Source organism: Ammospiza caudacuta, chromosome 2 (assembly GCF_027887145.1).
Source record: "Ammospiza caudacuta isolate bAmmCau1 chromosome 2, bAmmCau1.pri, whole genome shotgun sequence".
In the NCBI taxonomy this organism is placed as follows: Eukaryota; Metazoa; Chordata; class Aves; order Passeriformes; family Passerellidae; genus Ammospiza; species Ammospiza caudacuta.
In genome coordinates, this window is record NC_080594.1 from 114,532,853 (window position 1) to 114,677,031 (window position 144,179).

Below are 144,179 nucleotides of genomic sequence, written 5' to 3' on the forward strand. Positions count from 1 at the left end.
GAGCTTTGGGGATGGAGAAGGGATAAGGGGGTCCTGCATCAATCAGGTGCTGAAGAGCAGGAGCTCTGCCACTGCTGGGGCTGACTCAGAGCATCCCACTCCCCTCATCCCCTTCCATGTCCCACTGTCTTGCACTCAGGACAGGCACTGCACCAGGAGGTTTGTGGGATGCTCTGTAAATGAGCCAGAGGGAAACACGGGTCAAGGAGAGGGTAGACAGTGAATTTTTGTTGTCTGTGTTTATGTATCAGACAATTCCTGGTTGTGATTGTAAGGCAAAATGAACTAACCAAATGCTAACAGCCATGACTAATGATAATTTGTTTCAAGGTGCTTATTCATTGATTAGAATTCAGCACAGTGCCTGAAAAAGAGCTGGTCAGGAAGCATGAGATCCCTAGCACTGTTGAAAACATGCCAATAAAAATGAACACTGATGAATAAATATGCCACAGCCATCTTTGTGTACAAACCAATTTTTCACACCAGTGAAGACTGTTCTGCAACATCAGACTGGTGATGGTTTTGAATACACATCTAAGGAAGAAAATTATCTTGAAAAACTAAGATTATACATCCTAGTCTATAAAAACAAAGATTAATACTCAACCATGCCATCCACAGTTTACCAATTTGATATTAACCAATTTTTGCCAGCATGTTGAACAATCTGTGAATCCCCAGCTGGGGTCATTCCAGTGGGTCTAGATAACTTTGTATTTAGGGGACCAGAGAGAGGTGAAGAGATTGTAGGAATATTCCCTTGGGGACTCACTGAGGACATGGTATCATGATGTTTTGCTTTCAAGACCTACTTGGCAGTGCCATGGTTTTAATGCTTTTTGAAATGCCTCCAACAGGAGAAGCTCCAAAACACAAAAGTACCTCGAGAACCCTGTGATGGAACAGGGGCAGCAAGCACAGCCTGGAGCCACAGGCAGTGGCAACTCAATGTAAGGAAAAAAAGATTCACTCTGAGGGTGGCCAGACCCTGAAACCCACAGAGCTCATGGTTTTTCCATCCTTCAGTGCATTCAAACTACACAAGCCCTGGATCTGCTTTGGGCGGAAGGCTGGGTTATCCCTTCCTTGCTCTTAGTGAATGCACATTTTCTCTCTTTCCTCTTGCACAGAACCCTTGGAGACAATGAAATGCTGCTGTTTGTTTGCAGTTTGTTTCAGAGGAAAATACTCTAAAAGCCTGGAACATTTTATGGAAGTTCTTTTCCCCCTATTTGTGGTGTGCAACATTGTCCAAATACCATGTGCTACATGGTATTTTATGATCTCTGTTACTGTTAAAGGCCTTGGCCAGTGAGGGGAGAAGGGGAAGAAAACCAGCATCTATAAACATGATTAGCCATATAAATTACCCTAAATTTAGCTTAGGATAGCCTAAGATGCTGTTCCAAAATAGAAAACTGTTATTAGAAAATACAGCATCCCCTACAGCTGAGTTCTGACGTTGCTCCACACCACTTGCCCTGTTGCCCCACAACAGGGCTGCCAAAAGAACTACTTTGTCTGATTTCTGGGAGAGTTTATTTTTCACATTTTTTCACATTTCAGCTTGATGCTGAACCCACACTGCTAACCCTATAATTACCAGAATTAAAATGTGTGCAAATGCAAATTTCTGTGATGTAGGCTTTGCAAAAGGCTCTGGTGCTCCCTGGAAAGCTCATCTTTGTGCGTGCAGAGTAGAGTGCTAATCAACACAGATGATGAGTTAATGGCAAAAATTTCAGCTGACAGTAACACTGAAGATGGCAAGTTCTAGGGTACTTTAGAGGAGCTCTGTTGGTATTATTCATATACAAGAGTTACATGACTTTAGAGGTGGTTAAGTGGGAGTAAATATGACCTTGGTAATGGCAATCAGTCTTCCAGGGATAACGCATTCTTTACTTACAGCATTTAGGTTCTATTTACCTTTCAAAATACACTAATAAAACAAGTAAATAGCTAAAAACCTGTACAATATACATCTACAGATATTTACAATATACAATTGTATATTTACACTATACAATTACAGATAATATACTTTATTTTTGCAAAAACAATTCATTTTAATGCTAGAGATTTTCCCTATGTTTGTGTTCTAATTTTTGGATGCATTGGCAAAATAAGTAACATTGAAATCAGGAAGGAATGCAAAATATTTGTGTTTTTCACAACAATTATGACTGATTTTACTCATTATTTGGGGTATTGAGCAGATACAAAGTAACTTGATGGTATGATGTGAGAAATTTGACTTCCTCACTTCAGTAGTTGGAAAAACTGAGAGCAAAACAGTGGTAGTACAATAAAGGACTTGGAAATACTACTTACTTTTGGATACTTTTCTTCATGTTCTTTGATCAATAAATTTATCCATTTTTGCCCATTCTTGGGGCTACCCAACAATTTTTGTCATTGCTGACACAGATATGATCTCAAGTGAAAGCTTTGTTCTTGATATTCCACTGTATTTCTCAGCAGCTTTCAGTGCTTTGTTCCTGGCAAATTTGAAATTCTGTCTGAGACATTTTACACCTTCACATTTATGATCATGCACATTCTGCAGGCTCAGCAAATTATTGTTACAGATCAATCACTGAGGCAGACATAAATCAACTAGAGAGATTGCTAGGAAATGGTTTCAGCAACAGAAGCTTCCTATATTCATCCTTCAGTGCTGTTCCCTTGTTTTTTATGCTGCATAACAAAGAGGGCCTATTGGTGAGCATTTCCTTCTTAATCAACTCTCCATTCTGAGTGACAGCTGATGTATTTCTAAATAAAATTTTATCTGTTTGGAATTTCCTTTAGTGTAAGGTTTGGCATCTCTTTATTTTCTGCGAATTTCTGACACATTTCAAATCTGTTTTTAAAAACATGGTCCTTGCATTTAGAAGAGGAGGATCACTCTCAATATGACACATCACCTTCTTCCTTCCCTACTTCTTGCTTTTTCAGCAAGTCTATTTGGTTTATCCTGTTGTTCTCAAGCAAGGCTTCAGGGTTTATTTTTTTGCCAAATCCTAGATGCCTGCAGGTCTGAGCTGAGAGAGAATTATTCTGAGTGCTCTTATTGATGCCAAGGACTAAGCAGTCACATGGTTCTGACAGGCATTGCTGCCTCTGGAATCTGTCAGATCCTGAGGTAACCCTTGGTAACCCCTCAGGAATTTTTTCACTCTTTACTGCAGTGGTTAAGCCAACAATTTGTATAATTCACACTTGGATATTATCTCTCATCATTAGAGCTGGTCTAGGTAGAACCATTCAGTCTCCACTGCCCTTTATCAAGACTCTTACGGCTCCTTTTAGCACTGGAGATTTGTTGGCAAGCTTATCTCTCAGCAAGTTATCTAGATGCACACAAGTTTCCTGCTGTTATCACAAAGGATGTTTTTGTTGCTCTCCTCCAGACTTGGTTCCTGAATTATGAGGGAGGTGCCCCTGAGTGAAGCTGTTTATTTGTCAGATTCCCTGTGACCTGCCCACGGCAGCCAGCAGAGCTGTGGGAGTGGGTGTCCTTATCTCCCTCGAGAAACAGAGGCTTTTTTCTCTGTTGAGCACAAAGTGGGTGTTGGTACATTCGGTTTTCTCCTTCAGAATCCGTTCCACTCTCACAGCCTGGGTCCCTTCCTGCTGTGCTCCCTTTACCCTGGCATGGAGCAGCAGCAATCGCAGTGATAATGAGCTCTGTGTCAGCGAATGATCTCCCAGAGCAGCAGGGATCTGCTGCTCTGCCTCGCTACAGTGTCTGCAGATATTGCAACACACTTACTGAGCTCTGCACTTACACTTTGTAAATACCTGTTCTTATTGGCGAGGAAGATCCATTATTCTGTCTCCTGCGCCGTTGCTTAGTGATTTATTGATGTTTCTGTATTCAGTCACTGCTGTCAGAGAACCACAGAGCGGTTTGGGTTGGAAGGGTCCTTTAAAGCTCAGCCAGTCCACTCACCTTGCAAGGAGCAGGGACATTTTCAACTGCATCTTGTTGCTGGGAGCAACCTGACCTTGGGTGTTCCCAGGGATGTGTCATCCATTAGATCTCTGAGCAACCTGTTACAGTGTTTCACCATCCTCACTGTAAAAAAATTCTTCTTTATAGCAAACCTAAATCAGCTCTCTTTTAGTCTAAGCCTGTTATTCCATGTCCTATCATAACAGGCTCTGCTATAAAGTCTATCCTCATCTTTCTCATAGTCCCCTTTTAATTACTGAAAGCCCTCAATAAGGTTTTTCCAGAGGCTTCTCTTGTCCAGCCTGAACCATCACAGCTCTTTCAGATGTTCTTCATAGAAGAGGTGCTCCAAACATCTTTGTAGCATTCCTCTGGTTCACACCAACAGGTCTACATCTCACTCATTTGGACATCTAACAAAACCCAAAAGTCCTGTATTTTCCCTATAGAAGAGAAAACTGACTCATTTCAAAGAACACCAGCCAAAAAGTATTACAGTATTATTGCATTCACTGGTCATACCCAGGCTTGGAATTGCAGAACTGGGCAACTCTCAGAACTTATACCAATATTTAACATGAAACAGCGTTAGGATTTCTGATAATTGTGTGGACTGTATAGGTCTCCTGTGCTTATTTGGAAGGGGATGGACAGGCTCTTTATTTTTTCCACTCCACAGAGATGACATTTACACTTTGGCAATAAAACCTGCACGAGCTGTAGAACGCATGGCAAGGAATATCACAACCATCATTCCAGGGCAGTAATAGTAGCTAATTTTGACAACCAATTATTATTTCAGTCATTGTCTTTGTGAAGATACATCCGTGGAAAGGTTAACCCCTTGTTCCCTGGCTCATGGATCAAGTATGACTTGATTCTAGTAAGAGGAGAGGCTTGCAGGCTGCTATAGCCTCTGGCTCCATGGATCTCCTTCTCTCCTGCAGTCACTGCGGGTCACTAGCACGGGGTTAAGGGAGCGCTGCCTGCTTCTTAGGTGGCATCCTAAATCCCCACACCGAGACATTCTCCATCCCGCACCGGGCACTCAGCATCCCGCACCGGGCACGCTGCCGCCCGCCTGCCTCATCCCCCTGGCGTGGTGCGGCACGGAGCCGGTAGCGATGCTTGCCCCGGGATGCGGCATTCCCGGTATTCCTAGTATTCCCGTTGTCTCCAGTGTTCCTGGTGTCCCCAGTGTCCCCAGTGTACCCAGTGTTCCCGATATTCGCGGTGTCCCCGGTGTTCCCGGTGTCCCCAATGTCCCCAGTGTCTCCGGTTTCCCCGGTGTCCCCGGTGCCCCGGTGTTCCAGGCGATCCCGAGATCCCCCGCCCCGTCGGGCCGCACACCGAGCACCGGGGGGGCGTGGCCAGTTGATGCCCCTCCCCCGAACCGCGCCTATTGGTGGAAGGGCGGTGGGGGCACGCCCAGGGGCGGGGCCGGGGCGGGCGGGACGGCGCTGCCGGAGCTCGGGGCTGGGACGGAGCCGCGGCCGCGACCGGAGCCGGCACAGCGGGGACAGCGGGGACAGCGGGGACAGCGGGGACAGCGGGGACAGCGGGGACAGCGGGGACAGCGCCATGGCCCAGAAATACGACGTGGTCGTGATCGGGGCCGGTATCTCAGGTGGGTCTGGGGGAATGGAGCGGTCCCCGCCCGGCTCCCCGGGCATCCCGCCGGGAGCGGCCCCGGAGCGGCGCGGGGCGGTGCGCGGGGGCGATGGAAGCGCAGGGCCGGGACCCGGGGGATTCAGGGGCGCTCGGGGAGGGACAGGGACAATGATCCGTGTCGTGATCGCGCAGAGCGCTGCTCCTTGCCTTGGTTCGCTCTTGGTGCGGGTCGGGAGGGAGGCTGGAGGAAAAGTGACTTGGCAGTGCCCGCAGGTGGGAACCAGGCAGGGATACGGGGATGCGGGCTGGGATTGGTGCACCCAGGCTGGGACTGATCCCGACAAAGGTGGTGTTTTGGCGTGGTTTATTCAGGTTGTCCGTGCAGCGGTGGCAGATGTTTTGTTTGGGAAACTGCTGCAGAATAAACATCTGGGAGTATCTCTGGGTTAGGTTCTGCTGCTGTGAGAAGAGCTGTTCTAGAGGCAGCCCGATTCCCCAAGTGCCGTGGAGTCCTCGCACTTCACCAGGCAACACTTCCCAAAATACTCTTCAGATCTGCTTTCACACCAGCGGGTGTATCATCACCCTTATTCTTTCAAAACCCCGTTAATTAATTACTTTCATGTTACCTACAATGAGAATGTTGCTGTGTTGGAGAAAATTAGTGTTTAGGTTTAGGTCCCTCAGATCAATTTTGTGTTGGCAGCTTTGGCCAGATCTCAGTTTTCAGGCAGTCCTTCCTTCAGTAGTGATTCAGAAAAAGTGAGTTTTGTGACTGTGCGACTTCAGCGATATTACAGCCATTATTGGTGTGGGTAAAGTTAGGTTTTATTGGTGTTGAGGAGGAGTCAGAGGCTTTCCTTTGGTGTAATCTGCAGTGAATTCATGCATAAAGTAGCAAATTGTTTATGCAATTATGTTATTTCCTCTACTAAAATAACAGTAATTGTTTAAATAATTATTTGTGAATATGTAAATAAGCAAATAATCTCTAGCATCACTAAACAGACAGGAAGAGTGTGAATCTAGATTTCCTTACTTTTGATTTTTACCAGATGTCTGGTAATTTTCCTGCTAGAATGAGACATTTGGTCTTCATCCTTAGGGTTCCTGTAAAATGCACAGAGTGTCCTTAGGGAATTACCACCCATTCTGTGTGCAGCTGATGGTGACATCCTCTTAATGTGGATTTTAGAGCTCTGACAAGCTCTTGTTCCCTTCAGGGTGCCTTGCTCCTCCAGGTCCCCAGCCTGTTGCAGTGTTTCAGAAAATGCTTTCAGCATTTCTATGTCGTGTCTTGCCTCACTCGTACAAAAACACTGAGTTACTTTGTGACACCTGTGCCTTGGACCAAAGCCTGGTGTGGGGATTGAAATGGAGCCAGGCAGAAAATTTCACGGTGCTCACAGTCCCTGAAAAATTGTCGGTGGCATTAGGAAGACAAATAAACATGTCACAGCATTCCTGGGGTACAGGAACGTTTTTCATGCCAGTGGAAACCCCATGCCAGTGGCACAGACATTGGTGTCTGCCTGTTAGGAATTAGCACAGGCATCATTTTAAGAAAACAGCCATTGAGAAATGGACAATAAATGCCTTATTTAATAATTAATCCATTTTTACTGTACACTGCCTTTCATAGCTGGGGGATTAAACTCTGATCAACCTCTGGTCTGTTTTGCTTTTCTCACAGCTTCTCTGTTACTGCCATTCCTGCACCAATATGCCTACACCTCAGTTCTGCAAGAGGTTAGACAGTGCTGCTTTCCAGTCTTAAAAACAAAAAAAAGAAAAAGTAATCTGCATCTAGAGTTCTGCTTCTGGTGAAATACATAGTAAATCATGCTCCAGTATGGACAGGCTTTCCCCTCCATCTCTCTGATTCCAGTGTTGACTTGCTGAAATTGAATTTGCAGTTGACTCATCTGGTGAGATTTGTGTCTCTTCTCCTTCTGTTGTATTTTAAATACTCCCTACCTGGTGCATGCAGGAAGGGGTAGGGAACTCTGGGATAAACTAGTTCTTTACTACAAATGCATGAAATCTGTATGAGGTATAAGCAAAATGCTGGTTCTGTTAGGTGTGAACTTCCCAGCAGTGATGCTGTGACTTTTAAATTATTTGTCCAGTATTTGTGAAATGAAGCTCAAACCCTGACAGGCAGCTCTGGAGTTGTCTATTCCTCAAAGCACAGCCTGGTCCTGAGAGTGAATTCTGAACAGTGAATTTCTGAACGTGTTCTGCTCATCCCTGCTCCTGCCCTCTGCATGCACACCACAGTGTGGAATTTCTGAACATGTTCTGCTCATCTCTGCTCCTGGTCTCTGCATGCACATCACAATGTGGAATTTCTGAACATGTTCTGCTCATCTCTGCTCCTGGTCTCTGCATGCACATCACAACATGGAATTTCTGAACATGTTCTGCTCATCTCTGCTCCTGGTCTCTGCATGCACATCACAATGTGGCCATTCCAGGGACACAGAATCCCCTCTGCCTGCAGGGAGCTGCAGGCTGGGGATGGAGGCAGCTTCTGCAAAGAGTGATTTGGGACAAAAAAATGGATTTCTTCTTTTTGGAAGAAATCTCTGGTTGGGTGGCTTGTACCCCTGGGATTTTCCTGCTGTATCCCATGGAATCTCACTCAAAGTGTCCAGGCTGCATCAGCAAGTGCCTTTGCACCCTGCAGAGAGGGAGGTGCAGAGTTTGGGATGGATTCCTCTTTCCACTTGGGCTTGCATGTTAAAAATGTGGATAGTGGCCAGTAAAAGCCTCAGGCACATGTTTGTGTCACTCTTAATAGATAATGTCCCCTGTAATACAGTTAATATTGATTACAGCATTTTATACGCAAGCATATTAAATAAACTGATGCCTGAAGTTAAAGACTTTCCCCATACCCACAGGGAGTTTTTATTTATATGGCTCAAATATTGCTCCCATTTTCTATTTATAGGGTTTTCTGCTGAGCTGAAGAGTGCTGTTCTGGATTGATTTTGACATGATTGATTTTACTAGATTGTGTGTTTGTTGAAACCTAGCAAGCTGATGGCACAAAGTGTTGTGAGGAGGGCCTGGGTGCTCAGTCACTCCTCAGGCACTGCTCATTAACAACTGGACAGCATTAAGTTCTCAGAGAATTTTGACAGAAACCTCAGATATTCAGCTTGTCAGATGTGAGGATGACTTCTGTGACCTGTAATTTCTCAAAACTTTCTTACTGACCTTATTGGATCATATTTTCATATAGACAACAAAATGTGCCATGTTGACTCCAATGTTACCTCCCTGCAACATTTCAAGTTGCTGCTGCAACTTCCAAAAAATAGGCATTAAAAAAAGGCCTGATTTTTCAAAATCAAAGAATATGTTTTCCCTAGACACTTAGAAATAGACAGTCAGTTTTGACCAAGATTTTCCAGCAAAAAAGAATCACAAAAAAACACACCCTGGAAAACACACCCTGAAAATTCAAGCTTAAATAGTTCCTCATTTAGAAAAAAAAAAAAGAATATAAGAATGTAAGCAAAATATGTTAACTTTTTTTCATGGGAATATATTCATGTGCCAGCCTCACCTCATGTGGAAGCCAAGTTTATCAGAAGATTGCATGGAGAATTAATAATGTTTGTCTACATAATGCAAACCAGAGAGGCAGCAGATATGGAGAAGTATGTCCTGAAGCAGAGAAGTCCAAAAAATTTTGTATGCAAATGTGGTTTGGAAGAAATTTCAGCACATTGTGTTACAAACATAAAACACAAGAGAAAACCAGTCATAACTGAATCTTCCACTTAAGACTATAATTCACTGACATGGATAGTTTTTGTTTCCACAGAAAAATATGTTTGTTTTTATCTAGAAAAGAGGAGATTGCATGGTTCTACAAAATCAAAGCTGAGATTTCCCAGCCATGTGCAGGAAGCAGCACTGTTTTCTGCTGCACTTATGGAGGATTCCAAGGGCCAGAAATCATAGGAAAAGCTGGGATGTAAAAATAGCAATGATTAGCCTTTATATAGAAATAAAACATATGATATATTATTAAGACATTTTTGTTTTCCTCTCTGTGTTGGCATCTCCAGCTCCACAGTGTGTGACTGACAGCCTCACCCCTCGAGCTACCTACGCCTTGGCTTTGGGCTCTGAGTGAGAGACTGAATAATGAGCAAATGCAGATTTTCCTCCTTGCCATCCTGGCAGCACAGTTCCTGTTGTACACTGCCCTGTTTGTTTTGACAGCACGCCAAGCTGCTGGTGGGTGGTGGTGTCAGATAAACTGTCAAACACACACAGTTGTTGGTGGGAGATAGAATCAGTCTGACCTGAGTAAATCTGGAGTAGTTTTCAATAATTTTTTTCCCCCCTGCTGTTACTTCTGTATTTACCTGGGATTTGACCTATAGGAATGCAATATTTGATTCATAAAATGTATTCTCTGATTATCATTTTGCATTTGCCCTGTGCTGGGTTCCAGCTACCTGGTTCCTTCCTTCCTTCTTTCTGGAGCCAAGCAGAAAGCTGATAATGTTGTTATTTCATAGCAGAGATTCCTAAAGACCATTTTTGGGGATGCAGAAATAAATAAGAATGTTTCTCAGAGCTCTGAGTTCCCAATGTACTCCTAGCAAGCTGACTGTCATTATGACAAAACTTTACAGCAAGAACAAAACTCCCAGAATCCCATACAAAGTGTAATGGATGCTTTATACAGTAATTGCAAATAAGGAGAAGTACCAATTTCCATTTGCCTTCTTCTTCATAATGTGCTCTTCTGGTTTGCTACTGAAGTCTTATGAGTGTTATTTGCCTCAGCAAGCAAAAGAAATAGCAAAGTAGTTACAACAGATCCCTAAAAATACCTTAACATAACAAAACCAGGCATGGGACAGGCATTATGTCTTTTCTGGAAATACCAGCACTGATGTTATTGGTATTTGTGGTGATGACATTGATCATAAATTAGCAGCAACATTTTTTTACATTCTTTTTTAGTTAAAAGTCACCATTTAGGTAACAGGAATTTTTTCTGGACAACACTAAATAAAAAAATTGTCAATAGTCATAGCATGTGTGTAATTACCTTGGTTGTTTCCATTACTAGGTGGGATCAAACTTTCATTATTTTAATGTGTAATTGGAGGAAAGATGCCTTATTTCCAACCCTGTGCTTATACTCATTAACTTTTTCTGCCTTTGTTTTGGGGGGGGGCATTACTTTGGGGAAGGAAAGTTTACCGCAAGAAGCTGTGGACATGAAAAAATCACAGTGGGTGTGTGTGGAGTGATTTCATCCTTGGAATAGAATTCCCTCTTCCTGTCCACTGCATTTCTGCTAACATTGTCCATGACAAAGCGTCTTTGTGTCCTTCAGAACTAGGCTTGCATCTGTAAGAAGAATTTAGACAGTGATGCCATTGAGACCAGTAAGTGGCTTGGTCTCATTTGAACAATGTACTCTGTAGTAGAAAATATTTATTCTCTTTTTGTTAAGATCTTTGCTGAATCAAGTGAATTTTTTTTTTCCTATAAGGGAAAAAATACTGATGAAAAAGAGATTAAATAGATTTACCTGAAAAGGACAAAATACATTAACTCAATCTCTCTTCAGTGCCAAGGATTCTACAAGAAGGGACATGAAAGAAAGTATGGCAAGATAAAACATGGTTTCTGACAAGCAGAAAATTCGTGATGTTATGGTATTAGGCAACACTGAATTAGAAATAAATGTAGACTTGTGATCCACACTGTGTGTTCTTGCTCTTTTCTGTGGATTTAAGATGCAGTTACTGAATTAATAGCATTGTTGGCTTGGGGTCTTTTTATATTTTCAGTGGAAATTTAAAAATCTTTAAATCCTTAGTCAGTGAAAGGAAACAATTTTTTCATTCTCAGCTTTCTGTGTGTTGTTGCCCATTAGTGGCTTCTCTGGTAAATCTGATGTAACTGGGCACATTTTAATTGTATTTTCAAACTTAAATAAATGCTACAATGTACACAAAAATTCCAATCAAAGGGTAATCAAGGTTGCAGGAGGAGAATAAAGAGGTGAGGAAGGGAGATTTTACCCTATGGTGATGGCAGAAATGTTTTGCATTTCTCATTGACAGGTTCATTTTTACTTGCCAAAGGGATTTCTAGCTGGAAAAATGAGAGCTGATTTTAAGGTGATCATTGCCAGGTTTAATTACTCAATTGTGTTTAGAAAAAGTTAGGGTTTCCATCAGTGAAACAGTAAAAATAATCACAGCATTAGAATGCCATTACACTGGAACTTTAATAATGATATATTGCCAATTCTCTTATTTTACTGACGTGTATTAGAAAAATGAGCAAAAAAAGTCTTAAAATTATTCTCCCACTCAAGATCAGAAAAATGCAGGGATTTTACAGGAAGATTTTCCCCCTTTTGTTCAATTAAATCTTGCTAGAACACTACAGTAATGAGGTAATCATCTTTCTCACAATGTGGCTTTCCCATGTTGTGTACAGTAGGGTGGATTAATAAGGATTTTATGAAGGAATGCTCTGTATTTACAGAGCCTAGATTTTGAAAACTATAACTCTATACTGCTAGTATATACTCTATACTGTTAGTATGCAATCACTAGGACATCGCCAATGAAGTAACTATTAAAACTCTCACTGTTTGTGCTGTTGAAATCATCTCTGCTCACATGGTCTGTATCAACCCCAGTATTGAGGCAACTTGGAATTATTCTCATAAATCTTCACCTATAAACACTTCCCTACAAAACAGAGAACCATTTTCCTTATTACAGAACTCCTCTGGAATAAAGTTCAAGTCTCATCAGTCCCAGTGTTGTTCACTACCTATGGAGTTGAACTTTTCTTTCCTGTGAAGTAGAGATGGGCTTTGTTGTATTACAAAATTCAGTGTCCTTATGTTTCAGTCATGGGGTGTGTCTTGTGGTCTGCAGGTTGGCATCAATTCATCTTAATTTCTTTTCTTTTTTTTTCTTTTTTTTTTTTTTATTTTTTTAACTGCATATCCAGTGTTTTGATGCACTTCAAAGGGCTTTACTTGTGGTAGCATTATGGCAATTTTCTGGCATGAAAGCAGCCACAGTATGATCTGTAGCACCAGCAATTCTGAGTCCTTAATAGCACTGCAGAATCAATAGGAACAGAGCTTTCCTGCCTGGCATCCTCAGAGGAGGGGAGCTGCTTGTGAGATTTCCATAGAAACCCTTGTGGGGGATGTCTGGCCTTGTTTGTTCTCATTTTGCAATAAGTGAATTTCCAGAGCAGAATGAGCTGTGGTTTTGGCAGGCTCCTCCTGCCTTGCTGAGGCAAGTGCTGTATTTCTAATTCATGGAATTAGGGGATATCTGGAAGGAGTTTTCCAGTGATTTGAGGTGGTTTCCAGCTTTATCTTGGGGCTGCACTGGGGGCAGGTGGAGGTGACACAGCCACAGGCTGGGCTGTGACAGGGGTGTCTGCCCAGAGTCACAGCTGCAGACACTGGAGAGTTGTCACTGCCTGGTCTGAGCACTGAGCCCAGGGCTCCATTTGGCCTGGAATAATGTGTCTGTGAGGAGTGGTTTGGATTGGAAGGGACCTTAAAGCCCATCTCATTCCACCACTTGCCATGGGCAGGGGCATTTCCCACTAGACCAGAACTCCCAAAGCCCCATCCAGCCTGGCCTGGAGCACTTCCAAGGATGGGGCATCCACAGCTTCTTCCCTGCTCCTTGAAGTTCATGATCATCCTCTCTGGGATGGAGATGATGTAGAGGAAGTGGGAGGATGGCTCCATGCAGCCTGAGGGGAGCTGAGCAGGCAGGGATGAGGGAAGGAGCAGGAAGGGTGAAGGTCTCATTCCTCCTTCTCTCATTCTTACCCCATCAATCAATCAATCAATCAATCAACCAATCAATCACTCTCTGGTGTCCAGTCCTGTCCAGGATACTGGAACAGCAACAAAAGTCTTGAAAACTCAAGTTATGGAGAAGTTGAAGGGTAAATATGCAGTTAATTTAGAGGTTAATAAAAACCACAGAGGCTTCATGACCTGTGGGATACTTCAGATGAACCTGTGGAAGCCCCTGAACCTGGTGCACTTCACTGCCACCAGGATGGAGCTAAGGAGGTGGGTCCAACAGACAGAGATAGAGACAGACATGGAGGTGCTGTGGGTGGGTGTTGTTCCAAGCCTTCTGTTTTAAAATAAAATAGTTTCCATGCTTTAAGCAAGTAAATGTGTAGTAGCAATCTTAAATAAACATATTTTGTATTGTTTATACTTGTGAGTCATGCCCTCTCCCAGTTCCCAGTAAGGCATTTCTGTCTCAATGTATTTCTTGCTGTTTCCCAGTTTATGAAACTTCAAAGCCTTTTTCAGTTTTTCAGATGACCATTGGGTTAACAGTAATGAAATTTCACCACCTGTAAGTCTGGAGAACAAGTGCAGTTTAACAGGCAAACAGATTACAGAACCTCAGTCACATACAGCATGTTCTTCACCCCTTAGCAGCCCTTCTTTATTTGCATACATCCCATAATTAAGCTGTAATCCAGTAGTGAGCTTAATTTCCAACTCAGTCCAGTGTGACCATTATTCTTCCTAAACAACTGTGGCAGGAATAGAGCTGTGGTATTCAGCATGAAATTATGGTCTTAAGCACCAAAGATTGCATTTAATTTTTTTTTCATACCTAGGCCAGATTTCTTTTGGCTTCATGATCAATTTTTTCAAGGCATGTATATCTAAAGTAAACTTTCTTACAAAAGAATTACCCACTCATGTCTGAGTGTCCACTGGTATTTATACAGAATGGAGAATTCAACATTTTATTTTATACATGTAAGATATCCACAAAACCTGCTGTATCTCTTGAAATCTCATTTTTCTGCATATAAAAAATTATGTATTTGTAAGAAAATATTGCAGTTTGTGTTTTCAACATCATAGATTTGTGTCTTCTACATTTATGGTGGGGAGGAAGAGAAACCATCACTGAATGGATTAACGAATTAGCTAGAAAAAAATTATTTCTAGAGTTTCATGGAGGAAAAACATTACCACTGAAACAAATTAGATCAATTTGTAATATATCCACTCCACTGAAAAATGACTTCCAATTTAAAAAAATAGAATATTAAATAGATGGAAGAATTAAGTATACTTTGGCTCCAGCAGCAATCTGAAGAATATGGTGCAAGGGTGTAAAGTTACTTTTAGATTAGTATGAAAATTATATACATATATATATATATATATATATATATATATATATATATATATATAATTTCTGCCTATGTAAGACATTGAACTTCCTTAGTTCTGGTTTCCAGTGAATGGTGTTCCATTTTCCCATTAAATATTCTATGTATAGCAGTTTATGGTCAATTCTGCATTGCCCTTAGAATAAAGGAGTATATTTAACTCTTCCCAGAATGATTCCTCTCCCCTGGTCTTTCCAGACATGCCTTCTTTGTAAGGCTCACAAAAAGTTGATTTTAATCACATTTCAAGGTAGTGTAATAAACATGAGGGTAATATTGTTACTCCTGCCTGCAGGATATCTTGGGAGTGCTGATCAATAGGGCTGCCTTTCGTGTACCTAAGGAGGGGAAGCAACTCCCAAGAAACAATGCTTCAGTGCCAAATTGGCCTGCAGGGCAGTGGCATAATCTGATTTCACCAACTCATGATTGCTTTTTACAATTTCAGCTCCCATCTGTCAGGAGCAGAGAGGTCTCCTGTCCTATTGAATTTTCAGCTGTCTCTAGTGGCTCCATCACAAAGTCCCATAATTAGATGATTTTTGCTGAGACCATAATTCCACTTATAAAGTATCTGCATGCAGCCTATTTGATTGTCATGGTCAAACTCCATTGCTGAAAATGAATCCTGACAGTGAAGCAGACTTTCCTCTGCATGTGAATGAGGCCAAGGGCCAGCAGAGGAGCAGAGCTGATGTGGGAGAGGAGCATTTTTGATGTCACTGCAGCACTGCAAGGCCCCCAAGCTGGGTGTTGCCTTTCCATAGGCTGCACAAATGGAGAGTAGGATGTGTGTCTGCCCCTTAATAATTGAAGTTTTGCTGCTTTTAAAACGCCAAAATGCCAATTCAAGGAGGAAGCTTCAGTCTGTGAGTGGTTATAAAATACAACTAAGCAGCAGCCACATGGTTTCTGTGGTGAGATACCATGCAAAGCTCCTAGCTTTTCTCAGGGATTTTTGAGAGCAATCCATTGAAATCTCTGACCTTGAAGCTTTAGTTCAGTTTTTGACCATGAATGTGGCTGATTGCTGCCACTGGCTTTAATGCACTTTCTCTTTTTTTGCCAGGTTTGTCAGCTGCCAAATTGCTGTCAGAGGCTGGGGTCAGCGTGGTGGTCCTTGAGGCCCGGGACAGAGTGGGAGGAAGGACATTCACCATCAGGGTAAGTGCTCTATGAGGTGTGAACTCTCTTTTGTGTTGGCCTACAGTGGGACAGATGCCACTCCTGCTATTTTGACCCGGGGAACTGCAATTATTTTGATCCAGGGAACTGCAGCTTCAGCTCAATCCCTCAGAAGGTGACAGAGCAACTAATCCAAAAGCCATCAGTCAGCATGTGCTCACCAAGAAGAATCCCTGCTTGGCCTACCTGACAGCCTTCTAAGGTGCAGCGACGGGCTTAGTAGATGAGGGAAAAATGAATATTGTCTACCTAGTCTTCAATAATGTGTTGAAAAGCATCATCTGGGACCAGGAATGTCAGAGCATTTCCCCCTTGCATACTGCAACAGGCATGATAACTTAGAGGCCTGTAAGAAGCAGCCTGAGTAGGACCAGACATCATTATGGCTCAGACATATGTTTTAAAATGTCTTGAAATTATCTGAAATAACACTCCTGCTTCTAAAAATGAAATGCATCTTGATGTCCATTAGAAAAATAAAGGAAAGAAATGAAGAGTCACTTGTGGCACAGGATAATGTAATACAGACATTACCTCTGCTTCCCACCCTGGAACTGAGGGAGGTGTAAATTATGTCAGGAGCCATTGCTGGGGAACCAGAGATAAACAGTGGTGTTCCAGCAGAAATCATTGTGTGTGAAACATGGAGCATAAACACCATCCTTCTGTGACACTGAGAGCGCCAGGCTGAAAATACTCACTATAAACAATGTTCAAGAGTTACTGTATTGGGAGATCAGCCTGCTGTGATAGTGTACATCCCTGAAACCTGCTGCCTTCTTCCCACTTCCCAACGGGGTGCTGAGGGGTGCATGGAGCACCTTTCATGGCAGGCATGGCTGGGGTCCCTGCCCAGACAGGCTGGAGCCAAGGGGGGAAGAGCTGGAAAGGAGATTTAATCCCCTGGAAAGCTGCAGTGCAGTGCTCAGCATCTGCAGCACCAAGTCTGAGCAGGTATCTAGAGAGAGAAAACAAGCCTTGATGCTGGAGGTGGTTTCAGCTCCAGAAATGTTTTGCAATTACAAGAAAAGTAATGTGAGTTTCTTGAACATCTCCAGGGGTGGTGACTCCACCCTCTCCCTGTGCAGCCCATTTCCAGGCTCAACAACCTTTCCCATAGACAAATCCATTCAGTATGGAATAATTCTTTCTGCTTCTAGATGTTTGTATTGAAGAGCTTCCTGCACAGCTTATGATTCCTGTATTCTTTGTTCCCAGAATGATAAAGTGAATTATGTAGATGTTGGTGGAGCTTATGTGGGACCTACCCAAAACCGGATTCTGCGACTGGCAAAAGAGCTGGGGGTGGAGAACTATAAAGTGTATGTTGAGGGCCACATGTTCCAGTACAAAGGGGTAAGTATTGCATAGGCAAATATTGTAAGTATATTGCATTTCCATGCTGAGGTACCCAAAGGTGGCACTGAAACTTGGAAATTACTGACAGTCATCAAAAGTGTTTCATTTAAAGCTTACCCACAGTAATCCAGACAGCACCTGCTTGAAGTGGTGTTATTCTGTTTTAATTTGTTGGGAGTGTGACAAATGGTTCTTTTTTTTTTTTTTAGCTGTTCAAAAAATGCAGCTGACAGCAGCTGAAATACCTGGGATGCATATGGCATATTGTCTTTGAACATACCCTCCAAAGAAGTTTTGCCTGAAATTCAGGAAATACTTGTTCAGAAATAAAAGGCAAATTTAAATTTTAAAAAATAATAATATTGATGGATAGTGTTGAATGAGGATACTGGACAACAGTATTAGGAAACCAGCCTGGGAGTAGGATAATATATTTTGCCCATATGACTGGATTCACATGAGATCTCTCCCAGCCCCATAGAGTGGGACTGATCTCACAAAAGGGTGTTTGGAAGTTAATTATCCAATCTGAGACTCTGACCTTCCCTATCTAGCTAATGGTGCCACACAAGCCCTTCCCAAGAGTCACCGAAATGTCACCTCTGAGGTGTGGGGCAGCCACAGGAGTCCAGGTGACCACTCTTGAGCAAGTCCTGGTGTGGCTAAAGTGAGCAGCAACGAAAGTCAGAGCAGATTTCCTGCCTTTGTTCCAGATCTTTAGCCCACTGATATTTTTTTGCACAGGTCCTACCCAGGACCTGCTGCCAAAACCACTGCAGGGTGAGAGCAGCAGGGAGAAGGACAAAGAAAGGCCTAAGATTCATAGGGGTGAGATGTGACTGTCTGTATCCATGACTCAAAGTTATGGATATAGACAGTCCATAACTAAAACTATTATTTTAATTTGCAAAAACCATCACTTTCAATTTCTTAAAAAATATTCTTTAGTTTTGGCACTTAACAGACTCTGGCAGAACCAGACTTGCAGCCTGTATGAGTCAGAGTTGACATACTTGATACAGACAAGCCATCCTATGTGATGGCTCCTTAATTGGTTTCATTTCTATTACCTTCCCAATTTTTTCCCTAAGAATTAGAGCAATGTGTTCACACTGCAAAGTTTTACCATCTGGTTCTGCAAGCACTCCTTATTGGGCAGATTGATGCCACGCTCATAAACCAGGCACATCTTAAATGATTGCTCAGCCACTCCATAATGCTAAAAAACTGACTTGTCACCCCCTCATGCAAAATTGATGTAATTCCACAGCAAGAGGGATGGGCTGGTTTGTACCAGCAGAATGTTTTTCCCACTCTAATTTAAGCTCAGGCATGAATATCTCAGCATCCTAAAAGGCACTTATCTTCTTTATGTTAAATAAAAGGCTCTAATGGGTCACATTACTTCGAGCCCTTAATCCATTTTGACACCAAAGCTGCAGCTTTTTATTGTCCCACATTGCATTATGCACGTCCCTGCTAATGACCATGTAATTTTGTATGTTTTCTTTGAAGTGAAAGCATATTTCTAAGCAAGAGGCAGCATTATGAGCTATTCAGCTGGATCACAGGCTGTGGATCAATTCTGGATTTGTCATCATGGTCCTGCTGAGCTAATCAGGGTCCCAAGGGAGCTGTAATTGTTGGACATGGGTGACAGCAAAGGGGCTTTAAGGTATCCCAGATTTCAGCACTGGGTGAATAATAATGATGCTTTTCTTCCTGTAGGTCTCATTTCTCCCACATCCTCTTCCCGTGAATTGTAGCCCTTTAATTTTCTTTTCCTAAGGTTTTGCACAGCTCTTTCTCCTTTCTTTTTCCTTGAGACATTGTGCAGCCACCGTGCCCTTTGATTTAGGGACGTGTTGTTGGACCCTCTCTTATATCCCCCTTCTAGAAGAAGCTTTTTAAGCTCCATGTGTGCAGTCCTGGCTGTTGGCTGGGCTGCTCAGTGCCCAGGGCTCTTTACCTGCCTCTCTTTTACCTGCCTGCTGCACTCTGCTGCCAGGATGGATGCTGAGGTGCAGGTAGGGGTTTGTGCTCTCCCAGCTGCAGGTGCACCCCTCACATTCCTTAAAGATGCTCCAGGAGCACAAGCACAAATCCCACAACACCACACAGTACCAAGTGGTATTTCCTAGATGGCAGAAAGTGTTAGCAAAGAGATTATTTGACATTAAAGGATCATCTCAAACAGAAATTAAATATTAAACTGAAATATGGATGTTTTCAGCTTCTTGGGCTGATGCACCATCATCCATGGGCCACCTGCAGACCTTGGAAGGTCTGATTAAATCTTCTCTCCTTGTGTCTCAGCTCGCTGGTGTTTGTCTGGTGGCTGTCCAGGAGTGTGGAGCCAGGGCCAGACAGGAAGGTCTCCTCCCAAGAGCTTTCTCCAGAGCCTGCAGTGCTGTGTGGTTTTGTCAGAGGGGAGAGGAAGTTCTGAGCAATGACTAAGCACAGCTTTAGCTGCACTTGTGACATCTGTATGTAATATCCAGCACCCTTGGATTAAGAGATTTTTGGTCTTCTCTTTAACTCAACAATCAGTTCAGCTTGGCTTTTTGTGGAGATTTCCAGGATACTGCTTGGATTGAGCTGGGAGAAAGTGGGAAAATTATTTATCCAAGCAGCAGAAGCAGCCAAGAGAAAGTGAAAATCTCCAGAGGGATTTAATGAGATTCTCTTCTGTGACAGGAATTTTTCCCATATCTGTGTGGAAAAATTCCACATACTGCAAGCTTTAATAACCAAATTGCTTCATTGGTGCAGGTTTCCTTTGTAGTTACATTTACTTTGAAAATCCAAATATGTAACTATTGATGATTATTATTTTCTTTCTTTCTTTCTTTCTTTCTTTCTTTCTTTCTTTCTTTCTTTCTTTCTTTCTTTCTTTCTTTCTTTCTTTCTTTCTTTCTTTCTTTCTTTCTTTCTTTCTTTCTTTCTTTCTTTCTTTCTTTCTTTCTTTCTTTCTTTCTTTCTTTCTTTCTTTCTTTCTTTCTTTCTTTCTTTCTTTCTTTTCCTTCCTTCCTTTTCCTTCCTCCCTTCCTTCCTCCTTTCCTTCCTTCCTCCCTTCCTTCCTCCCTTCCTTCCTTCCTTCCTTCCTTCCTTCCTTCCTTCCTTCCTTCCTTCCTTCCTTCCTTCCTTCCTTCCTTCCGACACTTCCTTCCGACACTTCCTTCCGACACTTCCTTCCGACACTTCCTTCCGACACTTCCTTCCTTCCTTCCGACACTTCCTTCCGACACTTCCTTCCGACACTTCCTTCCGACACTTCCTTCCTTCCTTCCTTCCGACACTTCCTTCCGACACTTCCTTCCAACACTTCCTTCCGACACTTCCTTCCTTCCTTCCGACACTTCCTTCCGACACTTCCTTCCGACACTTCCTTCCTTCCTTCCGCCCCTTCCTTCCTTCCGCCCCTTCCTTCCTTCCTTCCGCCCCTTCCTTTCCCTTCTTTCCCTTCTTTCCCATCAGTTAGCATGGTTACATGGACTCCTTTAATGTCAGTCAGGAAATTTTTTTGGTGTCCTGTCCTTGTAAATCTGTAATTTAAAAACTTAAGTATTTGTTATGAGCTCTTTCCAGCTAAATTTCTCTGTGGCTACTGTCCCATAGTTCATCAAGAATGCTTTTGTACTGAGAAAGGGCAGATGTGCTGGATTATCCCTTCCCTGAGCTGGCAGACAGCTTTTTGTTTTAACAGAGGTCCTTGAAGCTCTGTTTTCACCTTTTTTAGTAGAAGGTCCTAAAAAGTAAAGGCACTGGGCCTTGCTGTGGTATTAACCCTCTCTATAACTGCATTCCTCCAATATCTGTTAGCAGCACACACCCCATGTAATATTACTTCAAAAAGAATTATGATTTTATATAATCAAAATTATATAAAATTACTTAATAAAGAATTATATACTTAATACATAATTAATACATACATACATACACATACTTAATACATATTACTTAATAAAGTAATATGTACATATTAATATTACTTAATAAAGAATTATGATTTTCAGAGGGGAGGACACTTAATAAAATATTAAAATTTCCATACAGTGCTTCAGATTAGCCCTGTAGTCTCTCTTTCCTTCCCCCTGCCTTTAGATGAAGAGCTCAGAGTGCAGTAGTGGCTCTGTGACTGAGACTCTGCCCATCAGCCCAAATTTGCTGTTCAGACAGGGGTCAGACAGCCCCAGCCCAGCACTGCTCCCAGGGCTAGACCTGCTGGAAGGAAGGATTCTCTCCTGATTCTCTCCAGGCAATCACAGCCCCTGCTCTGGGCGTGGGGGATGCTCCTCCTGTGCTTCCTGATGTGTGCCCTGCCCCTGGCACAGCAGGCAGGAGACAGACTTGCCTTTCTCTTTGTGTGGCAAAATTGTCTGCTCCTCTGGCACAATCTGAGACTTGGGGTGGTGGCACAGCTTGGGGTTAATTCCTGTAGTTTTGGCTGCAAGCCCCAGCATAGCCCTGGGCAGGGAAGGGACCTTGCAGAACTCATCTCTCACTGCCTTTCCAACCACTGAGGGAAGGTGCTTGAGGATCTTGTTTCCTTTGGATTGGTGTGGGGTAACTAATCCAAGCAGGCAGCAGGACTCAGATCTGAGGCCTGCAGGAAACCACTTGACATGGCAGGAAATGAAAAAAAAAGAGTTAGATAAACTCTGTGGGTCACTCAGGCAGCCATGTGTTAGCACGGGAGCTAAGCCAGTAGGTTATTTGCTTTTCAGTTAAGAAAACAGTAGTCCTGAAAATAATACATCCAGAACACTACAAACTTGTTTAAAAATGGAATATTGCAAGGCCTCCCCTGTTTGCAGTGAGCTCCTTTGTGAAACTGGCAGCCAGAGCTCTTCTGCCTAGCAGGGAGACAATATTAAAACCAAATTAATAACTTACCAGCCCAGCTCACTGGGGCTGGATTTACTCCCTGCTGTGGAAATACTTGTGCCAGAGAGAAAGCTGGAGAACTGATGTGTCTGAGGCTGTTGGGAAATGGGAATTTCTTTCCTGGAATTTGCTAGAGTTGGCTTTCCTCTGCTCCCATCTCTGATAGGTATAGCCCCACCACACAAGGGTCACTGTGTCTGGGAACTATTTCAGCCTCTCTGAATTCAGCCTTAGCCTCTTCCAGGTCTGTTAGCACTGTTGTGTTTTTCCAGCTTTTCTTGCCATTGGGCTCCAGTCTTACTGAAGTTGTGGGTTTTTTGCATGCAGAAGAGAGCAACAAGTAACACAACTTTAGACTTTTTTAGTTATCATTTGGCATTTTATATTTCTCAGGAGGTATGTATTCCCATTGATCTCCTTGGGCTATGCCATTAACCAAATATGTTTTAAGCTGAGCAAGCTAAGGATAGGAGAGCTGTTTGCAAGTTACATCACTCTGTAAAAGCACAGTCAGCAGAAGGACTTTTGGAAAGAGATTTTCACTGAAAAATGTAAAACTGGGAGCCTTTTGCCTCTATTCCTGATTAGAACAGGCTTATCTTTTTCCCTTTGCCCCCCTGCAGTATCAACAGGACATAAGGGCAGGGATAATTTCTCCTCACCCTGATTTGGGTGGCCTGGCAGCATTGCACCCCATCTCTGCTGAAGGGCAGAATTTATGGGGTTAAAGCATGTCAAGGAAGGAATGTCAAACACAGGTGGGTGGCACCTGTGTTCCCAACCAGAAAAAAAAGACTAGCAATAAATGAATTTTGAGAAGCAGTGTTTGATGATCTTTTAGAAAAGCAAAATGTTGTGCAATAAGAATAAAATGGTTATTTGTGTGTTACTGCTTGGTATCAGTATTTCCTAATTTGATACAGCTTTAGTTCATGACAGTAAAAGCTGTAGGATGCAGTATATCCCTTTGCATGCACTATTTGGCCCTCTTTTTTGTGGCTGAGCAGTGCTGCAGCCTGGCACTGAGAAATTATCCTCAAGGGAAAGGAGGAGCCAGTGTCTTTGGAGGATTCCCTGCTGGGAGCTCACAGGAGCATTTACTCTGCTCTTGCCATGGCAGAAGTGCTTTGCGTGCAGGTGTGCACCTGGAAAAGCCTCCCCCTGCCACCTTCCTTCAGTGTAAGCCTGAAAAAGAACAAGATAGGCATAAAAGAGAGAAAAAATATCTGGTACGTGGCATTCACAGTCTCTGAAAAAATCCCTTCGCCCAGGGTTTTTCTCCTGGGAAGCTGAGAGGCCTCAGAGAAAAGGAAAACAATTCTTATCTCATTTGCTTCTCCTGTGTTGTGCTCACATGTGGAATGTGTTTGGAGATTGTTTACCCACAGGTGATTGTTTCATTAGATTCTGTGTGAGTTGTTTTCACTCTTTAGCCAATCAGTGCCAAGCTGTGTCGAGACTCTGGAAAGAGTCACGAGTTTTCATCATTATCTTTTCAGCATTTAGTACGTGTCCTGTCTGTATTTTTTAGTATAGTATAGTATTCTTTAATATAATATAGTATCATAAAGTGATAAATTAGCCTTCTGAGAACATGGAGTCAGATGCATCATTCCTCCCTGCCATGGGGATCCCTGCAAATACAATAGTGACCACAAGACTGAGATTACATACCAAGAAATCCAGAGGTAACCAACCACTTCCTGGTGACTTGAAAGCACAACATTTGTTGTAAATTAAAAAAAAAAAAAAAAAAACAAACAAAAAAAATAAAACAAAACACCAAAAAAATTTTGAAATTGGGAATCTCAGGCTGAACTAATTGCTGAGATCACCAGCTGGTGCTTTGCTTGCTGTGGTCCCTCACCCACATACATTTGCCTCCCTTACTGTACCTATCCTGGGGCTGACAAAAGTCCACCAAAGTGTAGGAATTTCAGTATTTTACTGGTTTTGCCAAGTCTGAAAGCTCACTATGATCACTGAGTTTTGCCTTGCACCTTTTATCTTTGTTATGATCTTTGCAGAGAAAGATGTCCTGCAGAACATCAGACACCCAAATGTTTTTACACACAAATACACGATTATCAGTGGGGGAGATCAATAAATTCTCTCTCTCAAGTGTTTGGCTCCTGCTTTGTGTCTCTGTCCCTGGATCCCCATTTTTTGCATTTGAATCACTGCAGCCTCTCTCTTGATCTGTGATTCTCACCTGCCAGGTGTGATGGGCTCCATGGCACTGAAAAGCAGGTTGCAAATTGCTTCAGTGCCACAGCTCCTGTCTGTCAGAGTCAGAGTGTTCCCTGCATCCTCACACCAACTTCTGGCACAGCTGGAAGGGCAGAGGACAGAGAGGTCTGATGAGAAATTCACCACTGACTTACCTGGGGGAAGGTTCAAAGCTAATTAATGAAATATTACCTGCTCCTCCAGTCGTGTTTCAGATTAAAGTTATCACAAAGAAGCAGCTGCTGTTAGATTGTTTCTCTTATCATTGTATCACAGGATTATCTGAAACAGTTTCAGATAATAACAGTTTCAGCCACTGCTGCAACTCTGTGTCACACACATTTTAAATACTGACACCACTTTTGCAAGTGTACAATATTTTTCTTCCTGCAGCCAAAAAACTTCCTGTTCTTTTTTTTATTGGCTAGGTTTCTTCCATGGAACAATAAAGAGATATGTTTGTTTTTAAAGTGAGGTGTACCAGAAAGGTGCTTAAATAGTTAGAAATGCACTCAATTTTAGACACAAATTTCCGGATGCACATTTCAGCAGCAGGCAAATAGAAGATTCATTTAAATGTAATAATGAAGGATGCTTAGGAACAATAATGAAGGATGCCAAAAACTTCCTGTTCAGACTTTTTTTTTTTATAGGCTAGGTTTCTTCCATGGAACAATAAGGAGGTATGTTTGTTTTTAAAGTGAGTTGTACCATAAAGGTGCTTAAATGGTTTGAAATGCATTCAATTTTTGACCCACACAAATTACAGGATGCACATTTCAGCAGCAGTCAAATAGAAGATTCATGAAATGAAATAGTGAAGGATGCTTAGGAACAAGGAATATTACCTCTTTGCCCATGGTTTGAGTATCCTTAGCCCAGAATTTGACAACCTGCTCAGACCAAATGTACCCCTCCCCACCCCTTCAGAACAAATGGATAAAGATATTATTTAAATAGATATATAGAAAAACGTATTATTGTCCTATTTAATGCCAGTCCAGCTGGTTTTATCCCTCCTGTTTAGCAACATGCATTCCATTGCTTGCATTCATATGCAGGATTAAAAAAAAAAAAAAAGGAAAAACCCAGCCAGGTCTTTTGGGCAAAAAAGGCCAAATGTGATGACTCTGAGAATTTTGTGTTCTTGAGTAATGAAGATCTGCTCTGTTGTATTTCAGCTGTTTGTGGTTTTATGTGCATTTCAGGGAAAGTCACGAAATTTTGATGACATTTCCCCTTCAACATGGAATCCTTTGGTTTTTCTGGATTACAATAACTTCTGGAGAACCGTGGACAAGATGGGAGAAGAGGTAGGCTGTCAAAATTCAGTGTTTCCTGCAATGCTCCATGAATAAATCGAGTTTGGTTTTGTTTTGTTTCTGGCAGTGTTTTTTATTGCTTCTTTAATGTATTTTAAAAAAAAAACAAAACCCAATAACAGAACAAAACAGAAAGGAAGCATCCATCAGAAAGATTTCTGTATTTCCCAGGAGCTGTCAGAAATAATAGGTTTTCCTCACTGAGAGTGGGGTGGACTTGTAAAGACCCCTTCTAACCCAAACTATTCTATGATTCTGTGAGAGGAGATAAAAAGATCTGGAGGTGTCTAAGATATCCGAAAAAATGAGGTTGAACTCATTTTTAAGTGTAAGTATTTTCTTATGACAGAAAAAAATATTCCATGAGCTGGGAGATTAGAAGGGGTATTTTCCCCTTCCCTCATGACAGCATTTTGAGTAAAGATGATTTTTTTGTTTTTGTAGCTGCCTAAGCTGGGCTCCAGTTTGACTCCACTGTAACTTTAAATATAAAGTTCAAAATATAAGCAGTACAACTGCAGCCCTGGAGCATTATACTCTCTTTCAAATATTCATCAGTTTCCACAGAATATAGCAACAAACCAAGGCCTTTACCTTATCAGAATCTTCAAGCATAACTCACTGTACTCTTGCAAATTCCACTGGTTTTATGTGGTTTTGCAGAATCAAAATTATGTATTATAGTACATATGTTTTTGTCAGTAGTACATTTTTTAAAGATTTAGAGATATGGTGGTATCCTCCACATCATGTTACTTACATGCAAAGAATTATTATTACGAATTTAACTGCCTAAAATATTTCAAAAATATCTAGACATTTTTTTCTTACTCTGAAATTAGCAGAGAGACATAGGGGCCTTTGGAAATTCATGTTGGAACTGACTGGAAAAAGAACTTTCCCCTCAATTTCTAGAGGACACCAAGGCAACTAAATTGTAATTGCTTCTGGACAGCTAAAGGCCAGATGAGTCCCAACACAAGGATATGGGGATCACTGGTCAGCCAAAGACAGATTTGATGGTCGTGGTACAATTCCTGCCCAAAGGTGTGAATGGAAACTATTCCATTTAGTGAATTTGTTCCAAATTTATATCCATGTGCAGGGGGAAAAAAGTAACTCCTGGCCAACAAATCAATTAAGTCTGTGCTACTATCTAGCACACCAGGCAATGGTGAAGTACTGAATCATTCCTTGGATATTCACCTCTGTCTCCAGATTCCTGTTGATGCACCATGGGATGCTCCACATGCTGAAGAATGGGACAAAATGACCATGAAAGAGCTGATAAATAAGATTTGCTGGACCAAGTATGTAAATCTTTACCTGCTTTGAAATTCCAGCTGTGGAATGATTGTGGCTTTTTGGGCAGGGTCTGTGGTACAGCTGAGGACAGATTGTTTGAGATGGGCTTTGGTTGGCTGGCAGGTGGCATCAGAGGTGCTGGGGGGCCTGGGGTTTGCTTCAGCAGGTCCCTGCACACAGCAGGGGTGGTGAGGGCTCTTCCCACCATCCTTCCACTTCCAACCATTGGATCGTTGAACTCCGGCCAGCTCTCCTGTGGCTCTCTGCCTTACAGTGGAGTTTCCCATGAGACACTGGCATTCAGGGCCTTGAGGAGGATGGAATCCGTCCTTCCAAATTCCAGGGCTGCAATTCTGCTGTTTGCTGTACTCCTCTCAGGATCTTCAACTCCACAATCTCATGGCCACTGCAGCCAAGGCTGCCCTTCACCTTTGCATCATCACACAGATCCTCCTTCTGTTGGATCTGTTACTCTGTGAGTAATAGATCCAGCAGAATATCCACAAGAGCTGGTAGGAAGAGGGCTCAAGGTCTTGTATCATCTATAAAATGACCAGTGTGGGAACCCAGGGCACAGGGAATATTTCTCAGTCTGCTCTGGGGTGTCCTGACCCCCAGGGCAGCACTGACTTTGACCCTCATCCATGGAGAAAGTTTCCCAGACTTCAAGATAGTTTAGAATCCACAAAAGTGTGAAATAGATTATAGAGAGCAGTGTAGGTGGATCACTTGGTGAAAAATTGAGGTTTTGGGGTTTTTGGTATGTTAGGGATGGAAGCAAGATGGAGGGCACAGGGTGTTGTCCTGGGTTTCTTCTTCATGCTTCTTCTTCCTCCTTCTCCATGGGTTTGGGTGGCATTTTGTAATTGGGCAGAAAAGTCCCCATTGCAGCTCTTTGGGATCAGTGATTGGGTTAAAAGGGAAAATAATCCAGGTGTCAGTTCTTCATTGGATAGTTTAGTCTTAAAAGATCTTGTAACAAGAGATTGTTGCCATTTTGTGCCTTCTAATGAAAAGCTGCCAAACTCACAGTAGTGAGACTATTTTACTGATAGGAAATAATAAACACCTGAGTCTGAACTTGAACTATTGTCTCAAGTATCTTCAATCCAGACCCAGAGAAACCCACGAGTGGCACCCCCACAGACCAGTGTGTTTTCTGTGAGGGACTGCACTGTGCACATAGAAAAAGGAAAAATGTTCAATACATTGAAGTGATGACAACTGGAAATTTCTTACTTTCCTTTCTCTTTTTAATAATTTCTCTTTATAAGGCAAAGAGGAGTGTGCTCTTATGAGCACTTGTGGCCCCACTTGCTGTGCCAGCCCCTGTGCTGTTCTCTAACATCTCCTCCCTCCTATTCAGTGTCTTTTATTGGTGTGGCTGTGCTCTGTTTGCTCTTTCATTCTGGCTGCAGTTTAGTGCTGTGCCTGCAGCTTCCTGACCAAAACTCTCCATTTGAAATTCGTTTTTATGGCTTAGGTCTTGCTCCAGCTCCATGGGATATGCTGTACAGCCATTTGGATTTGCTCAGGCTCCCTGTGGCATTGCAGTTTTCTTTGCAATTAGTTTTATGAGCCTTTTGCCTGCAGACTTGGTTACTTTGAACTGCTGTTGCAAGTGCACTGCAAGACACTTCCTCTTCAGTTTTTACTGCTGCTTTTAGCCATGGAGCTGGTGGAGCATGAGCAGGGCTGGGTTTGTAGTGATCCCTCCTTTAACAGACTTCTCTGCTGGGCAGCTTCTACTGCCAATGTTGTCAGTAAAACATTCAGTTTTAATGGATGTGCTCGGCTGAAGTGCATTCAAAAACTGAGTGAAAACCCATTTTAGATCTTTAAGCCAAGCCACATTTTTCTACACACAGTTAAAAAACAGTGCTTAAACAGAAAAACTCTTCCACAGCATTTTCTGTGTGACTCAGAGCCAAGATTACAAAATATTTGTTGTGTCACAGATAATCTACTGATCCTGGAGACTTTTTTCACATCTCTTAGACCTGAACCTGCTGCAGCTGTTTAATGTCTTGGTGCCTCTCAGGATTGTCACAGCAGGTTATTGTGTGCAGGCTGTTTTCACATCCTGGCTAGTGAAACAGGGGTGAATGGACTTCATACTTTGGAAATGAGATTATAAAAATTTATAAGTTACATATTTTAGCCCAGATAACTTGCAAAGTTCCTTCTTTTATCAGATGATTATAAATTCATGTTGCTTCATGAAGCTTCTTTGAAGTCAAAGTCCTTTTACCTTCTTTGCAAAATTATCTCAATTTCCTTACAAATCTGGGGCCACAAATGCAAGAAATGTGAATAGTCAGATTTTCTGTTGCTGCTGCTGTTTCTCTGTTTATTTCAGAGGATGAACTGTGGTAGACAGGTGACCCTTTCCTTATTTTTATGGCAATGATTGCCAATTTGGTTTCTCTGTCTGGATTATTTGCCAAGTTTGATTCTTGATTTCTCAAAGGATCAGTGCAGCAGTGTTACATGGCACGTGGGGGATGTCCAGGCTGTGTGGCTGCTCAGTCCCTCAGGATCCATCAGACCCCAGAGCTGATGTGCCCAATGAGCTCCCCATGAGAAACGCAGAAAATTTTCACTAACAGATTACAAAAAATGTTCTTCTGCTGAGAAAAATATTTATTCTGATGAAATGAATGGCAGCTGGGAAACTATTTAATGGAGATGAAATCAGCGGGATTTCAAACTAAATAAGTAAATACTTTGGGAGGGAAGGAGGTGCTGGTAGAAACCCATTTAAACAGACGTGCTATAGACTGAAAAATTAAACAAATATTAACCAACTTGACTTTTCTGACTTTGTGAAAGCAGCCCTTGTTTAGTAAGACAAATAAAACCCTGAAATCAGTCAGGAATTCATATTTTCTCACAGTCTTTTCCTGGTGCTGTGTCTCACAGAGCTGTCAGAGACTTTGCCACGGTCTTTGTGAACGTCAACGTCACGTCTGAGCCCCACGAGGTCTCTGCCCTCTGGTTCCTGTGGTATGTGAGGCAGTGTGGCGGCACATTCAGGATTTTCTCTATCACCAATGGGGGCCAGGTACAAAATGTCTCATTTCCTTTCTCCTCTCTTGAAACTGTAATGAGCAAGTGTAGCGTTGTACCCATCAAAACCCTGAAATTAATGAAAAGATGAGAGCATGTGGCACCAGAGAGAAATGTGTTCTCATGGGGTGATACAGCCCTGTCAACTATCCCTGTTTAATGAAGGATTTTATTAGCTAGGATGTGGAATAAATTGGGACTATTTAAACAATTGGGGGCTTTCTGCATTCACTTCAGCACAGTACTGTTGTTGCAGTTGTGTTGCTTTTTTTGCCAATTTATTTTCTATGGGTTGTTTGGCACATTTGAATGTTTACAAGAGTTCAGAACAAGTGAACTTCAGAGTGAAATGTGGATGGGTTTTTGGTGTTGAAGACTCTAATGACAAGAGCTGGAAGTGAATAGCAAAAGGCCCTTCCTCCTTGGGTCAGTTCACATGGCAGCAGTTTCCATCTACATCTGTCCATTGTAAGAATAACCATGTGTCAGGAAGGATGTAAGCAGTGCTGATGCTGTCCTGTGGTAGGAGGCAGACCTGGCTAAGAGCCTTCCTCCTCAGGAGCCCCTCAGTCAAGTTTGCTGTCCCACATCAGCAGCTGCTGGATGCTGCAGCAAGAGTTAAAAATAAAATTAATCCCAAGATACTCATAAATGAAACTTGTGGAGAAGGGGAAGCCACCTGGGAAGAGCTTTACTTTTCTTTGTAGTTGGATGGGAAAAGCTGTCTTTGTTCCTATCATGCTTCCTTCTTCCCTCACCCCAATCAATTTTAGTTGAGCAGAAGCACTAAGGTTTCTGGCCTAATGGCCCGTCCAAGTCTTATAAAACCTGTTTGGGCAGCCATTTCAGTCTTTCAGCACAAAACTTTATGGATCCTTTCCTCTCTGCCAGCATCTCACATGTAAAAGGGAGCTGCTTTACCTCCTGCAGGTGGCTGGTAGATAAAAGAGGTTTTAGTGCTTCCCCTGGCCCTCTGCATGGACATTACACATTATGTGTGTCACAGATTGTGGTTTTTTTCCCTGGCAGAACTGTCTTTGTGTCTTCCCAGAGAAGACACAGGGAGAAAGCTCATTACCTGGAGACCAGACTTGGTTAAAGATCTGTCTTGCTTCTGGGCTGGCACAGTATTTCACTGTACAGTTGGTTTCTTTGTCACATTGAGGGTTTCAGTTGCACCATGGTGGGTAAAATACTCAGAACCCATTTGAATGAAGTGATATGTTTATTTTTGCTAGAAAGACTGCACTATATGTGCATGTTCTCTAGGCTTAAAGAGTCTTTAAGCCAGGTCATTAGGGAAGCCATTGCAAAAGTGATTTAGTCAGTAATCCCCACTGAGGCTCAGGTTTGTGCCCTCGCTCTTCTGGAAGTCTGGGTGTCTTTATGGACCCTTAGGACTTGGAGATTTGGCCTGCAATTTCGTGATGGTGAGCAGAAGTCATATTCAATGTCATTGTGATTAATGCTGTTGATTTTTTTTTTTTGTCTGTGTTTCTTTCCTCTTTGTTGTTTTAGGAGAGGAAGTTTAAAGGGGGTTCTGGTCAGATATCGGAGAAAATAATGGAACGCCTGAAAGGCAGAGTTCAACTGGAGAGACCTGTGATCAGTATTGATCAGACAGGTGATAATGTCCTTGTGGAGACTCTGAACCATGAGATATATGAGGTAATTCAATCAGAATAAAAGTAGAGTATGCATTTAGTAGGGGAATATATCTGCTGTATCTCTTGGCCAGCTGTAATCAGGAAATGCCCATTTGTGTGTGTCTGTTTCTTGGACTATGCTGACACTCCATGGAACCTGCTTTACAGATTTATTTATGACTGGCTCACTTCTTGGTGTTCTGCTACTTGGTTTCTGTCATTACTCTGACTTCTCTGCCTTAAATTTCTTTTTCTATTTCTTTATATATTTTTACATTTTAGTTCTGCATTGAGGCCACTTCAAAGGAAGGAAAAAAAACCCTTCCTGTTTGTGTCCTGTTTCTGTACTGTGGTTCACAGTACAGAAAAAAAAAAAAAAAACCAAAAAAAAAAAAACCCAACACATTTCAAACACATTTAGTAAGATTTTGCCTCTGTACTGGGTGCTTTGAAATGCTCCATCAGCACATGATGACCCACAGGGCACCCAAGGGGCAGCAGCAGCCCCATCAGCCTGAGAGCAGCAGTGTTGGGATAAAGTGTCACCCTCCAGAGTCCTGCACTGCTCCAGTCAGACCCAGGGCCTGTGAGAGGGATGGAGCACAGTCAGGAAAGCTGGAATCGCCATTAGTATTCCTTGTCCTGAAGTAACATCCTATGAATGTGCAATTTTTTTAGCATCTTATAATTTGGACAAATGTGGGTTATGTTTTCCTGGAGATGATAAGGGCAGTTTTACCCACGTGGTGTCTCTTGTCTCATTTCCCCACCTGTCTCCAGCCAAGTTTCAACTCAGGTCTGTTTTTTCCACTCTGTGTTTCTGAAATGGCAGAATTACTTTTGTCATTTGGAAATCTGTGTGTGGGAAAGCCACCTGGCAGGGTCAGGAGTGGGAAAGCTGTTAGCAGCTATTAAAAGTGACTTTCAAACCTGTCCTGTGGGATGAGCTCATGGGGAGGCAGCGCCTTGTGCTGACTTTGCTCTTCATTTCAGAGCAAGTATGTGATCAGTGCCATCCCTCCAATCCTGACAACAAAGATTCACTACAAACCAGAGCTGCCACCAAACAGAAACCAGTTAATTCAGCGTTTGCCTATGGGCAGTGTCATAAAAACCATGATGTACTACAAGGAAGCCTTCTGGAGGAGGAAGGGTAGGTGGGGAAGGACTTGGGAGCTCTGTGCAAATTTTGAAATTTTGCTGTCTAACAATCAGGGAATAAATCCAAGGGAAGGTTAAATGTTCAAAACCCCAAAATCAAACATACAGAAAAGGGAAATTAAAGCTCCTTAGAAAGCAGAAATCTTTCTCTGAGCTTGAGTGCATGTCTTGTCCCAAAGATGAGTCCAGACCCAACCAGGATCCCAAATCTCACAGCAGTTGGCTGAGGTGGGATGACCAAGAGAACAAGGAGTGTTTCCCTGGGAAACCTTGCTGAAACCTGCAGAGCACAGAAGCATCAGCTTCCCTGCAGCATCAACTCCCTTCTTCTCCTGCCAGGGACACTTAGGTCAGCCAAAGAGAATTTACAGCTGGTGACAAGCAGAGCTTAAGGTGTAAGCAAGACCTTTCCCTGATTTTAATCTTCTGTTCTGCAGACTTGATATCTCAGAGGACTGGGAAAAGTAGGTTAGCTTTTTGTTTAGCTCTAGATATTTTTCCACTCAGTAATATTTTTTTTTTTTATTCTGTAATTTTTTTTTTCCTCAGCTTTAACTGATACTATTTTCAGAACTATTTGTATGAACAGATTAATTCTCCTTTATTCCTAACTATATTGAGAGTGGTAAAAATACTTCTTAATCAAAGCAATATAATTTTTGCATGTTTCAGGGCATAACCTGGCCATTGAGATTAGGCAGGAATATAGTCAAGCATTGTCATCTAGATGGGATTTTTTGCATGTTCATCTGAAACATGTCCTGATGTGATCCTAGATTAGACAGCCCATGTGTCTGCTGCATTACTGTTATGGAACACCATTCCTAACAATCTTATTACCAGCAAAATCAAGATAGTGGAGATTTGAGCCTGCAGTGACCAGATGTAATTACACTGGATTTTGTTTTGGTCAAAGTTACTCATGGAATGAATCACCATAATTCTGACTAGATCAATTTTTTTTAATGTTTATTCTCCCCAAAATAGAAAGCCAAAGGGACTTGCAGCAATCCACAGAAATTCCTTGTTGGCTGACAATGGAATTTTAAAGATTTTTACAAGTCTTTTTACATAATTTCCCAGAGTCAGAGAGAAGAGAGAAACTGTTACAGAGACACTTCAGACATGTGGGTCCTATTGATAATAACAGAATTACTGCACAATTCTGTTTATGGATAATTTTCCCTGCTCATTCCTAGCAGAAACAGTGATCACCAACAAGTTTTTCTAACAATCATCTTGGGGTTTCTTTCCCCTTAGGTTATTGTGGTTCCTTCGTCATTGAGGATGAAGAGTCTCCAATTGGAATAACCATAGATGACACAAAACCTGATGGAACTTTCCCTGCCATTATGGGGTAAAAGCTGCTGGGCCACACTCACAGATGTGTATTTTCTTTTGTAAGAGTTAGTGGGAGCAGGAGGGAGAGGGGAAATGACCAGGTTACATCAGTGTTTCCCACTTCCACAGTTTGCACCAATGGAGGAGAGCACTTCTGCCAAGCCTCTTGTGCCTCTCTAAAAGTCCATATAAATTTTTGGTTAAGGTTCTGCCACAAACAGCCTAATACAAGGATGTGGTTGGGAAGCACTTGCTGAATTCAGCTGTAGTAATTTTTAAGGATTCAGGTCACATTTGGTTCTTTTTGCTATGGCGTAGATTTAGAAATAAATCCCTGCCTTACCTATCTGTTTGAGCCTGTATTTGGCTTATGTTGGGCTTTTATGTTTAGTGCCTGGTTCAAAATGACAATGCATTTGTCCAAGAAATCCTCATTTTCTCCTCTCCCCACTGAGCTGAGGCAGGACAAGGAACATCAGCTGCTGGAGCAGGGAGGCAGCTGTGCAGTGAAAAAAAAAAATCAAGATTCTGTAGAAACTGACAAGTAAAAATGTTACAGTTTGGACAAACAGGTGGGAAAATACATGACAGCATTGACTGGCTTTTAAAATATCTGAAACCAAATGAACAAACAATTTTTACAAGTGTTTCCACCATAATCTGAGGTGACACTGCCAAAAAAAGCCAATATAAATGTCAGGCAACTGCTCCTTAAGTGTCTGGCAGGAAAAGCTCACCCCTTCTGCTGAGCTGTGCATGTTTATGGGCATGTTCAGGGCTTGAAAGCTTCCACGGCCTGAGAGCAGCAGACCTCCTCCAAACCCCACATGGCAAACAGTTTCCAGCTTTCTTTCTCCTCATGGATTTCTGTGACTTTCTAAAAGAGTGTAGGAGCATCCTTCATCCCCTGGATATCTCCAACAGGCCAGATGAGCTAATTGTCAAATCTGTTTCCTCCAAGATGGATAAACCTCAATCCTGGTTCTTGCAGGAGTGATCCATGGCACTGTGCAGAGCCTGTCAGAGCAGCAGGCTGCCATCACTTACACAAGTGACACAGGCAGCTGCCTGCTGGACTTCAAAAGCTTAATAAAGCTCAGAATTTCAGTCCTTCTGGATCATACCTAGTCAGGGAATGCACCCTCCCTTTCAAGTAACTCTGCAGGTTACCCTGCATGGGCTTTTTCCCCTGTGTGACCTGTAATTATTTGATGTTGAGGTATGATGCCAAACATGCAGCTCATTGCATACCAGTAAAATGCTTTGCCAATTTCTTTTTAGAGTCATTTCAGGCCTGCAAATCAGCTGAGGTGATGTTCATATTCCTTATTTTTGTTTTCAGTTTCATCCTTAGCAGAAAGGCTGTCAAGCTGGCCCATCTCAGCAAGGAAGAGAGGTAAGAGTTCAGAAGCTGTGGATATTCAGAAACAAATTGTTTCTCTGGGCTGCTTCCCCACAGGGATGTGTGTAAATATGTGTGTGAATGTGCACATTTATACATGCTCAGTGCAGCTACCAACGCTGGAATTTGGGGCAGAAATTGAGATTTTAGCATAAACAGGCTGAGACGCTAAAGCTAATATTCTAACAGTTATGGATATTTCTAAATTTCCAAGTCCTGCCCACTCTTCTATGCTATGATTTACCAATTGTGGGTATCTGTGTGAATGGAGAAGATTTTTCCAACCATGTTCCCAAACTACATCTCCACTGAATGATGCTTTAACCCAGGGATACAGCAGTGCTGATATGTCTCCTTTTGGGTCTCCTTCAGATTCAGACTGGGTGATAAAATTTTTAAATTTCTGTGTTTATAAAAGTATGGTTTCCCCATTAGTCAGTGAAATGAACAATTGTGAAGTGAAAATTCACTTTCTAAATGTGAATTTTGGTACAGTGCAAGTGAAAGAGGAGCTCTGCTTAGGAATGTGAGCAGCATTCTTCAGCTCATATTTTATTCCCAGCTAGAGTAAATCTGTAGGGATTTAATTGATTTATATTGCTTTTCTTCTGGTCTTACACCAGCAAACACGAGGATGAATTGGCTCTGCATCCTAAAATAGCTGTACAAAGATTTATTTTCTTAGAGCTCATTGCCAAAATCAACCTTCATTTCCCATTCCCTGGGTCCATTTTTGATGTAACTTTCAGGCATCAGCATTTGAAATATGTATGTTAAGATAAGAAGTTGAAATCTGACTTAAAAACAAAGCCTAACCCAACTTTCTTTCCCATGTGTTGCAGTAAATTTGGGTTTTTTATAAGAAAGATGAGAGTGTAAAGGTTTCCCCTCGCACACCCTCCTTTTTTTTTTTCTGACTCTGATTTTATTTTCATACAGGAAAAGGAAGATCAGTGAGGCATATGCCAAGGCACTGGGGATGAGAGAGGCTTTACATGTAAGGAATTAATGCCTGGTTTTTCTCTGTTGTACAATATTGTTGCTCCTTTGTTCTGGATGATGAGGGCAAAGTTCCTGGCACCTAAAATGTGTACCTAAAATTGCATGTTGGGCCATTCAACAAGGGGAGGACGGGACTGAATACAAGAAGAAAAGAGCTGCCAGTCTCACCCTGCACAAGAAAAGAGAAGGCAGTGCATGTTTTAATTTGGCCTGTCACGTGCCTGTGGGAGACTGGTGTTTCTGCAAAAGCACAAAAATTTGTTTTGTGCAGATGGATAGCATTAGCCAGATGACATGGCACTCCTTTGGCAGGTATTCTTAGCCTGTTTTCCCCCTCTTCAAAAGAAATGTGTTCTTTATTTCCAGTTCCTCTGTCAGTGTTTGACTGTTTTCTCTGTTGAAACTCACAGCCTGTGCATTATGAGGAGAAGGACTGGACCATGGAGCAATATTCAGGGGGCTGCTACACAGCCTACTTCCCACCAGGCATCATGCACTCCTATGGAAGGTAAAACAGAGAGTGCTTTGCTTCCTAATTCACATTTCTTAGCTCATGTACAATGCTATACTTTATGCAACACACCCATGGCATATTTACAGTATTAGGGGAACTTCAACCCTCTTTGCACTCCCCACTCCCCAGCTAATGAGGATGTTGCTATTTGCTTTACTAAGAGCAGAGTTTCTCTTGTGGCTTTTAAGGAGATGAAGCACAGTCACAAAACTAAAATCCACAAAACTTTTCCCCTCTGGATTATTTCCAGTAGTTTTTGCGATGCAGTATTTGCAGTGGATCCCTCTAGAGACCCCCAGGCCCTTGAGGACACACATCTTGGAGAGATGAAGAGTCTTCACTGACTGTATAGGTGGAGCATCAGGTTCAGGAGAAGCCCAGGAACTCCTCAACATGTCCAGCATGGGGTTAGACCCTGCCTGAGCTGAGATCATGTAGAGAGGAGTTGTCCCACGTACAGTCATTTTGTCCCATGTACAGTCATTTATCTCCTGTCATTTATCCAAACACCCAGGCAGTGATGGGTGAGGTGTCTGGCCTGGGGAAGCTGCTGTCAAGCAGACAGGGAAAACCTAATGGGGGATTAGATGGGAGCCCTTACACCAGGCACATTCCCAGTGGGAGAATTACCTGCAGATGGGTTGGCTGGAATGCTTGTGCAGGACTGCAGGGCTGAGGGACTGCCTTTATGACCCTGTGGGGGGAAATGCAGCTCCCTGAGTGCAAAGCAGCCTCAGAAACAGGCTGATATTGGTGATCTAGCACTACAGGAACATCATCCACATCCCACTGTAACAGCAGGATAACAGCAAAGCTGCCGTGCAGAAAACATCAGTCTATCAGCTGCACTGCATTGCTGTTAGGATTATCCCTTATCCCAGCACTAAACTGAGGCCTGTATATCTTTGTAAGGAAACTGGGAACACTGATTTATGCCTAAGGTTTTTCTCTCTGTCAGATCTTGAATTTTGTGTGCAGAAGCAAGCAGCTGGTCCTGCAAGGACAGCTGATCACACCTCAGCCCAGGTCTGCAGGGATTCTGGACAGCTGGAGCCACACACTCCATCAAAGCCATAACTTGCTTTTAGAAGGACCATCACCCTCCTGTCACTTGTCCCCTGACATTTTCCATTGTTTTGAAGGATCATTCGCCAGCCTGTGGACAGGATCTACTTTGCTGGCACGGAGACGGCGACGCAGTGGAGCGGATACATGGAGGGAGCCGTGCAGGCAGGAGAGAGAGCAGCCAGAGAGGTACTCACCCTGCCCTGCTCCCAGCATCTCCCTCAAAAGGCTGCAAAGGATTGAGTACTGCTGGGAGAGTCTGATTTAGTGCAAAGGCTCCTAGAATTGGCAGGGAGAGATCCCAGTAAACAACGTGACCCAAATATTTTTAATTTTTTTAACTTACTTAATTGGTTATCAAATAAAGTGAAGCCAAGAATCTCAACAAAATCAGAATATTACTGAACTGGAGACTGAAAATAAAGCTTATGCCATGTACTGCATGTCTAGAGGAAAAACCCTCCAACCTGATGCTGCTTGTACATACTCTGTCTCAGTTTCTAACAAATTAATCACTGCATGTTTTAAGACTCATCTAAGTCGTTTCAAATGCTCACAGCTATTTCCTGTGCAGAAATCTGAAAATCTGAACATTGTTCTTGTTTTTGATCTATCCCTTCTGCTTCTCCTTTTGCAAGACGGTCCTGTTAGCTGAGCCTTATGAAATTGTAATGTTCAGCTCTGATAATGTCTAAATCTCCTCACAACAACACACGTTGGGCTGGGTTTCCAGTCACAGTGAAATCCCTTTACAGCAGTCTGGAGGGAGGGGAAAAAAGCATTAAAGGGTGCACATTGCAGTTACAACTGCATGGCAAAGCCACAGAGTTGTTATTTAAAGGAAAATCAGTCTTTTACTTCCATTTGACAGAATGTCAAATTTCCCTATAATCCTTATTATTTGCTTCGTTTCAAGTCACCTAATTTCTCTTTTCTCCATGCCTGTGAGCAGTAGTTATAAACACAGTGAGCTGCCTTCTGGAGGCATTCATTCCCCCCCCCCCGCCCCCAAAATCCCCATGATTGTTACAATCAGTTTATTCTCAAGAAAAATCCTTGATGAGCTTTGCACTGCCTGAATGGGCGAGGGAGGGCTCCATAATTCTCTGCTGTGAGAACCTCAGGGTTGCATCTCTCCTGTTTCCATATCCCAGAAGCATCACTACTAAAAGGTTTTGTGTCCCCAGTGCATGGCTGTAGCCTTGCCTTGGTATTTCTCAAACTGCCTTGAGAAAAAGCTTTTTTACTTTTACTCAGGAAAAAAAAAAAAAAAAAAAACACCAAAAAACCAAAAAAAACCCTAAACCTAAGAACCTCCCACAAAAATATTTAGAGAAGCTCTAGCAGAAATCACTGTACATTTTGTGGTTCAAGAGACTTTCAGCTAGTCATAGTTACATCTTTTATCAATGTCACTTGCTCTGACTTTGTCTGTTTCTCCAACACTGGAAGTATTGTGGGTTATAATTTTTTCACATGGTACAAATAATTTAATAATTTTTTCTTCTAGGTACTGCACAGTATGGGGAAGATCTCCAAGAGTGAAATTTGGATGCCAGAGCCAGAGTCAAAGGTGAGCCAGAGTGTCACTGTCACCCAGTCAGGCACACAGCCTTCAGTCAGGTGTGTCCCTGTTTCAGTGATTCCTGTGCACCCTGCTCCCAGGCAAGCCTTTAGTCACCTCCCATGCTGATGGCACTAATTTCTGTGACTTGTCCAAGGAATATTTTTACCCCTGTCTGAAGGGTGGATGACTAAGAGCCAAGCACACTGATCTCAGAGCCTGGGACTGAAAAATGCAGCCTAATTCTGCCGTGGTTTAAAGCCAAATAAAACCTCATTCCAGCCACAAGTAACTCCATCTTCACTGTCCTGTGGCTGTCCTGGATGATAGAACACACATCTCACAGCCATGACTCTTCTCCCTGGTATTTCATATTCAAATATTTCCAGCTATTTCACCTGGGAAACACCTGTGACCTCCCCAGCCTCACGGGGGGCGTTTGCCACCTCAGGGCGAGAGGACACCCTATGGAATCACCATCTCCTCTCTCCCCCAGGATGTCCCAGTGCGGCCATTCCCCAGGAGCTTCTGGGAGAGGAACCTGCCCTCGGCGCCGGGGCTGCTGTGCCTGCTGAGCTGCACCCTGTGTGTCACCTCTGCGGCTGCTGCAGCGCTCTGGGTCTGTAAAAAGGGATTTCCTTACCGGAACTAGCGGGGACAGGGGCAGCTGCACACCCTCTCTCCTCCCCTCGCACCAGATGAATGTTATTTTGGAGAAAAGTGGCATGGATGGCTGGAAAGAGCAAGAAGTTATTCTCCTTGTGATTTTTTCTTTTTAGTCCCATATTTATTGCATCGAATCTACTGCAGTTAAACCGTGGGGGCATTTTTCAAACTTGTCCATTTGGTTTTGGTTGGACATTATAATATCAATGATATATTCCTAATACAGGAAGGCAAAATGCAGATCACACCTTTTCTGAGTTGCAAAGAGGTCTCAGAGAACGCTTTTGTTTCCACTCAGTGTTTTATTTTTCGCCACACAAGACAGTAAGTGCCCTCATACATTCACCTCAGAACATCCAAGGTTGTTCCTATACCATCCCTGCTGCACAGAAGAGATTAGCATGCCAATCAGTCACAGAATTGCCAAATTAATTTTCAAATGCATTTGATTAATTATTAATCATCTCAATGTGAAGCTTAACCCCGAGCTGGATGAAAGGAGGTAATTATCACAAGGCACAGCACTGAGCAGGGAGAGAGGAGGCATGGCTGGACTTCATCCTGCCCACTGCCAAGGAAACATCTGTGCACATCTGCTCTGCAGGGTGCCTGCCCTGAGAGCATCCATCCAGCCCAGCCTTGTGCTGCCACAGCACAGTGAAATGAATTAGCAAAGTTAAATTCCTCCCACTTGCAGCAGGTGCTGGCTGTTGTTTTCCAAATGGCAGCAGCTTCCCTATTCCCTATCCATTTACTGCCCCTCATTTTGCTGCTAATCCATAGCCCCTTCTTCTAATAAGGAGAACTGTATTTGAGGCTGGAATTACTGCCTTGTAAATTACAGTAATTGGAAGCATCTGCCTGTTCTGCTCTTATTATGTACATGATACACTTAAAATAATCACTTTAGTGTTTGACTGAAGTCTGGAATGTATGTTTCACAATGTGCCATCATTATGTGGTCTTTTTGCCATGACTTTTGAGCGTTGTACATGTCCATGAGCTCAGCTGTGGGTGAAATGTGCCTTTCAATAGTCCTGAAACCTTGATCTTCTTATAAACTTTTCTTCAGATTCTGTCTTGCTTGGTTTTTTGTGAGTTACCTGAATTGCTGAGGGCTCCCTGCTGAATATGCTCTCCCCAGCTCCAGCCACTGCTGAGCAGGGATTCCTGTGCACAAGGAGTACCCTGGGCATGCAGCCCAGGCAGGGAGGCAGCCCAGGCTGCTGATGAGCCTTTTGTGGCAGTTCTACACTGCCACACACTTCCCCCAGGAGGACATTTCCACCGCCTGAAAAACACTGCCTGTACCTGTTAAAAAATAATTTATCCATAGGTGTATTTGTAGCAATTAGAGCCAATCATTTTCAGGCTTGACATCAGAACTTCTGTGTGCACGTGTAAAAGGGACCCCAAATCATCTGCAATAAACCCATGAGCTAACACTGTCCAGCTTCACTTTACACCTTTTCCACACACATTTCTATTGAAATTAGTTTGGGGTTTGAAATACCAGTGCAATTCAGCTGAATTAATCTCAGACTGTTAAACAGGGCCAGGTACAAGGTTGCCCCTTCCCAGGGAAGGGCACATCTCACTGCTGTGGGATTGGCAGGCAGCAAGTGGAATGAGTGAGATTGATTAAAATTGGCATTTCTGAAGCTCCAGCAGCTCCCAGGCACCAGGCTGCTGCAGAGAAAGGGCAACATTTGTCAGAGATTATAGACCAGTTCCCATCCTGCTTTAATGCCCTTTCTGACAATCAGACCAATTTCCCTGTTTAAACATTAAACATTTAGCTTAAATATTAAACAGCCAGGCATCTTTCTTAAACCAATTTTGAAACAGAATGGGACTGAGTCTATCACCACTGACAACTCCCCAAGTGAGCTGCTGCCGGCATTAAAGCTGGGAGCACCAAGCACCAGGGAAACACCTCTTGCTTTTGGGGGCCAGAGCCCTCACCCAGGCTGGGGAATGGGAAAGCCTTTGGACACCTTCCCAAATCAGGGGTGCTCAGTGCCCCCATTTTTTGAGGAAGAGCTTTGCACTCCTTTGGCAGAAGTGGGAAATGTTCTGTTCTCTTTGAATGCAGAGTGAGATGGGAGAGGCTGGGGTCCACATCAAATCCTTCATCACCAGAGTGGGAACTAAATTGCATTGACACCTCTAGGAAATGGGAAAACATTAGGTGAAAGGGCTGCTGGAAGTAAAACAAAGACCAGAGCAAGCACTGGCAGAAGGAGCAGCAGAGAGAGATAAAAACCCCTTAATGCTCCACAGTAGCAGTGAAATAAGAAGCACCACTGAGCACAGTCCAAAATCAGCAAGTGGGGATGATATATGTGGAAAGATCTGCCTCTTTTTAATCAAGCTGCTGGGTTTGCTCACACATAGCATAGCAGCTTTGCCCAAGCCCTGGGGATGGAAAAACTCTCCTGTGAGACTCTCCCTTCTCCTTTCTGGCCCACTCCCCTTGGCTGCAGCTCCTGCCTGCAAAGGGTGACGTAGTTGTTCCCCCATGGCTGCCATCAACCAGCCCATGGCGACAGGGACCATGAAACAGGATGGTTCAGCAGGGGCTGGATGGGCAGGAGGTGCAGGAGCAGAGCCACTGTTTGATTTTTAGCACCATCAGCCTAGCAAGGCTTTAATTCACTCATTACCTGCCCAGCCCACAACATCCTGGCATGGGAACAGACAACCCAAACCCCTCTGGTTGGAAACCACTGTGTGACAGGTCTGGGAAGGGGCCACCACCCCAAGGAAGCAGCGCCAGGTTGCAGGGCTCCGTGTTTTGGAGCAGAGAACATGGATGTCCCCCAGGGACACAGTGGCCCTCCAGTCATGCTCCTTGTGTGGGACACAGGGGAGGACTGACCAGACACACCCAGGTTGCTATAAAGGTACACCCAGCCTCAAAATGGTGAGGGATGGGATGCTCAGAGAACTGGGGCATGCCCCTTTCCTGGAATTGTTCAAGGTTTCCTTGGATGGAGCCCCAAGCAGCTTGTTCTTATCAAAGGGAATTGGAATGGGATGATCTTTAAGATCCCTTCCAAAACATTCTATTACTATGTGAAAATGCATTCTGGGGAAGCAAGAGGTTGCTGCCTTCCCTTGGCCTCTCTGCTAGTCCTTCACCAGCAATACTTTTCAATTCACATTTGATTCAGCCCCAGGTTTGTACTTGATCTCTTTTCCCAGGACCAAAGATACCCCCCAACTACTGGCAAAATTAGCATTATGCATTTGAACAAAAACAGCCAGGGTGATGTGCCAGCACAGTCTGACACATTTCAACATCCAGTTTCCCACCAGTGGGTTCCCATGTCCCACTGACCAGGTTCTGATGCCCAACAGCAAGGGCTTTCCTCAGCCAGGAACCATGCTGGGTCAAGCTGGGGACTGGTTTTATGCTGTCTGCACAGAGTTCAGCTCCCAGCTCCAGAAAAACAAACAAAAAACAAACAAACAGAGTCCTCCACTGTGAAACATGGCTGTAGTCAGCTCTTCCTTGTGGGCTGTTTCTCCCCTGCAACAGTTGCTTTTCACACACACACAGAGAAAGGAAATTTCATCTTGGTGAAAATCCAGGAGGGGAAATCAAATGTGCTCTTTGTGAGTGAACTGTAACTTTTTCTTTTCCCACTCAGCTCCTGTACTTGGCAATAAATGCTTTGGGCTCCAGCTGCAGTTCCTATTCTGCTCTTCATTTGTAGTGCTTGGCTTTCCAGATTCTGTTTCCTGTTCCTTGCTCTCTTTGTTTTGGGGTTTTTTGACTCATCTTTGTCACTCTAGGACACGAAACAGAAAGACACGGATGCTGGATTTTCCAAGGCAAAAAAGGGTGAAGCTTAAATCTGACTCCAACATTTATAGATTTCCAAAAGTGACAGTGGATTGGAGGGTGACAGTGCCACGTCTCCAATGACACTGGACAAACCAACAGTCCATCAAATTTCTCCTCCTCCATAAAAGAATGCAAAACAATAAGTTATTTACATAAAGTGTGTGAGAAAGTTTGTTATAAGAATGTAAACATCAGAAGGCTTAGAAAAACTTAAACAGGGTGACACATCTAATGTAACAGAGACAGAATAACCCAGGACACATAGAAGGAGCTGGAAAAAATTTTCCCAAGTGAGAGCCCATTACACATGAGAGGAGAGGGAAGCTTTGGCAGGGTGTTGGCACCTTGCTGGGTGCCAGAGGAGATCAGCAGTGCCTTCAAGCCACACATCTGTTCCTCCAGAGTCCCAGGGATGTGGTGCTCCCTGCTCTATAATGAACATATCAGATAGGGGCATGAATTTGCACTGTCTCTAACCTTACCAAGCACAAGAAAATATACGATAGATGCCCTTTGCCATCTGTATCTTCCCACAGTTCTTCTTTATGAAATATGCCTGCCACTCACAGTACAGGAGGGCAGCTGCCACTTGAGATGAGGTTGAAAATGAAGGAAAGGACATAATTATTGCTTGTGTTGGAATTTGGACTTTCATGACCAGATCACTCACTTGAAAACTCCTTGGATTAATGCCTGAGCCCCATCATTTTCATCAAAACCTTGGTTAAATCCAGGGCACCTGGCTGAATTCCAAAGGGCAGAGGCTGGCATTTGAGGAGGAGTTCTGTCAGCAGACACCAGCTGCAGACAGCATGGCCAGCTCAGCAGCATGGCACAGGCTGAAACAAAGGCTGTCATCTTCTGGGCTACTCATAGCAGTATTTTATCACCTCACAAAGAAATATGTGTCAGAAGCTTCACACTGTGGTTTGCAGAAAGGTCTCTGGGGGCATTTCTGCATTTCTGGCCTGGTGTTCACCCTTCCTGTTGAACTCTGCAAGAGAAGCACACTAAAGGGAAATGATGCAAGTCCCCAGCTTTAAAAATAAGTTCTGACCCATCTCCAAGCTCTGATGCGCCACACTGGAGGAAGCAGAGGCTCCATCCCTGCAGGCTCTGCCTCCCGGCCCTGGCCAGTCCTTAGCAGAAATCAGGGCAGTGAAATGGCTGAGGCACCAAGCCCCTGCCAGCTCTGCAAAACTTCCTCCAAAGGGCAACTCGAGTCCTGTCTCCTGCTGGGCAGCACAAAGGAGCTGGAAGAAAAGTGTGAGCACAGACCCTAAATGCTCCTGGGCATTCCCCTTCTCAGAAAAGGGAGATTTTGTGGGGGCAATTTGCTTTGCAGGGATGGATAGAGGTGCTGGCACTCTGAAAAATTGCTCTGGCCACACTCCATCTCATAAAGAATTATTGGGAAATAATATAGTTTCTAATTTAGTTAAATAGTCTTGTTCCACTTTGGACTGAATTGGCAAGTGGAGGCTGGAGTAATGTCTTCCCTTGATTTTGATGAAGTACAAGCATGCATTTCAATTGTTTAAGATAATGACTGCACCTCCCAATGGGACACCTCCCTGCCTCAGACCTGGAATAGAAGTTTCTACATCTGAAATTATAATGTAATTTCTGCTAAATGCAACACTGCTGTGCAAAGTGTTTTCTTACAGCTTGGAGCATATGCAAATTGGGCACAGCCTGAGGGCTGACAAGGATGCCTCAGTGCATTATTGATAGGTTTCCTTTTCCCTGCTTCCTGCCAGCCAAGCACCAGAGCATATTGGAGTGCAGAGTTAAATCCCAGTAGGCAGAGGGGCAAACAGAGCCACTTGACAAACCAAATCATCCAAAGGCTGGTGTTTCTGCTGGGTACCACTTCCTCAAGTGCTTCTTGGAGTCACTGCTGCTGCAGGGACTCAGAGACATTCCCCATCTCAAAGAAATTGCTAACATTCCACGACATTATGCCCTTGGGAAGATGAGGCTGCTCTGTGTTTGCTCAGCCCCTTTCTGCTGTAGGTCATTGTAAGGACCCAGGACATTCCTCTGGCTGCCCTGGCAGGGGGCTCAGAGACCTTGGCACGCAATCAAAAACACTTCTGCTTCGACTTAAGCCCATGGAAACAATTACAAACTTTGTGTGAAGATTTACAAGCCACAAGAGTTTGAGTAGAATGATAGCCAATTTACCACAGGGTGAAAAAGTGGAATTTTGGGTTTTTTAGAATGGGGGTTCAAGAGACAAGATGGAGGAATCTGGGCGTGTCTTGTCATTCTTGTTCTTCTTCTCGGCCTCCACCTTCTGCTGTGATGGTGACGCTTCTGGATTGGTTTAGAGTAGAGACAAACTGACTAATATAGGTGATAGGTATTGGAAAACCATAGTAAATAACTACACATAATTCTTAGTATGAAAAGGTAACACTACCTAAGTGTGGTCAGTGTGCCACAACCCAACCTGCCAGACAGATCTGAGTGGGTCAGAGAAAGAATGTGATAGACAAGAAAAAATAAACAACCTTGAGATCCAGAGCCCTGGAATCTTGACTTTTTTGGTTGTGGGGCTGGGAAAAAAGCCTCATTAATACCTTGGGAGCCATTCTAACCACAGAAACCTGAGAGGTCGGATGAATGGATCACCTGGATTTGGATGAGGCTTTTTCTCCCCCACAAAGCTGCAGGGATGGTGGGAAGGAGTCTACAGAGCCTGTAGATGTCAGAGTAAATGGAGCGGGATGGAAATGGCTTATTATGTTAGGGCTGTCCTGCTAAGAAAGGATTAGAAACATTGCTATCAGAAAACTCACTGTGCACACAGCAAAAATCCATCCCTGGAAGAAAGCTAATACCTTTTGCTTCTAAATTAGAAACAGCATCTCACCTTCTGTCAAAACACAGGGTGAGACCAGCTTGGACTCAAAACTTGGTTTGCCTCTTTCAGCAGTGCCAGGAGGAGTGGAGAACTGGTATGAGCCAGCCTGGCACTGGGTCAGTCCCAGAGGATGAAGCAGTGTGTGTTTCAGTGGGTGTTTCACAGGTATTTTGACATGGACCTGCTGGAGTGGGCCCAGGGGAGGTTCCCTGAGCTGATGACAGGACTGGACCACCTCCCCTATAAGAACAGGCTGAGAGAATTGGGGTTGTTCAGCCTGGAGAAGAGAAGGCTCTGGGGGGACCTCAGAGAATTTCCCAGTACTTAAAAGGGCTGGAAAGGGAATTTTTAGCAGGGCTTGTTGTGATAGAACAAAGGGGTTGATACTAAAAGAAGATAGATTTAGATTAAATATAGGGTGAGACACAGGAACTGGTTGCCCAGAGAAGTTGTAGATGACCCATTCCAGGAAATGTTCAAGGCTGAATGGGGCTCTGAGCGCCCTGGTCTAGTTGAAAATGTCCATGGCAGGGGGTTTGGACTAAATGCCCTAGAAACATCCCCTTTCATCCCCTCCAACCCAAACTATTCTATGATTAATTTTTAAAATTATTTTTTGACCTTTTTCTAGCCTAGAAATAGTTTAGTTTCAGAATAGCTTATTGCTACTGATTGTACAAACCATGGCACACCAAAATCAGCTTACAAAGCCTCTGACTCAGGTGTATTTTTTTACAGCTTTTCTTGGGACTCAGCTGCCAACTGAAGGCTTTTCTAGCAAACTCTGCTAATATTATGACTAGAATATCATGGCTCTGTTTCCAGTGACAAGTAAATTCATCTATAGCCTGTCTGGTAAAGGACAGCTGTGAATTAACACATTATATGTTCAGTCACCTATTAACATGGACCATGTTATATTCACAGAGCTCACATCACCCCTGGTGCATTTCTTCAAAGCCCCAAGAAATACCTAATTGCCATCAGCAGCTGGTGGGAGGTAGAAGCTGCCCAGTTTGGTACCCAAAGATCATCTGTGCCACAGGGCTGGTTTAGGAGGTTTCTTGTAGGGGGATACAGGATGGGTAAATTAAGGTGGTATAGAGTGTAATCTTATCCCCTAAAGAGTTGCAGCTGAACCAATTACTAAAGATTAGGACCAGGCATGATGTTAACAGGCCACACCTGTAGCCAATAAGAAGAGTGTTATAAAAGAGTGGATTGATTGGTTGAAGGGATCTGGAGTCATTGGCTGCTGTGAGGACAAGGTAGAGTCAGTGCCTTGAGGAGGTGCCTACAAGAAACATCAAGGAGGTTCAAAACTCTGGCAATATGGAACCTTTGCAGTATAACGTCAATAGAACCTTTGCAATGTATGATAACCAATGGTGACCCTGATGTGTTTCGGAAAAAGGATTTGAATACTAAACTATATGACCCTGTGATTTGGGAAAAAGGACTTGGATACTAAGCTATATGACCCTGTGGATTTGGGACTAAACTATATGAGCCTGTGGATTTGGGGAAAGGACTTGAATACTAAATTATTGGTAAAATATATCAATTGCAGCTATTGGTGTTTGTTAAATATGAGTAGAAAAGATTTTGAAGATAAGTGCTTTGTAAACTGAGAAAAGCTGCAAAACTGAACCAACACTCAGAAATATGTCTATATTCATACTATATATTTGTAATATGTTGTCTGAACACTTGTGTAGCTATTGGTTCTGAATGAAATGTATTAATATGTCGTAATGTTAATTTATTTGAATATGTACTTCTAGAGATGCTGCAACTCTAATTAAAAGAAAAAGGGGAAATTGTAGGGGTATACAGTATGGCTAAATGAAGGTGGTATAGAATGTAATCTTACAAAAGAGTTGCAGCAGAACCAATTACTAAAGATTAGGAGCAGGCCTGATTTTAACAGGCCACAGCTGTAGGCAATAAGAAGAGTATTATAAAAGAGTGGATTGGTTGGTTGAGGGAACTGGAGTTAGTTGGCTGCTATGAGGACAAGGAAGAGTCAGTGCCTAGAGGAGCTGCCTACAAGAAACATCGAGGTACGATACTCTATCAATATGGAACCTTTGCAATGTATGACAACAATTTCTCTTGGGCCTCTGGAAGAGCTGCCTCCTTTGGGGCAGCAGCTGGAGGCTGAAAAAGATGCCCTTGAATGTCTGAGAGGTACAAGACAACTGAGTTTTAGCTCATAAATTGCCCTCTAGGTGGGTAAATATGTGCTCTATGCAGGAAAAGTGAGATGCAAGTCAATTGAATGCAATAACTGAATTTCAAAGTCCCTTCCATCCCTCCTACCTGGACACAGAGAGAGAGAGAGAGAGAAGATCCTACAATACCTGCATGGGTTTTAACAGCAGATGAGGATGAGGAGCCTCCTTCCACACCCACACCAAAGAGCAGGACCAACCTGAGGAAAAAATGTCTTTTTTTTCCAGCAGATACCAAACCGTACTTTGGTTCTACCATCTGAGGCCCATCATTCTTGGATTTTTGGTTTTTTCTGAGGCAATTCCACAGGCTCAGGAAGAATTTATCCTGTTTTGAGCCAGAAGGCAAAACCCATCAGTCCTTCCAACATTTTGGGATCTGCTCCAGATGAGAGATTGGTAGAATTACAGGAGACAAGAAGAAAAAATTATTCTCTTATAGTAGCACTGAGTTTTGCATGATTTAGCCAAATAATTTGCACACACATCCTATCTTCTTCTAAACAATGAATGGGATTTCTAATTGGTTTCTTGAGAAATCATATTTGTATCTTTTACAGATGTTAAACAAAATTGATTTCTTCTGTATTAATCTGTCCACATTAATTGTCTGTGCACTGGAGTGATGGAAATAATGAAGCACCCCTTGGCTGACAACAGTCTCTTTGAAATGCACTCTGAAGCTTTGTAAATAGCTAAATTAATAATAATATATTTCAGTTATGTCCTCTGGGATGCTCCAGGATATGTCTGAACAAAGGGTTAAAAAGGTAGGTCATATCTGACTCCACTTTCCACCTCTCACCTCTGTGAATCACATGTTTAACTATTTAAAAATTATCATTAAAATCCACATCTATCATACAACCTGCATTCACATCAACAAAACTAACCAAACAAAGCAAGAGAAAAGTTCCCCACACAAAAATCAAAATGACATCACAACACAGAACAAAAATTGGCAGTTCACACGAAATCCACCCCTTGTGCCTTCACCACAATTACAGAAAAATTCACTGTGAGTATTCTACTTCCTAACAATGTTCAGTCCCTTTTTTGCCCAAACTTTCCTAATTACCATCCTTATCTCAAAATCTTCATAATCCCAGGTTTCAGCACCCAAAACACTGTGGTGGCTTCACCCTGGCTGGATGCCAGACAGCCACCAAAGCCACTCTGTCACTCCCCTCCTCAGGTGGACAGGGGAGAGAAAATACAACAAATGGCTCATGAGTCAAGACAGGACAGGGAGAGATCACTTGTTAAATTCCATCATGGGCAAACCAGGCTGTGCTTGGGGATATTAATTGAATTTATTAGCAACAAAATCAGAGCAGGAAAATGAGAAGTAAAAATAAATTGCAAAAATAACTTCCACCCATCCCTTTCTGCTTCCCAGCTCTCCCTCCTCCCCCCAGTGGCACAGGGAGATGGGGAATGGGGTTATGGTCAGTTCATCACACATTGCTCCTGTCACTGCTCCTTCCCCTGCTCCAGTGTGGGATCCCTCCCATGGAGACAGCTCTCCATGAACTTCTGCAATGTGAGTCCATCCCACAGGCAACAGTTCTCCACAAATTGCTTCACTGTGGGTTATTCTTCCATGGGGTGAGTCCTTCAGGCACAGCCTGTTCCAGTGTGGGTCCCCACAGGGTCACAAGTCCTGAGGAATCCTGCTCCAGGGTGGGCTCCTCTTTTCATGGGCCTCCCATGGGTTCACAGCCTCCTCTCAGCTTCCCTGTGCCCCTCTCTGGATCTCCTCCCTGGGCTGAGGTGATCTCTGCATCCCTGAGCCCCATTCTGGGCTGAGGTGATCTCTGCATCCCTGAGCCCCATTCTGGGCTGAGGTGATCTCTGCATCCCTGAGCCCCATTCTGGGCTGAGGTGATCTCTGCATCCCTGAGCCCCATTCTGGGCTGAGGTGATCTCTGCATCCCTGAGCCCTCCTGGGCTGCAGGGGCACAGCTGCCCCACCAGGGTCTCTCCAGGGCTGCAGGGAATCCCAGCTCCAGCCCCTGGAGCAGCTCCTGCCCCTCCCTGTGCCCTGCCCTTGGTGTCTGCAGGGCTCTTCCTCTCACACATCCTCACCCTGCTCTGCTCTGGCTGCAATTACATCTGCACTATGACTTTTTTTCTTTCCTAAATTTGTTATCCCAGAGGTATTTCCACCTTTTCTAACTGGCCCAGCCCTGGCCAGCAGTGGGTCCATCCTGGAGCTGTCAGGGATTGGCTCTGATGGACATGGGGGAAGCTTCCAGAAGCTTCTCACAGAAACCACCCCTGTAGCCCCTCTGCTACCAAAACCTGGCCACACAAACCCACACAGCAGCAATATTTTAGAGGCATAGCCACTTGCTGGCTGCTTTGAGGGCTATGAAATGCATTACTGGTTCTGACACGTTTCTTAGGGGACAGATGCTTTAGAGAGTGTGTGAAGGATTAGTTGAGGGTGTTTGCTTTCATTGTGTTTGTGCTCCTTTATAACTTGTAATGCTGAAAGTTAAGCCTATACAAAGAGCACTGCACACTTCAGGTGTTTTTCACATGGATGGTTGCACTTTCTCCAGTATCCATGGCCAACAGTTTTGTTCAACACAGGTGCCTTCCCAGGAGCAAATTTGTTCTTCAGTTCCATTATCTCTCTAGCACTGACACTGAGCTAGTGGGTGAAATTAAGTGATTTTGGTCTCTCCTTTCTTCTAGGGTTTTTATGCTTACATCACACAGAATTTGGTATGAGGTCTGTTTCTTATGTTCAGTTTAGGCCACCTGCTCTATAATAGTAAAAACTAATTCTTAAGTGTAAGAGAATTTTACTATCTATACTTGTAGTATCTATACTACTACCAAATGTAGCTTGATTTTTTTTTTCTCAATTGTGTATTTAAGGGGTTGAGTGGGGGTTTTTGCACTATTTTGGGGAGTTGCTTGGGTGGGTTTGTATTTTTTTCTTTTATACTCTCCTTTTCTTTACAGAGTTTTCTTTACTAAGAAAAGCTGAAGTTACAGGTTTAAAATGCAAAATGCTGGGTCAGTAAGTAATACCACTACATCCAAGTCAAAAGGGGCTTCCACAAAAGAAAAGCCTCATACAACGCATGTGACATGACAATATTTATTGATTCTAATTAAGGTTAAAAAAATTTCACAGCTGTCAGATAAAAATACCTGCAAGAGCCTATTTAAAAGAGAGCTGAAGAAGGAAACCAAGGGAGACAGTCACCACAGAGGCACTTTAGAAAATGCTACAGTTATAAAAGGCACAAATTCATCACACACACGCACAGCATACATATTCCTGCAAAGTGAAGTCACTCTTTTAAAATTTATTTTCCAAAACACAGAGGCAGGCACCACTGAGCACGGAGCTGCACAGGAGCACAGCAGACACGCCACAAGCGGCAGTCTACGACAACGCCTAAAGGAATTCACTGCAGAGACACTGGGAAAGCCAGGCTGCTTTGGCTGCCTCATTTTTACACTCTGGTCTTCAACAGAAGGAAGATCAGGGTGATCTCAAGGTGGTGGAGACAGGAGAGGGAATGTTAGTTGGTTTGAACGTAGGTCAGGTTTATTTGTGAATGTTTGTCACCTGTGATTTGAGGGGGGTTGCTTCTTGCCCGAGAGCAGTGGCAGGTCTGTTATTTAATCTTGGCTCCTTGGAATTTCTGGAGGCCATACAATTCCTTTTTCCTCAAAAATGTTATGTTTTCATGACTCAAAAAAGGGGAAAAAATCTTAAAATTTCTGCACATCTGTAAAGCCTATTTCAGTGAAACATCAGTCCCACTGTGGACACAGATTTCTTTAAGCCCTATAATTTCTTGTCAAGGCCATGGGTTCCAGTGATGGACAAGGCTCAGAGAGGAACTTAATTACTTGATTAATGTCTTTGTATTGAGAGCAGATGTGCTATTTGGAATCAAGAGCTGCACTGGGGAAAAAATGCACAAATTAAAGGGAAGGCAAGGGGGCTGCCTCAGATTGCTCACATCCTTGTTATTATTGAGTAGTTTATACAATTAGATTTCAAGTACTTTGGTTAACACAGATTTTTATGCCCATCATTTCTTGAAATGGATAGTGGCTATCAGAACAGTGTACAAGAAAGTAAATTTCTTTTTTTCTTTTTTTTTTTTGTAAACTCTTATGAGCATTACAAAATATGCATGGTAACACAGTTCAGTTTGTAAGAGACAAATACAATTATTTCCATGGTTGTTCCTATAGTACATTTTACAAAGCTGGTAAACTCTTGGAACTTTCATGACAGCAGTTGTCTCATCAAATGTGTTAATTTATTAAGAGTACAGCACGACTGGTTATCCATTAAAACAGACTTCATTCCTCTCTTCAAAGGGTTGGCATGAATTTCAATTTAAAAAATGTAAGCCAGTGCTAACAGTTCCCTCCAGCCACAGGGAAGCAGCTTGATTCTCTACCTCCATTTGTCAATTCCCTCATCACACTGGCATCCATGTACACAAGGTGCCACGTGTTTCTTTTGTGTGGAAATGTTGAGAAAACAGTGGCAAATCCTTTTTTAATCCCATAGTGGTGGGAAGGTCCACAGCACAATCATAGCAAGACACGGCTGTAAAGACAGAGAGAGCTTTCCAAAAGCCTTGGCAGTCTGCAAGGAAGAATACAGAGATTTTACTATGTTAATAGAGATGTCACAGTTCAGACCCCTCAGTTCCAACCAGATTTGATTAGAAATCTCAGGGAAACCAAATTTATTTTGAATATATTATTTTGAATAAATCCCTGTCTCCCCTACTTTAGCTGTGGCAGAATAAAATGAGAAATGCTTTGTGGGATTGCTTTATATTTTTTCCCATTTTTCTTTCACTTTGAAACTAAGAATAAAAAAGTCTTATAAGTATAGAAACTTTTCAATATTTTTTTTAATTGGCCAATCTCATGAAAAGCTGAAGTTATGATTCAGTTCAGTTTTAACTACCTAATTTCTGGTTTTGATTGGAATTTCTCCCCTTGTGTCCCCCAATCTTGTTGAACTGGGAGAAACTTCTGCCATGTTCAGGAGCAAAGAAGAGAGGAATACAATTTGGATGTGAAGAAAACTAATTTATCCTCATTAGTTTCATGAATTTGCTCCCATTTAGGGAATGTGGCGTATTTCTAGGGCAGAAGGAGGACCTGAATTCCAAGCAGTTTTGGCAGAAAAATTATCTGCAAATGCAGCAGCTCTTTATATGTAATCTATGTATTCACTGTCTAGCACTTACAAATATTGGGGCCAGGACTTCAAAAATGTCTTCCCAAATTTAGGTTCCTGTGTTTATTTCTGGCCTGAGAATTGTGTGAGTTGCCAAAGCTCTGAACTTCCCATTCAGCGTTCAGTTCCTAATTCATGTAGTAAATAAATCACAGGCAGAGAAAGCCACGTTGAAGCTCTCTGCAGCAGGCAAATGTCCCAGCAAATTAGAGCTCCATGTGATACAACCAGAGAGGCCATATGCACACTGCTGCACTCTTCCTCTGCCTTAAAGATCTTGATGCTTGAAAAGTTCCCCCATGCATTTTAAAAGGCTGTTATGAGCCTATTCATTTGTGATAAAATCCAAGCTGCTGCTCTGAGATGATGTTTAAGCAGCACATCAAGTTAAAAGGAACAAAACCTAAGGGCCAGAAAGCGAGGTGCTGCTCACAAATATTACAGCTTTCCAAGCAGTTCAGTGCATTTCCAGGGGACTATTTGGAGAACAAAGCACTGCTCTACGCAAGTAAGATCAGATGCTAGCCCAAAAATTCTGCCTGAGACTGGTGATACAGTTCCTCACCGTCTGCTCACACCAGTTGCTGAAGTTATTATTATACTTCCCTCCATGGCTCTTTACTGCAATCCAATATTTTTTACATATAAATTGCTACTCCTGGAAGGGAGGAGTGCAGCAAACAGGCTCTGAAAAATTCCAGACATCTCCAACTTCATGTGCACCAGTTCTTGTTCTCAGCCACATCTGTGTCTCCCTGTTTCATCTTGTGCACAGGTAACACAGCAGAAATATCCAGAACAAGGTACCAATACTCTGAGAAGTAGGCACTGAGGTTTTGGTGGGTGGATTTTTGTTTTTCTTACTTCTCCCCCTACCTCTGCATACTGCCTTATATTTTTATATTATATTATTCTATAATATATTCTCTATGTTATTCTTTTCTTTTGAACAGTACCAAGCTGTGGAGAGCAGAAGCACTTGCATGTCTCTCTGCAATCCACAGTTCCCTTTGATCTCACTATCATTTAGATCCCTTATTAGTTACCAAAAGTGCACAGTCAGTGCAACACAGCACAGCAGGCAGAAGTGGAACTGCTAATCCCATCAATATAGTTGTTAGGAAAGACCAAAACTCTAAATCAGCAAAACTGTGTTCAGCATGAACCAAGAATTTGGGGGCAAATAAGTTGGGGTTTTTTTTTTTGTTTTGTTTGTTTTTCCTTTATTTTGTTTGTTTAATGCCACCACTAAATTTTCAATCCCATTGTGCCCTAGCAGGCAAGAGACAACCTCAAGGTGCTGACAGGGACAGACTCCACTGGACAGGAGCTCTGCTGTGCCAGGCAGCTGTGGACACATCTGGGGAGCCTGAAATTCAAGCACATTGCCAAACACAGCAGAACTACTGTCCTTTAGCTCACTGTAGGACATACATGCCACTGGAAATGCCAGCATCCTATGGTTACATAGTTCAGATGGATAAATTTAGCCTGGCTTGTCCCTTGGGTGCTCCCTAGGTAAGAAATAAAAATACAAACAGTTTCATACCAGACTTGCATTAACTATCTGATTATTCTGGAAGCTGTTGGTTTCTTTTCTCAGCCTACCCCACAGGAAGGCAGAAATCCTTTGTTTACAATTAGAGATTTTGTTGTACAGTACAAATAGAGCCTGTGGAGACTTGAGGTTCAGGGTCTGGTTCAACAGAGGAGTAAAACCAAGCAGAAACCTCACCAGAAAAGGCTTCAGAGAGATATTTCGTCACTTCTGAAATCTGGATCAAAACCTCAAGGTGATAACACTTGGTACCCCAGAAACTCAACAACCAAGAAGTTACTGCTAGGAGTAGGGCTGGACCCTAGGTGTTCTTTTTCAATATGGATCCCTTTACTATATCCCTTCCCTCTTGCCTATTTTCTCTACTGTTTTCACCTCTTCCTCAGATTTTGGAGGCAGAAAAGTACATGACAAACGAGAGAGGAAAAGAGAGAGGAAAAGAGAGAAAAAAGGAGAAAAAAAAGAGAAAAAAAAGAGAAAAAAAGAGAAAAAAAAAAGAGGAAAAAAAGAGAAAAAAGAGAAAAAAAGGCAAAAAAAGAGGCAAAAATAGGAATAAAGAGGCAAAAAGAGGAAAGAAGAGAAGGGAAAAGAAGAGAAAAAAAAGAAGAGGAAAAAAGAGAAAAAAGAAGTTAGAAAAAAGAGAAAAATGAGAAAAATGAGAAAAAAAGAGAAAAAAGAGAAAAAAAGAGAAAAAAAAAAAAAAAAGAGGCATTGAGCTGGCACCTTTTTTCAGTTTCGAACCAGAAGTCCCTTTTTGTAGGCAAATACCCCAGCTGCAGCCACAGAGGTGAGGAAAGTGGAAAATCCAATCAGCTTTAGCAGTCCTGGCACAGATGGCAAGTTTCTCTCCCAGAAGGTTGTGGTGATGGGCAAAGCTGGCACATCCTGTGGGGAGAGCATCCATTATCCACATACATCTCCACTGTGGGGAGGGATATAAATCAAGAGATTCTTGCAGCAGGAACAGAACTGGGTTAATGCAGTAATATCTTATGAAGAAGCAGTATATCCAGATTTTCTGCTCTGTTAAAGGGAGGAACACACACATGGAAAGGATTCACAGTCCAGCTAAGAACTGCAGCTCTTTCCAATCCTGCCTTACAGGCTTGTCACATGGGTTTCTCTCCCCTTCCTTTTTTAGGGAAGGGAAATTTTGGTGAGAAAGGGGAAGTTTATTGTGGCTTTGATTCAGTCAACTTACATAAAAACAGACAAAAAAATTTATCTCATCAGCAAAACAGCAGAAAAAACCCCAATCCATTTTATCTACATAAATACTTACAACTGATTCAGGTTCTGGCTTCCAAATTTCACTGTCTGGGATTTTCCTCATAGCAAACAGTATCTGAAAACAAACAACATTCTCAATAAGTACCACTGATACTTCAAGACAGAAAAAAAAAAAAGGCTTCAATTGTTGTTTAAAAATGGCATAACTGAGCACATAAATCACAGTGTATTCCAATTTTAAGAGGAAACTCAACCTTTTACAACTTATTTCTGGAAAGGGCTGATAATTAATAAGACACTCCTCCTAGTGGAACACAGAAACAGAAAAATCTCTTTATGCTTAGTTAGTCCTTGCAAGATATTGGAATTTGGCCAGTCCCAGGGGAACAGGATAAAGTGATTATGACTAAAAGTTAAGCAGACACTCATGGCAAAGTGAGGCATGAAGACACCAGCTACAGGGAACAGCTTGTTTTGCAAATTTTATCCTGATGTAGGAAGAGGAACAGCATCGTGGGAGTGATGACAGACCACTACTTTCAGCCAGAGAAAAGTAAAACTAAAACTAAAACCTTTGCAATGAGAAATTCCCATTCAAAGAATCAAAGACAGCAGAGTAGGATAGCAAAGACTGTTTGAAACTATATTCAGAGAAGATAACAAGATTAGTTTCTTCTACAGTGAAATAAAATGGAGATGGTGATAAAAATGTTTTCTCTATTCCAGGCAATTGTAGATATAAGATTTAACATCTTTTACAAGGGGCTTTTAGTGTAGACAAGACTCATGGACAGTGTGAACTCTTCAATGCAGGAGACTGACAATCACTGAATTTTCAACGTTTTCCTTTCATAAGTAAATAGGAAAGGAAAACATCAAAATTTTTACCAGTCAAGTGCACCTATTAATCCTCTGCTGAAGAGGTTCTCCTGTATTATATTAGAGGTCATGAGACCTCTGGATCTTTTCAAGAGCACCTTAGGTGTAACTTTTTCAAATAGGATAATTTATGAACAATTGATCTCTGTCTCTTGGGCATGGGCTAGATGAACTCTCCACATTCCTTCCAGGACAATTTGTGTTCCTTGACTGGTTTTCAGCCACAAGGTTCCCTTCACCTCATAAAACAAAGATTAAATTTCGTTTGCTGCTCCATAAACTGTAATCTTCTGGAAAATACTCAGAATATTGGCATTTTCTCAGAAGAAAAATATCTAAGTCCTTGTTTAGTGACTCTGTATTATGGTTGTCTCAGTGGAACATCACGGTGTTGGAAACACTGAGGAAGGGCCTGGCTTGGTGGGCAGAGCTGCAGGACTGAGCTGCTCCCTGCTCTGACAGCCAGGATCTCTCAGTACAGTGATTAACAGATTTGGGAGGAAAATGACTGGGGAACAGTTTGGGACTTCTGTAAAAGAAGAAAGAATTTAATCCTAGAAACAAGGGAAGAGTTTGACAAAATAGCCAGAGCCCTTCCTAACATTCCAAATCTAAGTGCAAAACCTTCATCCTTTTTGAAGTCAATCCCCTTTGCAGGGGTTTGCCTCAAGATTCAGAACACCCGAAGCTGTCACACCTCAGTTCTCATTTCCCTTCTGTCACAGACAACTTTTATGAAAAATCCTTTCCTTAAGATTTTTCCTCCTGAGAATCTGAGAGGCCTCAGGAACAAAATGTAAACAATTATTATCTGCTGCTGTGGAATGCAACAGGTGCATCTGGGATTGGCCCGTGTTGGATGTTTCTAATTAATGGCCAATCACAGTGAGCTAGCTTGGACTCTCTGTCTGAGACAGAAGCGTTTGTTATCATTCCTTCCTATTCTATTCTTAGCCAGCCTTCTGATGAAATCTTTTCTTCTATTCTTTTAGTATAGTTTTAATGTAATATATATCGTAAAATAATAAATCAGCCTTCTGAAACATGGAGTCAGATCCTTGTCTCTTCCCTCATCCTCAGACCCCTGTGAACACCGTCACACCTCTCCAACCACAAGGCCTTTCATTTTCCACAGGACATTTTACAGTGCCCCCTGAGCATCTGTACCTCTCTGGCTGCTCTTTCTCCAGCCTGGACAGCCCCCTCCATGTACCCACTCCACTCAGTGGCTGTCTCTGTGCCAGCAAAATAAATCCTGCCAACGGGCTGCCGAATGATCCTGGAGGGGGACAAGCACAAAGTCACATTAGTTGTGTCAGGAGAGAACTGAAATAGCTGGGTTAATGCTGGAATAAAACTGTTTTAAATGACAGCAAGCACTTGAAGATAATAGCACTGGGTGAGTGGAGCTAGAGGGAGAGTCTGGGTTGCATTTAATTTCTTACAGTGAACACACCAGTGTTCACATTTTTGAAATGTTTACACTGTTCACAGGTGAAAATGACAGCTACAGGTGAAAAGGACAATTATTTTGAGATGAGACTTACACTATCTCACAGTTCCAGCCCATGGCATAAGTACCAATGCCAGGCATTACTGGCATAGTGCAGAACTCTGAAATATATCCCCATAATATTTGAAGCAATAAGTAAATAAACAAAAAGCATTGTTTTAACTCTATTTTTGCCAGAATCTGCAATAATTATAATTTTAATTATAGGCCTCCATAAGCTCTTTGTTACAAGGCTTTATTGCTTTAAGTTACTTTTAAATTATAAGAACTTAAACTTCAAAAGTACAGCTCCCCTACCACATTAAAACCTGTGTATCTAAATCAAATCATCAGTCTGAAGTAAGTCTTTTTCTTCTTGGTAAATCTTATTTTCATGCAAAAATTTAAGTGGGAGACGACTGTATACAATGGCACGCTGATCACTATTTTAAGCTTTCACTGCTAAAAAGAAAGGAATGGTCCAAAGAAATCACTTATTGCCATCAATGTCAGCAAGAACTAAGTCTGACAGTTTTTTAAACAATCAGCTAAAGGAGTGCTTGAAATGGCTACACTGATCTCAAATACCCAAAGCCATTTTTGTAAGCAGACTATGGAAGCTTCCCAACTCCCTTCCCAAACCTCCTCAGCTGAACTCACCAAACAACAGGAGTGAATAAAAGCCCCTTGTGATACTGAACTCATCCATCATAAAGCCCAACAGAGACAAGTGGAAGGTTATCCCATTTCAAACATCCCTTGGTGATCTTAAAGGCATGAAGTGAACAGTGACAGAGGATTTATGACCCTTTCTGAGGATATTTATTAACTTGGTCTTATCTTAGCACTCCACAGCCCACTATAAATAGACACTGTACCTTCCATACTGAGTCATTATGCCTGGTGGGAAGTAGGCTGTGTAGCAGCCCCCAGAATACTGCTCTTCACACCAGTTCTTCTCTTCATAATGCACAGGCTGTAAAACAGAGATGAATTCACTGAGGGAAAGGACAGAGTCTTGAGGAAGTTAATAACAGAACTGAGGAGAGAGCAGAGAAGAACAGTTTATCATTTGTTGCATGTCAACATCTGACAAGATGAGCACATATAACAAATCTCTTAATGCAGCATGAGCTCAACAGAATAAGCCCTGAGTTTTTAAAAATAAGAATACACTGTCTAAAAAACCAGTTAATCTGGCCATTGTAGAGCATAATCCACTTAATCTGTCAATGTTAATTTATGCTTTGTGCACATACTTTGAGTCATGTAAAGCAAAATTAACCTCCAGTGTATACAGTTGTAATGTGTACATTGGGTACAAATATACACTATTAAAAATGCAAAATGTGGCACTTGCATGGTTCTGTGTACAATATCAGAGGTACTGTGTTGAAAATCATGTGTTCTCCAGATTGGTGTCTACAGCTTTTAACTTGTAAAATTGTTTTTAAAAGAGTAAGTGGCAGTAATCACATAATCTAAGTGTGAGATCACACAAACCCTAACAGTCATTTACCTTTACAGGGAAGAGAAGGCAAGGGAAAGGCAAAATAAAAACAACCCAAAGCATGCAGAATGGATCTTAACAACTACTGAGAGAGAAGACACAACATGGACAGAGAGGGAAAGCCTGTCACATGTGACAGCAGCTGAGGTTTATGGGGGCAAGCACTGAGAATCCCAGCCATGGAGCTGGGCAAGAATATATCAACAAAACCACCTTTTAATGTTTCATTAATGTTCATAAAGCTCATTCTTATCTTCAAACCCAACCCAAGGCTGGCCATAATCTTCTCTCCACTCCCCTGGTGAGGGCAGCAAGTGCTCCCACAGCTGGTGCCTTTCCCAAAGGTGCCTTTGCAGAGATTTTGTGCTTACGTGTAAAGCTTCCTCTGATCCCAGAACCTTTGCATAGAGCTCACACAGTCTCGTCTTCCTGAGAGAGAAAAGCAACAGAACACTTCAGTGTGAGGAAAGAGAAAACAAATCACTTCTAATGTACCCTGCATCTAAGAGGACAAGTATTGTATCTGCTTGAATTTGAGGTGCCAGCTTTATAGGATTTATCTCAATTCATCAGCCTCTGGAGCACTAAAAATAACCTGAGCTCCTGTGCTGCACAAGTGCTGGTTTTCCAGCAGCTTTGCAAGCTGTTTTCTTAACATAACTCCAGCAAACCCTCAAATTACCCAAATGGTCTCCAGCCTGTCAGGAAAAAAGTAGTAAGGCATTTTTTGTCACATAGTCTAACTTACAGTTTGTTCCTATGGTATACCGCAGCTCTCAGGGAATCAGTACTTCATTTCTGTTTATATAAAATTTCCTCCTGTTTTAAGTCTATGAGTCTATAAATCACCAAATGTACTTCATTCCCGAGTCTTACTCTTAGCCACGCGGCACCAATTCCCAAAAGCAAGAAGATCAGGATGAAATAACAATTATGGAAAGCAAGCACAGCTCTGGAAAGCCTTTACTTCTGGAAGAAAATCCAGTGCTCCACAAAAAGCCATGCTGGGCACAGAAACACTGGAGTCCCAACTCTGAAACTGTGAGGGCTCCTCTTTCAGCTATAAAACATGTGAGGAAACCACACATGATTGCTGCAAGAAGCAATCCAGCTCTACATGAGCCCAGCTATGAGCAGCTGAACTCAATGCCATGGAAAGAGGATGAAGAGAAACAGGATGACTTGAAGGGCCATGAAGGTGCCCTCACGTGCAGGTTGGAGATTGAACAAGAAATGAGGGTTGCTACAGCTCAGGAGGAGCTGTGGCCCTGGGGTGGTTTTGCTGCTGGCTGGTGTCAAGCCCAGCAGCAGCAGGGGGAAGGAAACAGCTCCTTCCTTTTGCCCTGGGACACAGGACCAGGGTCAGCCTGCTCCAGAAGCACTGACAGGCCAGGAAGGCTCAGGGAGCTGCAGGACCTGAATATGAACATTCCCCTGCAGTCAGGGGTGACACAAATCCAGCCACAGCCATAAGGGAAAGGGTGATGTCCCAATTTCTCAATAAGTGAGGTGAGCACTGTGCCCTGCAGACCACCAGCACATACACAGTGCCTGAACAGAGCAAAACTATTTTAACAGCAGGGTCCAGCCAAGCCTCTGCTGATGTCTCACAAATGCCACCAATTCCTCCTTTCAGGGCAGGTAAGAAACACCGCAGGGCCCCACAGGAAAGTGAGTTATCACCTTGGGACCCATCTGCTCCTCCCAGCACCATGTTAGGGATGAGAAAGACCCCTCTAGACCTGCCTGTGCCCTGTCCTTTTTCCACAATGACTTGTAGACATGTCACATTCACATTTTCTGAAAAACCCCTTCGCCCAGGACTTTTCTCCTGGGAAGCTGAGAGGCCTCAGAGAAAAAGGAAAGCAAATTCTTATCTCATTTGCTTCTCCTGTGTTGTGCTCACATGTGGAATGTGTTTGGAGGTTGTTTACCCGCAGGTGATTGTTTCATTGGGTTTCTGTGAATTGTTCTGACTCTTTGGCCAATCAGGGTCAAGCTGTGTTGAGACTCTGGAAAGAGTCATGAGTTTTCATTATTAACTTTTTAGCCTTCTGTAAGTATCCTTTCTGTACTCTTTAGTATGGTTTAGTATAGCATTCTTTAATATAATATAGAATCCTAAAATAATAAATTAGCCTTTTGAGAACATGGAGTCAGATTCATCGTTCCTTTCTGCCACGGGGGTCCCTGCAAATACAATACAGACCCTCTAGGGAGCCTGGAAATGGCACACCAGTGACAGGTAGGTATTGTCACTTGTGGCCAACTGCAGGGCTCCACGAAGGTGCAAGTTCACAGCTGTGTGCTGAGTACACTGCAAACACAGGTTAGCTAGTTACGATAGCTGTGCAAAGGAAAATATTAAGCTTCAGGTCAAGGGCATCTTCGGACTCTTAAGAAGTGCAGACATTGGAAGGAATTAGTCATCAGTAACAGGGTATTATTTGACAAGAAAAGAAATCCAAATGAACAACCAAAGCAAAAAGCAACAGTTTCTAAAGGATTGAATTGTATCAAGACAAATCAATCACTGAGAATATTACCCCTAATTAAAAGCAACCTTTGCATCTTGCTGGTGTCTCTGCAGGATCTGCATTTTTTGTCCTAGAGAAGTTTAAAGAAATTCTTATTAATGGACTTTTAGTCAATGTAGCATGGAACATAATAGCACTACATGCAGTAATACGCAGTGAGTAAAATCTTCGTTTCTTGCTTTGGGCTCAGCTGGAAATTGCTATAAGCACTAAATAAGAGGAATGTTATGCCTGGAGCTACCAAGGTAGGCTCCTGTTGAGAGTCACACTGTGCCCAGTGTGGAGGAAGTGCAGACACTCAGCTCCTTTCCTGGTCTCCTACTCCTCATCAGCATGTGATGCCATGGCCTTCATGCACACTCTGAAAGGCTGGGCACAATCTCACCCCTGCCACCTGACCTGGGACTGGCACAGCTGGGAGACAGCAGTGAAATTCACTCCCTTCAGTCTGGCTTAGCTGCAAAAAGATTTCCATCCTCTCCCACAGCTTCCAAGTCATGATTTAGGACAGCTGCTACAGACTTTACCAGACTCTACATCCTACTCTGCACTGCCAAGGAATACCAAAATCAGCACCATGAAGGGAGAACCCAGGTTGTGTTGAGCACAGCATCTCAGCAAGGCTCACCCTCTGCAGGGCGTCACAAGAAGCCTGTGGTCAGAACAGATCCCTCCCTGCAACACCTCTGCCCTCATCTAAATTATACAAACTGATTGCACCCCAAGTGTACACTGGGAGAAGGTCTGGGCTCATGATCTGCCTTCTCCTGCACCCCAAATTCCACTGGAAGGAAGGTTGTGCTCTTGGGGAGGACAGGAGCTGCTCCTGCCTTTCTGGCTCTGGCCAAGACTGCTGGAGCCACAGGCAGCCCTGCTCCAGGGTACAGCCAGCACATTCCTGAACCATTCTTTACCAAAGTCCCTCCTAGCCCAAGGTTTATTCCACAAAAGAGTTCAAAACTCCTGTATAAAACCTGGCTGCTGGCAGCAGCAGAGTCAGGTAATTGTGCCAGTGCTTTTAATGGCCAGGGAAAAGGATGGAGCCTTGCAAACAGCCAGGACAGACCCAAATTTCACAGAAAGAAAAGCTGTTCTCAAGGACTACAAATACTCAGTTGTATTGTGGGTATTGACATACAGTGTAAGACACCAGTTGGTGTTCAGGATGGCTCAAAATTTTGGGCACACTGGGTTTCAAAATACCCACATGACTTTTATCATCTGGCTCCTGCTGGGCCTCTATCTCAAGCCTCAATGCTTGTCCATTCCTGCCAAAATTAAAAGGGCTCTGTGGTACCAGGCTGTTATTTGAAAAGGCTGGGACATAAACAGCTCCATTTAGAGCCATTATCCCCAGACTGCCAGACTATCTGAGATGACTGCATCTTCTCTAGTTAGACCAGCTATTACTGTAAAAATGTTTACTTGGGCACACTGCTGCTCTATCATATTTTAAAATCAAATGTATTTTCTCCCTGTCAAACCAAGGCTCTCCTCATAATCCACAGTTTCTTCTTTTAGCTTTGTTTTGATCAGATACAGTGAATCAGTGTGATGGAAAATAAAAAATCATTACTTTATGAATTCCATTTTAGTAATATACCAAAGAGCACTACTCTATGCAGAGATTTGTTTCAAGAAGACAGTAAAATGACCTTCATCTGTGCCTGAAGGGCATTTTTTTCCCTACAGTGAGGGTCCAGAGATGGTCCAGCTTTCTGAACCCCCAGTGATGCTGAACCTTGCTCATAGAAGCTACAGGTTCAAGTTGCACTAAGTTACAGATACTGAAAGGACCCTCCAGGGTAAACAGAAAACAAAGATAAAATCAAACACAGAGGCCAAACCTTTCCCTTCTGACAGGCTCTCCAAGAGCTCAAAGCACCTGCAGGAAACCAGAGAGGCAGCAATGGGAGGAAGAGGCTGATCCTGGACACTTTGCAGAAGAATATCTGCACTACTTTAATATTGAGCACCTTAGAGCTGTTCCTTAGAGAAGCCTTGTGGGAAAATAAGAACCAGGACCAGAGAGTTTCCAAAGGGCAAGAGCTGTATGGGAATTCCATGGGTCCTTCATCCAAAACCAAGTAAGGCATCTTCTTCCCTCATGTCTGCCTACTGGCACAAGCTTACAGACAATTTCCTTCAATCAGGGCATTTTTTCCCTAAATAATAATATTTTTTCCCCTAATAACAGAATTTTGACTCTAATTCCACCCAGATCTCCAGGGTTTGTACTTACCTTTCTTCTTTGGTGAGACCTGTCAGTCTTCTGCACTTCCGAGCAAGAATAAAGCTGGAAGACCACAAACAATTTACTCCATTATGCTGCTACATCCCCTGCATTATTTAAAATGCCAATAACTTAGGATGAGGTGCTGTGATTCACAGTAATAGCTTTAGGGTCTCTAATAAAAACATCTACTTCACCTTTCTGCATAATGCTCTACCTGCTGCTTGCAGGACTCATTTAGGAAGGAACCATTCTGAAATTCATGTTAGAATATTTGCATGAGCTGTTTCCCAATTACTTTAATTTCATTTCAGCCTTGGGTGCAGGCATATAGCAATGGCACAACACCTGGGACTGAGCTGGAAATCGTTTTTTAATAAAACTTTTAAGACTGATCATATTCTCTGGTTGCTAAAATTACCAGAAAAAAAAAATAAAATTTAATTCTAGAAACCAAATTTTCATTTAAAGAACTGAAGTACTTAGAAGTACACTTTGGCAATCATCCTCTTTTTCTCCTCTTTCCTTTCCCTTCTCCAAGTTTGTAATTTGACACTTACAAAGCCAAGAGATTACAATGATAAAAAGCAGAAAGTTAAGTAGAAATTAATTTTTTTAATTAGAAATAAAATCATAGAAAAAAAAATTTGAAGTAAAACAATCACAGAACATCACCATGCACTGAGAAACTCAACTTTTAAATATTTTTAAGTACTTTCTTTCAAAAGTATCAGGTTTTCCACTTGTTGCCTCTATGACAAAATAAAAAGCATTAACTAGAGAAGACACTTTCCTTGTTCCTTACCCTATTATGGCAGGAAAACTTCCATCAGGCTTAGTGTCATCAAGTGTTAGACCAATTGCAGCTTCCTCATCTTCAATGATCATGGTACCACAATACCCTGGCAAGAACAAGGTGGAAAAGCAGCCATCAATCAAAACACAGGAGCTTCCAAGAAGTTGTAAAATACTCAGTCACCTCCTGCTTATCCATCCCAAACTAATAGCCAGAACACGTCAGGATCCAGAACCCTCAATTTAATTAACAAAGGTGGGGGGCGAGTGATATTTGTAGGCAAACAGATGTGGGCTCATTACAGCCAGTAATGAGAAGTGGGTGTTACTGCACTGCAGTTTGCCTTGGATTCAGTGAATTCCAAAGGAGGAGTCATGATGGAAGCATTCAGCATGTCAGAGGAGCCCAGGATGACTGGCCCTGCTGGGGATGTCTGTGGGAAGCCACCTTCAGTTAATGCTGACCAGCCTATCCAGAAAGCAGCATTTTTGCAGACCCTTCCATCACACATCACTTGTACCTTCACAACCCTGCACAAGTGAGAGGGGCTCATCCCATACCCAGGTGCCACTCAGGGAGAGGACCACAGAACAACCAAGGCAGGAATGAATTCTCCCTTCATGACTATCTCCTTTTCTCATTCCCATGCCCATCCTCTCCTCCCATCCAAACTTTCACGTTTGTCTCACAGGGGAAGGCAAAAAAGGCATAGAAAAATATGAAGTCTCCTTCTAAGGTTTAGCATGCTCTGATCAAAGAGTCTGTTCTGTTGCCAGGTACTCTCATCCCTTTCTCTGTCACTACTATTCCTTTCCATTAAAATGCAATACCCTTCTTCCTCCAGAAAGTTTCCTTGTAGTACACGATGCACTTGATGACTGAGCCCATGGGGATTCTGTTGATGAGCTGGTTCCTCATTGGGGGCAAAGGTGGGTTGAAATGAATCTTCAAACAGAGAGCCGGGGGAATGGCACTGATCACGTATTTGGCCTGGAAAAGAAAATATCCATAAGCCAAATACATTCTCCCCTGTGGCATTCACATTCTCTGAAAAAATTCCTTTGCCCAGGGTTTTTCTCCTGGGAGGTTAAGAGGCCTCAGAGAAAAGGAAAACAAGTCTTATCTCACTTGCTTCTCCTGTGTTGTGCCCATGTGGAATGTGTTTGGAGATTGTTTACCCACAGGTGATTGTTTGATTGGATTCTGGTGCGAGTTGTTCTGACTCTTTGGCCAACCAGGGCCAAGCTGTGTGGGGACTCTGTAAAGAGTCACGAGTTTTCATTATTATCTTTTTAGCATTCAGTAAGTATCCTTTCTGTACTCTTTAGTATAGTATAGTATTCTTTAATATACATTAGAATATTATATATTCCTAATATATATTATTCTTTAATATATATTATTATATATTAAAAATAATATATATTAAAGAATATAATATGTATAAAATATAAAAATATATATTGTATACAATAAATATACAAAAATATATACTATATATATAAATACTTAAATATATGTTTATTTATTATAAAGTAATAAATTAGCCTCTGAGAACATGGAGTCAGATTCATCATTCCTGCCTTTGTCAGGACATTCCTAGCAAATACAATACTCCCTACTTCAGCCCAGGTGTACTGCCCTAATGGTCTTGGAGGACATCTGGGGAGGCTGCAGGGTGTATTTTGTGGAGCAATTTTGGCATTTAGCATAAGAATTGCAAAACTAACCCCTCACAAAATGTTGCTCATTAAATAACAGGCAAGCATTACATAAACAGCCATATGTTCAAATGATGGGCAGCTGCCCTTCGCCTGGTGTTTAAAAGAAGGCACTGAGCTCCATGAGTCCACCAGTCTCCCATCCATCTGGACTCCTCTGTTACAACTTGGAAGCAAAGCTTGCACTGTTTTTCGCTGAAAGTTTGTTGCTAAATTGCATTTTACACCTTACAATCACCCTCTAATTCAGAAGGTACCTGAACACAAAGAGATGCCACGAAAGGAAAAGTCTGAACCCACACTTTGCTTTTAGGCAGCACTTTAAAGCTCTGCTAACTGCTGCTACTTCAGGACAATGAGAACGTGTGACTTTCTGTCACAGCCACTTAAATCTCTGCTGTATTTTTGCACTTTGGAGAAGTCAAAAAGGAAAAGCTAAAGGTTTTGTAGCCACCACTAATGACTTCTTAGTGGACATGTGTAAGTCTCTGTCTGAAGTTTCCCTCATCTGCCTCACAACTATCATGAAAGGGACAGAGATTGGGGACCACTGAAGAAAAAGGACCCTCGTCTGAAATTCTGGCCCTGCTTGCCAAGGACCCTGAGGCCTGAGCACAGCTTCTGACATTTCTAAGCTATTGTTCACAGGTGTGTTTGCTGTATGCTACACTGAACCTGGTGAAAGGAAAAAAGGGGCACTTTGCCCTTTTGCAACCACAGCCCTGGAATTTTTCCCACCTCTCGGCCTGGCTGGACTTCTCCTGAGGTTTTGGTTGGTCCCCACAGAAGACCCCTCACCTGTCTTACAACCACCGTGACAGACAGAGATGGAAGAAGCCTCTCCATCAAGGACTGAGACCTGAAACCCCCATGTGAAAAGGCCCCTCTGCTCCTTCCAAGGACTGGGACTGAAACCCCCAAGCTGGGGGAGGTGTGTGGGGGAGGCAAGCTGACCAAAGCAAGGTGGATGTTGCAGGTGTGAGCAGTGAACCAAGATGACAATTGTTCTCACCCGCTGCTGAGAACATGGACTATGCGTACCCTTCTTCAAATACCATTTTTCCCCAGAAAATACAATAGACCACCTTTGATTTGGTTTCAAGATTCATCCCCTTCTCCCTTAAAAAAGGAGTATAACAGGAGCTCGAATGGACTGGAACCTTGAGATCTCCCTGGATGTGACCTGGTGAACTCTGTTGGCTGGACATCAAAGGATTTCACCATTTCTAAGTTTGGTAGCTCTATACCTTCCTTTCTCTTCCTCCCTCTTTTCCTTATTCTTCCCTTTTCCCCCAGTTCCTCCCCAATACATTTTGCTGTGGTCATTCAATAAATGCACATTGGTTTTTGATTAATACTGCAAACCCCCTGTGCCGCGTCGGTGTTTTGCACTCTGCGATGAATTCATGAACCATCACGAAACCCCTTGGTAAGGACAGATGGTGACAACATGGCATCACCTCGTACAGCTCATGGTCCAGGGTCTCCACGATGACGCCATCCCCGGACTGGTCGATGCGCACCACGGGCTTGCGCAGCCTCACCCGCCCGCCCAGGCGCTCCATCATCTTCTCACTGATCTGCCCAGAGCCCCCAACAAACTTCCTCTCCTGAAACACAAACAGCTCAGCAGAGCATTGCTTGTGGAGTGTGGATCATGGCAAGCATTGCTCTCAGCATTCAAAACAACTTCTTCCATTGTTATCAAAACATTTTTGGGAATTTTTGCAGTTTTTCCTCTCCTGAAACGCAGAATTTACTCTCCTGCAACACAGAATGTTTTCCTCTCCTGAAACACAAATACAGCAGCTCAGCAGAGCAGTGCTTCTGGAGCATGGATCACGACAAGCATTGCTCTCAGCATCCAAAACAAACCCCCTTCTTCCATTGCTATCGAAACATTTTAGGGAATTTTTGCAGTCTCTGGAAGTGCACCCATTTTACTTTCTCTTTCCTTCTCTTTCCTTCAGCTTCTCAAATCCTTCCCCTATTTGACCACCATTTGAACTCTAGTTAAAACTAAAAGTAATAGTAACTTTGGAAGAAAATCCCTTCACCAAATGTGGTCTCCAATAAGATTCTACAGGTCTGTGTGAATCAGCAAGACTTCCGAAAAGTGCTTAAACCTTCAAACCTTTCTCTAAGCTCACTCATCCCTGCAGAGCTCTGTGTATCAGAAACAGGAAACCTGATCTTCATAATAAATAACAAGGTATAAGAAGTCACATAGCTCACATAAAAAATGTCTGCTGCACTATGTAATTCAACCCAACTTAAATTCAAATAATCTCTTACATAGTACAGAATTCAAATAATATTTAATTAAACATATTTAACTTAAATTACCTACAGTAATTGCTTATCTATGCATATTTATGCATTTTAATATGGTTAATGTATTTGCATTTTTATTTATGATTAAATAATTAGCATTTCTAAAAATATATCCATTTCTAATACAATTAGTGAAATTTGCACTTCTCAAGTAGAAGACCATTAACAGCGTCTTTACTTTCCTCAAATGCAGAAGCAGCTCTAATGTACCAGATTGCAAACATTTCAAAGCAATACCATATTTAGGGGTGTTCATTTTCTTTAGACTGATCTTAAAATCTTAATGGTGTTAATGCTTGGAAATTTGTTTCTTAGGAACCCAGCTCTGGGCTACAATTTTAGTGTTAACTTGCAGCTGACATTGCCATCTCCATTAAATGCTTCTGCAGTGCTAAGGATGGTTCCAGCATTGTGACAGAAATAAGCATAGTAAAATCTTCTCTTTTCAATGAGGATAAGCAGAGTAAATGCTTTAATCTTTATCCAAAAAAAGAGCCAGATACAAATCTCCTGATCCCTGGGGGCAATGCCATCAGTAGGGAGCAATCTCCAACACTAGTTTTGCAAGATCCAGATTAAAGAGTAAATGAACAAAACTAGTTATCAGTGTGCTACTTGCTCAAAAGTCATGGATGCCTCTGGACTAAAATAAACCAGCAAAAAATGAAATTAAACCAGGGCCTGCCCAGAGCCACAGGAGGTGATGGCTGACAGTACCAACCTGGCCCCCGTTGGTCGTGGAGAAAATCCGTGCTGTGCCCCCACACTGCTTCACATACCACAAAAACCAAAGGGCAGAGACCTCGTGGGGCTCAGAAGTGACATCCACATTCACAAACAGAGTTGCAAAACTCTTGGCAGCTCTGCAATGAAGACAAGAAAGCTAGTTAATTTTAAAACAGAATAATGGTGACAAGATTGTTCTTGAGTAGGCAGGAGCCCCTCTTTGGCAGCCTTTTCTTTCACCCTGGGGGCAAAGGATTCCTTAATTTCAGCTGAAGTAAGGAGTTATCAATTCCTTTCATGCAACATTTTTCAAGTAATCCTGCAAAAAGAAATTAATGAAACACTCCTATATTCTAGAAAAATTAGGAAATTGAGAGACAAAGCCCAAGATTATATCACTTTGTGCTACTAGTGCAAAGTCAGCCTGTCATCCTAGCCTCAGGATTAAGCACAGCAAGCCCCTCCTGTCTTCACTGGACTCCAAAACCACCCTGTCCCCAGTTCCTGGGTTACAAACCAGATTTGCATCTCTCTCTGCCCCTGCTGGATGCCTGTCCCCTCAAGAACACAGCACAGAGATTATTCAAAACCCACCATAAAAAAAGTTAGAGGTATTTTCTAAGCTAATTGTCTAACATCTGTGGATTAGTCAGCATCCATTCACTGCCCAATCCTCTGCTCAGGGAGAGTTTTGTGGCTGGAACACAAGGAAAGAAATGGAAGTAGGAAGCCATAGCAGAAGTGACAGCATTCATGCCAGAGTCTGTCAAGAAAAAGGAAAGGATACTTTTGGTAGCTCAATTCAGTATTTTAAAGTGTCCTGGTATCCAGTGGCAATGAACACAGAAACAGAAAATTGACCTGTGTCTGAAAAGGAATCACTGCTTTATGTCCAGTAACTGTTCTTTCATAGCAGCTCTACTGTAAATTACTGTATGAGCCTGTACAAGAATTTGGGGTGCACTAAGACAGAGGATTAATTAAGACTCAGGAAAATACTCTTCCTGCTATAAATAAATGCTACCCTCTGCCTTCACTCTGAGGAGAAGTTGAAAGAGACATGGACAGGACCAGGAGATGCTCACTTTAACTGCATTGTAAGTGACAGGGATGGAGATTCTATAGATACTTCATATGCAAGGCATCAAAACCAGTACAGTACAGAATCCAATTCTGGTTGCTTCTTTCATTTTTTTTTTAGGCTTCAAACTTAAAAAAAAAAAAAAGGTAACTAACATACTGTTTTAAAGAGCTCTATATCTATACAGAAAAAGGAATCTTCTTCCCTTTCTAAAAATGCAAAGTCCCACTCAAGTACAAAGCTGGACCATTTTCTGAAATATGGGTGCATTGCGAATTCATTCTTAACAGCCAAAAATAATACAGAAATTGTATAAGTTTTTCATTTGTATAACACATACTGTAAAATACTATCAAACCTGTGAGATATTTTGCCTAGTGTGCATGTATTTATTAATATTTTATAAGCAGATGCTATTACATGGTGGTTACCCTCTACCAGATTCTGCCACCTTCTCCCACTGCTTTTCAGTTCCTGATGTTTTATCTAGAAATGACAGTATGATTTCAACCAAGAGCACTTAAGATATTTCCAGCAGGCAGCTCTAGCCAAAAGCAAACCTGTACAGTCTGTTAGACAAGAAGAAAGAGTAAAAGATTGCCCTTCTGGATCATTACCTTCCAGGGTGGGACATTTCTGCTGCCTGCTACCTCAATCTTGAGCAAACAGAGCAAATCAAGCCAAGATGCACATATAAAATCTGAAAAGCATCTTCAGCCTATGCCAATATTCAGGTAAAATGTCAACTCTTATTCCATCAGAGCTGGGAAAAGCATGACTGCAGTCACATGAGCTATGTGAGGATGTTGAGTGAGCACCAGTGAGTGATGTTTTGCTCACTTGCACAGCTCCTCACCCTGTCCAAGGCTCAGAGGGCCAGCACAGCTGTCAGCACACATTTCCATTTGGTTTTACTCAATATGGACCATGGCACAAATGAGAAAGGGTTTCTATATGCCTCTGTGCAATTGTCACTCTTGTGAAAGCAAAACCATGAACCAGAAGATTGCAAGTTTTTGGACAACAGCCTGTTTTCCATTAACAATCACAGAACTATGGACTGGTGAAAGAACTTAAAGTGTCCTTTATCACTTCCAGCTCCAACCTCCCTGTCATGGGCAGAGACACCTTCCATAGAGCAGGTGGCTTCCAGCCTGCCCTTGGGCATTTCCATGGATGGGGCACCCACAGCTTGTCAGGGCAACATGTGCCATGCTTTATCATGGTAAAAAAATAATTTGTGGTAAAAAAATAATTCCAAGTATCAAATTTAACCCTGCCCTCTTTCAGTGTAAAGCCAGAATCCCTTGTCGTATTAGTAATGTCCTTGTTCACAGTCCCTCTCTAGCTCTCCTGTAGCCCCTCTAGGCACTGGAAGGTGCCCTATAGTCTCTCTGGAGCCTTTTCTTCTCCAGGCTGAGCAATCCTCTCAGCCCATCTACACAGCAGAGGTGCTCCAGCCCTCAGATCATCTTTGTGGCCTCATCTGGACTCACTCCAACACGCCCAACATGAACAGCAAAGGCCATGTTTCTCTCTAGAGGCTGCCTGAAGCCAGAAAAATGTCCCATAAAAATGTCAGCGACAGCACCAGCCCCAGTGGGCACTGACAGGTTTCTTCACCAAGCTCCAGCTCATGGCAGCCACCTGTTGGATACTCAGCAACTCTGAGGAGGTTGCTGTAGAAATCAATCTGCTCTTCAGCAACCAGGATTAATGGGGTTTTTTTCTTTACCTTTAGTGAGAAGAAAAACAATCAAACTGCTGTTGAATGGCAAGTAAAGAAAAATTGCTTTGATGTATACATAAAAACAGGAAGTATTTTCAGTTTCCCTATAGTGCAACAGCTGAACAATAGAATGATGAGTTCTAAAGTGATTTAGTGCCACTGAAAGACAAATGTTATCTTTACAGCACTTTGGTAAAATCAGCTGGTCCAGCACAGAATAAATGTGTGTTGTTCCATCAAGAGTTTGATTCAAAAACCTGCTGTAACCATAACACTTTTCTCTGAAAGGCTGAACACACAGTAAAGAGCAGGAAAGTGCACATAACAGATTAGGGTACTATCCATCTCTTCAGAAAAAATCCTTCTCAAATATATTTTATTTTTATTTTTGTCTTAAAAGTTAGGGAAATGCAAGAGAATCTACTGATTGTGCTGACAGGTGTCATGGTCCATTATTACAGAACTTTCTCACTCTTTTCTTTAAAAGTGCTGCATTTTAGCGATAGCTATATCTGTTTTTAAAGCAGTAATGGTTATTTAGCTCTAAAGTATATTACTATAAGCTGCTATATTTCACATTAAAAAGTTTCTTACTTTGTCCAGCATACTTTATCTATGAAATCTTGCATAGTCATTTTGTCCCATTCTTCTGCACGTGGAGCCTTCCATGGAGCTTCATTGGGAATCTAAGGAGGGAGACATAAAGAAAAGCATTTATCAGCAAGTGAATGAGTGCCAAAGAAATACAAATAATCTTGTCTTAAAATGTTAATTCAGCCTGCAAATTTCTGGCAGGTAACACTGAACAGAGAAGGTTTTTGGGGGAGGGGGTTTTTTGTTCTCTTGTTTTAACATTTTTGGGGTTTTTTTTAGATTGAAAAATAGAGAACAGATTTTGAATTAAGAAATGTCTCCAAGTCATTTCATATCTCTCACATTTATCCAGACAAGTAAGAGCAACGTCTTCTCAAATTTTGTAGCTCAGTCAATGGAAAACCGGTAAAAAACTAGAACAAGACAAGAATGAATTCTACACAGGTTGAATTTCATGGTAGAAAAGGGCAAATGTTTGAGTTCTGCGAGCTTCTTAAAATATCACTTACCAAATCATCAGGAAAAGTGGTAAAAATCAATCACAGGCATAAACTCTGACATTCCCATAGCCAGAAAAATGAAGGGACGTGTGCAGACAGGCTCAGCAGCACAGGATTCAGAAGGGTTTGCCAGGAGGCCACTCTCAGATGTGCTCTGGCCATCAAAATGTGTGGCTGCTCTTGGCAGCCCTGGGTTTGCCCAAGGCAGAGCAGCTCTGCCTGTCTGCACCCCAATCCCTTCCCTCTGCCCCTCAGGGAGGCAAGCTGAGCTGATTCAGCTGCGATGCTCATGCCATACCTCCTTTCCCATCTCATCCATGGTCCTCCATAGGTTGTTGTAGTCCAGGTAGGCCAAGGGATTCCACATAGGAGGGAATGGGCCTTTAAAGGTGTAGGATTTACCCTAAAGGATGAAAAACAAACAAAAACATCATTTAAAACGCCAAAAGACAACCATAATCATGGGCTCCACGCGTGGGAAGAAGCACCAAAAGGTTAAGTGTTCACAAAAAGCACAAATTTAATCAATCTATGTGGCAGCTTCTGATGGGCCACTGTCTGTGTGTGCAGGACACAGGACAAAAACACAGGAGGCTCCTTCTGAACATCAGGAAATGTTTGTTCACCATGAAGGAGCCTGAGCACTGGCACTGATTGCCCAGAGAAGCTGTGGTGTCTTCCATCCTCAGAGACACTCAAAGGTTACCTGAACAAGATCCTGGAAACCAGCTCTGGGGGGTTATTCTGTCATTCCTGTTCTTCTGCACGTGCAATTTGGTGTGATACACAGCTGAATCAGCAAGTCAGACTTAGCAAGCCAGTGCAGAACTGATAATTTACCTTCAAAACTTCACATTCAGCACCTCTGGGCAACCAAACTGCATTAGAGTCACTAATATCAGTCCAAAAAATGAGACAAAACGACATGGTTTGACTGAGTTGAAAAATTGGCTATTCACTACTGAGAAGGAGTTACATATACACACATATATATATTTATTTATTTTACTTATTTATTTTACTTATTTATTTTACTTGTTTTCCCCTTCTAATTGTTCATGAAAACACTTAACTGTTAATTTCATTTAGCAGTTTGGTTTTTTGTTTTTCAAAATCAGACAAAAGTAGATGTGGTGTTATTATACACTAAATCATAGCTCAGAGATCTTCCTGGGGAAAAAAAAAAAATCTCAGCTAACCTAAAAATTACCAGCACTGCAGAAAATGTAGCATTTACTGAGAAGACTTATTCTTCTAGCCCAAGACCCCTAGCTGTAAATGACAGAGTGGGACAGTGTGACCAATCCCAATGTCCTAATTACACCATTACATATTTAATAGTCAGATTTTTTTTGTATCTAAATCTCCATTACTACTTGTTCAGAAAGCCTAGCTTAATTAAGAGTGGAAGACAATAGGTAATTTGTAGAGCTGTTTTATTTACATGGGATTTCCCTGTCTGACCAAATGGATGGCAGCCTAATAGCAGCCTAATTTAAAAATTCACAAAGAAAGGCTCATTAGCATTATCTGGGTACTTGTTTTTTCACAATGCATTATGGAGTCCATAGACAGATAAATAATAAAGGCCATATTGAATGCCACAGCTGATGTTTCAAAATTTATATTATGTATTTAAGTGTGGACTGCATGAGCATGAATATCAAACAGTAGAAGTACTAACTTTTAATAGATATTTGATGCACTGCCACACCAATCCATCATTAAAAAAGTATTTACACTGGCTTAACAAAATCATACTGCAGCAAGATTTAATATTTATAACCAGGTAACAACAACTACAACAGTGTCTTTTTGAAGAGAAGTATCCAAAGACCACTTATTTAAAGAATTGTCAGGCCTGATTTGATTTAGGCTCTTTATTAATACTGTGAAAAATGGGACAGAGAGCACATTATTCAAATCTGCAGGTGTCTGCAAGCACCAGAAGATACAGTAAAAGGGCACAAAGGGATCCTGAAACACTCGAAACTTGGTCTAGAAATAACAAAATGAGATGTAATTTTGAAAAATGCTGGCTAATAACTTTGAGGACTTTCAATTAAAAAAAAAAGGATACTCAACCAATAATAAAAAAAATCAAACCAATGAAAAAGAAAAAATTAGTTTACAAAACTCCCAAATAGGTCAGAGAAAGTGAAGAAGAAACTCTTTTTCACCTAGTCTTCATGGACAAAAGACTCTAATGGAATCCTTGTCAAAAACACCAAGGCAATGAAAGTCAGGAAGAAAGCAAAATGTAGAGGGAAGGATTTAATTCTTTGGTAAATGGACAAGAAGTAGCTACAAGGAAACTATTTAATTCTGCAGTGCTCTGGAGGATAAATTATTGTTTTTACAATGCCAAAATAAAACTTTTTGAAGTTTTTAATCAGAATTTTTGTTACAGTCAGAGAAGATCTCCAGCTCACTTCATGTGTTAGATGCACCAAGGTTGGAAACCCAGCACTTCCAATTTAAGGATGGACATTATGGCACATGTTCACCCAGAAAACAGAGGGTTGTCTTTATTTTTGTTTTTCATTCAGCATGAAAAAAATGTGCATTTCCACATTTTTTGTACTCAACTGTGTGAAAATATTGGAATCAGGAAAATAAAATCTGGAATCAGGAAAATATGTCCCTGTAGATGGAGATGAACAGAAAAAGTTTGCTTCATCAGAGGCATTTGGTTCTAGCATGAACATCTGGGTATTACTATGGAATCTCTTCACATGGAATCAACTTTCACTGGGGCACACATCAATTCAAACTTGGCTGCCAAAGGGCTGTGAGAGAAGAGCAAAACCTCTCAGACCAAGTGCCTTCCTGTCCCACGTGATAACATCTGAACCAAGTTGGAAATGATCTTTTAGATATTTGGGGCACATTAAAATTCCATAACTGACCCTACGACCTCAAAAAATCAGTTTTACTGTGACTTCTGCACTCTGGAGCCTTCACCAGTGTCAGCATCCTGCAAGTATTCCAAAGCCAGAGCTTATCAGTTTGGTTTCAAGTACCTGCTATTTCCCAAATATAGGTTATGAAACAAGCATACTGCTGTGCTCAAGAAAACCAGGACAGCATCAGAACGGGTTATTCTAATTATTGATTTTGTTCTGAGCTTCCTGATCTGCCAGAGGCAACCCTAACCCAGTTATCCCCTCTGAGTGAACTCAAGTCTTATGAATTCCCTGCAGTGCTTCCTGATGAGCTCAGGCTGAGAGACACACAAACCATATTTCTGTTTTACTGTTCTTCTATTTCACTGCATTTGAACTGCCAAAAGCAAAACCTTGGCTATGTCTCATGTGTAGGAATCTGGGGTGGAAGTCTCACAAAGAACACAAACTCCTACCTGAAAAAAAATAAAAACAGCCATCAAAGTTAGCGAGTTTCTTGTGAAAGTTATTTTCAAGAGCTCCTAAGTCATCTCCTAAGGTCTGATCCTTATTTCTTGCACAAACAGAACTCCAGGAGCTGTCAATCAGAATTTTGTTTGAGAAGAGACTGCCAGACCAAGCTCTACACAGAAGCAAAATTAGCAGCAGCAAAGAAAGACTACAGATGGCTCTGAGTAGTTACCAACAAACCAAAACATTTCAGCTTCACTCATGCTGAATTTGCATTTTTGCAAACACAAAAACCTTTTTGATATTTAGGCAAAATTTGCTTATTTGCTGGGAAAAGCATTCTCTGTGCCTCCTGGTGGTGTGTAATCTCTAAAGAATAACAAGACACTTGCATGCCCCAAGATGCACAAAACATTTCCTTTTCAAATATTTTTATACCCAAATCAGAGCTGTATAAAACCGCAACAATAACCACCATTTCCAATCATTTGACACGGTATTTCAACACCAGTTCTATGAGGCTCAGAAGTATTTCTTGCCCTTTTTAAATTTGCATATAAAATTTTAGAAATGGTTTCGTGATGCCACTTGCAATGCTCCAAAAAAACCCACAACAGCAGCATCAGCACTGCCATTGCATGGATCACTTGCTGCTCACAAAGGCTCTTGCTGCAGTGGGGGCTAAAGCTCACTGAAGAAGATGAAACTAAAGGGAGGAAACTCTTGCAACCCAGCTGTCCCAGGAATAAACCAGCAGGGAAATGAGAAACCCAGTGTTTGTCACAAACTTTACAATTCTCAGTAGATTTTCCTCAGCCATCTGTTTCACGTCAACCAAGATTTGCCTGAGTTATGATGGACCCCGTGTAAGTCGTGCAGAAAGAAGATTTCTTTATACAGAAATAAGATTTCTTTGTACACCAGGTCTGTTTCAGCTCAAATAGCTGGCTTAAGGAATGGGTTATTACAGAGGGAAAAACCCCACAACATGACAACTGAATATCAGCAGCCCCTTGAATATCAGCCCCAGCACTTAGGGAGGCACAGGGACCATATCTCACGTGCCTTCTCCTGTGAAGGTGACAGTGAGCAAATGGGAAAGGACTGCCAGGAAATATCAGTGTCTTAATGCAGAGTGGGATTCTCAGGAGAAAATCTGCTTTTGCAGACCCAAGACAACTGCAGGCTCCCCTAAACATTATGCACCCAGGCGGTGCCAGAGTGAGACGCAGCACTGTGAAATGAAGCCCCTAGTGACAACGATCCATGCATTTTTCATAGCACAGTATAAACACCTTATAAATAAAGTCAGCTCTCACTGAGCACAAATATTCCCTGAGCTAAACCATCTAAACCTTGGACTAACTGAGGCTCACTTCAGCAAGACTGTCACTCTGCATGCTAATTCACAGCCAGACAGGTTTATTGGCACGTAGTGCCCTCTGCTGATTCACAGCTCTGGTGCAGCACACACATGCCATTTTCTCAGATTAAAATCCCAGTAATGTCATTCATACAAAGCTCAGGAAACGTAAAACCCCAAGCTGTGACAAGGAAAATCAGAAACAGAAAAGCACCACTTCAGGCTGTAACTCTGTACCTGTCTCAGATGCTGCTTCTCCTCTGCTGCCTTATGGAAAAGTATAATTTTGGTCTGTTTTTTTTGAGGGGGGCTTTTTGGGGTGTGTGCATGTGTTTGTTGTTTTTTGGGTGTGTACGTGTTTTTTGGTTTTAGGGGGTTTGTTGGTTGGTTGGGTTTTTTTGTTTTTAATTCATAACGCCTAACAAGACATTTTTGAGACTAAGCCTCTTGTATAATCATAATTCTCAATTAAAAAATGGCAAGTAGCTGGACCAAAATGAGAGGGATTTTACAACCTACTTAGAAGCAGAGCTGACCTTCAATTAAGCTCCCTTTATTTTGAAACTGTTCAGGATCTCAAATGCTCAGCTGGTTACTATACTGACAGATATTCTAAAGATAACAAAATCTATAGGTTAGAAAATTTAATTGCAGCAGAAAAATCCTTATAACTGATGGTGCAAAGCTAGAACATTAAAACATGCCAAAATTTCATCCAAATATCTTTCAATATTTAATTTGAGTTCATCAGCTGTGGATGCCAACACGTCTTGGGAATTTCATTAAGAAAACTAATTCCATTTTAAGTGTTGCAGAGCCAGACACAGTGGCTTGAAATATGCATTCTGAAAAGGAAAGGAGCTAATTGGGAACAAGTTGTTTCTGTTGTATTATGGAAATAAAGTCCATCTTTACTCTGCTGCACTGGTCACGCAATCTGTTAAATACTTGTCATACTTGAAAGAAAGTAGAATTAGAGAAACACCACTGAAGTGATATAGAAATTAAATTGAGGATCTTGAGGATCTGAAGCACATATTTATAGGGACTTTGTCTCTAGATACTCTTTGATACTGGGCTTGTACGTGGCTTTCAACACCTGAATTAAACCAGTCAACAAAATGGATAAAATAATTGGAAAACTATTCAGTATTTCTAGAATTGGTCTTAAGAAAAATTTTCCTTCCCTTCTAAAAAGCAGATAAGTGGGGCATAAATAAATAAAAACAAAGGAAAAGTGGAGCTTCATTTGAAAGAAAGCCTTCAAAAGAGCATCTGCCCACAGCATAACTGAGTAGACACACTGTCCCACAACTAGAACACTGGGTTTATGTAAAATGTGACTTTAGGGTCACTAAAAATATGAAAGCTTGCATAAAATTTTACAGACATGTGAAACCCAGTATGCTCAGCCAGTTGCTCCAGTATTAAACATTTCTCTAATTCTGTTTTCCTGTAGACATTAATCAGCTTCTCAAGGGAAACAAAAATCAGCTCTACAGTCGGATGCAATGAAGCTTTTCTCCCAGCAGCTTCAATTAAATAATCTAGGTGGGAGCACAAGTCCTTTTCCTTGTGTCCTCACCAACAGACTGTGGAGTCTGGGAAAGCAGAGACTCAGGAAGATTTTTTTCTCCTCAAATTTAATTAAGAAATGCATACTTTATTCTCAGTTCATTTTTCTTACTGCTTTCATCCTCATGCTACCATTAGGTCACAGCTTCCATCCTCAATCTTCCTGATCAATAATCACCCTTTGCAAGACCGTGCTTTACAGCCCCCCTTGACAGAAATCACTTTGCAGGTTTACTGTCCATAATTGCTTCTTTTAGGCTGCTTTAATCCAAATATCTACATTTTAATTTAAAAAGTCCTAATGAGGAAATTTCTTTTTGCAAATACTGCTAGCTGGCTGGCATGGAGAAAAGGGAAGGTGCCCGTTATGACCATCTTTGCAGGGGTCTGAGGATGAGGGAAGAGACGAGAATCTGACTCCATGTTCCAGAAGGCTGATTTATTATTGTATTATATATATTACATTAAAACTATACTAAAAGAATAGAAGAAAGGATTTCATCAGAAGGCTAGCTAAGAATAGAAAAAGAAGGAATAATAACGAAGGCTTGTGACTCCAAGCCAGCTGACTGTGATTGGCCATTAATTAGAAACAACCACATGAGGCCAATCACAGATGCACCTGTTGCATTCCACAGCAGCAGATAATCAATGTTTACATTTTGTTCCTGAGGCTTCCCAGCTTCTCAGGAGGAAAAATCCTAAGGAAAGGATTTTTCATAAAAGATGTCTGTGACAGCCCTTCTATTTACAGAGCAGGTCCAGTGACACCAAACATGTCCAGTTTTTCCTATATTCCTGCCAAAAGCTGCTCTTCATTCTCTGACTGTAGGATATCCCTTCTGGGGCTCTGGAAGATGCTTTCACCAAATTGAGCTTGATCAACCTCAGACTCACTTTTGAAGCTACAAGTGGGTGTGATAATGACACAGCATCTTGTGGCAGGAATGTCTCCATCCTCATCTCTGGAAAAGGGTTAAAATAACATAGATCTGTGTTCCAGTAAAGCCACCTGATACTATCAAGGCCCTGCAGCAATTTAAGTGCCTTTGAATTTACTTGGCTTCCTTTTCAAGAGAGCAGATGCCCAGCTTCTTCAACACTGAGATGTCTTCTTCCCAGTTCCCCAAATTCTTGTTCACAAATTGTCACCAAAAAGGAGAGAACACAAAAGATGAGAGGCTATTTCACCTCATTTAAACTGATAGCCCTTGAGTCTCACAGTCTTTCCATTCTCTGACTGCACTCTAATTGACATATACAAAGAACATGAAAGCACTTCTATCAGGTCATTCAAAAATGCATTTAAGCAGGTATGTTTTGTAGTACAGACTATGCCAGAAGATACTGCCCTTAGACTTGCAGACAAGGCAGGTGAAAAGCTTAAATAAATCATATTGCTTAGCTTCAGTGCATGTATCACAGAAATCACAGAAGAAACACCACTAAATTCTGCAGCTTTAGACACAGCAGTCACTTACCCAGCTGCTAATTAAATCCCAATACAACACGACAATCATATTTCTAATTCATGAACAAGACCACTGCAAACTGCATTTTAATAAGCACAATAGTGATGAAAATGAATGACACCCGAGAGGGCTGTAAAATTTGGTTCTGCAAGCCTACTGTAGATCAGGAGGCAACCTGGCCAAAATCAGGGCAGATTTGGGGTCCTGATTAAAAGTACTGTGTGCAGAGGATTAAATATTCACCCTCATGAGGCGCTGCAGGCAGGGCTCCCATCACCACTCTCCCCAGAGCTGTCAATTATTAATCTTTGTACGAAAATGGTGCCAAACTTCAAGGGGGCATGACATGCACTCAGACACCTCCAGCCAGTGCTGCTGGCACAGGGATGAGCATGAGGAAACTCCAGGGAACTTAACTGAGGGAATGGTGGGGTGGCAAGTTGCTGTCAAGAACTTTTCCAGTGCCAGGGGAGGGGACGCATCATGTTCCCCCGGCATCTTAACCTGAAATACCACCAGGATGGGTGCTGGGGCCTTTTTGATGAAAAAACAACTAAAGAAACAACTCAATTATAACCACAAGAGGAATATTTCAGGTGCAACAGGTTGTGAAAATAGCCAGCTACCTCAGCCAGCTGTTAGCTCTATCCACAGCCTGCCCTGAGACAACACAGAGATTAGAAGGAACAAATGTTTCCCCAATTTTTAATAATATGGATTTTGTAAGAAACATCAATGGCATTATCCCATAAAAAGATCTGGTAGAAAATAGGGTCAGAGGATGTTCAGTTGGCACCACAGCTGGACAAAGAGTGGATCATCCCCACAGCACATAAAGGAACCATGTAAAAGCATTCACTGGGCAAGCCATTGATACAAAGAAATGTTTCCTCACAAAGATTTAGGATTGCAGAGTAAACCAGTTCAACAGTTACCTTGGAGAATGAACCTGTGTTACAACTGAAAATATGGTAAATTTGTGTTTTAAAATGCAGAAACTTGGCATGGCTAATGAGGCTCCACAGAAGTGAAGTACAGCTTGAATTAACAAGGAAAATTTGTTAATTAAACCCCTACAATAATTGGCACATTTTCATTTTTCATTCTTTCCAGAGACTGTTACATGGTAAAAATTACTGGGACTATATGCTCTTAGCTTTTTTTTAAAAGACAAAAGCTGTCATTTTGGTGAGGAAAATAAACACCAATAGTCAAAAGTTGCAAATGTGCATATCTAAGGTATGACCCTGAATCCTCTCCTGGGCAGCTAAGAATTTATTCCCATTTTAAGGGGCATTTTTACAGATTTTACATCTGCCTACCAGTCCACTGGGAGAGCTGTTAGGAGATGATGACTTCTCAGACAGTTCTGCTTTTGCTTCTTAAATCTGGATTTATGAACCTAATTTCAGTTAGGCTATTGAAAAATCAATGGTGTTCAGGCAGCAATTTGCCTACCAAATACTACTTACAGAGCTATACTAATTTTCTCACTAAGGCTGATGAACCAGTATTTAAAAAATGAAAAGAACATACTAATCTCTTTTCAAAGACCATGGAAAAGGCTGCTTAACAAGTGGAGGGAAAAGAAAAAAAAATTAGGGCAAGAAACATCATTTTGAGTTTCTGTGAAAATATCACACGTCATATAAGCAAGACGAAAAATAATCTCACAATAGAACCTGGCATTAAAAAAGATTAAAGGAGAAAAGAACCATGCAATTCAATCAAGCTGGTAAAGCCTAATTAGCAGAGACCCACCCAGAGATCAACAAAATGCATTCTTTTCATTTTGTAATACAAAGAAGCTGCATATATTACTTGTATTAAAAAGCCTCTAAAATGAATTTAATTAACCATGAAAGGCTTTATTTTGCCTTTGGGTATAAGTAAAAACAGTGGCTGATTTTACAAGATGCACTGTGATGCTTGATTTTTGTGCAGCAAAAGAAGAATTAAAACCTTTAGGTTTCATCGCCTCTCTGGGCTCGGATAATTTTGTGGTCCAGAATTTAATTACATTTGACCACAGTCACAAAGCTTGGGTCAGCACGTGAATTCAAATTCACACAGGGGACACAGCCCTCTGTGTGCTTTGAATATACAGCCTGGGAGCACTGCCCAGATTTCAAGGAGCCCACGAGCATTGTTCATTTTCAGAGAAACCCTGGACAAGCCCCATGGTTCAGAAACCTGCAAGGAATGTGTTGAAGATACATGAAATGCTGAAGATTTGGCCACAAGACAGTGCATATGTTTATTATATAGTGCTCACATGCCAATTATTTAACTGTGAGTAATTCTTCAACTACGCTAATGATTCCCCACAATTGGATAAACACAGGAGAAAAATGGAAATAAAGGATTTTAAATGAATGAAATCACAAAATGCAAAGGATGTGCTGCTGACTGTGGAATTATCTCTTCTCTTTACCTCTTGCTTGGCTAGCAGGGAGTGCTGGCACAGAGTTCTCTCCCTCCTCTCTTCAGGAACTCCTACAGGCAATTGAGCCTACAAACTGTTTCCATACAACCTTTAGGATCTTAGCATGGCTTGGGAGTGCCCAGCCAGCAGCTGGGATCTCTCTCCTTGGAGGCTCTCAACACTTGACTGGGAACAACCCCAATAAACAGTGATTTCTGGCACTATTTTGGAATGCCACCATGCTTTTCAGGACAGCAGGTTGCCCTGAAGAGCTGAGCATCCTGACTGGCCGTGTCAAGTGTTTCCCCTCGTGGCATGACCTCCTGTCACTGTTAGGGAGATTTGAAAGCTAAAAACTGTGAACAAACAGAAAATCAGGCTTTGAAAGCAATGCCAGAGGCACACAAAACAGAGCAGTGTGGAAGTATCCATTAGTTCTACCACAGAAATGGTAATTACAGACAGTCACCATAGCAAATCACTTTGAGAACAGTTTTCTTTTTTTATAACAATTGAGTGGAAAAAATAATGGAAAACATGACAGGACATCTTTCCTCTGTTGCTGTTTTAAAAACTGTCAATGTCTTTAACCTTTGATCAAACATCAACTACAAATATTTTGCCAGTCATTGTCCAATGGCTTTTCCTAAGCATACAATGAAACCCAGAGTTAACTTCCTTGGGTTTAACATGGAAAGTGTCTCTTCTGTGCAAGTGCAGCACTGGTCTATATCAGGAAAGGAGAAAGGATGCTCTTTTGGAGAATGACTACTGAGAATACGTGGGCTTTTTAACAGCTTTGCCATAGCTGTTCTATTTCAGACCCTGTGGAGGCTCAGATCTGCCTCCACAAGGCTGTCTGATTCCCAGAGCCTTTTGCAGTTACTATTTTGCTACCCTGCATGTTAAGTCTCCCCATCAGCACAACCAGACACAGCCTTTCACATTCCTTTCATCAGCATAATAAATGTCACTGGTTTAGGAAGCCCATCCTGAGGGACTTTCAGCTTGCTTGGAAATACCTCCAGGACTTCTGAAAGGGATTTTCAGACACCTTGGGCAGTTGCATATCAGAGCTGGCCTGCACAGAAGAGTCACAGTTTAAAAACTGTGAATGTCTTTAACCTTTGATCAAACATCACCTACAAATATTTTGCCAGTCATTGCCCAATGGCTTTTCCTAAGCACATAATGAAACACAGAGTTAAAACAAGGAAGTTTTTTGAGAACCTTCATATAACCTGAACCACAGCATGAGCTAACAGGATGCACCCACAGGATACACGAATAAAGATGTGTGTGTGTCATAATTTGTCCTAGTACAGAAATTTGCTGGTGATTTCATTATCAACACACCTATTTTTTTTTAACCAACAAACTCAGATGCTGCAGACTCAAACAGGTATTCTCCACTGCAGCAAGAGTGGAAAACAAGGAGAAAGGAGATCACTTCAATGTTCATGTTTACAGCAGCAGCTTCAGAGCATCTCTTACCTTGACATGGTGAATCAGGTGCTCAACTTCATTCACTTTGTATGTCTCAATTCCCAGCTCCTTAGAGAGCCTCAGGAGACGATTCTGTGTTGGCCCCACGTAAGCCCCTCCAAGGTCCACATACTTAACTTGCTTATTCTGGTTTATCACACACAACACACACAAAAGGGAAGAAAAAAAAAGCAAAACCAAAAGAGATAAGCCCTTTGTAAATAGCATACAAGCTAAGAGAGCAATCCAGAAGAATCAAATTAAATTAAATACTCCCAGGGCATTTTGGCTAAGATTCTTCTCCCCATGGAAAACAAATGCTTTGGTAGAGTTCTGGTGTGGTGATTACTGAGTTCATAACCAGCATGTTGATTATAATTTGGAGTTCATAACCAGAATTGGTGACTCATTGTTACATTAGAGCCTTAAAAAGAGGAAAGAGCCTGGCAGGCAGAGAGAGGAGAGTCAGAGACATTTGTGCAGCTCTTGCTCACTCAGGCATCTCACCAATGACCAGTTTAAAACACACTACCCTAGGAAGCAGCACAGGCAATATTTTCTAGTGGGCAGAGTGAGAGGAGGTGTCCCACATCAAGACAGAGCAGAAGTTGTTCTATTTCACAACCAGCTCTGACACTCCTCTGCCCTACACCACTCTGTATGGCCATGCCACAGTTCAACTCAATACAGAATGGTTGGCCTCATGTGTGTTTCTTCCACAGTGATTTCTGCAGTGTCTTTCCCCAGGAAATGATTTTGAAACTTAGCTCATTGTGTTCTCCATCCCAGGTGGATGAATCCAGAGCCTGAAGACCGCAGAAATATTCTGTCCCCACCATCCTACCAGTCTTTCCCTTCTCTTATTGGTACAACATCAGGAAATTTCCCACTGCTGGTTCTCTAGAAATTTTCCCTCACATGGCACACTCTGTAAGTATGAATATGTGGTATAAAAATGGCTCTGGGGATAATTACCCTTACGGTGAAAGTTCTTCCACCAACTCTGTCATTGGCTTCCAGCAGCACCACATTCAGGCCTGACTCAGTCAGTAGCTTGGCTGCTGAGAGACCTAAAGGATAAAAAGAAGAGGAATTAAGGAATACTTCTGTGTATGCACTGCACAGCTCTTGTAATTTGATATGTAAATACTCTCATAGCTGTCCATCCAAATCCTGATTTTTTCATTCAAACACTATACCAGAGTGGTGAGGTGGTGGAATTAAAACCCTCAAAACCCAATAATCATTAAAAGGAACTGAAGCCATCTAATTAAACAGTTGTTGTCCAATGTTACATGTGCTAAGCAAGCTCAGGAATTCTGATGCATCAGGCAGCACTTAGTACAATGGTCACCCAGCCAGGCAGAGAACTTACAAACTTTACTGTTTGTAAACAGAAAGCTGCCCTCCCCAGCATTTCATTTTTATATAACCCCAACAACAACAAAAAGGGAAGAAGTATTATTATGATTGTTCTAAATTAATGAAGTTTTCTTGACACTTGCTCTATGTCTCTCTTTCCAGTTCTGAATATTTTGGAGCACAGTAGCAAAGTTCCCACACAGTCAGGTCAGAGGTTTCATCTCCAGAAGAACATGTGGTCTGACTAAGAGATAGAATGTGCAGCTGTGTGTGGCAACAAGAATTAAAAGTATGGGTAAGCCTACCACAAAAAATTGCTTTTTTCTCATCCATTTTTTAATACATTTTATTTCCATCTTGCGACTCTTGAAGCTGAGACACCCAAGTGAAGGAACAGTAAAAACAGAGGGGGCAATATCTCTTTTTAGTTGTGATCTCATAAATCCTCACAATTGCAGTGGAAAATATCAGAGTCAAGCCCTGCAGCAAGTGTGGGAATGAAGAGAATTGGAAAGGGGGCACAGGGAGGGAACCCAGCCCACAACCTCTCAGCTTCCTAAGAACATCTCTGCCTTTTACTTCAGCACACAAACTGAGATTTAAATAAACTGAGGTGCTTACTTTGGCTGCAAGTGAATTTCTAGTAAGAGTTATATTCTAGCAGGTTGTATCATCCTTTTGAACTAACAGGATGTGCTGAATAAAGTTCAGCAAGAGGCCAGGCTGGAAGCCACACTCATACATCATAATTTATCTCTCCTTTTGGCTCCCTGCCTTGTCACCATGAGAATGCAATCAGCTCCCTCTGTGTGTCCTAGTACATGCAGTTTTTGAGTTGTCATCCAAACAGATTGTTCCAAGCAGAAAGCAGCCGTGGAAGAAATGGCAAAAAGAACTGACAGCAAAAACAGATGGCCCAAGCTAACATGGCAGGAGTGAATGAAATGAAAATGAAAAAAATATAGCAGTCCTGGGAAGAACATTCTGGTCACCAACTCATGGACTGGGGGTAGGAGAACCCAGTCCTGTTTCTAGCCCTGTAGTGAAACTACTGCAATGTGCTGCAGTTAAGCTGTTTTTTTCCCCCATTAAAAAAAGAAATTAAAAGAGAAGAAAAATGTTACAATAGTGTAGACCTATCTGAAGAATTTGACATTTTCTGAAAAGCAGCTGCAGATGTTTCCATTAAAACATCATACCCTCCTGCCTTTTTTTTTTTTTTCCCCTAGTTTCATGGGCTTATTTATCTTGGGTTTTCACATAAGTGTTTTGTGAGAAAACCAGTAATGAAACTGATAAAGGTCTTTCCATACTTCCTACTGAGGAAATTATATTGCAAAAACATCTGGCTGGATCAGTGGCCTTGACTACACTCAAAAATATTTGAAGAGACCAAGGAAGAACATAACACAGAAACAGCCATGGTATGTTAACACGGACAAGCCCTTCAAAAAACTTGCAAAGAGAGATTGGCTCCTGGAGAAAAAATAAGCAACAAATCTCCTAAATAAATCTGGCTTATCTGTCAAAGAAAAAAAAAAGAAGTTACTTCTCAAAAAAGACAAATATTTCATCAGCTGGGAGAGGATCAATAGCAGTTATTAATAATTTACAGAATGAATGCATAAACTGAAGGCTGCTGTCACTGAAGGTCTCTGCTGGCTTTTCATGCTAACAGGTATTGAGTAATCAATTAATAGCATTCAGTTAGCAACACTGATTAAAGGATATGAGATTTGACTTTCTTTATTAAAATCTAATGAATAAACATTGCAGTGCAGCTGGGAACAAAGGCAGTTCATTCCCAGGAGCTGAACCAACAGAGAAGTTTGTAATAGGATAACTCTCTAGATTCCACTGAACTGCAGCTGATTGGCAGCCCAGGTACCACCCCCTCCTTTCCTCCTGCACCTTTCATCCACCTGATTGCACCTACCAGTGTTTACTCCCCATTTTGGGGCATGTGCCACCTTTCTCCCACCCCCTGGCACATTCACACATGGACCTGTTAAAGATGGACAGGAGTTTCCTCTTTACTGAAGCAAAAACAACAACCAGAACAGTGTTGAGGGAAGGATCAGGCTCATTAACACCTCACTGCCCTGTCCAAGCCCATCCTCCAGCAGATCTGAGCTCTGCAGGGGCAGGGATGTGTCCTTGGGGCTTGGGAGATGCAGTCTGCAGGGTTCCCAAACCAAGCATCACCTGATCAGTTCAAGGGCTGGTCCCCCCCTTCCTCTCAGCCACTTCACAGCTCTGTTCTGGGCCCAAGTTTGCTGCAGAAATCATCACAAACACATAACAGGAAAAGGATGGAAGAAGAGGAGGCCCAAGAGGGTCAGAGGGCACAGCAAAAGACCAGAGTTGGTCTCTCAGCACACACAGAACACGGAAACTCAAGGCTGCTGGTGACAGAGACCACATCACAGTGCAAGTGCCAGCTGGGAATGTTGCTGGTTTTGGTACCTCGCACATTGGGAATCACAGTACTGTCACATCACTCCACACCTGTTCCTGGAGCTGGACCCAAGGCCCCAAATGGGCTCTTGGGCTGTCACTATAATAACAGTGAGGGAAGTGGATGTTTGGGAGGGAGAGCTCTGAGCCAAAGTGGTACAAGGGCAGGGAAGGCCCCAGGAACAGCAGCAAAAGCATATTAAAGTGGAAATGAACACTAAAATGTGAGTATTGGGGTGTGAGGTTGAGGTTTGCAGCAGAAAACCCCACAAACCACAGCCTCTTTTCTGGGCAAGAGGCAGAGTGGTCTCTCAGTGCCTCAATTGCTGCAAACAGAGCACACACAATACCTGTGAAGCAAAGCCTGGAAAAATCAGTCACACATGATATAAGGTCTCCTCTTGAGAAGTTTAACCCTTCACATGTTTCACATTCCAGCACTGCCTCTGGCTTACCTGCCACTCTAACACATCACTAACAAAAGGCAGATATTTGATACTGCTCCCATTCCTCACAAGCAAGGCAAAAAGCTGCACTGAAATGCAAAAACCATCCAAAACTGTGACTGCTGCTATTATTGCTCCTATGCACAGTGTTCTGTCACCCAGAGGCAGCTTCCCCTGCTCCCCAGGAGCATTTCAGTAGAATCAGATCTGAATTGCAATATAAGGCTCAGCCACTTTTGCCACCACTTCACAGAAGACAGAATATGGGTGCAGGTTCCAGCACAGGTCAGCTTTCTCCCCACAGAGAGCCATATATAAATATAGAGAGAGATACAGCAGAAATCAAACAGTTTAGGCAGCCTCATCTGCAGTTCTGCTCAAAGAACCAACAGGCAGGTAATTAATGCAAACAACAAAGAAGCAAAGATGATTATTTGAAGCCCCAGACTGAAAATACCACCGTGTTTAGAGGATGCTTAACTGGGCAAGCCTCCATCTGTCACCATGGCAACCTGGTACCCAAGGCAGCCACCCAGAGATGCTGGTGGGAGATTGTCTCCCCCAGAGTCTTATAACACAAGTTCAAGTCACGAAAATCATTCCTCTCCCCACCGTGCAGCCATCTGCATTCACACAGAGTGGACTCAAATGTAATCATCACAGTAATTATTTCATCCTCAGTTCCAACTTCTTTCTTTCTTGGTTGATGTCTCTGTACCTACTAAATGCCTTAAACTGCACCATTTCACAAAACAGCTTCATTACAACCTCACTTCCTAACATCAACAGTTTTCTTATCCTGAGAGAATGACTAATTCAGATTTTAATACTTTTTTAAACAGAAAATTTTAAATGTTTATGCTAGGGCAAAATCCAAACTGTTATTTAATAAAATCATAAAATCATTACCCTTAGAAATATTTCCAAGATCACAGAGCCCAACGTTTATTATATATATTATATATTATATATTATATATTATATATTATATATTATATATTATATATTATATATCATATTATATATTATATATTATATATTATATATTATATATCATATATCATATTAAATATTTATATTATATATTATATATTTATATTTATATAAAATGTATATTATATAATGTATATTAGATATAAGATATGTATATATATGTGTGTGTGCTTATTCAGACTTTTTATATATTATATTAATATATAAAAATTATATATAATTATTATATTATATATAATATAATATATTACATATATTACATATAATGATATATATAATATAAATATTATATTTATCATGTTTATTATATATAATATATATTATTATATGTAATATAAATATTATATTTATCATATTTATATTTGAATTGACAAATGTGAGAAGAGTCTAATTTTTCATCTGACGTCCATGTGCCCTACAATGTAGCCCAATGATCAAATATATTTGACCATCTAAAGAGTATTTTAAAGCAAATTTTCTATAAAACCTAAAATTAATAACACTGTTCTATTCTGCCTGGAATCAGCAATTTTACTGAAACACCCTTTAATCTTAGCATTTCAGAAAAAAAAAAAAAACCACTAGAAAGAACATGACTGGAAGTTGCATCTCTGAAAAGCTGTAAATTTCTGAAGACATTCCTGTTGAACTTTCTCTGTATTACTCACTACTATATCATGTTCCTCCATAATTATTATCTCCTCTCTAGGAAAAAAAATTGCTTGTCTTATATAATTATAAAAATCATCTACGAATTCTAAATTTTAATTCATGGAGGGAGAAAAGAAAGTTCTAAGCCACAGGCATTCAATTAATAGCTTCTAAAATTGCTGGCAAAAAAAAATTGTTCACCTTATAACCACAAAAATTCCTCCCTTTGACTAAAATTGTACATTGAGCAAGAAGAAAAGCTGCCATTGTGCTTGTGCTGTATTAACTTGCAGGTCTTAATGCAGAACTTCCTCCAATTCATGGAATTTGCCATAATTTCCCTCCCTGTATTTATTTTGACACAAAAGATATGTTTGCAAAGGATTTTTTTTATCCTGGTTGTCAACCTGTTCAGCCACATCTAAATGACTGAGCCTGCAGAGATGTCAGGTAGCAGATGCTGCTTTGCACAGGGCCAGAGGGCAGAGCAGCCTTGGAAGAGCAGTGAACAAACATTGCACCAGGCTCAGCATCAGGATGTGCCCAAAAACGCACCTTGGAAATGGGATAACAGCTTGCAGAACAAGCACAGCCCTCTGCCCTGGGGCTAATGGAGAAATTGGGGGATGCAGAAATGATTCACAAGACTGACAGCAAAAAAAGGAAACATTGCAATTGATTATATACAGACAAGTAAGACTTCAGTTCAGGGTCTAAGGTAGATGAACTCAAGTATTTTTAACAGAATTATTCAATTATTCATAGATTTCCATGGATATTTAAAACATTTAAGCTGTTATTTATTACAGCGGCCTGAGTGGGTCGCTGCTGGTGAGAGAGAGACGGTGAATCTTGTATCTTGATCAGAAGGCTTATTTATTAATATATGATATATAATACATTATAGTTATACTAAAAAGAATATAGAGAGAGGTTTGCAGAGCTACTAGCTAAGCTAAGAATAGATAGAAAAGAATCCACAACAAAGTTGTGTCCAGGGACTCAGTCCCCTGGCTTGCACTCATGATTGGCCCTTAATTATAAACATAGAAAATGAGCCAATCAAGGTGAATCCTATTGCATTCCACAGCAGCTGATAATAATTGTTTACCTTCTCTTCGGGGGCCTCTGGCTCCCGAAGACACAGAAATATGAAAGAAAAGGATTTCTGTGGAGAAATGTGTGCAACATCTCACCTTTCTAAATTGTATAAAAATAAAAGAAAAATGCTGATGTGGAATGAACAGGAAATTCCTTCACCTATAAAATATAAAATACTAATAATTCACTAAAACAATCCTACAGTATAAGAAAATTGCAAGAAACAATGCAAAGAGAATTCAAGTCCATGCAGCTGAGTTTCAGGAACAGTCCATCAGCTGAAGTTGTTTCTTTTGGACATCTGAGAGTCCTTTTTGGTCCTGAAACAGCATAACACAATTTTAAACAATTTGAAACAATTTGAACAATTTTTAGAATGTCCTTTTCTGGCCCTTCAGTGCTTCAGCACTTCAGAGCTGCTGTCCGCCTATTTTCAATCTTTTTTATTTAATTTTTAATTTTTTTTTTTTTTTTTTTTTTTTTTGATCGAAAAGCAAAAGAGCAGCAGCCAAGCAAAGCAATGCCAGAGAAGGAAAGGCCCTGGGGGCCCTGGCCCATACTGGACCAGGAACCCCAAAACTGGCTCACACAGGGGGACCCGGACCGGTAGGACAAACCAGAACCCCTAGAAACATCAAGAGGCCTCGCAGCGGGCCCGGCCCAGGAATTTCCTGAGCCTAGCATCCCAGGCCAAACCCATAAGGAAGGCTCTGCATTCCTGCTGCAGGCCTGAACCTTTCTGCCAGCACAATGGCAGCACGGGTAGTGAGACACTTCCTTTCCCCTAAACCACTGAGGCATGCCAGCAGCAGGGAAATAGAAGCTGCCCCGAGAATCTTCATCTCGGGTCTGGGAATGTTTGTTTCCCACAGCATCACGGCACCACCCCCACTGGGCTGGGGACCAAAGGCAAAACTTTCGGGAGCCCCCTCCCCCTCGCCGCTAGGGCACAAGAGAGGCGGCGGCCTCCATGGGACAATCCCCGAAAAACCACCCCCCAAACCGCCGAGCTTGAAAGCCGGCAGCCGGACTGCCGCAAGAGTGAGCTGGCGGGCAGCCCCGGCCCCACTGAAGGAGAGACCAGCCTCCAGGGCGGCTGCTGGGACGTCCGGTGGAAGCATCAGGGAGGGAGCCGGAACCGGGGGGGGAACCGCGCTGAGCGTGGGATCCCCCGCGGGCTGCTCCGAGGGTCCCACAGGTTCAACGGCGTTTTCAGCCCCATCCTGAACAGGAACTGTCTCGGCTGGAGGCGGTGGCAGACACGGCACGGGCACCAGCGGATCCTGGAGAAGCGGCGGAGCGTCACCGTTGCTTAGCAACAGGTCAATCGACGGAAGTGCTGTCTCTTCTGCCTTCTCCGACACAGGCTCTTGCGGGGGCAGGGAGGCCGGTGCAACCGCGGGCGGGACCTCCTGGAGAGGCGGAGACGGGATCTCCTGGAGTGACGGCTCTAGCAGGGCCGTGGAGGAAACGTCGGAGACCGGTGCCGCCCCCGTTTCTGAAGGCGGAGTCTGAGAGGCCGGCGCTGGCTTGAGCGGCCGCTCCCATCCCCCCGGAGAGAGAGAAGGGGGGGAAGGAGGACACCCCATCTGAGCATGCTCCGGAGCAAGAGTAAAAAAAACTTCTTCGCGCCGCGAAGTTTCGGCCCCCCCCGCCGCGAAGCAGGGGGGGGAAAAAAACCCAAAGTCGTCCCCCACCGGGTCTTCTGCCAAGGGTGGTGGAAACGGAGCTTGGCCATAACAATTAGAGATCCACCGAAAACAAGCTGCTTTGCGTTTCAGGACAGGGAAAAGCTTTATAAATGCTGGGTAGATAGAAGGCAACACGCGTCCCTTACTAAAGACGCGCTGGATAATCGAGTCCATGCACTCCCAGACAAAAGCATCTAAAGCATATAAGACATCAGCAAAGAACCCAAAAAGCTTTGCCCATCGAAAGAATTCATAGATATCCGTTTTTGACAAAAGGAAACCGTCTTCCCTGCACCAATGTTTCCAGAGGGCTATTATTTTCTCCTCTGAAGGGGAGAATTGAATCTCTTCTGGCAAGGCATGGGTCTGCCATACAAACAGCCACAAGCTACGAAGGGCTGGTTCATCAGGGATAGAAAAGTGAACAGTACCTTTTGAAAGAGTCCAGCTTGCTCTGGCCAGCTCCACAGGTCTGCTGCTCTTTTCCATCATCTTTCCTGATGGTTTTCCAGAAGAAAGATTCTCTTTGTGGTCAGCCTTGGCTGTGAACTCTGTCCAAATCAGGATCTTCGGTTCTTCAGCTCCTGGCTTGAATCCACTTTCTGAGGTCACTTCAAAGCAACCCTCAAATGCTACACATACAGGATTTTTACCCAGTGCAGCAATTTTGCTCCTCTGGTCTTATCAGATTAATTTTTGCTCTGACACGAGGGGTCACCAGATATTACAGCAGCCTGAGTGGGTCGCTGCTGGTGAGAGAGAGACGGTGAATCTTGTATCTTGATCAGAAGGCTTATTTATTAATATATGATATATAATACATTATAGTTATACTAAAAAGAATATAGAGAGAGGTTTGCAGAGCTGCTAGCTAAGCTAAGAATAGATAGAAAAGAATCCACAACAAAGTTGTGTCCAGGGACTCAGTCCCCTGGCTTGCACTCATGATTGGCCCTTAATTATAAACATAGAAAATGAGCCAATCAAGGTGAATCCTATTGCATTCCACAGCAGCTGATAATAATTGTTTACCTTCTCTTCGGGGGCCTCTGGCTCCCGAAGACACAGAAATATGAAAGAAAAGGATTTCTGTGGAGAAATGTCTGCGACAGTTATTTAACACATTTAACCTGTTATTTTAGTAATCTTCATATTCTTCTTCTTGATCTTGAATATAAGTCTCATTTTGACTAGCAAAGCTACTTCTTTTCTTAAATTAAGTGACGAGTCTCAAAGAAAAAAAAGACTGAAAAAAACCCACCCAAACCCAAATAAATAAATTTTAAAATCCCCAGTTGAAGTATCAAAAATGTTAAGGAAAAAAAACAGGAAATCTGTAAAAATCTACAAAAAATTATAGAAGCTGGTACTGCTGTAGGAGTACATGGGAAATACAACTTCCCTCACTATTAGATGTCTTTGTACAGTATCCCTGACCTACCACTTTTGATGCTCAGGAATACTTGCAAAATACACACAGCAAATAAATGAATTTGGCCAAAACTGCTGCACTGTACCCAAAGAAACAAAATCCATCTGTTAATGCTGCAGAAGGACATTTGGGGAGAACACCACCATTAGTGGTCAACATAGCTGAAGTCCATAAGAAGAAACTGAGAGGAACATGCCCCAAGCAGGTGAGGTAAATTGAGGGGGAAAGAGAAAAAACACTCCATCAATCAGGAATTAAGTTTCAAGCATGTAAAAATCAGATCAGTTAGTGGAAGAATACATTTTGCCGCTGCTTAGACATAATTACTCAAAAATTCAAACAAAAACCCTCCTTGTTTATACTCAGGGCTCTCTGACCTCCTTCTAAGAAATGTCCCCACCACATCCTGTAATTCAGTGCCATCAGCATCAGTGACAGTGATGCATTCACAAGGGTCCCAGGATGAAGGAAGAGATGAGAATCTTGACTCCATGTTTCAGAAGGATGATTTATTATTTTATGATATATATTAATAGTGTGTATTAAAACTACACTAATAGAAGGATTTCATCAGAAGGCCAGCAAAGAAAGAAAAGGAATGATAATAAAATCTTGCGACTGACCAGAGTCCGAACACAGCTGGACCTGTGACTGGTCATCAAGTAGAAACAACTCATATGGACCAATCACAGATGCACCAGTTGCATTCCACAGCAGCAGATAATCATTGTTTACATTTCATTTCTGAGGCCTCTCAGCTTCTCAGGAGAAAAATCCTGTCAAAAGTATTTTTCATAAAATGTGTCTGTGACAGTGACAGCTTCCATGTCACTGTGACCCTGGAGGGACGGAGGGCAGGAGCAGGGAGAAGACCTCACCCACAGCCAAGCATCCATTTTGCACCAGTGGGATTTCTCCTTGGTGCTCCACAGCTTCCTCATTGCATTGCTGTGCTAGAAACTGCAATTTAATAGAAACTGCCTTGGTCTTGTCTGTGCCCTAATGGACACAATCTGATTACTGCTCCACCCCTGAGAGACTGAACCTGGCACTGGTCATCTTTAGCTCTGTCACTCATCGTCAGCCAGCCAAAATGTTTTAATTGAAATAATGGCTTGAGACAATAATGCCTGCAAGGTATTATAGATATGGATTGTAAATAAAACAAAAACCAAGACAACAACAGCAACAAAAAAGCAAAACCCAGGGTCAGGGTGAGTTAAGGTGGTACAGGATTGTTTTGTAAGGTTCCTCACATGTTTGAAAGGTCAAGGAATTTTGCTCTTGTGATAATAATGTGCCTTCAGTATGAAGGCAACCTTTTAACTTCTCTAATTTGGGCCATCTTAACAATAGTAATTTAGATATCTGACTCAGTCTTACCAAAGAAAATTCAAAAATTATAGTTCAGCACCTAAAACCACAGTAGACCTGAGCCAATGTAAATTGTCACTCTCAGTCATGCCTTACCTTCATGTCTAAACAGTACAGTGAAAACTAGCACAGCAACTCTTTTTTGACCCAAGTATTCTGGCCATGGGGAGATACTCTGCTTTCCTAAACTGTATCATCATGCTGCAATTAATGCCATTAAAATTAATATCACTCACCTAGAACATTACAGAGCTTAGGAAAACAACAAAATTACAGTTTCAGAAACCCCAAGGAGCAAAAAGAGACATTATCAACCTATCTGCTTAAAATGTACATTTACTTAAAATATTTGTACAAAAGACCTAACATTTCTGGCTAAGATACAGCACTCCATGAGCAAATATAATTTATTTCTGTTGGCATTTCATTGTCTAGACAAGCAATGAGTTTTTCTGTCTGAGCTCTAATTCTGTAATTTTGTCACCGAGGTCAATAAGAGCATCCTCATGAGTTAATGGGACTTCATGGAAGCATAAACTCTAGTCCCAGCTTCCTGTGATCTCTTCCCCATGCAAGAGCTCATGGATGAACCATTCATGGGACATGGAGCAGCATATATTAAGTTTCTAAAACCAGAATTGCAAACATTCAGCCTGTGCTTGTCCCAAGCATTGCAACTGGTTAAGTGATACAGAGCCTGGGCAGATAGGAGTGAGATGACCAAAGCTGTGGGGTGTTAAGCTCAAGCCCTGCCAAGCATGGGATGAAGACAATTTGTGACATTTGGGTGGAAACCCAACACCTTTGGTACCTATTGAGTGCTACCCAGGCTGAAGCACTGAAGGCACAGCTGTTCTGCCCAAGGCTTCCCTCATTTCCACCTCAGTTTTACATCTGAAGTTCCCCTTGAAACTGCATATTGACAAAATATTAACAAAACAGGGCAGTCCAGATTTTCAAAGGTTGAGGATTTCTAGTATCAATCATTTACTGTGTTCTCTTCATTTAAAGGACTTGTCATGAACAGCCATGGCCACCTCACACTTTAAAGGATGTCAGAATTCTTCTCCTAGGCTTCAGTCAGGTAAAAAAACCAAACCCAAACACATTCTAGATGTCCTTTGTTATGGCTCCAGGGTATACCAAAAAAGTTAATATTAATTATAATATGAATAATATAATTATCATTTATACTCTGATATTATCACACACTCTCAGTTCCAGGGCCTCCTTTAGCTTAGGTCATCCCTTTCTGCTAGTTTACAATCTGGGCTGCCTCAAAACACAGCAGACACAATGGAGGGGGGAAAAAAGAAAAGAACTGAAAGTACTACAGCAAACAGATCAAATAAAGCTGAGCACAGTGAACTGGCTGAGGGTCTGTCTATACAGGCAGTTTCCTAAAGGTATCCTTTCAGGCATTACTATTACGAAGAGATCTACAAGCAAATAAAATGCCAGTCAGATTTGCCCTGAAGAATAGTTTTGCCTTCCATACACAGGAATGTGGGAAAAAAAAGACTGAGCTGCATCTGGAAAATTTCGTAAAATTATGCAACAGTTGCCTCAGAAGAGAAATGCTTATCTGTTTTGCCAAGTCTTGCTTGTTCTCAAGCAAAGAATTCTTTTTTTTTTTTTAGTCCTCTGAGAAAAGTAAATGCTCAAAAAACAAAATCAACTGGAAGAAGTGAACTTGAAAAATAAACAGACTATCATTCTCATATCTTGACATTAAAGATTGACGTGTAATTTCCCAGATTTCTCAGTATCTAATGACTCACAGGTGTTCACCTAGGCCAGGCTGGGCAACAGCAAAGCCCAGCAGACCCATCATGGCCTCATTCCATGGCTGCCCATTTTGTTTCACATTTTAACTCATTTTGAGCTAATGATTTTCACACAAATAGCACATAATAATTACAGATTTATACTGAGCACCTCTCAGTGTCACTTCCAAACAGCCACACCCCAGAGACTCTTTGGAAATTCCTACCATCATCACAGCCCACAAATACAAATAGGTGTGCACACACTCGCAGAGGCTAAATTGTAAAGCCTACAAGGATTTGTGAACATTTTATCTATTTGAGCAACCAAAACATTAAGATGAGCCCTGCTGGAAGCCCAAACCATTCCTCAGCTGAGATACCAAAGGCTGAGAATGTCGTCTAGAGAAGCCCAAAAGAGAGCCACTAAATAAGATGACTTGTGCCGTCCATCCATCCATCCTAAGTGCAGGCAGGAGGAAGTTTGAGCCAAACAGTTCATAAAAACATCACTGCTATGAAAGAAAAAATGCTACCACTAGAATTGTACCATTCTGATAGAATGTGTAGGGGCAAAAATGATGAAACATAAAAGAAAAGATAATTATCTAAAGTGGACAAAAAAATGCATTTACACCCTTTCCTTTCCTCATTTGTGCTTGTTATTTAGCATAACTCACTGATTCAGCCTCTGGCCAAGCTACCTCATAAAAAATTAATTCATATTGGAACAAAAGAGGTGTCTTGCTCCAATATTTAATACACTCAAACACAGATTTATCACTCAAGCAAAAATGAGCCCAGTTTATACTCAAGCTATCTTAGTAATCCAGGTAATCATGGTGCACAGCATGAACCTGCTGTTTGATCAGCTGTTGCTGTGTGCAGTCAACTGAACAGACTCAATTCAATGTTTTATATGTGAATTATACCATCAAGATAAAGAGCAGCTGCCTGGGAGGCAGGAGGCTACAGGAGCATGTTTCCTCCCACTCTCCTCACTTCCAGCTGGGTGGAACTGAAAAGCATGAAAAAGTTGAATAGTACAAAGTAATATCTGTAAGATAAGCAGCTTTAAAATGAATCAAAACTTCAGAGAACTTTGTAAACATCTGAAAAATGAAGTTCCAACAGAAGCCAGGTCACCAACATAACTTAATCTTTGCAAGATGCCCAAGCCTCTAATGAGCCACAGCCAGACGCTTCAGTGGCAAAAATTAATGCATCTGTGATTTATTTTGCCAGAAGTGCCAGCTACCAGGAGTAACCCACAAGGTCTCAGACTTTCTAGACTAGACCACCAGGGCTAGTTTTCACTTTGCTTTCCCCCATCCTATCCCTTGCTCTCCTTTCTGCTACACAATCACACACAGCTCCCCTGCAAAATCCCAATGCCCATCATTTCCTTGGGCAGTTCCTTGCTCTCCATCCACTGCTGCTGCTCCTGATGTTGTTAAGAGCCCACAAAACTCACACAGCTGAGTCCTGTGGGGCTGTGGGTGACACAGGATCAGAAACCTGCTCTTCCCATAAATAATATTATCACTGTTTCTTGATTAGGTCAATGCAACTCCTCTCTGGCTTGACAGGCACCTCTAACTTTTCAGCACCTCTTTTTATTACTAACTTATCCAGAACTCAAGGTCTCCCCACATGAGATCCTGATGACCTTCTTCTTTCTCTTCCCTTCCACCCCAAATCTAATAATGGTTTATGGAGAAAATACAGTTTTCTGAGTGATTTTATACTGGTTTTTCTTTAAAGCAAGCTGTGTGAACTGAAGACTGACAGGACAAAGACTGTTGTGCAAAACACAAGAGCATGGGTGGGTTATTTAGAAGAATGTTAGTCATTCATGGTTTAAATATCAATGGCCTGTAGTGCAGCCTCACTAACCACTGAAAACAGCAAAAAAATGTTAAACAAGAATAATGCAGCATTACAAAATTATAAACCTTAGACACAAATCAGTCCACAAGGGAAAAAAAATACAGTGGATGAGATGAATGACCACATTTTGACCATTCTTCAAGGCAGCAATGATAATAACATCTGACATAAGTTTACAAGGATGAAATAGGTTATCAGCCCAGAAGGAAAATCATGTTAAGTTCAAAAATGGCTATATAAAAATTAAATCACTGAAACTTTAATGAGATGAATGGAATTTCTTCAAGAAACTAAAGCCTGGCTGAAGCTCTGGAGTTCTCACCACAAAAAAGACAAGGACCTATTACAGCAGGTGCAGAGGAGGCCCATGAAGATGATCCAAGGGATGGAACACTTTTTCTAAGAGGAAAGGCTGAGAGAACTTGGGCTGCTCAGCCTGGACAAGAGAGGGCTCTGGGAAGACCATAGAACATCTCCCAGTGCCTAAAGAGGTTTACCAGAAAGATGAGGATGAAATTCTTAGTAGGGCCTGTCACAATAAGACAAGGGATAATGATTTTTAGACTACAAGAGGGTAGATTCAGATTAGATGTAAAGAAAGTAATTTCTTACAATGAGGATGGTGAAAAGCTGGAACAGGTTGGGCAGGAGAGGTGGTGGAAATATTCAAGGCCAGGTTGGACAGGGCTCTGAGCAACCTGATCTAGCTGAAGATGTCCCTGCTCATAGGAGGGCAGTTGGAATAGAAGACGACCTTGGAAGAATGGTCATTGGAAGAATGGCCTTTAGAGGTCCCTTACAACCTAAACTGTTTTATGACTAAAATTCCTCATGAATGATGACTGATTTTAGAATCACCCCTGAGTGGTTTGTAAGGACATCAAGACACACTGTCAGCAAAGGAAATCCAAAGAAAGGTCTTCAATAATCTAGGAGCCTGCTCAGTAAACTTTTATAAGCATGATAAACTTCAGTGCTGTATCAGTGCCCTCTGTGAAATAACTGCTGCAGAACAGAGACAGAACACAAAGGCAAACAACTCCTCTTTTGGGAAGGGGCAGAGAGACAACATGGCTTTTTATCATGAAATAACATAACTATTTAATTACAGTTGTCAGTTGTGTTATGGAGAAGGAAACCGTGGCAGTGGGAAATGAGCCATAATCCCCCAGATTGTTTACACACAGAATAATAACTTCTGAAGAAGAAAAGCCTTCTGAATTGATTAAATTAAGCATAAGGCCTAATTCATTGACATTAGCTGCTGTGTAAGATATGTAAATACAGAGCAAAATCTCTGCTGGTTTACAATAATACAAGCAGCCCTGGAAGTTTGCCTCTGGGACTGTCAGGGCTGTGTGAGCCCACACTGCTCAGGCTGCCTAGGCAGTGCAAACATGAATAAACAGCTTTTTGGCACTTCTCTCCAGCTTTGGATGAGACTACATACACACACCAGTAAGAGTACCTGCAGTAGCCAACAGCATCCTTGTCAACTCTCAACACTCAACATCTCAACACTCCTGAGATCATCTTAGACAGCCTGAGCACTCCAGGATGGAGCCAGAGCAGGGGGCTGCTCCTCACAGCACCAGTGTCTAACCCAGAGCTGTGGTACTGTGGCTTCTGACATGGTGCTGGAGACTGACACTGATCACTCCTCACAGCAGGGGAAGCACAATGAACTGCATTTCTCTAAAATAACTCCTGAACTTGATGGTGCCAAGGAGTAAAATGAGCAAATCATGATTCATAAGAAGGCAGAATGTGATCTTTTGGCAACCTCTTGATGCTACAAGAAAATGAAAGAAAGAGAAGTAGGAAAGGAGAATGCAGAGAGGATAGACATAGAGGATGCAGGTGCACATCTCTGGTCCAAAGATGACCAAGTAAATAATTTTTAACTGTGTCTTCATGGAAGGAAGAAGAGCACAAAATTAAAATACTCTTTCCATGTCACTATCTTTGATCAGGGAAACTAAGTTTCCCAAGACAACCAGCTGAAAATGTCTATGGGAAAAAATAGTGCAGAAAGAACATCACACACTTGATCTGAACCAACCCCCTAGTGCAGACTAACACCACTCACCACCTCCAGTGTGATTAGGTTCTAGTCAAGTGCTAGACCAATCTCTGACACATCTCACCAACTAAAAGTACCCCTGCAGGTGGTCGTCCAAGCAAACAATGCATAGAATTCACTTACAAAGAGCTCTCAGTCTCTCCTGAAAATCGTTAGGCAATTCAGTAGCACAGATAAGAAAATCCTGTGGACTCTCCAGTTTGTAACTTTAACACCCACTGCTGCACATAAACTTTGGTTCCCTACCAGTTATTTCCCTTAATACTTAAAATATTTCATGTAATAGACATAACAGCAATTCCTTTCCCAAAGTTTTGCCATCCTAACTTACCTTTTTTCCCCTTCCATGGTAGTTCTCACATTTTGCTGAAGAGACTGAATTAACTTTCCCTAACAACACCCTTTCATAATGGCTAAATAAGCTAATGAAAAACCTTTCCTTAATGAAGCATCACCCTGAGCCCTGTGAGATGAGATGGCTCCTGCAGGTAGGCTGGAAAGCTTCTTATCAAATCAACTCTCAGACCAATTAGGAGGTCTCAGACAGTGAATTACAAGAGCTGTCCCTGCTGCCTAGGCTACCAAACCATTTCACAACATTATGCAGCTGCTTTCTGTTCTGTGTACTGTGCATTGCCAAGTTTTTTTCTGTGAAATGTCTAGAAGTCAAATGCAGATTCCCTCTAACTGGCTCATACTGCTGCAACCATGAGAGGTTGAGTACAAAAGGAATAAATTCCTGCTGTCAGATACAGAGACAGGTGACTGAAAATGTGAACCAAGAGCTTCATCATGCCAGCTGACAGGAAAATGTCCTGGATTCCCTTTGCCAGAGTGCATCCCAGAGAGGCCGAAATTCCATGGAGAGGGTCAGAGTGCCCCCACTGACAAATCCAACCTGGCTCCTCATGAAAAGCTGTTCCATCCATGCCCTCAGTTTGGCTTTGTGGGGTTTTCCAAATGGACATCTAGCACAGGACTCCCAGACTAGTAATGTTCTCCTAAAACATAGTCTTGTTTGGTAAACCATCTTTTCAGAGGAGGAACATTGAGACATTGTAATTTACTACCAGAGGGCAAAAAGAAACAACTGAATCTACTCAGTATCTATTCAGTGTCTACTGAATATTAGGTATTTCATCTATAGTTTTCTTACGTGTCCCAGATTTCTTTTAAAATACAAATTTGCCCTCTGCATCAGTCTGTTTTTAAAGAGATAGAACACCATCAGATAATAGCCCTCAAAACACCTGGTCTGTTTTGGTTTTTTTTTGGTTTTTTTTTGGGTTTTTTTTTTTTTTTTTTGTTTGTTTTTTTTTTGTTTCATTTTTATTTTTAAAACAGCTTGACAGTGGTTCACAGGTGCAGTGAGAGCTGCTGTAATTATACAGCACATTAAATTGTCACACAAATTAAAAGTGAGGCTTAAGAAGAGTAGAGAGCACAGTGGCACCTCAATAATGCAAGAATAGGTATGGAAATGTTTTTAAAACCCAACATAACAATAGAATTATTTTCTCTTACACTATGTTTTGGTTCTAGGCTTACAGGAACACGGCAGGTTGCTTGTAAACAGCAAAACACCAAGCATACTTCAAATAACACTATAATTAACAAAAGACTTCACCTTTAGGTAAAAAAAAAATCCAATTAACCTCACTTTGATTGTAAAATCTATGCACCAGAGATTTAAGAGAAGCATTTTCTTAAGTAGTACTGGCATAAGATTAGGATAAAATCTGATCATTTACTTGAAAACAAAACAAGGAATGCAGTTCCAATGGCAAAAACAGGGACAAGAAGACACTTTTGAAAACAAAAGGAGAAAGTCTTTAAACAAAATCTCTGAGCAGATTTCAAGATTTTATTTGAAGCCATTGGTGTCTCAATTTAGAAGATAAACAAGTTTGATTATGTTACTTTATAGTTTTCTCATAGTTGTTTTGACCCTTGTGCTGGAGGAGCCCTTCAAAGTAAAAGTGAGGACTCCAAGCAAAGAGAAGACTCTGTCACAATGCACATTCCAGCTCGAAGAGGGTCTGTTATGCTTCTGATCTAAATATTCTTTAGTACCAGGCATACTGCATGCAATGTGTGGCTAAGCATTTTCATATATGCTTTTTGACTCTGGGAAATTTTCTTTTGAAATATTTCTTTTTAATCTGCACCAGTTGCAAAATATTTCAAAAGCTTTTGTTGAAGTTTTACCCAAAAAACAGAATCTACCCTTAGCAAATCCTCCTGTTCCTCCGAGGTCTTAATTATCCTCAATATTATCAAGAGATTACCTACATCTTCAGAAAAGCCACAGACCATTACTTTGACTTGAAAGAAATGAAGACTAATTTTGAGTAGGTTTCCATTGCAGGAAATTTAAATTGTTCCTTAGTTTTATTCTTCCCTTTTATCAAACCTGCAATAAAGGACACTAAAAATTATTCAGCAAAGAAAGTGGCATCTTCAGGTAAATGAACAGAGACTGCCAGGGTTGTGAAGGTCTCTGCACTGTTATTTCATGATCAGGATTTCAGTCTTTATATTTTAAACCCTACTAATTACATCTGGATAAAAACACAGGCAGAGCCGCTGCCAAGGAGGGTCTGAGCCTGCAAATGCACAGCTTGCTTTACCTGCAGAAATAAACAGAGAGGAGATGGCCAAGGGGCAGCTCTGACACTTGTTTGTGTGCATCCTCCTGCTGGCACAGCAGGTCTTTGTTTGCTCTGCAATTCCCTGCTTGGCTGGGGCAGGTGGCTCGAGCACACCTCAGTGTGACAAGAGCCTTCTGCTGTTTGTTTGCACAGGCAGCAGCCACAGAGCCTGGGTCAGAAGAGCCTCGGGCAGCTCAAATCCAGGGACTTTCTGAAGGAACACACACAGGAATTGTGGAGCAGCAACAGCCCTGCCCTCCAAGGGCTGCCTCATTCTAAAATTCAAACACTTCACTCTCTAGTGGACAGGAGTAGAGATCTCTGCAGCAGCTGTGCATGTTAGCAGGGGGTTTAAATCAGGGTAAGGAGATCTAAAACCACAGTTCCATCACCTGGCTGCAAGTTCAATGATGGACAGACAAGAGTGAATCAGAGTGAGCAGGAGCTGCACACAACAGCTAAAGGAAAAAGGGAATGAAGAGGGATGCTTAGTCAAAAGCCATTTTTGTGCCTGTGTATTTCTCCAGCCTTTGTGGGAAGAGAGGAGAAAAGTTGCTACAGCACCAAACAGGAGCATTTTGGTGGCTATTTAATGTTAATAGAAGTAAATAGAAAACTGTTCCCCCTGCCACTTGCTGCTGTCCACAGGTGGCAAAGAGTGAAGCACACGATTGACCAGAGCTCAGCACTGCTCCTCTGTCCTGATGCTCCTCCAGAAAAACCTGAGTGCGCTGGGCAGGCTTGCCGTGAAAATATTCCCATGGCAACCACAGATAACAGGGGTAGTTTAAAAGCTGTTACACTGACTCTTTCACTCCAACTCATTCAACAGAGGGAATGCAGCACTACTGCTGCACAAAACCATGCTACTGGAAATGTTTTTTGTTTACAAGGCATGAACAAATATTTACCACAGGCTAATTACTTTGAGTTTCACTGTGACACACGGTGTAAGTTAAAAATCAGCCACAGCACTGAGTTCAGAATCCACTGTGCTTTATAGAAAAGCACTGGTTAATGTTTTGCCGTTTGTATAAACATACTTGAAACATTCAAACATTATTCAGCAGTTTCTTATCAGAGAATCATTCTTAGGAAATAATGCTTTTGATTTTTTTCTCTGCATTTTGTATATCATTCAAATTGCATGCTACACACCTTAACATGATGGTTAAACAGACACCTAAAATTTTACAGAAGTAAATAGTGGAAATTAAAAGCCATATGAAAAACAGATGGACAAAATCACATTTAGTAACAGATCTCAAGTAATTGTTTGTGGTTTGGCAGGAGATACTGCTGGATCTGTGCATGTGAGCACACTCCTCATGCTCTGAGGAGATCACCAATGGGACAGGAGCTATCACTCCATACCTCCCTATGCTAAGGGGCCAAAATCCAACTGTTGATATGCCAAAGGCACAGGGGAAAAAAATCTACTGCCCATGCACAATTTGTTTGGCACATGCATCTCAGAACAAAATGCTCAGGGGAGAGATTCACTGTGGGCAGGCACAGAGGTTTTCTGGCCCAGGCTGGGTTAAAAACAGCTGATTGTCACTCCAGTGCAAGAAGGCTCCAGGGCCCCAGTGCTGCCTGTCCATTCTGCCAGGCTGCTCATGCTCTCAAACCCATACCTGTGCTGAAAGGGGAGCTAGAAACTTCCTATCCACCCTGCTGATTTCAGGCATTTTTCCTTTATGCCTCTACCTGTGCTGAACAAAAGGCAGCCAAGAATTCAAATTAATCACATGGGCCTCTACCTAACACCCCTGGACTGGGTGCAGAGGATGCCGAGTGCTTCCAGCCTGGCTTGTCCAAAAGATCCAGGGGTACTGTAAAAAAATTGCACAGGTTCAGGGGATGCCAGGACTGGACAGTGGAAGAACCAGAAAAATAAAATGTAAATATATATAATAAAATTGAAGTTAAAAATTTATTTAAATGAACAATAGTAGTAAAAATGAATGGTAATGGATATAAACTATAATAAAAATTTATATAAACTATAAAAATTTATCGTTTATATCAATTCTAGTTTATATCCATAAAATGGACATAAATTATAATAAAAATTATAATAAAAATATTTTATTATATAAATAAAATATAAGAAATAATAAATTATCTATTATAAATATAATAAATAAATAATAGTGGAAATAAATTATAATAGAAAAATTAATAGTAAAATAAATAAGAATAAAAAGTAATAATGATGAATCGAATAAAATAGTAATAATAATTACAAATTATTATTACAATGGGTAATAATACAAATACAAATATATATTGAATACAAATGGGTAATAATAAAACCAAAGATAAAGTAAATTATAAAATAAAAATTATATAAAAATAAAATTAAATAAAAATATGAGAAAATAACACTACAATTGACATTATTAATAGTTTATAATAATAAAACACTGCCTGCACCATACGGCACCGACCGATGGGGCTGTGCCCGGCCGGTTGTACCGAGCCGGGGGGATGCGCTCGGGCCGGGCGGGGGTCGCGCATCCCCCGCCGCTCTGCCCCATTCCCTCCCCGCCGTCCCCGCACCCACCTGAGATGCCGCCCCCGACCACGACCACGTCGCATCTCTCGGCCATGGCGCTCCGGGGCTCGCTGCTCCCGCGGCGGCTCCGGCCGGGCTGTGCCGGGCCCGCCCCGCGCTGGCGCCGCCCCCGCTGCGGGACCCGGCCCGGGCCGTGCGGGGCTGCTCAACGGGGATGGTGCTGCAGCTGCTGCTGGGGCCGGGCACTGACCCACAGCCCTGCTGGGAGGCTCTGCTGTCTCCCCGAATTCCCAGGGAATTCGGCCCTGGCTCCCAAGGCGCAGCAGTGCGGACTCTCTGCTTGGTTCTGTTGGAATTCACTCCCGCAGCCGCCCTGGGGTGGCTGTGGCTGCCGAGGTGGGGGCTCTGAGATGTGTCAGTGCTGCTGCAGACCGGCCTCAGAGCACAGAGCTGAGTGTGACCCCCAAGAGGCTCACAGCCCCACAGGGCTCGTCCAGAAGTGAGTGTCATCAAACCCGCCGGGATGCTTTAGGCTGGTCCCCTACACACCCAGCAGGGCCTTCCACTGCTCAGGCTTCTGTTTTACTGCGAGGGTGGCACCTGGAGAAGTGGGTTTGGGGATGCTCCAAGCATGGAAATAAGTTTGGTTTGGTTCCCATCCCATCCAGCAGTCATTTCAGTTATACCTGACCTCCCACACCTGTTGCCCTGTTTTTTCAAGTTTTTCTAAGCCTTCTGATTACATTTTTGTATCTTCTTGAATCTTGATCGTTCACATTCTTGTAACGAACTTTCTCATGCACTTTATGTAAAAACTTGTTGTTTTGCATTCTTTCATGGAGGAGAAACATTTGATAGACTGTTGGTTTGTCCAATGTCACTGGAGATGTAGCACTGTCATCCTCCAATCCACTGTCACTTTTGGAAATCTATAAATGTTAGAGTCAGAAAATAAACTTCCCTCTTTTTTACCTTAGAGAGTTGCATGTCCTCATTGTTTTATTTCACGTCCTATAGCGAACACACCCGGCAGGCTCCAGGCAGAAGGTTGCCAGCTCCAGGACATCCTCTGAGCCAGACACTTGTTCAGTTCCTGTCATTCTCCATGTCCTGGAGCTGTACATTGCAGAAAGCAGCCCATGAGAGAGCGTCTGGGAGGGCTCCCTGTCCCTTTTCCATAATACCTCAAGTGAGAGTTTATGGGGCTCAGAGACAGGGGCATCTGTGATGGAAGTCACAAATATTGACTACAGTGGGTACAGTCCTGCATTTTTAGGCAAAATGGCAGGAAATAAAATTAAAGGGATGGGAAATAGAATAAAGATAGAAATACATATTCTTACTCTGATTGAAAGAAGCTGTCTGATTAAATCAAACTCCAAGACCTCTTTATCCTGAGAGAGACTCATTTATCAAATTATCATAAATGATGGTTGCAGAGACATTTCAAATCCCATACGAAACACTGAAAATTGGGGAAGACTATTCTGAAAGCAGAAATGGGTAATTTTATGGACTCTTGTCAAAGGTAGCTATGGTTATATTTATGTTTTTAATGCCAGGTGCCACAACCTCTTAGTGTTCCCAATGTATAACACTTATTCCTGGCATTCTTCTGGTTCCTATTTTTCTCTTGTGCCTCTAAGAATCAATATCTTTTTTTATTTATTTTTTAATAGGTGTGTTTGAAACCGAAGGACCTATGAAGGCACAAATCCTCCAAGGGCTCCTGTTAAGAGACAGCAGAACAAACATCTGTGTCATTAAGTCTGTTTCTGTATGTTCATGGACACATCATATGATCTGCTAGTGAATAAATCCAGCACTGTCTAGAGCAGGCCAAACCTCTCCCAAAGCCAGGTTGGTGGTTTTTCCCTCCTCTCTCCTGCAATAAGTCTGGTTCAAAGGTTCTTTTTGATGGTAACCCCAGCCATACAAAAGCTGGCACACCATGGAAATTTAAACAGATTCTGCTTTCCCCTCTTTGCTTTTCTGTTTGCAATGTTGTGATGTTTGTCAAGCACTTTAAGATCCTCAAATATTTGGATACACCTTTGCTGATCCTAATAATGATTTTATACAAAGATCCCAGTCCAAAAGTATCTGTCTTCAACAGGTATGAGCAGAATGACTTTATTAGAATAATTCTAATAAAGTCTCTTTAATGGCATAAAGATGAATTTTGGTGGTTTATTTTTTGGTCTGGAACCCTCACATCTAATCCCATTAGGATTCAGTTTCTGGGTTTTATGGTCCCATTACTTCTCTCATGTGGTTTTAACTAATTAAATAGATGAAGTCTGTTGTGCCTGGATTTTGGCTCATTATCCTTTGAATGCATGATGTTAAAGGCAAAGCAAACTTTCTGTGAAAACACAGCAGCTGAGAGCCTCCACACTTCCTCACTTCAGACTAGAGCTTGTGTGAGATAAAATACATTGTTATCATAAATTTTCTTAGGTTCTCTGACACTGTGGCAATTAAATGGCATAATGGCTATGGTGTCTGGTAGAAAATGTACTGACAGTCAGGGACTAAATTTTGAGGACTTAGTGGAAAGTTGATGGAGTAGGGGTCAAAGCCAAAGATCTCCACATTTTAAAAGTGTAGGAGGTAGAATTCAGGCACGTGATTCATCACTGTCTGGTCAGTAGCTGATAAAACCACTGTGCAGCTTTTGAAACTACACATCCTTTCAGTTTCTACTCCTTAAATAGTAGTGCATTTAAAAAAACCCCAGGTTTTTGTTGTGTAACTGTTACAGTTTTTCTTCAACATGTTCAGAGGGAAAGTCTCTTCTTCAGGACAAACTGGTTCACATCTCTGAAATTTCCTGCTGGCAAGTAAATGGATGTTAGCATCACCTTCAGTCAAAGCATCAGAATGGATTCCTCTGTTACTTGCAGATGATATTAGCACTGCTTCAGGGGCAGGGGTGTGATTGAAGACAGGAATTCTTCTAAATTCCTGGTCTGAATGCAAACTCCCACTATGCCAGGTCCCTGTCAGTGATCCCTGGGTGCACATCCTCCTCCCACCCTTTTCCACCCCTGTCCTGACATGCCCTGAGCATTCCCTGAGCCTTGGTGCTCTCAGGCCCCCAGTGAATCTGGTGCTTGCCCTTCCTCCCTGGTGGAGTGTTGTCATTATATTACAAAGGCTCTGTTATCATTACATTGCAAAGGTTCCATATTGCTAGAGTTTTGTACCTCCTCAATGTTTCTTGTGGACAGCTCCTCTGGGCACTGACTCTTCCTTGTCCTCACAGCAGCCATCTAATTCTAGTTCCCACCAATCCACTCTTTTATAACACTCTTCTTATTGGCTACAGGTGTGGCCTGTTAACATCAGGCCTGCTCCTAATCTTTTGTAATTGGTTCAGCTGCAACTCTTTAGGGGATAAGATTACATTCTATACCACCTTCATTTACCCACACTGTGTCCCCCTACAGTGGGGGATCCCCCAAAGGAGGGGTGAACATCTTGACACCTCCCTCATCTGCAACCAAGCCATGCTGTTTTCCTGCTTAGTGCCTTTGTGCTTGCTGAATACTGATGTTGCAGAAGACAGGCAGAGTTAAATACCTTGCTAAACATGTATTTTACACAGCTTCAAATTTCCCTCATGCAATCAGTGCAGAAATTGTGAAAGTACGTCAGTGATTTTGAAATACTGCACAATTAAATGAGCAAAAGCTGCATGCCAGGCTTTCCACTAAGGGGAAACTGCTGCAAGGTGTCTCAGCAGGTTGTCTGCTCTGTCCCTGCACTCCACAGTGGCATCAGCCATGACTGAAATGTATCTTGATTAGCAGTGAATGCTGACTGGAGGGGTAAATGTTAATAGCCAAGAGTTTTAATCCAGCATACACAGCCTGACATTCACCTCGAGCTAATAAGCAAAAATTGAATATTTTAGCAATCAGGCTGCACTCAAAGTAGGCTGATTGTTAAATGTAAAAACTACAAGATTAAGCCTATTAGTAGAAGCAATGAGTGAATGTAAACATTCACATTCTGAGCACACACAGAAAAGAACAGAGCAAGGGTCTCACTGCCCTGATGCAGCCAGGCCTGGGGATGGGGATGGGGATCATGGGGACTCCCAAGGGAGGGTGGCAGCCCAGGCCTGTCCCACCCCCAGGCAGGAACAGCTCCCAAAATTAGGTCCCTACTGATGCCATAATTATTTAATATGAGTGCAAAGGTTTTAGAACAAAATAATTTTAGCTTTCTTTTTATTATCATCTGTCTGTGTGGATTTAAGGATCTTCCTGGTCCGAAGGGTGTAGAGGCAGCCTCCCATTCAGTGGAGGGAGGCCATGTAGGCTCTAAGACAACAAGGAGTCAGTCACATGTGCCCTCGTTAGATCTCACAGAGAAGCCATTCATCAAGGCTGCTTGTGTAATGAAATCCCAAGAAGGAGAGGAAGAAAACTGATGTGATGTCTCAAAGCACTCCAGATACCCTACTTCATAGTCTCTGGTTTCTTTTCCATCTGTTTATCCTAATGAGCCCACTCCTACAAATCTGTGACTGTAACCACCATTCTGATGGAAGGACTGAAAACAATAACGGTAATCATGCAAATATATGCACACTTACTAACATAACTAACAAAGAAAAAGCAGGGGAAAACCCTTAAACTATCATAAATTAATTCCCCAATGTCAAGCTCATGCACTGTGCTAATCTCTTCCTGACAATTAGCTACAGTTTAGGCTGATCCAATTTCCTATTGCTTCTCTTTTTTTGCAAAATTTTCCTCCGAAAGAAATCCATTTTCAGGTTTGTGGTGATGTTCACTATTGTCATTAGCATGAACACCTGCATGCAGAGGTGCTTGGCACTGCCATGGCATCTGTGATGGGGACTTGTCCCAATTTGTAAGGACACTTTGCATTTGTTCATGGGCAACGTCAGTTCCTGCCATGCAGAATTCCTGGGGAAAGGGCCCACAGGTCACCCATACAGGAAAGGATAAGGACAGAAAGGAAAGCAAGGTCTTATGTAAATGTAAAGGAGTTAGAAAAATTAAAGTACCTCAGAAGGTACCATATTGCTGCTTCAGACAGAGACAGACTTAAGGACAGACTTAATCAAAGGGTGTTGCTCAAAAATAATCAGTGTTTTTAAAGTAGTGACCAGAAGACATGTTCTGAACTTAAACCCAACAGTCTTTGCTATGTAATACCTTTTTTTTTTACTGACCCTTGTTTAGAATCTGTTCGAGCTCAGTTCTTTTTCTGTTGAATTAGGTGAGCAAAACCTAAAGATGCTAAGTAGATGAGAACAGTGACATTGCATCTCCTGCCTCTAAACAGACAATGTGCTGTGCAAATGCACCACCATGCCTCAGAATTCACGAGGAAATGGAACACTTTCATCCTTTTAACAAAAAAATCTATCATGTCCTTCACCGAGAACCTAATCTGAAGAGTTCCTGAAGAGACAAGTTATGCATCTCACTCATGTCAAATATTTTGTTGTGAATAATGGCTGGTGACATTTTATTTTCTCTTGATCACGATGGTCCTGCTGCTTTGCATCTATGGAAGTCACAGCACACTGTTTCCATCTGTCACTTGAAAGATGGTCCCCTTCCAGTCTGTCCACCACCAGCCTCCATTATTAATTCATTGCTGGTTTATTTCACCTTTATGGGAGTCAAAAGAAGCTCCTAGGTTTGCATTCCTCTGGTTCCTCATTCTCTTTGTCTTCCTCCCCAGGTTTCTTCTGCCTCACTCCCTAATTTTTAGCTGTGGTGAAATAGCCCATCATCAGTAGCCAACCTCATGATATCCTGAAGGAAAAAAAACACATAGGAAGATATTCCAGAAGCTCCTACAGGGCAAACTTAGGAAAGAATTAAAGTAATGAACAACAGGACCTAGGCTATCATGTATTGATAAGGAGGTTATTGCACATGTATTAGGTGTTACAGTGTGTGTGCATGGCAATGCTGCTGTGAATAATGGGGGGATGTTGTTCCCTGCGCATTTCCACAATCCAAGATGGGCCTGTACAAACTGGAATGGCTTCAGCAAAAAGCCCTGAAAATAGATAAGGAAATATGCTTGCTAGTGAAAAAATCTAAATTTAAGGAGGAGAAGGTAAAGATATTATTGTTTATACAGATGAGATTTGTGGTATTTTTGGGGTCACCCATAGCAGGATGGAAATGATAAATTTGATTCCATGTTCTTAGAAAGCTAATTTATTATTATATTATATTATAGAATGCTATAATAAAACTATACTAAAGAATAGAGAAAGGATACTTACAGAAGGCTTAACAAGATACTAATTAAAAACTTGTGACTCGCCAGAGCCTCAACACAGCTGGACCTTGATTGGTCATTATGTCAAAACAATTCACATGAAACCAATCAAACAATGACCAGTTGGTAAACAATGTCCAAACCAAAGCTGCAAAACACAGGAGAAGCAAATCAGATAATTATTGTTTTCATTTTTCTCTGAGGTTTCTCAGCTTCCCGGGAGAAGAAATCCTGGTGAAGGGATTTTTCAGAAAATATGGTGGTGACAGGGATTTATTTAATCTTATGCTGCTCATCTGTACTGGCTCTCAAGATCCCCTCTCTGGGCCATGGGAGGGACAGGTAGTTCTAGAGACTGATTTATACTGTACTAGAGTAGTTAATCAAGACAGGCAGGACGAGTTTCCTCCTGAGGTTCCTGGCTCTCTCAAAGGACACTTAATTGACCTGGGCTAAATAAATTTTGAGATGATTAGAACCAGTGAACTCAGTCCACCCCAGGTACGTGCTTGGGGAGCAAAGAGCTGCTCATACAGCTCTCCAGTGAAGGTGTCAGAAGTGTATCTAATACTTCTACCCTAGGAGAAAGTGAGAAACCAACACAAAGCTTCCCTGGAAACTTACCACTGGATTTATTCTGTACAAACCATAGGATCTTTGCTCCTGAGAAGCAGCAGGAGGCTGTGAGCTCAAGATGACCTGGCTCCTTGCTTCTCCAGGAAGGTTGGAGACCTTGCAAAGGTCTGTGTGGTCCTGCTCCTCCTCAGTACCCTGGGACAAAGCTGAAACACCTTCCTGGGTGGGCTAAAAAACCCTTTAGCATTGGAAGGATGGAGCCTTGCACATCTTTAATGCCATTGCACAGATATTATGCAGCCACAGACAAAAACAACATGAGCTGTGTGCTGGACCAGAATCAAGTTTTTATCTTTTAATTGCCCCTTGCACTCTGTGTTTCCTAAACACTCAAAATCCCAGCATTGCCAAGTGCTGATTTTAATCGAAATCTTTCTGTGCTAAATCTTCTGAGGTCAGGGCTTGATCCTGTTCTCTGAGGTTTGATTTAGATTTTCCATGCACATGTTATATTTTTTATTCTATATACAGTTTTCATTTTTTTCAGGCCTAAACTTCATCCAAAATCTTTAATTACCCTATAAATTCCAAAGTCTAACTCCTCATCAAATTTTCCTTGTATACTTTTCCTTTAACTCATTTCCATAAACACAGACCTCCTGTAAGCAATTTTAAAATTGCATATGTATCCTCTTACTAGATGTACAACAGTTTAAAATTCATAGAATCTGGATCTGGCAATAAGCAGGGCTTTTCATATTCATGCTATTTTTAGTCTCTCAAAGTATTTAGGGCTAACTTTGTCTTCCATTTGGTAGGTGTCTCCTTTGGAGGTGCTTGGTTATTTTGATAAGCTAAACTTGCAATGGAGCTTTGTTTATATTAGCATTTCTGTGTTGGGCAGCTAGGATCACACATAAGACTCTTTGTTTTCTGCAAAATGAGGCTGCTGTATTCATTTTATGTTTACACATCTGTTGAAGCCAATCTTCTAGTATCAATGTAATAAAAATGAGTTTGGATACATCAGAATTTTAACTACTGTCCATACAGACACTGAACAACAGTTTTCAAATTTAAATATTATTCAATCTTCTCCCACATTTCTCATGATCAGTATTTTGGTTTCATGAGGTATCCAGCACGTAGTTAGTGTTCCTGTGGCTTGTATTTTACAAATGGCAGATTTTAGAGGAGATGATCGGTACCAAACAGGGCATTTTAAAGTACTGCTACTTTACAGATGTGATCAAGAAGTCAAACAGCACCAGAGACCCTTGTTTTGTCCCATTTCTCAAGAATGTATAGTTTGTTGTTGCTGATGACTGCATTGAATGGAATTGCCAGGGCCAAGGGCAGCTTTGACCATTTTACTTAAAGACCTCACCTGGTCCTGGCTCTGTCTTCATGAACTAGATCCTTGAACCAGAGTATCACCTGGGATCCAGAATATCACCTAGGATCCAGAATATCACCTAAAATCTAGAATATCACCTAAGATCTAGAATATCAACCATCTAGGTTGCAATGTGAAGACAGAAAATTGTCTTGTTTAAATACCTGACCCTACTGTCCTCAGGCTTGGGAGAAGGATTGCAGAGATCTCCCATCTTCTGGCAGTTGTCATTTCATGGCAGATGGCAAAAAAAACCAAATAAAAGAAATCAAGGTGAGGCTTCTGCATTTCCTCTGTTGGGATTAATGTCTTGGTCCTGAGCCACTGTGTGCATTTTCCTGATTGACTCCTTTCTGCATGCAGTGGCCGTAGCTTTCCCTCATGCCAGTCTAGGGAATGGTTGATACCTGATGGAGATGTGTCAGGAATTTGTAAATCTTTGTGTGCAGGCACTCAGCAGGAGGGTACTCTGCAGGGCCATTTCCATCCACCTTCCTAGTTCAGATACTGTTTTACTTTAAATCTTAGAATTGTAGAATATCCTGAGTTGGATGGGACCCACAAGGGTCATCAAAGTCCAACTCCTGGCCCTGAATCCCACCATGTGCCTGAGGACATTGTCTAATGTTCCACCAAAACTCCAAATGATGCCCTGGGGTCAGACCATGCAATGATTTGTGTCTGTACTCTCTTTGAAGTCTTGCCTGCTCCCCTAACATCCTTTTGGTCTGTCTTGGTTTGCATTATTTGCTTCTGGTTCCGCATTATTGATGTTCTCTCCTTTTGTTGTGTGAGCCTGAATTCTTCAGACTTTGCTCCCATTCCCTGTGTGTATCTGCAACATGAGCACAGTGGTTGGGGAAAATGCTGTGGCATTTTGCTGAGAACAGTGACACTCCTTACTGCTCTGTACTTGTGGTGTGTTCAGCTGAGGGGTGATTCATCCACTGTGTTTCCACCAGTTTGGAGATAGGTCACAAAATAAGTTTCATTGTTGGGTGTTTTTAGTTTTGCAGACCATGGAGGGAGGGGCTGGTTTGTCTGCTGCTTCTGCCACGTGTTTTTGCTTGACATGTTGCAGATCATTGATGTGTTTTGCAATCTCGTTCTGGTCAATGTCAAGGGTCAGTGGAGAGATTCCTGCTGCTGTCAGGGACTGCCTTCTGAAAGCCTCTGTTATGGTTTTTATTGCTATTCTAAAACAATTTGGTGTGCAAAAAGCTGTTCTGCTTTTCAGTATGATTTTAAATGAAAAGAACCTTAATGTGTGCCAGCAGACAGACATTTCTTGTGTTTTCTGGGACCCCTGTCATTGGAAGGAAGGAAGGAAGGAATGATGAATCTGACTCCATGTTCTTAGAAGGCTAATTTGTTATTTTATGATCCATATTATATTAATGAATATATACTAAACTATACTAAAGAACAGAGAAAGGACACAGACAGAAGGCTAAAAGATACTAATGAAAACCTGTGACTCTCTCTTCAGAGTCCAACACAGCTTGGCCCCAACTGGTCATTAAGTCAAAACAATTCTCAGCAGAATCCAATGAAACAATCACCTGTTGGTAAACAATCTCCAAACACATTCCAAAGCAGCAAAACACAGGAGAAGCAAATGAGATAATATTGTTTTCCTTTTTCTCTGAGGCTTCTTAGCTTAACAGGAGAAGAATCCTGGACAAAGAGATTTTTCAGGAAATATGATGGTGACAGACATTTGTCTAAGTCACAGTGCTTTCTGGAACTGGTACCTGTTCAGAAATACCTGGGAAAAGGTACAAGAAATATTTCATCTGGTAATTCCTCTGACAATTAAATATGACTTTTAATCTATGTCAGTCGAGTGAAGCAATTGAAGCAGTTCTGTCAGTCAAGTCCTCTGAATTCACAGTCATAAGTGCCTCAGCACTAAGGTAAGATTTTAATGAACCAAGTGTATTTGCATACCTTCATACTTGAAGAATGTGCATAGACAACACCAGAAATAGCTGGCCTTTTAATATTTGTTAGTGATTTCAAATGCCTTGAGTTCATTACAAAAGTCAGCATTTCACCTGGGATTGACTGACCAATGGAAACAGCAGACATAAGCAAAGTAAACACACTATGATTAATTAGCAAATATATGTGGTATTTTGTATTTCTGAAAAAAAAATCCTGACATTTTCATATGAGGCTCTGGGATTGCACATTATATAACCATGAGGTCTGCTTAATGAAGGAAGGTATTCTGATCTGAGATACTTTGGTGTGCCTGCATCTTTTAAACTAAAATAGCCACATGCCCATGAACACTGGCTGCATTATCATTCCCTTGAGAAGCAGGTGCAGCTTTCCCCCAGAACCAGAGGAATAGCACAGCTCCTGGAGATCACTGTGCATAAAACCCTCTTCCAGGTTCAGCACCTCTGCAAACTGGGCTGGCCAGTAGTGCCTGTATTTCCTCATGCTGATGAAAAGGTCAGAAATAAATTGACCTTTAAACCCATGCAGACTTCATATGAGCCCTGTGTTGGTGGAGGGCCATGCCTTAAACCACAACAGACTCTTTCCAGGGAACACTGTTCTGCCTAAAAGTTTGGCTTTTCTCTCCCAAGTTATTGTCTGGAATTTTCCACAGCTGGTTTCCCTTTGTACAATCCTTTCTAAACTGCAACCATGCCTTCTAAAGTGGATTGTGAAATTTTGTTGTCCTGTTTGTCATCTAGTGGTGACATGGCAGTGTTGCTGAGCCTACATCCACTGTGGTTTGCTGCTCCTGAGGAGGAGGTGGCAGATGTACAGGACTTTGGCAGTGACCAGCACACGGAGTGATGGAGGTAAAGCTGATTTATGAGAGATTTTATGGTGGCAGGAACACAAGTACTGGCACCTCTAAAGGTTCTGTAGAGGAGTGCAGGTAGTGACATTAAATTGATCCAGATGTGGAATATTGTCATGACAGCTGTTCAGTGTTGATTGATTTCTTCATTAGGAGTAGCTGTAATTTGTCTTCCCTCCCCTCTGTAAAGTACTGATGAAAACAGCCCATGCCAGGTGTCCTGGGCTCCAGATGAGAATTGACCAACAACTGCAGAAACAGGCAAGGCACCTGTGAATAGGACATGCTCTAATAATGCCAGGCACAGGGAGATGGAAATTTAAAGTCCCTTCCAACCCAAATCATTCTATGATTCTACAGACCCAGGATAATCTTGCAGGCAAGCAGTAAATTTTATGTGGCCAAGGCACTCACTTTTGGATTTGAGGCCTTTCTTAAACTTGGGGACATTGGAACCTGTTTCTGAGCTTTATATTTTAGGATGGCATTATGCATTCATGATAATTCTTCCCCAAATGACCAAGGATAGATAATCATATAATCATTTAGGTTGAAAAAGACCTCTTATGATCATCAAGTCCAGCTGTTTATGTGCTGTAATGGACAGGAACTGTACAATTTCTAAAAAACAGTTTCTAACATCCATAGCTTGCCTTCATCTTCCACCAACTGTAAAGTGCATTCTGAACAAGGACCTGATAATTGTGTTGCTTGTTGGCCACCAAATAATTTCATTCTGAATCCTGATGGCTCCAGCCCTGGCCAGGGCAAATCTCCACTCCTGCCCCTGGCACAGGGAGCACTGCCCACAGGCCAGGGATGGTGATCCCCAGGAGAGGGGCCTGAGCTCTGGGGCAAAGTCACCACCACTCCTGTCTTCAAAAAGGGCACCCAGGAAACCACAAGCCCTTCAGCTTCACCTTCATGCCCAGGAAGGTGATGGAACAACTCATCCTGGATGTCATCCCTGAGTCTGAGGAGTCATCACAGGCCAGTAAAAGGTGAGGGTGCAATACCAGAAGTCAGAACCCTCCTGAAGTGGGATATCAGAGCTACAGTGCTTTAGCAGGGACATACACCCAGGGAAACACTTTTCCTTGGCTCTTTGCCTTCAGCAGAGACCCCAGTCACCCCCACAGGGCTGCCCTGGGGGTGTAGCTCCCTGTGCCTGCTCTCTATGGAACCAGAATTTGACTCTTTTTTCTCTTTTTTTTTCCTAATTAATTTATTTATTTCTTTGTAGTTCCCTATGCTCACCACTACCTTCTCCCCTAAAATATTTTCTCTTGGACTGTTTTGTGAGGTTTCAAAACACCTTTTCCCCTGCTTTTTGAGCATCCACTCTCCTATATAACTTCACAGCTATAAAGCCTAAGCCTCCTATGGGCTGTACTTCAGACCAGTGGCACAGCTGTTTAGAATCATCACTCCTGGAAAGAAAAACTGGGGGAAAAGGGAGTAAAAGCACAAGTAGAGAGGCATCCTCAACATTATATATCAGTTTCTCTGGGTCTGGATTGAAGGCACTTGAGATGGTAGTTCATGTTCAGACTCAGGTGTTTATTATTTCTTATCAGTAAAAAAGTCTCATAACCATGAGTTCAGCAGCTTTTCATTAGCAAGGCAGAAAATGGTTAACTTCTTACAAGGTCTTTTAAGACTAAACTATCCAATTAAGAAAGGACACTTAGATTATTTTCCCTTTTAAGCCAATAACTGATCACTCAAAGCCCACAATGGGGACTTTTCTGTCCAATTATAAATCACCCAAACCCATGGAGAAAAAGCAAGAAGAAGGTAAAGAAGAACAACCTGCCTCCACCCTAAAACCTTCATTTTGCTTCATATTTATTTCTATATTCTAAAACCCCAAACTCAAAGTTTTCCACCCTGTGATGTTACACACTTCTAACCAACTACACGCCTGTAATCCCAGTGCTATCAATCAATCTTGGAAGCCTTCTCACAGCCTCAGGTCAAATGCAGTGCTCTCTTGTGGGTCTGTGCTTTTAAGCACAGAAAGTTTAAAATTCTCAGCATCCAGAATTCCAACAACTATGAGTTCAGTCTATCTCAGAGAGTTCATGCTCAAAGCTGCAAACCAGAGCTAGATTTTCTCTGGCCAAACAACAGTCAGAAAAAATAGGGCACCTGGGCCTACACTTTAGTGTGCCAAGTGTTGCCCTGCTGTGTGAAACAAATTCACAGTTTATTTACTTTTTCTAAATACTGTAGCTCTCCTGTCTTTTTACCTCAGTTTCAAGAATCACTTGCAAGTGATTCTCCTTTTCTGCTTCCTAATCAGTGCTGTTGCTGTAATTTTTCTTCAGCAGCTCCTCCACCAAGGACACAATCTTTGAGCTCCTCTGCTTAGTTTAGTGGCAAAATTGTTTTAACCCTTAATTTTTTTTTAACCCTTTCTTTGGATGTCATGCATCATGAGCTTTCCCAAAAGAAAGAGATTGTGATAAAATGGTCATGAGGCACTGTTACACACCAGGGCATGGAAAGAAACCTGAGGAGATCATTTAATTAACTGCACCACCTGGAGGCAGGATTGGCTATACCTAAACATTTGTCTAAGCTTCTTAAAGGCACCTAAGGGTGTGTCTTAACAGCCACCTACTGTATTTCCATGTTTTCTGTGCAAGAATGTTTCTTTCATTATGGATACTGTGAGTTTCATCCCTGCAGCTGCTTATGTTAACATTTTCAACAGATTTTTCCCTTATCCTTCTCTTCTCCAGGCTGTACAGCCCAATTCCTTGAATTCTTTCTTGCAGGCAATTTTTCCTGCCTTCTGATTATTTGAATTTCTCTCCTCTTTACTTTCCCCAGTTAGTGAACATCTTTTTTGAGCTTGAAATTGATCCCACTAATCTGGTTGAGGCATCACTAACACTGAATAAAGTGGAAGAGTTGCTTCAGGTACCTCACAGTGCTGCCTAGCATTGCATTTAGCTTTCACATAACAACATAATGTTGACTTATGCTCTGCTGTGACCCACCATAATCCCCATATCTCCTCCTGGAGAAGGTTTGTATTTGTACTGCTGATTATTCTTTCCTGTCTCGCTGCATCTTTCAGGTCTCCCTTCTGTTTGCTTTAGGCAGTGCCTTGCATTTGTCAGGATTGCTTTGAATACTAATTTGTACTTGCAGGCCCTCCTGCTTAATGCCACATGCAAATACCACAGGCATCCTCTCTATTCCATCATCTCAGTCAGCAGTGGAAATGTGAAGGGCCTCAAAAGTCTCACACTGTGAGGAGCTACTCCTGGTAGGTGCTGTAGGTGTTATCTCTCAGAACAATCCATCTAGACCATGTTTCCTCATATTTGTGAGGATATCAGCAGAGAGACTACATTAACAGCATCTCTGTGATTCCTATTGATCTCCACAGCTGCTGTATGGCTGTGCATGGATCTCAGTTCTTTGAGTAAAAATTCTCCTTCTTTTTTTTTTCTGTGTTGTATATTGATCTGCATCTGTGGCTTTCTGCTATAAGAATGATAGTAAAATAATAGATTAGAGTGATGGAATTATTCCTCCTTTTTTTTTTTCTTTTTTTTTTTTAAGAAAGAAATAGGTTGATTCAGCTTGAAGATAAAAACTGGAGAGGATATGTCTACCTCTGCAATAGGTGTCTAATTTCCTGTTATAGACCCAAGCATCTGGTCAGAACAACCAGTCTAAAAGGCTACTCAGCTCACCCAGAGATACACACTGAATGTCTGCTCAGGTGAGTGGACTTTAGGCTCAGTTGTCTCACCTGGATCCTCTCCACCTGCAGTAGGAGGTCAAACACAGGCCTGATTCTGGGCCCCTTAATTCAAGAGCCACATCCTGCCTGCTAAATTCTGTGTAACACACAGGATAACGTGCTAACAGGATGTTCTAGTCAAGTTTTGCTGAACATTTTTAAAGTGTAGAAGAAAGCCAGAGAAAGGATAATATTTACAGTGCAAGCTGGAGTAATGCTGCAGCACTGGAATTTGTTATTGCTGATCTCAATAGATGTTTACAGTGGTGGGTAGTGATCTGTAATGTGAAAAGGGTAGTGAATCATCCTGACTGAGCTAAGAGATAATCTCAAATTACTAATGTTTCTTACAGGTATATTAATTAGGCATTATCCTGTAAAAAAACCAAGGGGCTGGGGAGAAAAGTAAAGTAGTGACAGAATGAGAAGCATTCTGTTAAAATTTGTTTCCCTTGTAACTGGATTCCTTTCAAAACATCTTCTCTTGAGTACATGAGAAGGAGATCAGGATGCTGATTGCGGGAGATCACAAAATAGTGAAGAATTTTTGGCACAGATGTAATTTCAGCTGACCAAGTCTTTATGGAAAATGTTACTAAACAATTTGCTTTTTCACAGATCTTCAGAACCTTTAGGTTGTTGGGGGGTACAAGATGGGACTTGTACTTCTTGCACAAGCAGAGAAAAATATGAGAAAGTTATGAGAATCCAACTGAAAGAAGCAGGCACTAAAAAGCAATAAAGCAAAGTAGCATCTCCTGATCACTCTGTGATATCCATGCAAGATCCTCACTGCCCCACAGCTGCCAGCAGGATCCCTCAGTGTAAAGTTGCTTCTGTATAAGTTTGCTGTCCCAAACATCTGCGTACCCCAGGAAACCCTTGGGTGTATGTCCTGGATTGCCAAGCAAATTTTGTTCTCTTTGCCATCTGGATGGCAGCTGTCTTCTGTTCGGTGGGTAGTTTTCCTTATCTCTTCAACACCCACTCCTCCCTTGGGGTGAACATCTGCTGATAACAGACTATTGAATGTCCCTGCATGGCTCATAAGAACTAGAGCATCCCACTGGGACATGTGAGCCCAGAGGGAGGAGCCAAGCATTCCTACCTGGATATAATCTGGAGATTCTGGAACACCAGCACAGCTCCTCCACTGGATTTCCCAGAGGAACAGCAGCTGCCTCCTCCACTGGCTCTTCAGAGGAAGAATACATCCTTCTACAGGATCCCTGCTCCAGCAGAACCACCCCTGACACTGCAGGAGGGCTGCAGACACAATTCCAATGGGACTGCCACCAACACCCTGACCCACAGCATGTCAGGTTGGGTTCTGACCCTGTCAGTGTAGTTTTAGTGTACTGCATTGTTTATTTTATCCTTTTATTTTCTTCCTTAATAAAGAACTGTTATTCCTGCTCCCATATTTTTGCCTGAGAGCCCCTTAATTTCAAAATCTATAACAAGTCTGAGGGAAGGGGTCCATTTCAGGGGAGGCTCCTGCCTCCCTTAGCAGACACCTGTTTTTCCAAACCAAGACAGTGTAAAAACATGGTAGGAAAAAATTGAGACTGTGTAATGATTTTCTGTGAGTAGGGTGTGATGTTGCTGGCAGCTTCATGTGTAAGAAAAGTGGAATGCAATGATTTGACCTTTTCATATTTTGCAGATTTAAGGACCATTCCTGTCCCCTACTGCAGTCTGGAGCTTTCCCCTGATGCTACCAAGGACACTCTCATTCTTCATCCTCCTAAGCTGACACAGGCCCTGCCTGTGGTGCCTCGTAGCACTTTTACAGTGTGCTACCAGTTTTACTTTTTACAGGTAAATGGGCCTTTACAAGCCTGGCTTTGTTAGACAAAATGTGACTAATTGCAGTCCCCGGTTCATTTGGGGTTTGCTGCTAGCACAGATCTTCCTTCCGCTTACTCCTGCTACTGCTCTCCAGCATGCCAGATCTCACAGAAAGGATGGGGGAATTAGGAACGACACACTTTGCAGCTGATTCCCTATGCTGAGCACAAATCCTGCCCTCCCTGTCCCACAGCCCAGGGCAGCCTTCTCCAGCCATCCAGTGGAATGTGCTGGATGCATCCCCTGTCCTGTGCTCCCATGTTCACAACACCTCCAATCTCATTTTTTAGCTTCTGAAGATACTGGCTATTAACCCGAGCTGTGAAAATCAGGAGATTATTTCTGCTTTCTCTCCTTGCAGGGCTGGCCCAGCCCAGCTGTATCCAGCAGGAAAAGCAGTGGTCAGTGAGCTCCACCTAAAGGCTTATCCTCAGCTCTCTCCCAGAAAGGAAGGAGGGATCATCATGCCTGATGCTGTGCTCCACCTCCAGGGGAAAGCGTGGGTTACTCAGCAAAATCTAGGAGCAGTCAGTAATGCCTCTTGCCTGCATTGCAGCCAGGTGTGCTGCTGACCTAGCCTCATTTTGTATTTATCGCCTCTTATTTTATTGCTTTCAAGGTCATTCATGCAGTTATTTTGTCTGACAGCCATGGCACTATCGAGGCTTAAATGCTCAAAAATACATTTATGAATATGTAAAAGTAGGGTAGTGTGTGTCTCTGTATGTTTCTCTTTTATAACTCATTGAAAGACTGTAATATAAATAATTTCAAAAAAAGCTATGGTTATCCAAGTCAAGGCTAGAAACTACAGCTTTTTGCATCCCAGAACAAACACTGTCTCATCTTGCCTGTGTGTGCACATACACATCATATTCCTGTATTTATCATTACAGTTTAAGGGGAAAATATCACAATGTTGTGTTCTGAAATTCATGGTGCCTGCAGATGTAAAATCACAATTAACACATATATTTCCCCCTTGAGGCTGTTCCAAGCAGGAGAATACAGATGAAGAATGTTGAACTGTCTTCTCCTCATTGTTCATGGCCCTCCTTAAAGAATCAAATATAAACAAAGAAACAGCACGGAAGAAATCAGGGAGCATGGGGATGGCTTCTCCCAGTGCAGGGTCTCTATTGTGCATCAAAGGGAATGAAATATGTGAGGCAGGAGCAACTCTAGTCCCTGGAGTAGTAATATTTGAACATATGTACCTCATATAAGATTAGAATTGGTGTAAAGTTTGCACAGTGTTGCTGCAGCAGGTCACACTTCCAGTTACTGGGAGCATTTGGGCAGTGTGGAGATGGGTCTGACATCAGCAGGGGGATTGTCCCCACGTGTTAAGAGGCGCAGGGCAGGTGAGGAGGAGCAAGGTAGGCAAGAGGGGCGAAAAAAATGAATATATCTGTGTTTTCCTCAGTTATGAGCAGCTGACTTGTGAGTATCTGATGCTGAGGGCTGCCAATACCCTGAGCAGGTGCTTGGCAGAAATGGATCCTTCCCTCCTTGCCTCCCTCTCAGCCTCAGGCAGGAGGCTTTACTGGCCAGGCTTTACTCTCACTGACATTGCTGATTGCTCCTCTTCTCTGTGAATAAAGGCAGAGTTAAGTCAATATTGAGCACCCTTGAAAAATCCCACTCAGACTTCATTTAGTGTTTATTCAATTGAGTATTAATGGTGGGATTTCTTTGGCTAAAGAAAATTCTTTATTGTCTTTTCATTGAGCTCTACAATATGGTGTCTTAGTTCCCCCAAGCATCTTCTGCTGTGTTTCATCTTCTGATGTATTTTTCTCCGCAGTTATAATCTGTTGAAGAGAACTACTTTTTTAATATTATTCAGATTTGAGAAATGGCAAAATTTCTAAACACCATAAAACAATTTTGTTGAAGTTTCAATAATCTCTTTGTCAGTGCTCTAAAGGAGAACAAAACAAGAGCTGGGAAAATCTGCATTTAAAAATAACTAAACCCATAAAAAGCACAGATGGGAAGAGTAAACACAGACATGCAGTTTCGCATGGGGTCACCCTGATCCCTTTTCTACAAAACATTATGTGTGGAGCATTTGTTTGGCTCCACTGAGTGACTCCTGATGTTGCCACAGAGAGCTGAGGGACTCAGGAGGATTTGGGCACCAAGTGATGTTTCACTTCAGGAGAATGATGAGTGATTCAGGCCACCTGCTTCCTAAATTTTGTCCATCTTGCAAATAGTGGTGAAACACAACTGCTTTCTAAGAGCAGTGGAAAGGGTCTAGTAGAGGACTTTGCTCTTCTCCAGGCTTTCAGAAAGGGTAGAGGCCTGTGAGGCTGAAGAGAGATGTCTGTGAAATAGAGCCTTGTTCTGTATATGTACATATACACAGAAATATGACACAAAGATCAAGAGTTATTACTTCTAATCGAACCAAACTGCATCTTGGCAAAAAAAAAAAAAAAAAGCTATGGGGCTGATTGCTCTTGTGTTTGAGTTCTGCAAAAGCATTTTTAAGTAATTTTCAAAGAATAAAGCAGACAGTGAGCAGGTAATTTCAACACTACAGTACTTTTAGTGTAAGTTCTTCAAATCTAATTTCTAATTCACTCAGACACCTACCTGGAATACTTTCAGCCTCACAGTTTTAGATAAAAGTCTCTCCGACCAGCAGAAGTTGTCTCTGCCTTTCCTACAGGGTATACCTGGGAATGTGCATCTGCAGAAAACCCAGCAAACTCAAGTGCAAAGAGCAGCTCAACATTTCTGCCAAGCTGGGAGCCTGCTCAGCCCACCCAGACTGCATTACTGACAACTGCTCTGGTGATTTTACCCCCTCACTAATGCACAGCTCCTGTGGGAAAACATGATCACCCAAGCCAGGGGAGACTCATCACAGTCCACTAAATGAGGGATTTGATCCCCACCTGTTACAGAGTTGGTGACTGAAGATTTCAGTCAGAGAATTCAGCTCCAAAAATTATTTTGGAGGCAGAACTAGATCCAGCAAGTCAGAAGCTCTAGTGCTTAGGGTAGGGAGCTGGGGTAATTAATCCTGGCACACAACTTACTGCAGCTCCCCAGATTAATCGTTTTTATACAGTGATTGACTACAGTACCAAATATTGGTGCAAACCTCCATTATTTTTTACATCTGAAAAGCCTCAAAAGAATGGAAAATTATTAAGTCTTGAGATCCATGTAGAGCTTGGAATACCAATTGTGCATCTGAATGAAAACAGCTGTAACTCAGGACTTGCTCTTTAATTCTTTCAAGAATAAAAGATCACATTAATATATGTAGATTAGGTGGGAATATGATTAACTCTTTTAATATTTCATGGAATGCACTGCTGGTTAACATCTAAAGGAAGTATTAATTCTGACTCAGACAAATTATAGATGTCCTTTTGCATTTTCATACATGTTTTTGATTCCTTGACCTTTTCTGAATGGTCTATTAGAAAAAGGGAAGAAAAGGCAGAACAAAACAGTGTGATATATCATTCTTGGTGCAAGCCAGACAAGATTACTTATTATCCTTAATGAACTCTAAATTTTCCTATCTTGATACACAGAGCATCTTTTTTGTATAGAACCACCATTTTTTCGTGTAGGAGCCATTTTCAGTGCATTAGACTGCTTGCTAATATAGTTTGTAGTTTACTGGTGATTGGCCTCTGTCTTTTAAACAATAATAGAAATTGTGACTCTTTCCTTGCAAAACAAAATGAATAGACTCACAATTTGGATTTCCAACAATCTTATTTTACACAAGCTTGCAACACAGAAAACTTAACTGGGTTGCTAATTTCCATTAGCCTGCTGGACTTTTGCAAGAGTATCAGTCTTACTGTCTGTTAGCCATAATGTAATCTGAAGGCTGTCAGCTCGTCTTTCAAATAATTACAGTCAAAGAAAGCAAGACACACTCCCTCTCCCTCCTTGCACCAGCTTTTTTTAATTGCATTCGGATTTTTAAAGAATATTTATGGCCCAAGTCAGAAGAAAAATGCTCTGCTAAGCAGAACTGTGTTTTGTAGAGGGTTTAATCCTGCTTCAGGCAATTTCTTCCTGAAGCCACTGTCACTAAACAAGTAGAACTAGACACTGTAAAAAACACTCACCCACAGGAAGGAGCTCAGGGGCTTCTCTTTTTCTCACATCAGGGACTAAGAACTGAGTTCAGACACAGAGCAGCGGAGTATTGAGCGCTCCTATGGGACAGTGACCTCTTTTATTTCCCTCCTCTTTCCCAGAAACATTCTGCCTACAAGTCAGGCAGTCCTGCCTGAGCTTCAGAGCTTTGTGGTAGGTCTGGAAGGGTTTGGTGAACAGCTTTAAGAAATGAAAGCCCACCACAGACTGTAGTGTGCCATGGATGTCAGTGAGCTTTACGTCTCCTTTTCTGCATGAGCCCTGTGGCAGTAACTTACAAAAGCTCTGATAAAGGCTACTGGGACACAGCCAGGCTCAGGAATTCTTGGCCAAAGTTCTTTAAGTTCAGCAGACAAGGTGAGATGTTGTCAGGGGGGATAGCTCCAAGAAAGGTGTGAGTTATTCCATTTAATGATTCTTCCAAAGGTTGAACAAATACAGTGGCTTTGAAACTGGGAGAAAAATAATTAAAATTTGCTACATCATGGGCTGTTTTATTCTGGCAAATCACAGATTATTTCTGATAGGCACAAACTGGAGGCATTGGAAGGCTTTTCTTGCAAGCAAAGGACACCGCTGAAGCTCTGGTGTTTGCCTCTGGTCTCCGTCTGTGGAAAAATGACTGGGGATAAAAAGATAGTAGTACAGACATTATAAGGGAAAATACAGCTCCTTCTCCCTGGACAGAACATGGTCAGCACCCCCAAATTCCCACACAATCTGGGGGGGCTAAACAGGGAGTGGAGTGGAGTGGAGTGGAGTGGAGTGGAGTGGAGTGGAGTGGAGTGGAGTGGAGTGGAGTGGAGTGGAGTGGAGTGCAGTGGAGTGGAGTGGAGCGGAGTGGAGTACAGATGTTACAGCTGGGCTCTGTTGAAACCCTTGCATAGGAAGAAACTTGGTGTTATTTTCTGATAAACCACACAGCATCTGAAAACTGAGGGAGACAAAGTTGTCCTGCTGTTGAATCAGCAGCTGTGGTGAAACTCCTCTCCTTGGGTAAGAACTCTATGTGTGTTGAATGATCTCCAAGTGGCTTTTACTGACACTGGCGCTTGTTAGGATTTTGCCTTGAATTAATGTATTGTTTGAACAGTCTTTGCAGTCAGACAAAATCACCTGCAATCCTTTAACCTTAACGTGTCACTGTTTTATTAATAAAATAGTATTCCATGAACTGTTAATGTGGGTCCTTCAAGGGGTGCTGATAGTGGGTGAGTGTGTGAAAGGAGGTTTTGTGTTTTGTGTGTGACCCTGAACAAGTCAGCCAAACCATCCTCTGGCACAGCAGGACTGTTTCAGAAGAGTTTCCATAACAGGACACTGACAGACTGGTTGGCCCAAGGGCCTTGGCTTTCCTGGGGTACTGACAGAGTAATCAAACACTAAGGGTATGAGGAAATCTCCCCTTTTCACAGACACCATGACTGCAGCCAATCCAGCTGAAGAATACCCCCAGCACTGCTAGGACAGCTGACTTTCACAAATAAGCCAAGCTCATTTCAGAAAATTCATTAAAAGAGGGGAGGACATAAGGAGGTGACAGTCAGAAATCTGTATCACCTCATCCTGAGCAAGCCACAAGGTGATCACAGCCCAACCAGCCTTTCTACGGTGCCTGAAGGGTGAGGTACAGTGAAGGGGGAAAAAGGACAAAGCCTTCTCATTCAAACCCCAGCAAGAGGATTCTCCAGCAAAGAACAAGGCCCACATTATGTGAAAAGCATTGTCCTCCCTGTTGTTCAATTTAAGAAGCACCTACACAGTAGTCTGACTTGAAATACAGAGCTTTAGTATCCAGAGTGGTGTCTGACCAATAAATGAGGAAGCCAGCTCATCTCCAAGCACCATTTGGACTCTTTCTTACCATGAGCTAGATGTTGTGGTTTTTACCTGAAGACTCATTTTTATTTGCTTCAATACACCATCTGAATTTAACATAGGTGGCACTTGTGTGCTTCATTCAGAACTGGGTTTCCTAAAATACTGACCAAAAAAGTATCAAAATAGGGATTTATAACTGACTTTGGGAAATTTGGTTATGAAGAATAGCTTCACCTTTTCTTAAATGTTAGTATGAAGATTGTCTGACAAAGCCAAAAGAATTTGGAAATCTGATTCATTTGTTTAATATCAAGTTGTAGAACAACTGTTTTGTTTTGCCATTTATAAGTTCTGCTGTACTCATCCCACGCATTTATTGAACTCAACAGTTTAATTAGATCATGTTGAATTCACTTTGACATTTATGCCTGGCAACAGCCTTTAAGGTCACAAGGTGATGATTTCATCAGAGGAACTGAGCAAAAGTGGAAGGAAGGGGTTGGAGGGAGAGGGGGGAGAAGGTTTTGCTGAAACACAAATTTCTTTTTTGAGGCTGATTTGAGCAGTAACAGTTCTGGGTCTGTGTTAGTGAGGGGGGTTTGGGTATAAATACCAGCCAAGCTCTCCTCTCACCATAGATATTCTCTTCTTTGCTAAATTGGCTCAGGCATGGTCTCTGCTGAACCCTGCTGTCTCTTCTTACCTGAGCACCTCCACCAGTGCCTTGCTGTTCTGCCAGGTCCCATCCAACCCTTTTAGGCACTTGCAGCACCCAGATTTTGTGTCACAGCTCCCTATTTTGCACTGGCAAAGGAGAGCAGAGGCAGCATGGCCTGGGGGGTGGTGATGCTGGATATAGCAATTATCCCTCAAACATTCCCCTTCCTTAGATAGCTGCATAGTGCTGCTGGTGGGCAGCAGTGTCTGTGAGCACACTTAGAGGTCATGCATATTTTGCAGTGTAGTTATTTGGCTGTCAAAGGTATTGCTGACGTTTTGAATGAGGACTGGAATTTGCTATATATAATTAACAGTAGGGGGTGGTGTTTTTTTGGATAATGAGATCTTTAGATGCTGGAGGTTGAAAGAGAGTGGAAAAGGGATGCACATATGATCTTTTATATAAAGTAGTCTGGTGATAATGCCCAGCTCACGCTGCCTGGACTGGCCCTTTGATGTTCAGAGCATGTATCAGATGTGAAAGGAATGACTGACAGTCCTGGGACAACACATGGTGTCTAATGAGCTCACTGGGGCTCATCACTCCCAGTTCTGACATTTCAATCTGAGCCCCTCAGCTTCTGGGGGTGGCATTCACCCTTTGGTTTGCCCACAGCTCTGTGTCTTTGAAAACTGACCATCTCCAAAAGACTGAATTCTTCCCATGTACCCCAAACCTCTCTGAGTGGTGTCTGTGCTCTCACCATGTCTTTCCACTGCTGACTGCCATCATACTCCAGGGTTTGGCTTGCAAGGCCAGTGGCTGTCACCCCTGCATCCACATCCCACACACATTCACCAGGAGGAGGCAGAGGAGTTAGGCTTTGCCTGAGCAGACACAGAAACTCCTGTTACTGAGCTCCCTGGGGACTCCCTGTCACACACAGCAGTGTGCATCCTCGAGCTGCTGCACGTGGCACCTGCTGCAAACAAACTGGGTGGAGCTGAGTGTAGCCATGATATTTTCTGAAAAATCCTTTCCTTAGGATTTTTCCTCCTGAGAAGATGAGAGGCCTCAGGAACAAAATGTAAACAATGATTATCTGCTGCTGTGGAATGCAACAGGTGGATCTGTGATTGACCTCATGTGGTTGTTTCTAATTAATGGCCAATCACAGTGAGCTGGCTCAGACTCTCTGTCTGAGACACAAGCCTTTGTTATCATTCCTTCTTTTTCTATTCTTAGCTGGACTTCTGATAAAATCCTTTCTTCTATTCTTTTAGTATAGTTTTAATACAATATATATCATAAAATAATAAATCAAGCATTCTGAAACATGGAGTCAGATCCTCATCTCTTCCCTCATCCTCAGACCCCTGTGAACATGGTCACAGTTGAGCAGATGAGCTGAACTCTGCTCTTGGAAAAGACTTCCCCTCCTTCCACGGGACCCTGCCAGACACTGCTGTGCCAATGTGAGCCAATCCAGCCTATCCCAGAAAATAACTGTAGGGCTGTGTTCATGGTGCTCCTGATCCTGAGTCCTTACACAGCAAAGATGCTCTCAACACCCTCATGACTTCTGCCAAACCAATGGCTCAGCCACGTTTCTGTGAACAGCACAGACTTGCTGCTGGCTGACTGCATATGCTGCCATTTAAGAACATTAGAATTTTAATATGAGATAAGGACAGTTATGCTGTTCCCTTGAAGTCACAATAGACTATGACTGAACTTTCCTAAAACCTCAGATTGATGGAGGAGGGACAGAGTTTCTCAGCAAGTGCCAAATACCATTCCCAAACTTTGGATCCCCTGTTGTTTTAAGATTTAGAATTTGGGGATTACCTGTCTTTGAAAGACAAAATGGTATTTGTTCAATGGCCTAAGAATTATACATGAAAATAAGTCCTAGGTTTAATCATCGTTTTGATAGCTCTGGTTCTGTACATCAACAGGTCCATTTAAATTAAGAAACTACTCCATCTAGTATGTGGCATTTTAATATTTGATGAGTTTTCAGCTTTTGAATAATGGCTTTTTCAACAGATGTGATGTGTCACATTTCCTGACTTTTAGAAGGGAATAGTGAGTCTCATGACCTTTTCCTTCTCAAGAGTTGCTCAGTCACTGAACTCTGATGACACATGGTGCAAATAATTGTTTCAGCAAGGCTGAGTATTCCAAGCATGGCATTTCATATCCAGTTCACTTTTCAATGGTTTATTTGTAATTTCTGCTAAACCACAGTTAAAGTTATCCAGCATTTGGCCACTAGGTCAGTAACAGATGACCCTGGCCAACAGCACAGATTGCTTTGAAGGCCAGTATAACTAGAAAACTGAGAATAAATTGATAGGTTAAGAGGTTGTCTGTGGGAACTGATGCTCATCCTCTGTCCAAATGTCACTTTCCAGACTGCAGTGCTGTCATCTGGCTGACCTTCTCTTCTGTTCCTCTGCTGCCTATGGCCTAAAGTAAAAGCACCTCTCTGTAGTCAGAGCCGAGTCTGAAAAAAAAGAAACTCTCCAAAAATATCCTTTCAGAAAAAAAGAAAGGCTTCCTAAAAAAACAAGTCCTCGTGCTTTCACCTTTATCACAGCCCACAGCGCGGCACCAGCACCATCCAGCAACCCAGGATATTTTGTACTTCTGCTCTTGGATTCAATCCAGCTTGGTTAGTCCTGTCCCCGCTGCAATCCTGTGCTGGGAGCTCCAGCCGGGCCTTGGGTTGTTTTTGGAGCTCTTCCCCCACAGCAGCTCCCCCTTGTCCCCCGTGTGCCATGTCCCTGGTCCCTAGGAGTTGCACTCCTCGCAGTGGCAGGAGAGGATGTAGCGGTAGGTGGCCGTGAGCCGCATGCCCCCCGAGCAGCGCAGCCTCATGGCCTTCAGCTTGGAGGTCTGGGGCCGGCAGCAGTGGCAGCTGGAGCGGAAGGGCTGCTTCAGGACCGTGCTGAAGGACACCATGGGCTCCGAGCGCGACGTCTGGCTGCAGCGGCCTTCGCAGCGGGCCAGCAGCACCATCTGCAAGGCAAGCACAGAGGTCAGTGTTATGAGTAGAAAAGCTGCCTGTTTTTTTTTTTTTAAAGTTGCAGAGTTCACAGGTTGGGCTAGTTGCTGCCAGGATGGAGTTCTAACTGTTTGTTGTTGTAATCACCTGTGATTTTTGTTAACTACCTGTTGTTGATGGTTAAGAATTCCCCCTTTTGTCAAGTGGCACCTGCTGCTTCCTGGAGGATGGCACCCAGATGGTGAAGAGAAGGGGACATTGAGTTGGCATGGAAATGACATCGGGAGAGACCCCTCAGCAAACCTAGCCAAAAACCCCTAAAAACAATGAGCCAACATGGAATTGACAGATCAAAGCAATGTCTAGACATGAGGAACAGAATCTAGTATCCAGTAAGACCCTTTTTACCCCTCACCCTCACCTAAAGATGTCAGCTAGGCAGAGGACCTCAAATGTCAAACCAAAAATCTGGGAATTTCCCGATGCTCTCCTGAGGATGGAACCCCCAGCTCTGCCACACACCAGTGGACAAAGCCGCAATCTTCCTCCTCCTCCATGCCATTCCTGGGAGCAGCGGTGGCATGAGCGCGGACCCGTCGGTTCTCCCCACCGGAGCTGATCACTTTTAATAAAGGCATTAAAAAGGAGAAAGGTCTCCTGCCTGTGTTTATTTCATTTAGGAAACGTGTCCCCAGCACACACCTGGCACCAGCAGTGGGAGCCTCCTTCCAGCCTGGCTGGGGTTTTGTCACCACATCCCAGCCCCACAGCATGCTTTGTCCCTGGAGGAGATAATGTGGGCAGGAGGAAAAGCAGGGCTCCTCCTGAAATCCCTGGCACTGACACCAGCAAGGACTGCAGGACCTAGACTGATCTTAGGGCTCCAAATGATCACTGCCAGCCCTGTTTCCCAGACAGTGACTGCACCCATGACTTGCTGACTCCAGATCTGTGGCAGTCAAGCCCTCAAATCAGCAACCAGGCTGATTGTTTATTTGGGTATTTACCAGTTCTCAGTATACACACTAACTGGTTCTCATGTCTTGAGTTTAGATATATGAACATGTAAAGTAGAAATATAAAGAAGATGCTCCATTTATTGCTTTAAAGAAATATGTTTCCAGCTCATTCCTTTGATAAAGATCACCTTGACCATGTATTTGCAATTATATATGTATCTATATATCATTGCATCAGTTGTATCTATATAAAATGCACTGCATGGCGTAAAGCCGTGAAAATGCAAAAGAAGTTGAGCTGGTTCCCATGAAGATTCCCTAGTGAGATTTTCCAAAAACAGTGCAGCTCCAGGTTTATTCTTCTGAGTTCAAATGTGAGCTGGGACCAGAGCATGGTAACTTGCACAGCCGGAGGCACTAAAGGAAGGAGAGTCCCTGAGCAGTCACCTAGTCCCCAACAACCCCTTGAGCAGAGGAGATGCAGCATTAAGCACTACATAAATCTTGGAAAGGGCCCTCTAAAGCTCAGCAAATGATGTGCTAGAAACAGCTGTCACCACCCTGATAAGGGGTGTTGTACAAGTTTGAACAGACTCCTATACTTTCATGGGGAAGGAAATATTAAATCCATGTCAGCTAATTTTTGCTTAACCAGCATAAACTTCAATATCAGCTTATTATGTCATCTAAAGTAGGCAGTAAAACAGTTGTAAGTTTTTCTTATAACCAAGGGAGAGCATTACATTTTAACCATGCTACATGTATCTCATGGTTTTTTTCCAAAAAATATGAAAGAACAACTACAAATGTGACAGCAAATACTTTACAGTGTTAAGCCTTTTTGGGCTTCTTTCATTACACAGGCTCAACTGGCTGCAAATCTGTAAGTTAAGCAAGCAGGTACATCAAATGTTTAATTTTCTTTTTAGTCAGAGTTGTAAGGAAAGATGAGATAGAGAGAGAGAGAGAATATTCCTGAAATCAAGCAGGAAATGCCAGCACTGCCTGTGTCCATGGGAAAGGTTCTGATCATCCATTGCAAAGTGCTTAAAAATTACTCTTGCAAGAGTACTTGCATGCTAAATGTTTTGCTTGAAAATGTATTAATGTATTAATATATTAATAACTACATTTCCAGTCAACACAGGTCACAAAGAAGATGTCTTCATGAGCTAAAGATCTGTGCTTGGTACCATTTTTCTTCTTAGTTAGAGATGAGCTTTTGTTGCTTTCTGACAAATCTGTCATCCTTAAGGATTCGTAGCATAAATTTATGGTCTCCTTCCTGTGGTACTGCATATTCGTACATAAATTAACTTCAGCTGTTTGTACTAATATGGTGGGAGGGAAATTTCAGTGTACTCTTGAGTCACACCTGAGCTTTAGACCCATCAGCTACACCAAGCTCCTTAATAGCAGAGTCTTTATTGAGCAGAGAACATGAAAGGGACAATCACTGCAGCGCTGTCACCCCATTACTCACAGATAAAGATCTACATTTTTTCCCTTGCTAAACAAACCTCACTTCCCAGGCAGGCAGCTGGTGAAGGTATCTAATTAGACACCAGCTCTGCAGGTATCTAACCCTGCCTGAATTGCAAAGGAAAGGAGCAGATTGGGACATTTGACCCAGTAATTTCCTTCCCAGCACCTTGACAGCCCTTGTTAGGTGCCCTGCTTTGACCAGCTCACCAGGCTGTGCCCTCTCTGTCACAGACTGCTCCCAAATGTTTGGCTGAGCCACAGAATCACAGAATTAACCAGGTTGGGACAGAGATCATCAATACATTTTGGGGTTGAAGAGCAATCCAACAGCACCTGGCAAGTGTTTGAAGGCTTCAGAGACAGCAGAGTTGAAATCTCCTCAGGAGTGGTGCAGGGGGATGTACAACAGGCAGAAATCACTTTTTGGGAGGTTCAGAGTGTCCCTAGAGTCCCTTCCAAGCCATCGTTTCAGCCCAAATGTGACAGCACACACTGCTGTATTGTGGGGCTGACTTCTGGTGGTTGATGCTTCTGGAGCTGGAAAAATCAGTCACTTTCTGGTACTGTTACCCTAAGAATTTTTATGATGAACATCTGCTCCTGTATCTGCAGGTACTTACAGAAATGACAATAAAAATAAAACATACCCTTAAGAAACTGGCAGGACTAGAGAAGAGTTGTCCACAGTAATTATAAGGTAGAATCACCCGATGCACCAATATCTCTGTCTCAATATAAACAGCTTGTTTCCTAATGTAAACCCAGCCAATATTTAGTCAATGTGCCACTGTATTTATAATTTATTATTTACATGTTATAATTTCTAAGCCTTGCCTTTAATAATTTGTTTCAATCTTTGGAGGCTCTAATTTTAATCTGAAATTTTCCTGGCTATTTTGTTTTCTGTAAGATTAAGGTCAGTATTTGTAGAATCACACAGTGTTGGTTTTATTCCTTGTTTTTGGATGACAGTGTAAACTATTACCAATGGCATAAACCCAATGTTATAAAGTTGAATTTCAGGCTAAAAAAATATCAAATTTCCCATTTTCATTTCACCTTTCTAACCTTCTGGGCTATCTAAAATCCTAACCAAAATTTACCTTCCTCTTCATAAATCCAGAACAACCCCAGTGGACTTTGGCAGGTGTGCAAATGAGCTGGAAATAGCATCCACTTTGAAAGCTTTGCCTTTTAATCAATTGTTCTGGCTGCTTATTGCTTCATGTACTATAGTACAATAGAGATTATCACCTAAATAATTAGTAATGCTATGATGCATGGCACAGAGTGGGTGTGTAAATATAGTAAAAACATGTGGGTGTTTTATAACCTGACACCTCTTGGCTCCCCCTGGCCCCTGCACGTGTGAGTTTGTGCATGTCATCTTGCAAGGCTGGACCCAGAAGCACAGTGTCCTACAACAAGGGAGCCACGTGGGTCTGTGAGCAGCTAGGGAAGAATATTATTATCATCATCATGATCATTATCATTATCATCATCATCATTATCATCATCATCGTCATTATCATTATTGTTATCATTATCGTTATTATTTAAAGTCAATGGTCTCATAGGTACAAAAAGAGAGCAGCCTGAATCTGAGGCAGTGTTTGACTCTGATCATTTGAGCTACATTCTGGAAATCCAGAAGCTGTGAACTGGTGTGTTATTAAGGGTGTTTGTAGTCCTCTTTTCTGCACCTCCAGCAACAAACTGAAGCCCAAAAGCAGATGGGCTGAGAACAGATTTTCACATGGTTCCCATGGCCTGGCTGCAAACAGGCATTACTGAAAATCTCCTGAGCTACCTCAGGAGATAATGTCTTCAAACATCTGCTTAATCTTTCTTCATCTGCTCTGTGTCTCTCTGAGCCGGATTCTTCAGTCTGAGACTGTCAGTGGTAGCACACTTCTGGCACATCTGGATGAAGCCCTTGTGACAGCCAGAACTGGAATTTAGGAGGCTCTGGGAGCAGTGAGGGAACCCAGCACATTGATGGAGACCGGTCAGGGTAAATCCAATGCAGTCAGGAAAGGGAACACCTCATGAGCTGATACAAACATTTCCTTGAAGACAAAGGAAAACAGCTTTTCTGAAACAAATGGCCTTCTTCCATCCCCCTTTTGTGTCTCTTTTGTACTTTTTGTTACTATAATAAACTATGTTTCCAAAGGGTTTGGAAAACTGTTTTCATCGCCTCCCTGAGGCCACGAGCAAAAGGGATTTTAATGATTAAATTATATTGGCTGGATGTTTAACAAATCTACTTCCCATGTGAGTGCAATTGGCAGCCTCCACAGAGAACCCCAGTGGACATAATCCTTTTTCAACCAGGACAGACAGCAAACATAATACATCTTGCAATTTCTGAAACCACTTTTGACTTCTGTAACTCTACACTGCACCAAAAGGGAAAACATATGGAGTGAGAAAGAATATCTCAGTGAAACCATCACCCCCAAAAAGGGCAAAGTCTCTGCTTGACACTGTCATTCCAAGCTTCCACAGTGGAAACTTGGTGGAAACGAGAGGTACCACAATTCCCACAGCTACTCCCACAGAACTTTCCTTTTTTTTGTCCTGGTTACATTTTATCACTATATATATATATATATATATATATAAACAGACATTGGATCTAGTTTTAATTAGCATGTCTAATAATCCTCTGTGTTTATATGCTACTAGATCCAGAACAGAAGACATAGGTCTACCAGAATGATTCAGATATCTAAGACCTTAAAACAAAACAAAACAAAACAAAAAAAAAAAAAAAAAAAACAAAAAAAAAAAAAAAAAAAAAACCCAAACAACATGAAAAAAGCTTGAATTTTCTGGGAAATTATTTCACTTTGTATGGAAACTGTTTTCATTTTCCACTTCATGAGAAAGTCCATACAATTCACAGTATTGTTGTAGAAGTGTTCTTGAAACTGTTGTGGCCATTGGGAAGCCAGAATATGTAATAATATCTTGAAAAATGATTTCCATTAAAGGCTTGATTTGAAAAGAATCAGAGTTTTGCAGCCAGAATTGCTAATGTTTGTGTCAACAACTTTTTTTCCTCAAAGCTTTTGAAAGTTTATGGATTTCATTACAATGCTTTCTGTGTTTTCACTTCCAGCTCCACTCCTAAAGGCCTGATTGCTTTTTTTGCTTTTTTCTGTCATTGGGGAAGCTAAAAAAAAGTGCATTGTCACTGGGTTCTTTTCCTTCCTTCCTTCCTTCCTTCCTTCCTTCCTTCCGACACTTCCTTCCGATACTTCCTTCCGACACTTCCTTCCGACACTTCCTTCCTTCCGACACTTCCTTCCGCCACTTCCGCCACTTCCGCCACTTCCGCCACTTCCTTCCGACACTTCCTTCCTTCCTTCCTTCCTTCCTTCCTTCCTTCCTTCCTTCCGACACTTCCTTCCTTCCTTCCGACACTTCCTTCTGACACTTCCTTCCTTCCTTCCTTCCTTCCTTCCTTCCTTCCTTCCTTCCTTCCTTCCGACACTTCCTTCCGACACTTCCTTCCGACACTTCCTTCCTTCCTTCCGCCACTTCCTTCCTTCCGACACTTCCTTCCTTCCGCCACTTCCTTCCGCCACTTCCTTCCTTCCTTCCTTCCTTCCTTCCTTCCTTCCTTCCTTCCTTCCTTCCTTCCTTCCTTCCTTCCTTCCTTCCTTCCTTCCTTCTTTCCTTCCTTCCGCCACTTCCTTCCGCCACTTCCTTCCGCCACTTCCTTCCGCCACTTCCTTCCGCCACTTCCTTCCGCCACTTCCTTCCTTCCTTCCTTCCTTCCTTCCTTCCTTCCTTCCTTCCTTCCTTCCTTCCTTCCTTCCTTCCTTCCGACACTTCCTTCCGACACTTCCTTCCGACACTTCCTTCCGCCACTTCCTTCCGCCACTTCCTTCCTTCCGACACTTCCTTCCTTCCTTCCTTCCTTCCTTCCTTCCTTCCTTCCTTCCTTCCGACACTTCCTTCCGACACTTCCTTCCTTCCTTCCGACACTTCCTTCCTTCCTTCCTTCCTTCCTTCCTTCCGACACTTCCTTCCGACACTTCCTTCCGACACTTCCTTCCTTCCGACACTTCCTTCCGCCACTTCCGCCACTTCCGCCACTTCCGCCACTTCCGCCACTTCCTTCCGACACTTCCTTCCTTCCTTCCGACACTTCCTTCCTTCCTTCCTTCCTTCCTTCCTTCCTTCCTTCCTTCCTTCCGACACTTCCTTCCTTCCTTCCGACACTTCCTTCCGACACTTCCTTCCTTCCTTCCTTCCTTCCTTCCTTCCTTCCTTCCTTCCTTCCTTCCTTCCTTCCTTCCTTCCGACACTTCCTTCCTTCCTTCCTTCCTTCCTTCCTTCCTTCCTTCCTTCCTTCCTTCCTTCCTTCCTTCCTTCCTTCCTTCCTTCCTTCCTTCCTTCCTTCCTTCCTTCCTTCCGACACTTCCTTCCGACACTTCCTTCCGACACTTCCTTCCGACACTTCCTTCCGACACTTCCTTCATCTTTCCCTCTCCTTGGGTCTGGCAGGTGATCAGAAAGGTCCAGAGAGGGGAGGGCTGTGGCGCACAGATCCCTGTAAATGAAAACCACCCACACACCTCCACTTGGTCACTTTTGCCTCTTGCTGAAGTGAACTGCAATAAAATCAATATTGCACAAAGGGATGCACGTCTGCAGTTCTCTGTGTTAATGCCATGTGTCTCCCAGATGGTAGGCAGTTGTAGTCTAGCCTAAAAGCAAACCAAAAGACCTCTCCTGAATCTCAAGTAATGCATGATTTTGCTGTGTGGATTCAGAAGAAGTAGGGCAAAAGTCTCTGTGCTCCCACTGCTGTGAACCAGGCGTGGTTATGCAAACCCAGCATCCAGCCCTGCTGAGAGAGCAGTGTGAGGCAGCCCAGAGCAGAGCAGGCTCCCTGGGCCCAGTTTTGAGGCTGCCAGCCACTCTCTGCTGAGCAGGCACAGGATGAGCCTGGCTGCAGAGCTTTGGCCAGGGCAGCAGCTGTGCTGGTGCACAGAGCACCCAGAAGGTCTTACCTTTTGTGGGCCCTTCTCTCTGTGCTTTATTTCAGCTGCTTTTTATGCAGCTACCTGTGGCATTTCCTCACCCCTGCACTGATTGTGGAAGCAAAGGAGCTCCTGCACACGAAGGGATCTGCAGCCAGCACTGCATCCATCCCCACTCTGGATCTTCTCCTTGTAAATTCTCCCAGGATCCCTGCTGCTGGGGTTTGCCACCAGGCAGGCACCCCTTCTGTGATGAACCCTGTCACACACCAGCCTCCCATCCCTCTCTTAGCCTGGCAGGGTTGGCAAAAGCACTGGAGCTGGCAGTCCTTCCTTTCCCTTAATCCTGGGATGTGAGTGCATGAGGCAAAGCCCCTTCCCATGGGACAGAGGAATGGCCCAGTCATCTGAATGCACTGTGTTAACTCAGACAGAACAAATTAGGACAAGACAAAAGGGACTAGCGAGGATTTTCCCATTGTTTCTCCCAATTCTTTTTCTCCACATAATGAAATAAATGGCTGTAGGCTACATGCACAGGCTGGTAAACCACTTTGACACAAAACTTTTCAGGCTTGAGATCCCAAATGAAAGTCAGTCTTGTATTTCTGTCTGCTCCTAAGCCCTACAGTTACCATCCAAGTGTCATTCTGCATGT

General features: G+C 42.3%; 3 protein-coding genes across 4 annotated transcripts in view; 1 reads left to right on the top strand and 2 right to left on the bottom strand.

The window, feature by feature from the left end:
* Positions 1-5,545: 5,545 nt before the first annotated feature.
* On the top strand, positions 5,546-41,578 carry LOC131554954 (amine oxidase [flavin-containing] A-like). Its single transcript, XM_058800585.1, has 15 exons — positions 5,546-5,591; positions 15,894-15,988; positions 17,228-17,365; positions 25,696-25,800; positions 27,028-27,119; positions 30,037-30,178; positions 31,702-31,851; positions 32,823-32,982; positions 34,251-34,347; positions 35,674-35,727; positions 36,673-36,730; positions 37,146-37,243; positions 38,392-38,503; positions 39,825-39,887; positions 40,375-41,578. The coding sequence occupies exons 1-15, from the start codon at positions 5,546-5,548 to the stop codon at positions 40,528-40,530; spliced, it is 1,566 nt and encodes a 521-aa protein (XP_058656568.1). The 3' UTR covers positions 40,531-41,578.
* An 11,049-nt stretch (positions 41,579-52,627) lies between these two features.
* LOC131554932 (amine oxidase [flavin-containing] B-like) lies at positions 52,628-109,900 on the bottom strand. Its single transcript, XM_058800551.1, has 16 exons — positions 109,802-109,900; positions 88,311-88,405; positions 87,345-87,482; positions 75,958-76,062; positions 75,160-75,251; positions 71,751-71,892; positions 70,156-70,305; positions 67,805-67,964; positions 66,984-67,080; positions 66,188-66,241; positions 61,780-61,837; positions 60,777-60,874; positions 59,574-59,685; positions 57,580-57,642; positions 57,021-57,182; positions 52,628-54,133 (listed from the first exon to the last, which is right to left on the bottom strand). Exons 1-15 carry the CDS (start codon positions 109,845-109,847, stop codon positions 57,027-57,029), a joined length of 1,566 nt encoding a protein of 521 aa, XP_058656534.1. The 5' UTR covers positions 109,848-109,900; the 3' UTR covers positions 52,628-54,133; positions 57,021-57,026.
* Positions 109,901-135,274: 25,374 nt separating this feature from the next.
* NDP (norrin cystine knot growth factor NDP) overlaps positions 135,275-144,179 on the bottom strand; it is a 21,216-nt gene continuing 12,311 nt past the window's right edge. For both annotated transcript variants that reach the window (XM_058800238.1, XM_058800237.1), the window contains exon 3: positions 135,275-136,091. In XM_058800238.1, coding sequence (XP_058656221.1) covers positions 135,864-136,091 — 228 coding nt within the window. In that variant the 3' untranslated portion in view covers positions 135,275-135,863. The remainder of the gene's footprint in view (positions 136,092-144,179) is intronic.

What these genes read in the sequence shown, in the direction of transcription:
- LOC131554954 (XM_058800585.1), top strand. Translation starts at nt 5,546, where the DNA reads ATGGCCCAGAAATACGACGTGGTCGTGATCGGGGCCGGTATCTCAG. An exon ending in AATAAGATTTGCTGGACCAA is followed by an intron (nt 27,120 to 30,036) that starts GTATGTAAATCT and finishes TGTGTCTCACAG; the next exon opens with AGCTGTCAGAGACTTTGCCA. An exon ending in ATCATGCACTCCTATGGAAG is followed by an intron (nt 37,244 to 38,391) that starts GTAAAACAGAGA and finishes ATTGTTTTGAAG; the next exon opens with GATCATTCGCCAGCCTGTGG.
- LOC131554932 (XM_058800551.1), bottom strand. Translation starts at nt 109,847, where the DNA reads ATGGCCGAGAGATGCGACGTGGTCGTGGTCGGGGGCGGCATCTCAG. An exon ending in ACCTGATTCACCATGTCAAG is followed by an intron (nt 76,063 to 87,344) that starts GTAAGAGATGCT and finishes TTCATCCTTTAG; the next exon opens with GGTAAATCCTACACCTTTAA. An exon ending in TGGACCATGAGCTGTACGAG is followed by an intron (nt 67,965 to 70,155) that starts GTGATGCCATGT and finishes TTTCTTTTCCAG; the next exon opens with GCCAAATACGTGATCAGTGC.